The sequence below is a fragment of the Salmo salar genome, chromosome 10 (assembly GCF_965601325.2).
Source record: "Salmo salar chromosome 10, fSalSal1, whole genome shotgun sequence".
In the NCBI taxonomy this organism is placed as follows: domain Eukaryota; kingdom Metazoa; phylum Chordata; class Actinopteri; order Salmoniformes; family Salmonidae; genus Salmo; species Salmo salar.
This window is the reverse complement of record NC_138300.1, coordinates 43,055,001-43,162,860: the sequence shown is the minus strand read 5'-3', so window position 1 is coordinate 43,162,860 and position 107,860 is coordinate 43,055,001. Positions and strand designations below refer to the sequence as shown.

Genomic DNA, 107,860 nt, shown 5'->3' with positions numbered 1-107,860 from the left:
ATTTGAACCCAACAAAGAAGCATGCACACTATTATATTATGCTGCCCATGTTATAATAGAGTATACAGCTTTTTTATATTTCAAATCAATCAAAGTGCAGTATATGTTAGTATAGTATGCTTATCATATTCCACAAAAAATGACATATTATAATTGATATATTTCATGATATGAATACACGGGATGATTGCCTTACATGTCAGATGCATATATGAGCAACACAGACCAGTAGTACATGGTAAATGTACCAGAGGTCATCGTCTGAGCCATAACTTCCTTTTCCCACAATCACAGATTCACATAGCAGGTCACAAGCTCCAAAGCATGAATGACTTTTTAATACAGTGTTTCATGTATATATACACCGAATACTTTAACCATGTACAGTACCCATTTACTTCTGATTTGTTTATCGTCTGGAAAGGTACTAAAATGTCCCCCAGAAAATATGATTCTACAGTGCTCCCTTGTGGAGAGATGCAATTATTGACACCAAGAAATAAACAGACAAGATAATCCAAAACCTGTACATTTTCCCAACTACACAATACAAATATCTGAAAACATACACATACTGTACAGTTACAACCTCATGACAAATCCATCTGTCAATAAATTTTCCTTTCCCTAAAAAGTATTGATAGTACACGAAGTATGTAACAACACGTTTTTGCAATTTGTCAATAAATTGATAAACAATTTATATAATTCTATTGAAAAGCAAGTTGTAATATATTTTATTAATTTACTAATTTTATTATATAACTAAATGTTGTTACACCGTAAACCTAGTACCTACATATATGTGTGTATATGATACAAAATATTAACATGTTCAAAATTAAATAATTAAGATGTGTAATGGGAATATGTTGTACAGATTGCTCAGAAATATAGAACACTTTGAAACAGTTTTGATATATATATACGCTGACTTTGGTGTTAATAAAATCTCTAAATAAATGCAATGTAATCCAAAAAAACAGGAGTACAAAGTTTCAAAAGTAAAACCAATCTAGACTATCTATAATCTATCATCTCTATAATTTCTATTATCTCTAATCTCTATAATCGATCATCTCTATTATCTAATCTATCATCTCTATAATTTCTATTATCTCTATAATCTATACATCTCTATATCGCTATAATCTATAATCTCTTATCAACAATCTATAATCTCATTCATTCATGTCTATGTACACTTCTACATTAAAACATTTTAAACTGACAGTCCCTGAAAATGTGCACTAGAATTACTTTAAAAATATGTAAATGTTTACCTTATTTTATTGACTTCCCACTGTTTTATGTCAGAAGACAGCAATGCAGACCTTCCTCTGTCGAATAAACTTGTATTTGCCTCCCTCTGGTCGTCGGTTTCATCACTACATCAATTTATATCACTTCACTGCAATGTGACATCAAAGGGGCGGTCCTTAGAAAAACATTTATCCAGCTCGACTGCTTCACAGCACAGACATGGCAAAGCAATCGCTGAATTTGTCTCGAGCAGGCGGATCTAAATACAACATAGCTCTACAATAAAGAATGCAATCTACACACTTCCTTAAACCTAAAATTAGTTAAGAAGTAATTTTGTGTGGAAGTCAAACATTTGTTTTACTTTGGAGGCAGACACATTGCATATGGTCAGAGCGACATAATCGATGCCTTTACATAGCCCTTCTCCCCTTGTCTATAAGAGGGACGCACGCTGTTTAAATGGCCCAAATGTTGATTGAGACGTTCACAAATGTAACAGATTTTGACTATCACTAATGTCAAGATAGTGCCTTCGGAAAAGTATTCAGACCCCTTGACTTTTTCCACATTTTGTTACGTTACAGCCTTATTCTAAAATTGATTAAATTGTTTTTTTCCCTCATCAATCTACACACAATACCCTATATTGACAAAGCATGAACAGGTTTTTAGAAATGTTTGCTAATTTATTTTTTAAAAAACTGAAATATTACATTTATATAAGTATTCGGACCATTTCTCAGTACTTTGTTGAAGCACTTTTAGCAGCGACTACAGCCGCAAGTCTTCTTGGGTATGACGCTACAAGCTTGGCACACCATTCTTCTCTGCAGATCCTCTCTAGATATGTCAGGTTGGATGGGGAGCGTTGTTGCACAGCTATTTTCAGGTCTCTCCAGAGATGTTCAATCAGGTTTAAGTCCGGGCTCTGGCTGGGCCACTCAAAGATATTCAGAGACTTGTCCCAAAGCCACTCCTGCCTTGTCTTGGCTGTGTGCTTAGTGTTGTTGTCCTGTTGGAAGGTGAACCTTCGCCCCAGTCTGAGGTCCTGAGAGCTCTGGAGCAGGTTTTCATCAAGGATCTCTCTGTACTTTGCTCCGTTCATCTTTCCCTCGATTCTGACTAGTCTCCCAGTCCCTGCCGCTGAAAAACATCCCCACAGCATAATTCTGCCATCACCATGCTTCACCGTAGGGATGGTGCCAGATTTCCTTCAGACGTGACGCTTGACATTCAGGTCAAAGTATTCAATCTTGGTTTCATCAGACCAGAGAATTTTGTTTCTCATGGTCTGAGAGTCTTTAGGTGCCTTTTGGCAAACTCCAAGTGGGCTGTCATGTGCCTTTTACTGAGGAGTGGCTTCCGTCTGGCCACTCCACCATAAAGGTCTGATTGGTGGAGTGCTGCAGAGATGGTCGTCCTTCTGGAAGGTTCTCCCATCTCCACAGAGGAACTCTAGAGCTCTGTCAGAGTGACCATTTGGTTCTTGGTCACCTCCCTGACCAAGGCCCTTCTGTCACGACTTCTGCCGAAGTCGATGCCCCTCCTTGTTCGGGTGGTGCTTGGCGGTCGACATCACCGGTCTTCTAGCCATCATTGATCCATTTTTCATTTTCCATTGGTTTTGTCTTGTCTTCCTACACACCTGGTTCCAATCCCATTCATTACATGTTGTGTATTTAACCCTCTGTTTCCCCTCATGTCCTTGTCAGAAATTGTTTGTTGTTATGTGGTCGTGGATTTGTATTGGTGCGCGACGGGTTATTTTACCCATGTTATTTTATTTATGTACATTGGTTTTTGGAGTTTGTTTTATCTTAATTAAACTACTCCAGTTACACCAAGTTGGTTTCTCCTGCGACTGACTTCCCTGCCACCTACACACACGACATTGACACCTTCTCTCTGATTGCTCAGTTTGGCCGGGCGGCCAGCTCTACAAAGAGTCTTGGCAATTCCAAACTTCACTGAGTTCTTGGGGACCATCAATGCTGCAGACATTTTTTGGCACATTTCCCCAGATCTGTGCCTCGACACAATCCTGTCTCTGCGCTCTACGGACAATTCCTTCGACCTCATGGCTTTGTTTTTGCTCTGACATGCACTGTCAACTGTGGGACCTTATATAGACAGGTGTGTGCCTTTCCAAATCATGTCCAATCAATTGAATTTACCACAGGTGGACTCAAATCAAGTTGTAGAAACATCTCAAGGATGATCAATGGAAACAGGATGCACCTGAGCTCAATTTCAAATCTCTTAGCGCAGGGTCTGGATACCTTTGTAAATCAGGTATTTCTATTTAAACATTTTTATACATTTGCTAAATGTCTAAAAATCAGTTTTTGCTCTGTCATTAAAGGGTATTGTGTGTAGATTGCTGAGGATTTAGTTTCATTTAATCCATTTTAGAATAAGGTAGTAATGTAACAAAATGTGGAGAAAGTGCTTTCCGAAGGCACTGTATGTTTGGTAAAGTAATAAAGAATGTGAAATATTTTGGGTAAATGTTCCGAAAACAGATTAACTATATATGGACATATTATAAAGTATGAAAAGGCTTATTCATTCCCAACTGTATGTTATTTTATCATATCATAATTTTTGTATTTGTTTTAGTATACCTTTACTGTGTACTAGATCATATGGGATGAAAAGTTTTTTTTTCTTTTTTTCTCAGACATAGATAAACAATTCCAGGTGAAAGCCAAAGGTCATAGCTTTCTGGGGGGGAACAACACTACATTATTAAAATATTGCCCTCTTGCTAGATGGATGACTAAAGCCATAGCGAAACAGTACACAACGGCTGTCAGCTCAACTGGTTTTAAGACAATTAATAACAACAAAAAACAAGGTCTATATAAATAATAATCTTTACAGTGTAGTGCTCCATACATGCTAGTGCACTGTGCAACATGTTGCATTACAATCCATAAGGTAGAAGTGGTTGTTCTTCTCTGTACCCTTCAGGTTGATGAGAAGAGAGAGGACAGTTGAACCTCTTCAGGTTGATGAGAGGAGAGAGGTCAGTTGAACCTCTTCCTTCAGGTTGATGAGAAGACAGAGTCCATTGAACCTCTTCCTTCAGGTTGATGAGGGAAGAGAGATCAGTTGAACTTCTTCCTTCAGGTTGATGAGGGGAGAGAGGTCAGTTGAACCTCTTCCTCCAGGTTGATGAGGGGATAGAGGTCAGTTGAACCTCTTCCTTCAGGATGATGAGGGGAGAGAGGTCAGTTAAACCTCTTCCTTCGGGTTGATGAGGGGATAGAGGTCAGTTGAACCTCTTTCTTCAGGATGATGAGGGGAGAGAAGTCAGTTGAACCTCTTCCTTAAGGTTGATGAGGGGAGAGAGATCAGTTGAACCTCTTCCTTCAGGTTGATTAGGGGAGAGAGGTCCATTGAACCTCTTCCTCCAGGTTGATGAGGGGAGAGAGGTCCGTTGAACCTCTTCCTTCAGGTTGATGAGAGAGATCAGTTGAACCTTTTCTTTCAGGTTGATTAGGGGAGAGAGGTCCGTTGAACCTCTTCCTCCAGGTTGATGAGGGGAGAGAGGTCAGTTGAACCTCTTCCTTCGGGTTGATGAGGGGATAGAGGTCAGTTGAACCTCTTCCTTCAGGATGATGAGAAGAGATCAGTTGAACCTCTTCTATCAGGTTGGTGAGGGGAGAGAGGTCAGTTGAACCTCTTCCTTCAGGTTGATGAGAGAGATCAGTTGAATCTCTTCCTTCAGGTTGATGAGAGAGATCAGTTGAACCTCTTCTATCAGGTTGATGAGGGAAGAGAGGTCAGTTGAACCTCTTCCTTCAGGTTGATGAGGGGAGAGAGATCAGTTGAACCTCTTCCTACAGGTTGATGAGAGGCGAGAGGTCAGTTGAATCTCTTCCTTCAGGTTGATGAGGGGAGAGAGGTCAGTTGAACCTCTTCCTCTCAATCAATATGTTCAATTTATCACTACTCTGCATTTCAAACACACCGGGGCCAGTCCATTTCTACTCTGGACACAAGCGCAGTCCACTAGAGTCCACTAGCATCCACTAGAGTCCACTAGTGTCTAGTGACCAGACCACACAGCCAGCAAGTCCATGTCTGGCAACAATAGCAGCAACCCACCCAAACACAGCACAGTCCATTTAGAAAGCCCTAACAGACAAGGCTGTGTATTTACTTGTACTATGGAAGATACAGTATATTGTAGACACTATAAAGCTTGCTTCATTTGGGAATCTGGTCAATCTGTGGCCATTGCGATAATTTGCTATTATTTCTGTATAACTCTTCCTCAGTCTATGGAGCCACACAGCCAAGCCAGTGAGTCAACACAACAGACAGCTCAGTCTATGGAACCACACAGCCAAGCCAGTGAGTCAACACAACAGACAGCTCAGTCTATGGAACAACATTTAGATCTCTCTAGACTGAAACAGGCCTATCTGAGATTTGGGCACTATAGAGTCAAGGTGTAGACCATCCTTGAGAGAGGGGAGGAAGAAAAGAAGAGGGAGGATTGGGAATAGAGAGAGAGAGAGCGTGATTTTTTGTTCTCTCAGACTGTTGAGTTGTGTGTGAGTGAGTCGGTGTTGTGTGTGAGGGTGTTTGTGTCATCACAGATTGAGACAGAGCTGTTTGTGAGTGTTTGTGTGTCAGTGTGTGTGAGTGTTTGTGTGTCAGTATAGCTCGGGACAGAAGTGTGTGTGAGTGTATGTTTGTTGATGTGCGTGAGTGTGTGTGTGCAGGGCAGCTCCTTGGGGGAGGACTTCTCCAGAACAGAGATCTGTGTGACAGTGGAGCTCTCTGTGAAGAGGGTACGTCTTCTCCTACTGTAGCTCAGATAACCTTGGATCTGCCACTTCCATAGACGCTTCTTCAGCTCTGCCTGCACCTGGACACACGGATGCACGCACACACATGCATATGCACGCACACACACACATGCATATGCATGCACGCACACAGGCACAAACACACACACACACAGAGAGAGAGAAAGAGAGAGAGCACTCTGTCATTTGAAAGCACATTGAGAGGTCTGTACACAGCGTTCAGTACATAAAATAATCTTGACATCAGAGACTTGAGATAGCAGTCAATCAGAAACGATTTTGGATTTTCATCTATGTCTCTGCAGTAAGAACGCTGCGAGTTATTCAATCAAAATCACTGTAATTCTAGATTCTAATTCTGTCATTGTAATTGTGTTGGTTACTGCTTACTTCTCCATTTAGGAAACAGTAGAGCAGAGCCACCACAAAGCCCTGGGGAAGAAGAAGGAATAGAAAGTGAGTTTTCCAGTTATATTAACTAGCTACATTATTACAAAATAATATACTACTGGATGTCAAATGTAACTGACTTTGTAACACATATTCCCCTATGCAGTAGTGTCACACCCAAACCACGTGTGCAGGCACGCAGGCACGCAGGCACACCCCTACCACGACCCATCACGCCCCTACCTGAAAGGATCCCAGGCCCAGCTCTATGAAGATACGGGCCTCCTCTCCTGTGTTCTCTGGTAGGAAGGCAAACACCATGTAGTGCATCCCAAACAGAGGGATCAGGAACAGACTGGATTTAGCCAGCCTCCTGCGCACACACACACACACACACACACACACACACACACACACACACACACACACACACACACACACACACACACACACACACACACACACACACACACACACACACACACACACACACACACACACACACACACACACACACACACAGAGAGAGAGAGAGAGAACAGATAAGAGTCACAATAATGTCTTTGTGTCTGGCACCACCTTTACACGTGTGTGTGTGTGTGTGTTCATGCATGTGTGTGTGTGTGTGTGTGTGTGTGTGTGTGTGTGTGTGTGTGTGTGTGTGTGTGTGTGTGTGTGTGTGTGTGTGTGTGTGTGTGTGTGTGTGTGTGTGTGTGTGCGTGCGTGCGTGCATGTGTGCATGCATGTGTGTGTTTCTCTGAGACTCACATGGAGTGGCCAGTGTCGTGGCCCCCCACGCCTGGAGACTTGAGCTTCTGTACCAGAATACGGATCACATTGATGAAGATGATGAAGTTGACCTGGAGCAGTGGAGGAAGAGGAGGCGTTAGGGCTGGGTGGATTAGGGTTAGAGTGGAGTTAGGATTTGGGTTGGAGTTGGGTTAGGAAGAACTGGGATGTGGACATGAAACCAGGGTTAGGGTTAGGTTAGGGTTAGGCCAATCACCAGTAGTGATGCTGTTATTGGCCCTTTGATGATCCACCAGATAAAGGCCACATCAGTGTCGTCCCAGCAACTACATCAGGACAGAACCACATGATATTATACAGTACAGTATTATTCCATCCGCCAACAATACATTAGTATTCATGTATATAGGCCACATGACAATATCAATTCAGAGTAAGATTATAGTAAACATAAGTTTCTATCCTTACCCCCGGTTATCATAGAAGTTGCGTGTCAGAACCCACACCAACAGTATTGTAGTTGGGAGACCTAACAGATGCAGAGGACAATATCAGCCAGGTGTTCTTACTAAACCATTCCTCTTTGAGTTGCTGAGGAGAGAGAAGGATGTAAAAAGAGAAGTACAGAGGGAAAGACGTAAAAAGAGAAGGACAAAGGGAAGGAGAGAGACGAGGACATGGAGAGAGATAAAAAGAGAAGGTCACCTACCCCAGCCGATGAGTGTGTACCACCAGAAGTACTTTTTGTGTGAGACGAAGGTGAGGGACAGGAGGGTCTGGAGGTACATGCCCTCCACCAGCAACCAGAAGTAGTTAGCCAGGATACTAAACTGGAAGAAGGCCACCGCTGACTTACACGCCATCTACAGTACACACACACCATATAGCAACATCAATATCAGAGTTTTCTCAACTCTTTCATTTTTATTTAACCCTTATTTCACCAGGCAAGTTGACGAAGAACACATTCTCATTTACAGCAACGACCTGGGGAATAGTTACAGGGGAGAGGAGGGGGGATGAGTGAGCCAATTGGACGCTGGGGATATTTAGGTAGCCATGATGGTATGAGGGCCAGATTGGGAATTTCGCCAGGACACAGGGGTTAACACCCCTACTCTTACGACAAGTGCCATGGGATCTTTAGTGACCACAGAGAGTCAGGACACCCGTTTAACGTCCCATCGGAAAAGAAAAGCTCACCTTATGCATTGATTGCAAGTTTCTCTGAATTACACCACTAATGTACAGTGTAAATTACATCACTAATGTACAGTGTAAATTACACCACTAATGTACAGTGTGAATTACACCACTAATGTACAGTGTAAATTACATCACTAATGTACAGTGTAAATTACAAAAAAACACTCACCAAAGCTAATGTACCAAATGAACATACAATGTGCACGAACACGGAACATGGAAACATAGCCTGGCGCGTCACAATAACCACATAACAACAAACAATTTCACACAAAGACATGGAGGGGAACAGAGGAATAAATACATGCAGTGTGATTAAGGAATGAAAACCAGGTGTGCAGGGAACAAGACAAAACAAATGGAACAATGAAAAATGGAGTGGCAATGGCTACAAAGCCGGTGACGTCAACCGCCAAACGCCGCCCGAACAAGGAGAGGAGCCAACTTCGGCAGAAGTCGTGACAATCTTAGCTACTATTGTATCAACATGTTTTGACCATGACATTTTACAATCCAGGGTTACTCCAAGCAGTTTAGTCACCTCAACTTGCTCAATTTACACATGATTTATTTCAAGATTTAGTTGAGGTTTAGGGTTTAGTGAATGATTTGTCCCAAATACAATGCTTTTAGTTTTAGAAATACTTAGGACTGAATTATTCCTTGCCACCCATTCTGAAACTAACTGCAGTTCTTTGTTAAGAGTTGCAGTTAGGACTAACTTTTTACACATACTTAGACGCTTTAGTCAAAGCCAGTGGCATCTCATTAGTAAAGATTGAAAAAAGTAATGGGCCTAGACAGCTGCCCTGGGGAATTCCTGATTCTATCTGGGTTATGTTGGAGAGGCTTCCATTAAAGAACACCCTCTGTGTTCTGTTAGACAGATAACTCTTTATCTACAATATAGCAGGGGGTGTAAAGCCATAATATATATGCTTTTCCAGCAGCAGACTATGATCGATAATGTCAAAAGCCTCACTGAAGTCTAACAAAACAGCCCGACAATCTTTTTATCATCAATTTCTATCAGGCAAACATCAGTCATTTGTGTAAGTGCTGTGCTTGTTGAATATCCTTCCCGATAAGCGTGCTGAAAGTTTTTTTTCAATGTGTTTATTATTATTGTATCTGGTCAAACACCATTTTTTCCAAAAGTTTACTAGGTGTTGGTAACAGGCTGATTGGTCAGATACTTGAGCCAGTAAAGGGGGCTTAGGTAGTGGAATGACTTTTACTTCTCTTCAAGCCTGGGGGCACACACTTTCTAGTGGGCTTAAATTGAAAACATGGTAAATAGGAGTGGCAATATCATCCACTATTATCCTCAGTAACTTTACATCCAAGTTGTCAGACCACGGTGGCTTGTCATTGTTGATAGACAACAATAATTTTTTTTGCCTAAAATTGTGTGTGTGTGTGTGCTTGTCTATGAGAGTTGTAATTACACTCTAATCAGCGTCAGACTCAATATGTCCTCTTGTGTGAGGTTGGGCCCATTCAGGTTTCGGTCGATATGGGGGTGAGGGTCAGGAGGGACAGCTATCAGCCAGGAGCACCACTCCTCAATTATTTAACCCCACATCACTCCCCAAACACACACACACTGCCACCTCCACTCCTCCCCTGTACCCCTCTGGTGACTCCCTGAACCCCAATCACACCGCCACCTCCACTCCTCCCCTGTACCCTTCTGGTGACTCCCTGAACCCCAATCACACCGCCACCTCCACCCCTCCCCTGTACCCTTCTGGTGACTCCCTGAGCCACAATCACACCGCCACCTCCACCCCTCCCCTGTACCCTTCTGGTGACTCCCTGAGCCACAATCACACCGCCACCTCCACCCCTCCCCTGTACCCTTCTGGTGACTCCCTGAGCCACAATCACACCGCCACCTCCACCCCTCCCCTGTACCCTTCTGGTGACTCCCTGAGCCACAATCACACCGCCACCTCCACCCCTCCCCTGTACCCTTCTGGTGACTCCCTGAGCCACAATCACACCGCCACCTCCACCCCTCCCCTGTACCCTTCTGGTGACTCCCTGAGCCACAATCACACCGCCACCTCCACCCCTCCCCTGTACCCTTCTGGTGACTCCCTGAGCCACAATCACACCGCCACCTCCACCCCTCCCCTGTACCCCTCTGGTGACTCCCTGAGCCACAATCACACTGCCACCTCCACCCCTCGCCTGTACCCCTCTGGTGACTCCCTGAGCCACAATCACACTGCCACCCTTCTCTACTTCTGCAGTAGTCTCTGTAATCCCCTATCTCCTCTCTGTGCTGTGGATTTAGCTTCTAAATATAGAACCTGGTGTCCTGTTGGGGTGCAAGAGACCTCTCTCTCTCTCTCTCTCTCTCTCTCTCTCTCCCCCCCCCTTTCTATTTCTCTCTCTCTATCTTCTCTTATCTGTCTCTCTCCCCTCCCCTCTCTTTCTCCCCTCTCTCTTTGTCACTCTCTCATCATTCTCTCTCTTATCGGTCTCTCTCTCTCTCATCACTCTTAATGAGTCACGACTGAGCTTCTGATCCAATGGCCTCACTGCCACAGAAAAGGACCAAAGTCGACTGGACGACTCACTCTTTTTAGAAACAGGCCAATGTTTTAGCATAAAAGTATTTGGAGGAGAAAGTCTCGACTCGCTGTCTCTCACAGATTCATTTCAATGAGCTAAAATGTGCTCTAGTCAGATAGCGTTCACAGCACCCTCTAATGCTTTTCCCATACAACAAGATGAGTCATACATCTGAAGGCAATGACATTCAAAAGAGGAAAGTGCACGGATGAAGACATACCTATAAAGCCACAGGAACTTAGTAGACATCGGTGGTATACACTATATGAACTTACATGACAGTAATATAGATATGGTATAGAATATCTAAATATATGGTGGCATAACAGGTGAAAGTGTGACAGGGAGTTACAAACAGTATTAAGACAGTAAGTCCAGTATAGTTTGTGTCGCTTGTTGATGACAGCATGACACTCACCGTGGACATGAAGCAGTGGTCCAGGTTCTCATCAGCGAACAGAACTCCGTCCTTGATGAAGACGGCACTGGCTCTCAGGATGAATGAGGAAAACAGGTTGATATGGATGTAGTTCCTGGTACAGTGGAACTTCCTGTACAGGAGAGTCAACTTCCTGTTAGACTAACCTAATTTCCTGTCATGTTAGAGGGTCCATAATGAACTATAATGCCTATATGACCACAATCCAGTCTTCAAGTGTTATCTATTTATCATCACAGCTTTATCATGTATCTGTGTGTATCTAAGGAATAAATATTGGACGGAATATGTCCTAGTGTTACCTGAACACAGTGAAGACAAAGATGGCTGATATGAGGGAGACGAGGGAGGTGGCATATCCAGCGGTGTACACCTGACTGATGGTGGAGAAGTATGTTGTCTGGAAAGCAACAGGTCAGAGGTCAAAAAGAAACATATAGTGCAGGCTTAGCCTCAGTTTTATAACTGAGAGGACTTCAAATACCATCAGTAGGCTACCCTCCATGTCCCTCATATACTGAATCATATAATAATGTCATTACATATACTGACAAAACAGTACAAGTGTAGCGAATGAACATATCGGGCCAGGAAAGATACTGTTGTGTTTCTGTCTAGGGAGTTACACTACTTAATAAGCGTTTTCAGATGCACAGCACGATCACACACCTTCCTCATGGCCTTGGGAAGTGTGTGTGTGTCTGTGTCTTCTAGGTGTACGTGAGAGAGGGTGTGTGGAGATACGTGTGTATATGGGGAGTGGTTGGGAATGAGACAGAGGGAGGGATGTGACAGGGGGATGAGGTGAGCCCTCTGAGCACTCAGCTATGGCCGCTAGGAAGTCTGGGATGTTTATCTATCCTTCTCATGTCTCACTCTGTCTGTCCTACCATTTCTTTTCTTTTCTCTTTGCCTTTCCTTTCAAACTTGTGATTTGTCTAAATGTATGTGTTGCCAGATGGTTAGCGTGAATGGCCTGCAGAAACAGCCAGCGCTTTCCCACGGGGGACCAGTACGGGGAAGAAAAAAAAAATGTATGAAATGTATCCATTCACTACTGTAAGTCGGTCTGGATAAGAGCGTCTGCTAAATGACTAAAATGTAAATAAATGATTGCTCAAATATCCATCGTAGTGATGTAACGAGAGATAGTAATGTTATTGTTCGGCTGGCTGGCTGGCTGGCCGACCTGTTAGTAACACAACAAAGTAACACAACCGACGTTCAACAATGCTTCCAGCATGCGAATGAGAGAGAGAGAGAGAGAGAGAGAGAGAGAGAGAGAGAGAGAGAGAGAGAGAGGGAGAGGGAGAGGGAGAGACAGAGAGAGAGAGAGAGAGAGAGAGAGAGAGGAGAAAAAAGAGTAGGCCTATAGAGTGAGATAGGTAATTCAGACTGAATAAGTAGATGGTTGAATAAGTACACAACTGAATAAGTACATGACTGAATAAGTACATGACTGAATAAGTACATGAATTAATGGCTCAGTGGAGTTGTTACATTTTGAAATGTGACAAATTCTCCCCTCAACCAATCCCATTCCATCTCACCTGAGAAGAAAAATGAACAAGGACAATTCCGATGAGTGATTATATGAGTGAGTAAGTAAAAGAGAAGGTACTCGTCGTGAGTGATGTGGTGTCTCTAACCTCTGATCCTGTCTCTGACTCATCTGCGAACTCACAGGCCTCCTCATACGTAGGGTACAGCTCTGTCCAGCCATCCTTCGTACAGTTCCTGAAGATGTAGCCTGGTAAACAGATCAACCAATCAGAGGTAGACTGCAGGTCTAATCCCGGGACTAAACTCAGGAGGGTTGCCTGTTCATTCTCACCTCACATAGAATAACAAGACAGAACTACAGCATTGCTTCTTCAGTTATACAGAAGGATGCATTCATGAGATAGACAAAAAAATGAAATCCATAGAGTTTTACAGTACAACACTGTTCAATAATGTACAATACTAGACAGTGAAATACTGTAATACAGAATGCAGCAGGCACATTAATTACGTAGAGAACTGTCTTCTCTATGCACAATATATCTCTTTATAATCATACTCATCATATACTGTATATCTCTTTATAATCATACTCATCATGTACTGTATATCTCTTTATAATCACACTAATCATGTACTGTATATGTCTTTATAATCATACTCATCATATACTGTATATCTCTTTATAATCACACTCATCATGTACTGTATATCTCTTCATAATCACACTCATCATGTACTGTATATCTCTTTATAATCACACTAATCATGTACTGTATATCTCTTTATAATCATACTCATCATATACTGTATTTCTCTTTATAATCACACTCATCATGTACTGTATATCTCTTCATAATCACACTCATCATGTACTGTATATCTCTTTATAATCATACTCATCATATACTGTATATCTCTTTATAATCATACTCATCATATACTGTATATCTCTTTATAATCATACTCATCATGTACTGTATATCTCTTTATAATCATAATCATCATATACTGTATATCTCTTTATAATCACACTCATCATGTACTCTATATCTCTTTATAATCATACTCATCATGGACTGTATATCTCTTTATAATCATACTCATCATGTACTGTATATCTCTTTATAATCATACTCATCATGTACTGTATATCTCTTTATAATCATACTCATCATGTACTGTATATCTCTTTATAATCATACTCATCATGTACTGTATATCTCTTTATAATCATACTCATCATGTACTGTATATCTCTTTATAATCATACTCATCATGTACTGTATATCTCTTTATTATCATACTCATCATATACTGTATATCTCTTTATAATCATACTCATCATGTACTGTATATCTCTTTATAATCACACTCATCATGTACTGCATATCTCTTTATAATCATACTCATCATGTACTGTATATCTCTTTATAATCATACTCATCATGTACTGTATATCTCTTTATAATCATACTCATCATGTACTGTATATCTCTTTATAATCATACTCATCATGTACTGTATATCTCTTTATAATCACACTCATCATGTACTGCATATCTCTTCATGATCACACTCATCATGTACTCTATATGATTGCCTGTGTCATTTTGGTGCTGTTGTCATGTTGACATGTGTGTGTGTGTGTGTGTGTGTGTGTGTGTGTGTGTGTGTGTGTGTGTGTGTGTGTGGGGGGGGGGGGGGGGGCATGTGCATGTGTATGTGTGTGTGTGTGTGTGTGGTGTGTGTGTGTGTGCATGCGTATGTGTGTGTGTGTGTGTGTGTGTGTGGTGTGTGTGTGCATGCATGCGTGTGTTCCTGTGTGAATGTGTGTGTTCCTGTGTGCGTGTGTGTGTTCTTGTGTGCGTGCGTATGTTCCTGTGTGCGTGCGTGTGTTCCTGTGTGCGTATGCATGTTGTTTTCATGTTGATAGGGGTTAAGGGATCAGAGAGGGCTGTGTAATTATTTCTACAGACTGATTAGATAGAGGATTAGATGAACCACAGAGGGCAACGACAAAAGAGATCTTAGAGGCAGGAAACAATGAACAGCTAGAAACACACCACACAGAGAGAGAGAGAGAGAGAGAGAGAGAGAGAAGAGGGGAAGAGATGGAAACAAACACTGACAGAGGGTAGGGAAAGAGAGAGATGTCATTATGTATTTCAGCAGCAGAGAAAATGGAGTCAATAAATTGAAGTGAAGAACAAACACCATCGTAAATACAACCTATATTTATGTTTATTTATTTGCCCTTTTGCACCTCATTACAATACTGTATATATATATACATATATATAGACATAATATGACATTTGAAATATCTTTATTATTTTGGAATTTTTGTGAGTGAAATGTTTACTGTTTTTTTTATTGTTTATTTCACTTTTGTTTATTACCTATTTCACTTACTTTGGCAATGTAAACATGTTTCCCATGCCAATAAAGCCCTTTCATTGAATTGAGAGCGGTTAAAAACAGGCACTGATAACCGATCAGTTTGCTGTTGAAGTTCTATTAGTGAGAATATTCCATAGTGGACTAGAACAGTTTCCTGGTAGTCATATCTACTGACATAACTAGGCCATCACAATGACCGACAAGGCAACTCCATCAAACACACATGTGCACACAGCATGATGGAGGAGGGGTGTCAGTCCATCACAGGAGAAATAGCCCTCCTGCTCAGTTCATTAGGATTTAATGGATCAGACCATAATTCCATCTGCTTCTTAGTAAGATTTTGTATTTTATTTTACCTTTATTTAACTAGCCAAGTCAGTTAAGAACAAATTCTTATTTTCAATGACAGCCTAGGAACAGTGGGTTAACTGCCTTGTTCAGGGGCAGAACAAGATATTTGTACCATGTCAACTCAGCGATTTGAACTTGCAACCTTTGAGTTACTAGTCCAAAGCTCTAACCACTAGGCTACGCTTCCGCCCCAAGATAGGTGGGAGGAGATATGGAGACGCACTTCCCTCTGTCCTCTGGAGAGACTGATAACTCTCTCTGTCACTAGAGTACATACAAACCCAACAGGGAGCTTGTACAACAGGGAGCTAATACCTGCATCCTCCACCAAGGGTCATCTTGATGTCACCAGCAGGGTGCAGGGTGGGGACAACAGGGAGATAATACCTGCATCCTCCACCAAGGGTCACATTGATGTCACCAGCAGGGTGCAGGGTGGGGACAACAGGGAGCTAATACCTGCATCCTCCACCAAGGGTCACATTGATGTCACCAGCAGGGTGCAGGGTGGGGACAACAGGGAGCTAATACCTGCATCCTCCACCAAGGGTCACATTGATGTCACCAGCAGGGTGCAGGGTGGGGACAACAGGGAGCTAATACCTCAGCCTCAAGGGGATAGGCTGTTATACTCTGTATACTGATGAGTTGATTTGGGGAGAACTGACAACTCATCAGGCTCAACGATGTAGGAGACAGGCTGTTATGTAGTCTGGAGCCAGCTAGCTGCATGAGATTTGATTATGGCTTCCAGAATAGGTGTTGTGTATCTCCATGATGACTTGACTTTGCAGTCGAAGCATCTTTCACTACTCTCTCTATGTCACTTCTCCTGCCTCCTGCCTCCTGTCTCCTGCCTCCTGTCTCCTGCCTCTGGCTTGCCACTGTAGGAGATGTACATTACCAGTCAGAAGTTTGGACACACCTACTCATTCAAGGGTTTTTCTTTATTTTTACTATTTTCTACATTGTAGAATAATAGTGAAGACATCAAAACTATGAAATAGCACATATGGAATCATGTAATAACCAAAAAAGTGTTAAACAAATCAAAATATAGTTTACATTTTATATTCTTCAAAGTAGCCACCCTTTGACATGCTGACAGTATTGCACACTTTTGGCATTCCCTCAACCAGCTTTAATAACTTTTTAGGGCTAGGCCCATTTTTTCTCAATTTCCGCCTGACTGACGTGCCCAAAGTAAACTGCCTGTTGCTCAGGCCCTGAAGCCACGATATGCATATAATTGGTACCATTGGAAAGAAAACACTTTGAAGTTTGTAGAAATGTAGGAGTAAAATAAAATAATGTAAAATAATGTAGGAGACTATAACACAATAGATATGGTAGGAGAAAATCCAAAGAAAAACCAACCTGAGTTTTTTTTTTGGAGACCATGCTCTTACAATGGAATATATAGGGGCATACTGAATTCTAGCTCCCAGGATGCAATTCCTATGGCTTCCACAGGGTGTCAGCAGTCTATGTTCAAGGTTTCAGGCTTGTAACTTCCAAAACAAATATCAGTTTTAGTACAGGGACACAGTCTTGGAAATTCGTATTTGCGCATGCGATGAAGACAAGACGCACCTGCTAAAACCGGTTTCCTATTGAACATACTTCTTTTCATAAGAAATATTATAGTTTGATTACATTTTAGGGTATCTGAGGAGTATTTTGACTTGTTGAAACAAAGTTTCAGGGTAGATTTTCTGATATCTTTCTCTGGATGTTGAAAAAAATATTTTGATGTGGGGCGCCTTCCTCAAACAATCTCATGGTATGCCTTCGCTGTAATAGCTACTGTAAATTGGACAGTGCAGTTAGATTAAGAATAATTTAAGCTTTCAACCGATATAAGACACTTGTATGTACCTAAATGTTTAATATACAGAATTTCTATGAATATTTATTTGAATTACGTGCCCTCCAGTTTCACCGAATGTTGTTCTTAGCAGCATCAGATATCCCATGGAAATATGAACTCGTTAATCTTCCACAAGCAATTCTCTCCAGGTCTCGCACGATGCTAGGGTAACCTCGAGGCTGTCAAATACCTCCACGATGAAACAGTAGCTTCAGTCTCTACTAAGTCTTTCAATTAATTTAGGGCTAGGCATCCCGTTAGCGGGACACCTGTTGACAACTTCTGGTGAAATTGGAGGGCGCGCAATTCAAATAAATAATCATAAAAATTATGGATATTAAACATTTAGGTACATACAAGTGTCTTATATCGGTTAAAAGCTTAAAGTCTTGTTCATCTAACTGCATTGTCCGATTTACAATAGGCTTTACAGCGAAAGCATGCCATGCGATTGTTTGAGGACGGCGCCCCAAATCAAAATATTTTTCAACCAGCACAGGCTTCATAAAATCACAAATAGCGATTAAATATTCACTTACTTTTTGAAAATCTTCCACTGATTTGCAATCAAAAGGGTCCCAGCTACAACATGCATGGTCGTTTTGTTAGATAAAATCCTTCTTTATATCCCAAAAAGTCAGTTTAGTTGGAGCCATCGATTTGAGTAATCCACTCGTTCAACATGCAGAGAAAGGAATCCAAAAAGCTACTGTTAAACTTTGTTAAAACAAGTCAAAATATGTTTCTATTTAATCCTCAGGTGCCCTAAAATGTAATTAAACTATAATATTTCATACGGAAAGAAGTATGTTCAATAGAAAAGCAAAATAAGCAGGTGCGCGTCCGCACAGACTGATTTCCAACTCTGACTCCCAGTACCAAAACTCAATATTCTTCCTCATTTGGGAAGAAATAAGCCTGAAACCTTGAACAAAGACTGTTGCCATCAAGTGGAAGCCATAGGAATTGCAATCTGGGAGCTGGAATTGCATATGACCCATAGCTTTCCATTGTAAGAGCATGGGCTCTCAAAAATAAACAATTTCCGGTTGGTTTTCCTTTGGATTTCCTCCTACCATATCAATTGTGTTATAGTCTCATACATTATTTTAACATTTCTACTAACTTCAAAGTGTTTTCTTTCCAATGTTACCAATTATATGCATATCCTGGCTTCTGGACCTGAGTAACAGGCAGTTTACTTTGGGCACCTAAGTCAGACAGGAAGTGGAGAAAAATAGACCCTAGCCTGAAGAATATTTTAACAAAATAATAATAACTCTCTTATAAAATCAAATCAGTATTTCCCTTCAATACTCGGCAGGTATATGTTTTGTTCTATTTTTCTTCACCAACACTGATAATGTATTTCCATACTTTTCAACGTCTCTCCCTCTTTTTCCAACGTCTCCTTTTTCCCAGGCCTCCTGTTAACCAGGTCAGCTCTCCCATTGGCCACAGCTTAACAAGCTACCTTATTGGTCAAAACTTAAACCTAAAAGTATACCAACCTATTCACTTGTACATTAAAGAAATATTTCTTCAAAAGAAATGCATTAACATAAAAATTCAGGAGCAATTTGATCACCTTTTAAATCTAATACCAATTAATTATAGCAAATAAACTCTATACCTGGTTTTAACAAGGGCATTACACACACATGCAGAGATCTTCCATTCACCTACTCTGTGTCTCACAAAGACACGGCGGTTGGAACCAAAAATCTCAAATTTGGACAGATTTCCACTGGTCTAATGTCGATTGCTCTTGTTTTTTGGCCCAAGAAAGTCTCTTCTTATTATTGGTGTCCTTTAGTAGTGGTTTCTTTACAGCAATTTGACCATGAAGGACTGATTCAAGCAGTCTCCTCTGAACAGTTGGTGTTGAGATGTGTCTGTTACTTGAACTCTGTGAAGTATTTATTTGGGCTACAATTTGAGGTGCAGTTAACTTTAATAAACGTATCCTCTGTAGCAGATGTAACTCTGGATCTTCCTTTCCTGTGGTGGGCTATCTTCTGTGTATTATTCTACAATGTAGAAAATAGTAAAAATAAAGAAAAACCCTTGAATGAGTTGGTGTGTCCAAACTTTTGACTGGTACTGTATATTACTATGCACTAATGACACCATCATAATAGCTCAGTAGTATATCAACGCAGCAGCTTCCTGAGATAGTCATTGAACAGGGTGTAGACGTAGATGTTTTGCTGGATCACTTCCCACAGAATAACCATTATACTAATGAGAGGTCATTTAGACTATCACAACCCTTTATCAGACAGGAAGGTAGAGAAGGCAACTGAGTATGTGTGTGTATGTCTGTGTCTGTGTGAGTTCACACGTGTGCGTTCACGTATGTGTGTGCTTGTTTATACTATGCATTAGTACAATGACAGTGAGTCATTGAATCCGACATGACATTTTACAACATTGGAAAAACTTCCCCCTGTCCACTCCAGTCAGTCCGATGTGATGGGGAAATCACCAAAAGGCTGTGATGAATATAAATGAGATGAATAAGATGGAACAGAAGAGTAGGGCAGAAAAGCAACAGAGGATGGTGTTCTCTCTCTCCAACCAGCCTGGAGTGTGGATGGATGACTTAATACACTCACAGTCGCATACCTACAATGACTCAAAGTACGAGGTCACAAAGTTGAGAGGAGAATGTGTGTGAGTGAACATAAGTGTGTGTGTGTGTGTGTGTGTGTGTGTGTGTGTGTGTGTGTGTGTGTGTGTGTGTGTGTGTGTGTGTGTGTGTGTGTGTGTGTGTGTGTGTGTGTGTGTGTGTACAGTCTGATGGCCTTGAGATAGAAGCTGTTTTTCAGTCTTTCGGTCCCAGCTTTGATGCACCTGTACTGACCTCGCCTTCTGAATGACAGCGGGGTGAACAGGCAGTGGCTCGGGTGGTTGTTGTCCTTGATGATCTTTTTGGCCTTCCTGTGACATCGGGTGATGTAGGTGTCCTGGAGGGCAGGTAGTTTGCCCCAGGTGATGCGTTGTGCAGACCTCACTACCCTCTGGAGAGCCTTACGGTTGTGGGCGGAGCAGTTGCCATACCAAGCGGTGATACAGCCCAACAGGATGCTCTCGATTGTGCATTTGTAAAAGTTTGTCAGTGTGTTGGGTGACAAGCCAAATTTCTTCAGCCTCCTGAGGTTGAAGAGGCGCTGTTGCGCCTTCTTCACCACGCTGTCTGTGTGCGTGGACCATTTCAGTTTGTCCGTGATGTGTACGCCGAGGAACTTAAAACTTTCCACCTTCTCCACTACTGTCCCGTCGATGTGGATAGGGGGGTGCTCCCTCTGCTGTTTCCTGAAGTCCACGATCATCTCCTTTGTTTTGTTGATGTTAAGTGTGAGGTTATTTTCCTGACACCACACTCCGAGGGTCCTCACCTCCTCCCTGTAGGCCGTCTCGTCACTGGTGGTAATCAAGTCATGTATGAACAGGGAGTACAGGAGAGGGTTGAGAACGCACTCTTGTGGGGCCCCAGTGTTGAGGATCAGCGGGGTGGAGGTGTTGTTTCCTACCCTCACCACCAGGGGGCGGCCCGTCAGAAAGTCCAGGACCCAGTTGCACAGGACGGGGTCAAGACCCAGGGTCTCGAGCTTAATGACGAGTTTGGAGGGTACTATGGTGTTAAATGCTGAGCTGTAGTCGATGAACAGCATTCTTACATAGGTATTCCTCTTGTCCAGATGGGTTAAGGCAGTGAACAGTGTGATGGCGATAGCGTCGTCTGTGGACCTATTGGGGCGGTAAGCAAATTGGAGTGGGTCTAGGGTATCAGGTAGGGTGGAGGTGAAATGATCCTTGACCAGTCTCTCAAAGCACTTCATGATGACGGAGGTGAGTGCTACGGGGCGATAGTCGTTTAGCTCAGATACATTAGCTTTCTTGGGAACAGGAACAATGGTGGCCCTCTGGAAGCATGTGGGCACAGCAGACTGGGATAGATATTGATTGAATATGTCCGTAAACACACCAGCCAGCTGGTCTGCGCATGCTCTGAGGACGCGGCTAGGGATGCCGTCTGGGCCGGCAGCCTTGCGAGGGTTAACACATTTAAATGTTTTACTCACGTTGGCCACGGTGAAAAAAGCGGGCCGTGTCAGTGGCACTGCACTGTCCTCAAAGCGAGCAAAGAAGTTGTTTCATTTGTCTGGGAGCAAGACGACGGGGTCCGTGATGGGGCTGGTTTTCTTTTTGTAATCTGTGATTGACTGTAGACCCTGCCACAAACGTCTCGAGCTTGAGCCGTTGAATTGCGACTCTACTTTGTCTCTATACTGACACTTAGCTTGTTTAATTATCTTGCGGAGTGAATAGCTACACTGTTTGTGTAGCTGAATGTTACAATCTCTGATGTCTCTCTGGAAGGCAACCCTTACTCAAATTTTGTATACCTTGTTGTCAAGAGACTGGACATTGGCGAGTAGTATACTCGGGAGCGGTGAGCGATGTGCCCATCTACGGAGCCTGACCAGAAGACCGCTTTGTCTGCCCCTTCTGCGGCACTGTTGTTTTGGGTGGCCTACTGGGATCAGATCCGTTGTCCTGGGTGGTGGTCCGAACAGAGGATCCACTTCGGGAAAGTCGTATTCCTGGTTGTAATGTTGGTAAGTTGACGTTGCTCTTATATCCAGTTGTTCTTTCCGGGCTGTATGTAATAAGACTTCCTGGGGTAACAATGTAAGAAATAATACAAAAATTAAATACTGCATAGTTTCCTAAGAACGCGAAGTGACACGACCATCTCTGTCGGCGCCATCTTGTAGAATCTCAGACTGGCCAATAAAAAGAAAAGATTAAGATGGGCTAAAAAACACAGACACTGGACAGAGGAACTCTGCCTAGAAGACCAGCATCCCGGAGTCACTGTTGATGTTGAAAACTGGTGTTTTGCGGGTACTATTTAATGAAGCTGCCAGATGAGGACTTGTGAGGCATCTGTTTCTCAAACTAATGTACTTGTCCTCTTTCTATTCTGGTTAGAGCCAGTTCTGTGAAGGGAGTAGTACACAGTGTTGTACCAGAACTCCGTTTCTTGGCAATTTCTCGCATGAAATAGCCATTTCTCAAAACAAGAATAGACTGACGAGTTTCAGAAGAAAGTTCTTTGTTTCTGGCCATTTTGAGTGTGTAATCGAACCCACAAATGCTGATGCTCCAGATACTCAACTAGTCTAAAGAAGGCTAGTTTTATTGCTTCTTTAATCAGAACACCAGTTTTCAGCTGTGCTAACATAATTGCAAAAGGGTATTTTAATGATCAATTAGCCTGATAAACTTGGATTGGCTAACACAACGTGCCATTGGAACAAAGGAGTGATGGTTGCTGATAATGGGCCTCTGTACGCCTATGTAGATATTCAATTAAAAAAATCTGCCGTTTCCAGCTACAATAGTTATTTACAACATTAACAATGTCTACACTGTATTTATGACCAATCTGATGTTATTTTAATTGGACAAAAAATGTGCTTTTCTTTCAAAAACAAGGACATTTCTAAGTGGCTCCAAACTTTTGAACAGTAGTGTATTTCTTTGTTACTTCATGGGGTCTTAAAATTTAAAATCAAATAGCTAAATGATCCTTGGTATGACCTTCTTAAAACAATTCCATGTAGTTTAGTATGACATGTATTGTGTATTTGTGCCATTCAGAGGGTGAATGGGCAAGACTTTAAGTGCCTTTGAACGGGGTATGGTAGTAGGTGCCAAGCGCAACGGTTTGAGTGTGTCAAGAACTGCAACGCTGCTGAATTTTTCACGCTCAACAGTTTCCTGTGTGTATCAAGAATGGTCCACCACCCAAAGGACATCTAGCCAACTTATGGCAAGCATTGGGGTCAACATGGGCCAGCATCCCTGTGAAAAGCTTTCCACACCTTGTAGTCCATGCCCCTACAAATTGAGGGGTGCATCTCAATATTAGGAAGGTTTCCCTAATGGTTTGTACACTCAATGAATATTCTGCACTTCTCTCTCTCTCTCTCTCTCTCTCTCTCTCTCTCTCTCTCTCTCTCTCTCTCTCTCTCTCTCTCTCTCTCTCTCTCTCTCTCTCTCTCTCTCTCTCTCTGTGAGTCATTTTAAGAACATAAAACACACGAACACAGCTATGTGTCTCTGTGAGTGTGATGAACATGTCTCATTTACACGCCTTATCTAATGTCAACCATTTTACGAGCCATGAGAGAGGCTATAACTGTGTATGTTTTCTTTAGGGTAGCCAGCTGGCTATGGCTGGGGCTGAGGAGGAGAGGAGGATGGTCATAGCCTATATAAACATGCCAAGTTTCCTTCAGGATGGGGAGGAATTAATGTAATCCTCTGTCTTGAATGATCTTAGAATGACTTCTAGTTTCTAAGACCATAACATAGATCCCCAGGGATACTTACCAAACACTTGACTACTCAGTTGTGTTATTATTTAACTGATAGAATAGTTTCTACTGTGTTTGTATGCTTTATAAATGACCCAAAATAGCAACTTTAATAGCAATACTAAACTGTAGAAGCTTTCCCCTCTGATCCTTCCACATACATCAATGTAGTGAACAGGAAAAACACACACTGACATCCTCCCTTTCACCTCTTCAGAAGCTTGAGTGGTTCTGGCTATATAAACTTCTCCCCACTGAGCTGAGTGGGTTTAGGCTAGGTTCAAAGGTCAATCAATAAATCAATCACATTTATTTACAAAGCACTTTTTACATCAGCAAAGAGCAAGCAGAAGCAGAAGCAGAGGCATGCCCAGGAACAAACCACTCATATATCAAAGGGTCAAAGGTCAAGTTAAAGGTGAGATGTTACATTACCTTTGTTGGCGAAGAGCTGGGAGACGTCTGAGCAGGAGACGTTGACAATCTGGCCCACCTCAGCCCGTGACCAGCATCTGATCTCATCCCACTCTGTACGACACCCTGGCACACACACACACAGGTACGCAGGCACGCACACACACACACACACACACACACACACACACACACACACACACACACACACACACACACACACACACACACACACACACACACACACACACACACACACACACACACACACACACACTGGATCTTAGCACCTGATCTCATCCCACTCCATAAGACACCATGAGAGACTCACATGCACGCATGGATGTACGTGCAACACACACAGGAGGCAGAAAGAGCGGATGTTAACACAGTGTGTCACTTTCTGTAAGCAAGCTAGACGAATAGCGGATTTGTGCCGTGTTTGATGGGTCCACTGTGAACTCTAACAGACAGTAGATCACAGTATAATTGGAGGAACAGGGAAATAAATGACAGTGTGTCATCATCATAGAGAAAATGTATAGAGATCATTACATGGAAATAAGCAGTTTTTGCATGGAAATTGCCATTGAGGGCTTCCACAATTTTAAAGTAATCAACTGGGTGGGGATTCCTATGGGTGGGGAGTCCTATGGGTTGGGAGCAATGTTGGGTATTAGTTACTTTAAAAAGTTATATATTACATATTACTCGTTAGAGTTAACAAAAATACCTTGTTACTTTACAACAGTGGTCACCAACCCGTCGATCGGGATCGACTGGTTGATCTCCAAGGCATTCCTAGTCGATCACCAAACATTTATGTAAAAACAACGTTGGATAAAGCCTTGCTTTCCAAAAAAAATATATATAGTTTTGTGTTGTTAGTTGTAGGTACACTTTATTCAGCAGCCCTAGTGCCGGGAAGGCAAAGTGTCCCATTTTGATCCATTTCATATGTCTGAAGATAGAACTCCGCCTACCGGCAGGCACAGAGAGCAAATCAAGTGCACCTACAGGCCCACCATTAGCTAATCAGATAGCTCAGATCACAATGTGTCCACAGTTTACTTGAGCCGTAGACTGTAAAAAGAAGGCTTGAGCGCACAGCAAAGTTGATACTGTGAGATTTCAACTTTTTTAAAACCATGACTAGAGATAGACTGAACAAATACAGCAAAACACTGCTGTTTTTATGAGTAAGTTCATGAAAATAGTTTTTCAGTACTGCCAACACGTTGTTCAACACTTTTATAAGCCATAAAATGAGCTACAATCAGCTGCAATGAATGAGTAGCCTATAGCAAAGTGTTTCCATATTGTGACGTTATTATTAGGTGCTTGTCACTTTTATATTGAGGAATATTTCCCTTTATCTGGACATGGGATTAACAACATGAATTGGTGCATGAGGCAGAAATAATGCAGTGCAACTTGAATTTCGCTGTCAGCTGGAAGACAGTGTCCCCTTTTCTATGCGGAGGGAGGGAGAGTGAAGAGAGGGAGAGCGGAGAGAGGGAGAGCGGAGAGAGGGAGAGCGAGGAGAGGGAGAGTGAGGAGAGGGAGAGCGGAGAGAGGGAGAGCGAAGCGAGGGAGAGCGGAGACAAGGAGAGCGGAGAGAGGGAGAGACTGTGAGTCGGTTGAGAGGCAGCCTCACCCCTGCTCTCTCCCTTCTCTCAAACTGACCATCAGATCAGTCCAGTAAATTAATAAAAATAGTTCATTATTATGCTTACTCAGCTGTGCCTGAAAAGTAATTCGACAAATGATCTATTACCCGTGTGATCATACAGGCTACCTGCATTTTTTGTTATATCATTTCAAAATGGTCTGAGAAGAACAACATTGGCAGGGAAATTCAAGCATAGCAGATATGCAGTGATAACATATATATAGCCTACTACAAACGTAATTGCTACAGAACTGTTATTAATAGGTTAATGTTGCATAGACTTACGTAAAAAATTGAAGCAGTAGATCTCGGCATGCATTTTGATTCAAAAAGTGATCTTGACTCAGAAAAGGTTGGTGACCACTGCTTTACAATATTACTTTGTGTGGAATGTAACGCGTTAAATTACTAGTTATATTACTAGTTATATTACTTTGCGTTACTTTGGTTTGACTGTCGCTGGGAGCAAGGCGAGCCACATGCGCTCTACCAAGAGAGGCTACTTACTACCTCAGGTTTGATCACTAGTTTCGCCTTTCATCTGTGACACTGCTTTCCTGTGCTAGTCTACAAGTGCTGATCTATCATACGGGCTGCTCAATTAGCCATATATAGTGTAAGCCAAACATCTGTACAGATTTCCTATCTTTTCATTGAAAATCCCATAGATATGTATAGATGGCACACTTGCCACTAGAAGGTGAAGCCCTCTATGGGGTTTAGTGTCACAGAAATGATCAATGGAAAAGATAGGAGGTGCGCCCTCTATACATTTCTATGGAGAGCTGTCATGACATTTCTCCGAACAGCCTTTCTCCACTTGCTCGAGAACTAAATGAGGAAACAAGTTGAGATTGGATCATGGAAATGCGCCCGGTAGAGATATAATTCTGAAAGTAGCGCACGTGTTGTTTGACAAAGTAACTGTAATAATATTACCCAATGTGAAAAAGTAACACTCTACTATACTCCGTTAATCATAAAAGTAATCTGGCTACGTAACTCATTAATTTTGTAACACATTACCCCCAACACTGGTTGGGAGTAATCAGCTAATGATCAGAGCATTGTCTTCTTCATATTGTTTTGCCTAGTTTGTAAATGGCTTTAAGCTATCACTGTCATCAATAAATGAATGACACACAAGATTTGGTTCAATACTCCAGCACTGTAGGGGGCAGTAAATCACCAGTATTAGCTTTACACACCCCCCCCCTCCCCACCCCGAGAAAAACATTGAATAAAAGCCTTTTGTGAACTAACACTCGCACTTGACTTTTTCCCCCTTACTAGCTCTGACTTTGCTTCTTTATTGAGGAACAATTTACTTACTATGACTGTGATATGTGGTTGTCCAACCTAGCTATCTTAAGATAAATGCACTAAGTGTGAGTTGCTCTGGATAGGACCATCTGCTAAATGACAGAAATGTTCATGTAAAATGTCACAGACATAATGGCACAGATGCAATGTTGAGATCTATTCATCTATATGGTTATCACCTCCTGGCAACAGGGCACAGCGTCTCTTTTGAGAATAGAACAGAAACATTTTTTATAATGAATAAGGCCTGAAAGGTCATTGAAAAGGTTAATGTGTTTGTCAAATCTGTAGCCAGTAACACAATGTAATGGTCAAAGTTGAATAGACTATTTCCATTCCATCTACTTCTGCCATTTCTTAGATAAAGTTTAATGGAGACTCCAAAGAGGTCAAGATCAGGGAGGAGGAAGATGATCCTCTGTATGCCTATGCATGTGACAGGAGAGAGAGAGACAGAGAGAATATAAAGTATAGACTTTGTTGTTAGTATAATGAGAGCACGGGGGGGTGGAGGGATAGAGGGTGGAGGAGGGTGGTTATCCCTGATAATTGTTTCTCTGTTGGACTCACTTATAATTCATACCCACAAACATACAGTAGCTCTCTTGGAAGTATCCCCTCTACATAGCTGGTCACTTGTGGGTTGTCATTCATGAACGGCTAAGGTGAGAAGACACTTGACTGAATGTGCACTGTGCTGTGTACTCTCTTATGTTCATTGCTTTTCAATGATCAAAAAATGAACTGCATTTCTGGCAAATGTACATCTGTCATTTAGCAGACATTCTTATCCAGAGCAACTTACAGTAATGAGTACATACATTTTCATACCTGTCCCCAGTTGGAATAGAACACACAACCCTGGTGTTGCTAGCACCATGCTCTACCATCTGACCCACACAGCACCATGCTCTACCATCTGAGCCACACAGCACCATGCTCTACCATCTGAGCCACACAGCACCATGCTCTACCAACTGAGCCACACAGGACCATGCTCTACCAATGGAGCTACACAGGGCCATGCTCTACCAACTGAGCCACACAGCACCATGCTCTACCATCTGAGCCACACAGCACCATGCTCTACCAACTGAGCCACACAGGACCATGCTCTACCAATGGAGCTACACAGGGCCATGCTCTACCATCTGAGCCACACAGCACCATGCTCTACCATCTGAGCCACACAGCACCATGCTCTACCATCTGAGCCACACAGCACCATGCTCTACCATCTGAGCCACACAGCGACCATGCTCTACCAATCTGGAGCTACACAGGGCCATGCTCTACCAACTGAGCCACACAGGACCATGCTCTACCAACTGAGCTACACAGGACCATGCTCTACCAACTGAGCCACACAGCACCATGCTCTACCAACTGAGCCACACAGGACCATGCTCTACCAATGGAGCTACACAGGGCCATGCTCTACCAACTGAGCCACACAGGACCATGCTCTACCAATGGAGCTACACAGCACCATGCTCTACCATCTGAGCCACACAGCACCATGCTCTACCAACTGAGCCACACAGGACCATGCTCTACCATCTGAGCCACACAGGACCATGCTCTACCAATGGAGCTACACAGGGCCATGCTCTACCAACTGAGCCACACAGGACCATGCTCTACCATCTGAGCCACACAGCACCATGCTCTACCATCTTAGCCACACAGCACCATGCTCTACCATCTGAGCCACACAGCACCATGCTCTACCATCTGAGCCACACAGCACCATGCTCTACCAACTGAGCCACACAGCACCATGCTCTACCAACTGAGCTACACAGGACCATGCTCTACCAACTGAGCCACACAGGACCATGCTCTACCAACTGAGCCACACAGGACCATGCTCTACCACCTGAGCCACACAGCACCATGCTCTACCAACTGAGCTACACAGGACCATGCTCTACCATCTGAGCCACACAGGACCATGCTCTACCACCTGAGCTACACAGGGCCATGCTCTACCAACTGAGCTACACAGCACCATGCTCTACCAACTGAGCCACACAGGACCATGCTCTACCAACTGAGCCACACAGGACCATGCTCTACCATCTGAGCCACACAGGACCATGCTCTACCAACTGAGCTACACAGGACCATGCTCTACCAACTGAGCTACACAGGACCATGCTCTACCAACTGAGCCACACAGGACCATGCTCTACCAACTGAGCCACACAGGACCATGCTCTACCAACTGAGCCACACAGCACCATGCTCTACCAACTGAGCCACACAGGACCATGCTCTACCAACTGAGCCACACAGGACCATGCTCTACCAACTGAGCCACACAGGACCATGCTCTACCATCTGAGCAACACAGGACCATGCTCTGCCATCTGAGCTACACAGGACCATGCTCTACCAACTGAGCCACACAGGACCATGCTCTACCAACTGAGCCACACAGGACCATGCTCTACCAACTGAGCCACACAGGACCATGCTCTACCATCTGAGCCACACAGGACCATGCTCTACCAGCTGAGCCACACAGGACCATGCTCTACCAACTGAGCCACACAGGACCATGCTCTACCAGCTGAGCCACACAGCACCATGCTCTACCAACTGAGCCACACAGGACCATGCTCTACCAACTGAGCCACACAGGACCATGCTCTACCAACTGAGCTACACAGGACCATGCTCTACCAACTGAGCCACACAGGACCATGCTCTACCATCTGAGCCACACAGGACCATGCTCTACCAACTGAGCTACACAGGACCATGTTCTACCAACTGAGCCACACAGGACCATGCTCTACCAACTGAGCTACACAGCACCATGCTCTACCAACTGAGCCACACAGGACCATGCTCTACCATCTGAGCTACACAGGACCATGCTCTACCATCTGAGCCACACAGGACCATGCTCTACCATCTGAGCTACACAGGACCATGCTCTACCAACTGAGCCACACAGGACCATGCTCTACCAACTGAGCTACACAGCACCATGCTCTACCAACTGAGCTACACAGGACCATGCTCTACCAACTGAGCCACACAGGACCATGCTCTACCAACTGAGCTACACAGCACCATGCTCTACCATCTGAGCCACACAGCACCATGCTCTACCAACTGAGCTACACAGGACCATGCTCTACCAACTGAGCTACACAGCACCATGCTCTACCATCTGAGCCACACAGCACCATGCTCTACCATCTGAGCCACACAAGAGATAGGCTGGTCCATTTTTATCCCAGTGGGCCTGCCCACAAAATTATCATTATTTGGATAAAATGGGCCGGTGTGGGGGCCTCTACGAAGAAAACGGGTCGGTGTGGGGGCCTCTAGGGAGAAAATGGGCCGGTGTGGGGGCCTCTAGGAAGAAAATGGGCCGGTGTGGGGGCCTCGAGGAAGAAAATGGGTCAGTGTGGGGACCTCTAGGAAGAAAATGGGCCGGTGTGGGAGCCTCTAGGAAAATAATGAACAGCATACACAAAGTGAGATTACGGTACCTGTTACAGTAACTATACTATATCTATGCCTAGGGTTAGAGAGGGACATGAATGTGATGCATTCATCTGTTTAAATGAGAAGACAAGCAGATACGAGTCTGTGCTACTGATTATAGACATCAGTGTAATTCTGATTGAGTAGGCAGCAGGAGATGCCTGCTATTAGTGGGAGGTCTACAAGACCAGATAATCAATTCAGAATGGTTATGAACACTGTGAGGTTTCTGGCTCGTCTTTCTATATCTCCCTCTATCTTCCTCTCTCTTTCTCTGTTTCAGAACCCTTTCACTGTTGTTGAAAGGCAGCCAACATTGTTATCTGAATGATACAAACAAATGTCTTCTTTAATGTGTTTTGTTAACCTTCATAATTTTATACAACTTGTGTAATTATTTATCCTTTGTATTGAGCAGAACTCCAGCGAACCAGGGGGTCTCTTTCTCAGGCACTAGCTCAGTAAGTCATCAACTGAGTAAAAAAGCTTTTCCTCAGGCCCTGAAAACAGTTGGTGACGTTAGAAGCTCTGTCCCTTGACCGCTGCTTACACATATGTCTCTGTCTGTTATTCCCCTCACATGGCTGTCAGGAGCAGTCCTTGTGGGTCTACAGTTGCTCCAAACCAGAGGAGGTATATGGAAGAGATCACTAATGAGAGAGTGGATCAATTCTCTCTCTCTCTCTCTCTCTCTCTCTCTCTCTCTCTCTCTCTCTCTCTCTCTCTCTCTCTCTCTCTCTCTCTCTCTCTCTCTCTCTCTCACTGTCTCTTTCTACAGTCTCTACATCAAAGGCCTGCAGCCTGTCGTCAATTAAAACAGGCTCAAAGACGGACGACTTCACATCTCGTTCATAATAAAACACTGTATAGCTTTTGGGGAGTTATTTTCAGGAGCAATTGCCACAGCTGTGATGTCACAACACTTTCTGATTGATGTAACAAACAGTAGCTATTTCATGGTTATGAAGAGTCATGTCTGTTTGTCATGCAGAGGATCCAACTGGCCTAATATATTGTTTTAAAACCTGGTCTGGTCACCTCATGGAGATCCTAATTCCTCATTATATGGGTCACCCTGACTTGTGTATTGCAACAAGACGAGAACATGACATGCTGGTGCCATTTCTGGACTAAAACCTTAGAGAATACTGTGGATAGCATGCTGCTGCCTTGTGCTATTTCTACTTTAGGCTGGATTGAGGACCTCCTCATGTTCTAATAAGCCAGATATTTAGCATTGTGCTAATTGCACCCCACCTACAGTAATGAAAAGGCACTCAGCCTGTCTGTATACAATAATGTTTTGTGAAAGGAGTGTGTGGGTGGGGTGTGTGTGTGTGTGTGTGTGTGTGTGTGTGTGTGTGTGTGTGTGTGGTGTGTGTGTGGTGTGTGTGTGTGTGTGTGTGTGTGTGTGTGTGTGTGTGTGTGTGTGTGTGTGTGTGTGTGTGTGTGAGAGATACTCTGATGGTCGCTTGTGTAATCAGTGCTATTAGCACTCTGCTCTGTATCAGTGGAGGAGGATGGAGGGATAGACGAATAAAGTGATACTTTCTCTTTTTCTCTTTCTCCCTCTCTCTCCCTCTCAGTCTCTCTCTCTCCCTCTCAGTCTCTCTCTCTCCCTCTCTCCATCTCTCTCTCTCCCTCTCAGTCTCTCTCTCTCCCTCTCTCCCTCTCAGTCTCTCGCTCTCCCTATGTCTCTCTCTCTCCCTCTCTCTCCCTTCCAGTCATTATTTCTCTCCCTCTCAGTCTCTCTGCCTCTCTCTCCATCTCAGTCTCTCTCTCTCTGCCTCTCTCTCTCTCCCTGTCTTTCCCTGTCTGTCATGCCCTGATCTGTTTTACCTATTCCTGTGATTGTCTCCACCCCCTCCAAGTGTCGCTTTTTCCCCCCAGTGTATTTATCCCTGTGTTTCCTGTCTCTCTGTGCCAGTTCGTCTTGTATGTTTAGTCAAGTCAACCAGCGTGTTTTTCCCGTACTCCTTTTGCTATTCTCTTTTTGCTATTCTTCCCATTTTTGACCCCTGCCTGACTCTGCACTACTTTCCCACCAGCCTGATCATCCTGCCTGGCCTGACCTTGATTCTGCCTGCCCTTCGGTACCTTTTGAACTATGAACTGGTTTTGACCCTTTTGCCTGTCCACGACCATTCTCTTGCCTTACCGTATTGGATTAATAAATATTGTAAGACTCCAACCATCTGCCTCCTGTGCCGGCATCTGGGTCTCGCCTTGTGTCATGATACTATCAGTCTCTCTCTCTCTCTCTCTCTCTCTCTCTCTCTCTCTCTCTCTCTCTCCTCTCTCTCTCTCTCTCTCTCTCTCTCTCTTCATTCACATTCTTTACAACACAACACACACACAATGTTGCTGAAGGCACTGAAAAATTAAGCATGAAGACTTCACATGTAAGGTTGGGTGGATACAGTATTTCCAAGCGTGTATCTGTGTTTAGTACCAGTGATTATAGATTATACAGTGTCTCCTGTAGGGAGGAGACCATTACTTACAGGTGATAGTGACAGCTTTACTATACAGTAGATATCTCACCATCACCATCGAATTTACAACATCAGATACTATATAAAATCTATGGGGAGACTCCAAGACTGCTGAGATACTTATCTTATAGTAAACATCATGTATATAGTACATAGCTTAACCGTTAGTGGCTGAGGCAGGGTATTCGACTACAGCCTGTTCCTTCTTGTTTTAAAGGCCAAAGTCTGGTCACATGGTGACCTGTGTACACTATTACATCACCCAGACCACCCATACCTCAGAGACCCAGGAATCCATCAGCTGAACATTTATGTGAGTTTATGATCCCCATGAGGGGCGGTACAAATACAGGGACATGGTTTGTATTGTCAGAGGTACACACCTGATCTGGTTTGTGAGAGGGCTGGAATTAGATTGGGGAAAGAGCTAAGTGTGCTCTTCTTATTTTCAATCTTTCCTTCTCTCACTCCTCTCTGACCTTCACTCTTCCTCTCTTCCCCTCGGGCCTCACTTTCAGATGTTTAGTGGCTGCATTTGTCTTCCATTTCTCCATTTCTCATACACAGATAGCTCTCGGTTTTGTTGTAATGCTGTTTACAATATTGTTCCCTCAAAACGTTCAGTCTGGATATATGATATCTCTGCACTGATTGCATTCCAGAAAGGACATGATGTGATACAATATGCTGTATTGTAGTGGTCATCTGGTCAGAAGGGAGGGAAACAAAAGAGATGATGGAGAGAGGGAAAGGGGGGGGGCAAGATACGGTCACACTTTATTTGGATCGTATCGTATAGATGCTGTACAGATGGTCATACTATCAACAAGCTATATGTGGATAACGTGTTGGAACCCAAAAATAATTCCAATAGTTTCGAACCACCATTTTTTAGTTCTGTTCCACTGTGCCGACCACCAAAATAAAGTTCGGAATCAGTTTAAACCCCCAAAAAGTACAGGTTTATATCATTCCTTTCTGTTCCTTTTATAACCTGTGAAATCAACAGTTTCACCAATCAGTGACGATTGAGCAGCCAAGCGAGTTGTTTACATGCGTGCTGGATAAACAATTGTAGCCTATGGAAATGATGCAGACAATTACAATGATGGAAGCCACAATTTATCTGTAATATTAAATCTGATCTAACACCTAACATTTAATTTTTTAAATGTACCCTATGGCGCAAGATGCGACTGAAGTTTTACGGGTGGAGAGAGAGAGAGAGAGAGAGAGAGAGAGAGAGAGAGAGAGAGAGAGAGAGAGAGAGAGAGAGAGAGAGAGAGAGAGAGGGAGTGGGTTGAGAAGGAGGCTTGAAACGCTGGGCATCTTGTTATGCATTATATGAATTAGTTCCACAGAATTACACCTAGGAGGAGCCGCTTCTATGGAGGAACTTTGAATGTCTTTTGAGCTAGATAGCTAACAAGCTTGTGTGTGCAAAGCGGCACCAGAATTAAAAACACGTCTTACCTTTTTGTAGTTAATAAATCCAATGTGAAACGTGATAACTAGGCCTATGTTATGCTTAACTAGCATTGAAAAAGTTAATCCCTTCTTCTCTAGCTAATAAAAAATCTCTCCCTATCTTCTGAATCAAGCTTGTAAGGTCAGTAAAGTAGCCTATGGTAACGTCAGTACAGTAGCCTATGGTAACGTCAGTACAGTAGCCTATGGTTCAGAGAGGGGAGGGGCAGGTAACCTAAACATGCACTGGCAAAGATTTTCAGCTTACAGGCAGACACTGGAATAAGTTTATGAGTGACAACATCGTTGTCGACAACAGCCTTTGCATAGGTGCTTTGTTGAGTTTATTTTTGTGTGACTAGAAAAACATTCCTGTAACCTAAAAAAAACATTATTAACTGGTTCCCATGCTCGCTTCGAGTTCTTAGGAAACTATGCAGTATTCCGTTTTTTTATGTATTATTTCTTACATTGTTACTCCAGGAAATCTTAATTCTTATTACATACAGCCGGGAAGAACTATTAGATATAAGAGCAACGTCAACTTACCAACATTACAACCAGGAATACGACTTTCCTAAAGTGCATCCTCTGTTCGGACCATCACCCAGGACAATGGAGTTAATTCTAGTAGGCGATCCAAAACAACGATGCCGTAGAAGGGGCAGACAAAGCTGCCACCTGGCCAGGCCCCGTAGATGTGCACATCGCCCACCGCTCCCGAGTATACTACTAGCCAATGTCCAGTCTCTTGACATCAAGGTAGACGAAATTCGAGCAAGGGTTGCCTTCCAGAGAGACATCGGCGATTGTAACATTCTCTGTTTCCCGGAAACATGGCTCTCTCGGGATATGTTGTCGGATTCGGTTCAGCCATCGGGCTTCTCCATGCATCGAGCCGACAGAGATAAACACCTCTCTGGGAAAGGGAAGAGTGGGGGTGTATGCTTTATGATCAATGACTCATGGTGTAATCATAAATACATACAGGAACTCAAGTCCTTCTGCTCACCCAATCTAGAATTCCTTACAATCAAGTGCCGGCAATTTTACCTTTCAATAGAATTCTCGTCAGTTATAGTTACAGCTGTGTACATTCCCCCTCAAGCAGACACCAAGATGGCCATCAACGAACTTCACTGGACTATATGCAAACTGGAAACCATACATCCTGAGGCTAAATGTATTGTAGCTGGGGATTTTAACAAAGCAAATTTGAGAACAAGCCTACCTAAATTCTTCCAGCATAGTGATTGCGCTTCGCACATGTGCAATACCCTCGACCACTGCTACTCTAACTTCCGGGATGCATACAAAGCCCTCCCTGCCCTCCCTGCCATCCCTTCGGCAAATCCGACCATGACGCCATATTGCTCCTTCTTATAGGCAAAAACTCAAACAGGATGTACCAGTGACGGGAACCATTCAATGCTGGTCCGACCAATCGGAAGCCACGCGTCAAGATTTTTTTGATCACGAGGACTGGAATACGTTCCGGTCAGCCTCAGAGAACAACATCGACCTATACGCTGACTTGGTGAGTGCGTTAATAAAGAAGTGCATTGGAGATGTTGTACAGACCGTAACTATTAAAACCTACCCTAACCAGAAACCGTGGATGGCGGCATTCGCACAAAACTGAAAGCGCGATCCACCGCATTTAACCATGGAAAGAGGTCTGGGAGTATGTCTGAATATAAACAGCGTAGTTATTCCCTCCGCGAGGCAATCAAACAAGTAAAATGCCAGTACAGGGACAAGGTGGAGTTGCAATTCAACAGCTCAGACACGAGACGTATGTGGCAGGGTCTACAGGAAATCACGGACTACAAAAACAAATCCAGCCACATTACGGACACCGATGTCACACTTCCAGACAAACTAAACACCTTCTTTGCCCACTTTGAGGATAATACAGTGCCACCGTTGCGGCCTGCTAACAAGGACTGTGTCCCCCCCTCCTTCTCCGTGGCTGACGTGAGTAAAATATTTAAACGTGTTAACCATCGCAAGGCTGCTGGCCCAGGCCTAGCAACGTCCACAAAGCGTGCACAGACCAGCTGGCTGCTGTGTTTACGGACATATTCAATCGCTCCTTATCCCAGTCTGTTGTACCCACATGCTTCAAGATGGTTACCATTGTGCATGTACCGAAGAAGGCAAAGATAACTGAACTAAATGACTATCGCCCCGTAGCACTCACTTCTGTCATCATGAAGTGCTTTGAGAGACTAGTCAAGGATCATATCACCTCCACCTTACCGGCCACCATAGACCCACTACAGTTTGCATACTGCCCCAACAGGTCCACAGACGACTGTGGTGCCTAATTTCTGCATTACCAAATGAGGAGAGTTACAAACTTCACACACCAGTCAGAGTTATACTTAAAACTACATCTTTATTAATTAAGATGCTTTTGCAAAAGCACTTGACTTTCAATGAAGCGCTATCTCTAATGAACCATTGAAAAGTGACTACACATAAGTACAAAGAGCTTTTATACCCAAGATCCACCCCTCTCAACGTACATGACAAACAACAGATCCTAGGAACTGTTCACAAAGGGACCTTATACTTTATAAAGGAGTATACCTTAGCCAGATAACATTCGCTAATCTCGTTCCTGGTACTTCAAAGTACAAAAACACCATCTCATCCAATGGCATATATCAATTGTCAACTCTAGATACTCCCATCTCAAGTAAACCCCCTCTTGATCCCACTCCTGGACAAGCTCACTGAGGTGAGTGACTTGCGCACAGATATTTTGGAGACAAATAATTGGTTCCCCATTAATCACGCCATCCCTTCACATGGTTTAACAGATACATTCACATATGACAAGTATCTCACATAAGCATATTATGCAAATAAAACATCTTAATTATCTATGTTACCCAACTAATTCTGATTAATCCGCCACACGACGCAATCGCCATCACACTGCACACTGCCCTATCCCATCTGGACAAAAGGAAGACCTATGTAAGTATGCTGTTCATTGACTACAGCTTAACATTCAACACCCTAGTACCCTCCAAGCTCATCATCAAGCTGGAGGCCCTGGGTCTCAACCCGGCCCTGTGCAATTGGGTCCTGGACTTTCTGACGGGCTGCCCCCAGGTAGTGAAGGTTGGAAACAACATCACTTCGCTGATCCGCAACACTGGGTCCCCACAAGGGTGCGTGCTCAGCCCCCTCCTGTACTCCCTGTTCACCCATGACTGCGTGGCCATGCACGCCTCCAACTCAATCATCAAGTTTGCAGACGACACTACAGTGGTGGGCTTGATTACCAACAACGACGAGACAGTCTACAGGGAGGAGGTGAGGGCCCTCGGAGTGTGGTGTCAGGAAAACAACCTCTCACTCTACGTCAACAAAACAAAAGAGATGATTGTGGACTTCAGGAAACAGCAGAGGGAGCACCCCTCTATCCACATCGAAGGGACAGCAGTGGAGAAGGTGGAAAGTTTTAAGTTCCTAGGTGTACACATCACAGACAAACTGAAATGGTCCACTCACACAGTGTGGTGAAGAAGGCGCAACAGAGCCTCTTCAACGTCAGGAGGCTGAAGAAATTTGGCTTGTCACCCAAAACCCTGACAAACATTTACAGATGCACAATCGAGAGCATCCTAATGTGGTTGTATCACAGCCTGGTACGGCAACTGCACCGCCCTCAACCACAACTGCACTGACACCTACAGCACCCGATGTCACAGGAAGGCCAAAAAGATCATCAAGGACATCAACCACCTGAGCCACTGCCTGTTCACCCCGCTGTCATCCAGAAGGTGAGGTCAGTACAGGTGCATCAACGCTGGGACCCGAGAGACTGAAAAACAGCTTCTATCTCAAGGCCATCAGACTGCTAAACAGCAATCACTAACTCAGAGAGGCTGCTGCTTAGATTGAGACCCAATCACTGGCCACTTTAATAAATGGATCACTAGTCACTTTATACAATGCACTCTAAATAATGCCACTTTAATAATGTTTACATATCTTACATTACTCATATCACATGTATATACTGCATTTTATACCATCACCTTGTCTATGCCGCTCGGCCATCGCTCATCCATATACTTACATGTACATATTCTCATTCACCCCTTTCAATTTGTGTGTATTAGGTAGTTGTTGGGGAATTGTGAGATTACTTGTTAGATATTACTGCACTGTCGGAGCTTGAAGCACAAGCATTTCGCTACACTCGCATTAACATCTGCTAACCATGTGTATGTGACCAATAAAATTGGATTTTGATTTGATTTTAAAATAATGGTTCTGTTCTGGAACAGTATGGATCACTTTTGTTCCAGGATCTGTTTCTGTTCCTTGAAAAAATTCATTATTTTCCGCTTTTCGGTTCTGTTCCCTGAACCAGTTCCAAACACTGGTTGATAAGCAACTACTTGCAAAGGTTACGGTTAGGGTTAGGTTTAGAATAAGGGATAAGGTAAGGGTTAAGTTTAGGGTTAGGATCAGGGTTAAGGTTAGGGTTATCGCTAGGGTTAGGGTTAGGGTTAGTAGATCAAATCTTGTTGACAGTTATTGAACGTCTACTGAACATCTACAAACCATCTAAATGGGACTAACCAAATAAAGTGTTACCCCAGAAACTGTATATACCTAGAAGTAGTCAGGACAAGTTTTGCCTTGTCTACCACACCAATAGCATATCATGATGATAGCATAAACACTAAGGCCCGTTACCTACAAGTAAGGAAGCGAGTTTGAGGAAACCAGACAGCTTGTGTAGTGGATCAGATTGATTTGGCAATATGTTGAAGGAGACCTTAATATTTAGACTGGTCTCTCATGCCTCTTTTCCACTGCCCTGTATCTCCCTCCCTCCCTCTGTTTCTCTCTGTATCTCTCTCTCCCCCTTCTATCTGTATTGCTCTCTCCCCCTTCTATCTGTATCTCTCTCTCTCTCTCTCCCTCTCCTCCTTCTATCTGTATCTCTCTCTCTCCCCCCTTCTATCTGTATCTCTCTCTCTCCCCTATCTCTCTCCCTCTCCCGCTCCCTCTTCTATCTTTCTCTCCCTCTCTCCCTTCAATCTCCCTTTCTCTCCCTCTCCCTCTTCTATCTGTATCTCTCTCTCTCCCGCTTCTATCTGTATCTCTCTCTCTCTCCAACTCTCTCTCTCCCTCTCCCCTTCTCTCTCTCTCTCTCTCTCTCTCTCTCTCTCTCTCTCTCTCACTCCCTCTCCCCATTCTATCTCGCGTGATCGTGTCCTAGTGATAGATGTGGTTGGATCAGGCTAGGGAGGACAGTAAAGGTATGCAGAGAGATACAGAAACAATGTACGCTTGATTTAGAGTGGAAAGAGGACACAAAGTATTTCAAGTTTACTCTACCATCATCTGTGCCTAACTGGTTGCCGTGTGGTTGTTGTGTGGTTTCCGATGTGTCCTTGCAGCTCTGAGAGAGATCATGTCAGTGGAAGTATAACTGTGATGATGCGGAAACAAGGCAGAGAGGCAGGGGTATCATGGTGGGCAATGTGCCGTGCAAATGCCAAGAGCAGAGCGTGAAAGACAAATCTCCATACAGACACACGGCCGCACACACACACATACAGTATATACACACAGTCATATCCACACAGAAGAACTGGATATTATTCATGATTATAGCTTTTCTATTATGGGTATACATTTTCCTTAATAGAATCCTGTAGATAGTTCCACTGTTTCTATTTTTTGCTATCTCACTCACTCATGCTCCCTCCATCATTCAACAATAGGGTTCTGAGGCGGAGGTGGTGCAATGGTAATAAATAAGGTGTAGACGTGGAGCCTGATCTCCTTCCCTTCCCTTCACTCCTCTCCCCCACTTCCCTCCTCTCCTCTCCTCTTTGTCGCCTCCATTAGCTGGCTGTTAATTAGAGTTTCAGGGCTCAGCCATGTTCAGCTCTGGGTTCAACCATGTCTAGCTGTCACCTAATCACCCCCAACAACCACCTCTACCCAACTACAGCTCCCTTACCCTCCTCCCATCACTACAGTGTACCTCTACCCAACTACAGCTCCCTTACCCTCCTCCCATCACTACAGTGTACCTCTACCCAGCTACAGCTCCCTTACCCTCCTCCCATCACTACAGTGTACCTCTACCCAGCTACAGCTCCCTTACCCTCCTCCCATCACTACAGTGTACCTCTACCCAACTACAGCTCCCTTACCCTCCCCCCATCACTACAGTGTACCTCTACCCAGCTACAGCTCCATTACCCTCCTCCTCATCACTACAGTGTACCTCTACCCAGCTACAGCTCCCTTACCCTCCCCCCATCACTACAGTGTACCTCTACCCAGCTACAGCTCCATTACCCTCCTCCCATCACTACAGTGTACCTCTACCCAGCTACAGCTCCCTTACCCTCCCCCCATCACTACAGTGTACCTCTACCCAGCTACAGCTCCCTTACCCTCCCCCCATCACTACAGTGTACCTCTACCCAGCTACAGCTCCCTTACCCTCCCCCCATCACTACAGTGTACCTCTACCCAGCTACAGCTCCCTTACCCTCCCCCCATCACTACAGTGTACCTCTACCCAGCTACAGCTCCCTTACCCTCCCCCCATCACTACAGTGTACCTCTACCCAGCTACAGCTCCCTTACCCTCCCCCCATCACTACAGTGTACCTCTACCCAGCTACAGCTCCCTTACCCTCCCCCCATCACTACAGTGTACCTCTACCCAGCTACAGCTCCCTTACCCTCCCCCCATCACTACAGTGTACCTCTACCCAGCTACAGCTCCCTTACCCTCCCCCCATCACTACAGTGTACCTCTACCCAGCTACAGCTCCCTTACCCTCCCCCCATCACTACAGTGTACCTCTACCCAGCTACAGCTCCCTTACCCTCCTCCCATCACTACAGTGTACCTCTACCCAGCTACAGCTCCCTTACCCTCCTCCCATCACTACAGTGTACCTCTACCCAGCTACAGCTCCCTTACCCTCCTCCCATCACTACAGTGTACCTCTACCCAGCTACAGCTCCATTACCCTCCTCCCATCACTACAGTGTACCTCTACCCAGCTACAGCTCCCTTACCCTCCTCCCATCACTACAGTGTACCTCTACCCAGCTACAGCTCCCTTACCCTCCCCCCATCACTACAGTGTACCTCTACCCAGCTACAGCTCCCTTACCCTCCCCCCATCACTACAGTGTACCTCTACCCAGCTACAGCTCCATTACCCTCCTCCCATCACTACAGTGTACCTCTACCCAGCTACAGCTCCATTACCCTCCTCCCATCACTACAGTGTACCTCTACCCAGCTACAGCTCCCTTACCCTCCCCCATCACCATTATGTACCTCTACCCAGCTACTGTTCCAAAGCCCTTAGCCTCTACCTGCCCCTGCATTACCGCTCTATCTCCCCATACCTCCACTCTATCCTTCCTATTACCTCTCCACCTCTACACCTAATCCCTTTTACCTCTATCTCTTTACTAAACCCCAGCTCTGACTCCATCACTACTTCCCTTCTAAATATCCCTACCTCCCTCTCATTTCGCTACATTCGCATTAACATCTGCTAACCATGTGTATGTGACCAACAACATTTGATTTGATTTGATATCCTCATCGTGAATTAATGATCTGATGGAAATTGATTAAGCGATTAGTACATATTAAAAACTGCCTACGGGCAGCTTTGAGGACCATTGAATTGGATCACCCTCTCAGCTCTGATTGGGAACACAGACATCGATGGAAGACAGAGGAAGACTTTGCTCTGGTTCATAGGTTTCAATTGAAACAGGCCCCAGCTGCCCAGACAAAAGGTCCCAGGGGGGAGCTCAATGACATTTTGAAATGGACCCCCAAATTGCTAAGTCCACCCCTGATAGATGACATCTAATCAACACCCTCCCCAGGACACATTCAGGACCCACTGAGACAGACTGTGGCCACTGGACTGAGAGGAATCTAATTTCCAACCCCAAACATCCTCCTCTCTTATGGACACACAAACCGTATTTGACATTTTTTTATTACTTTGAGCATTTTATTCAGCCTGCCTGAAGGAGCACCAGATATGCAGGGTTTGTACTTTCACAGTCAAGTGTTGCTAAAATATTTTAAGATTTAAAATACTGTTTGAACCCAGGTCTGGGAGAGGCTGGACTGTGCTAATGCTAATGTTAATCAGATGGCTGGTTTAATTAACATCATAACGTTAGGTTGTGTGAGTGCGCTTGACATGTTTTCATCCAGGCCACTTCCCAGACCGCCAATCTCCTCACTCTGCCAACTAAGGCCACTGACAACACTGCGCATGCTCACACACACACACACACACACACACACACACACACACACACACACACACACACACACACACACACACACACACACACACACACACACACACACACACACAGTCCGACTGCCTCTCCCTGGCTGAGCCCTCCTTCACACACATTGAACAAGGCTTAGACTGAAATGCCTGTGTGTCTAAGTATACTTTCCCCTGCTCCTCCAAGCAATAAAAGAAACACATTTAAAGTCACAAAATAAATCTGGTTTGTGTGTGAACTGTGAACCGCCCTCTTTTTGACTGAATCTTTATTCATTTTTATGCACCAATCTCAGATCATGTTTATGTTTTCTATGTTGGTTGAGCTTGATGGTACTTTCTTTCATCCCTACTGAGGGCACTTAGGAGACCCAGGACCAGCTGGAGCTCAGGCTCCATCTCCCTCTGGGTGTCTGTAACGGTGAGCCAGCCAGGAGAAGCCACACACACACATCCACTGTAACCTGATCAAGGAAGCTTATACCTGCCACTCCAAATGATAATTACCAGCATGTCTTTGTTTTTGTTTCATCACAGAATAAACAGCTGACAAATGATGCAATTAATTTTGAGTGACAACAGCTGTGGTGCAGGTCCCCATAGACAAACAGACTGCTACCTCACAGAGAAGCTTCCTTTAATTCTCACCTTTTCCAAGATGGCTGTCAAAGGAAACTAGAGGAGAGTGATGACCCTTAAACCCTTTCATAAAGTCTCACAAAGCTCTATAAAAACAAAGAGGGGTTATTTTGGAACTTAAGCATTTCCCCATAGAGAACCAGATGGCTGCCTTATGAAGAATCTACCGTTCATGTTCCCCTTTTCGAAGATGGGTGACAAAGGAGACTACGCCACTGGGATGACCCAACCACATGTCTCAGTCTCACAAAGCTCATACAAACAAAGGCAGATCATTTTGGAACACTGCATGCTGTTTTTAGATATCCATCCCTGATGGGAGAAGACGCTTGGCCCAGTTTGTGGAGAGGACAAGCTGTTTGTAATGCAAGATTTATTTAGAGAGTGAAAAGAGAGAGGAAACCATAATGAATGAGTTCCCATTGATTCTCTCGCCTCACCTTTTTCATCAGGAGCAGAGATGGAAGTCGCTCCAGTTGGACTAACTAAGAGAGAGAGGGATGAGAGAGAAAGAGAGAGGGGGAAGGGGAGAGAGAAAGAGATGAGATAGGGGACTGAGCGAGAGAGTAGCTCCAGTTGTACTACGAGGGAGAGGGATGAGAGAGGAAGAGAGAGAAAGAGAAAGAGAAAGAGAAAGAGAAAGAGAAAGAGAAAGAGAAAGAGAGAGAAAGAGAAAGAGGGAGAGAGAGAAAGAGAAAGAGAAAGAGGGAGAGAGAGAAAGAGAAAGAGAAAGAGAAGGGAAAGAGAGAGAGAGAGTGGTGAGCGAGAAAGAGAAAGAGAGAGGGGTGAGCGAGAAAGAGATGGAAAGAGAGAGAGAGAGAGAGAGAGAGAGAGAGATGTTCACTAATGTTCACTAATGTTTCCCTTGTTAATTTCCCTTTTGTTTATTGTCTATTCCATTTGCTTTGGCAATGTAAACATATGTTTCCCATGCCAATAAAGCCCTTTGAATTGAATTTAACCGAATTGAGAGAGAAAGAGAGCGAGAGAGAGAGAAAGGGGAAGAGGGACAGCGACTTTAACTATTTGCACATCATTACAACACTGTATATAGACATAAAAAGACATTTGAAATGTCTCTATTATTTTGGAACTTGTGCGAGTGTAATGTTTACTCTTCACTTTTCATTGTATATTTCACTTTTGTTTATCCATTTAACTTGCTTTGGCAATGTAAACATATGTTTCCCATGCCAATGAAGCCACTTGAATTGAATTGAGAGAAAGAGAGAGGGTGGGGGGGTGGGGGGGCTGCTTCAGTTAGAGAGGACTAACAAACTAGATCCTTTAATCTGAGGAACCTCCACACCTGATTACCTCCCTTGATTGGCTGTCGGCTGCTCTGGCCTACATCGCTGAAGGACAATGTGTTTAGAAATGTGTTTTCCTCTTTCTACCTATTTTCGATTCCCAATGAATGGCACATAGAAAAGCTTGATTGAGGATGGAGTCAGTCGCCTCTTGTTAAGGTAGCAGAAATGTTTCATGAGTGAGTCCTGTGAGCTTTTATACGCTAGTCTGTTTATATTTGCAATACATTGCGTACCCTCCAGACGTATGATGTCCACACACACACACAAATACATACACACACACACCTAGGGTTGCAAAGCTACTGGTAGTTTACCAACGATACCAGAAGCTTCTGTCATTTTGGTAATTAACAGAAAATCTATGGCAATCTATTGTTACTTTGGTAATTTATACTTGAATAACTTGGGGGATGGAGCTAGCATGTTGGAGTGAACGGCTGTGTGTGAGAGGCTCCTGCAACTTTTTTGTGAAATAATCTAACCTAACCTACTTTATGGCACTTTTTACAACAAACGTCTCTTTCTAATACAATATTGTAACTTTCTATGTGAAAATGCCTGGTAATAAACGACCAAAGAACAATAAATCCACATCGGAGGCCTACTCCCTGCCAAACAACGAGACAGACATGGCGGAAGGCACAGGTAACAACGTGACACTTACAGAACTTAGCCGGGCTCTGGGAGAACTACGTGTTGCTATAGCTGAGGATCTTAAGGCTACTATTGCTGAACTGGACACTAAAATTGAGAGCACCATTCGAACGGTCGCCTCGCAGAGCCAGAGTATTGTGGACCTTGAGAAAGCTTCTGAATTCAACGCTAGTAGGATCGATGAGTTAGAGAAGCTATGCACGTCATTACAGGATAGTGTGCAGAGGCTTTCTGTGAAAGTGGTTGACCTAGAGGGCCGATCCAGACGTCATAACCTTCGCGTTGTTGATCTGGCAGAGGGGGTGGAGGCGGGCTCTCGCCCCAACGACTTCTTCGCCAAGCTATCGAAGGATGCAATGGAACGGATGTTTTGGCTTCAGATCCCCAACTGGACCGTGCACATCGCGCCCTTGTCCCAGTGCCTCGACCGGGCCAACCTCCTCGCCCAGTAATCATCTGTTGTCACAGTTTCAAGACCAAGGATCTTATCCTGTGCGAGGCTCGAATGAGGGGTAACCTGTTACATAAAGGGCACCCCTTCCGTGTATATGAGGATTGTGCACCCGATGTGGCAAAGCACCGCTCCGGCTACAGAGATGTCATGACCAAACTCTACAAACTCCATCTTTGCCCAGCCTTGCTCTTCCCTGCAAGACTAAGAATTACCCCGCCTTCCGGGGAGAAGATTTGTCTCTCCTCGGTTTTGGACGCAGAGAAGTTTATCCAGGAATATACGCCAATCCCCCGTACAGGTTAGAGTGCCTTGTCATTGTGTGTTAGGGTCTGCTCATGGACTCGAACCCATACTATACCATAACGGGTGAAACCGTACTAAACGGTCTCAACAAGCACTACCGAACATGTAACACGCTGAGCTGACCAATGGAGGGCGGTCAGAGCTCTCATTTAACGTTAATTTCACTTTCATTCCGACTGGGTTCAGGGTGATGCCTGTTTGGGAGGCCTTCCAGGTCTGATCATTGACACTTTCGGATGGATATACTTATATTCCCCCATTTTTGTTTTGTTTCGTTATTTATTTTTCAATTCTTACATTATTCCTATTACCATACCATTTATTTATTGCTTGCGGGGGTCTGGGGGTGATGGCTGGGAAGGGGCAGACGCAGTCACCTGGATAGCAAGTTGATGTTTTGTGCTGTTCTGCCTTTGTCATAGCCTGGCCCGCTCTCACGATTAGATTCCCACCAGACCTCCGTGGTGCTTGTGTCTGTGTAGGTGTGCGTACATATAATTATTATTTGTACTTTATTATTATTTTCTCTTAGCATTTTAGTATTAGGTATGTGTATATTTTAAATTAGTGTAGATTATTATTCTGGGGTGTGTGTGTGTGTGTGTGTGTGTGTGTGTGTGTGTGTGTGTGTGTGTGTGTGTGTGTGTGTGTGTGTGTGTGTGTGTGTGTGTGTGTGTGTGTGTGTGTGTGTGTGTGTGTGTGTGTGTATGCACGTGTGTATGTATGTGGGTATGCGTGTATATACATGCGCACGTGTGTGTGTGTGTGTATGTATACACGCATGTGTGTATGTGTGTGTGTGTGTGTGTGTGTGTATGTATGTAGGTATGCACATGTGTATATATGTTGTGTGTGTGGATGTGTGTGTATGTGTGAACATGTGTAGATCACAATTTTTTTTAATTATTTTACAAATGATTTATTATTATTTATTTATTTTTTATTTTTTTATTTTATTTTTGTTTTTGTTTTTATTGGGGGGTACGTTCAATTTATCAAAATCCTTGTTCCCATCTCCTAACCCACAATATGTAATTGTACTGCTGTCTATGTCGGTTGCGGATGGTTTATGTTTAGACCGGCATTGCTTAGCAATATAATCTTGTGATGCTACATTTTGCTTATCTCAGGGATTGACCCAAGATGAAGCTTAAGTGCACAATATGTTTAAGTTGCAACTTATTCTGTTTAGGTTTAATAGATGCTAATTGAACACTTTAATCGCGGGAGCCTCCTCAGTTCAGATGTTAGTAGAAGTTCTAGGATAGTGAGAGGTGAACGTACAGTTGGGATTTTATTTTTGTTTTACCTCTTGTTTGAGGTCGCGCCATGCTTTTTTGGCATCGGCCAGACAATGTGTTTATTATTTTTATTTTCATTTTTTTTTTCTCCTATTTGTGTATGCCTGTTAAATGTGGGTTGATGGGAGGCGTAAATGTTGGGGAAAGTAGGGGAACAGGGTGGAGAGTAAAGGTGCTTGCAGGGGGGGAGGGGTGGGTTGGATACTGCTCGGGTGTAGGTGCTACATATGCTGATCGTGATGGTTTGGTGCGCTTTCTTACCTTTTTAGTGACTTACATGTTATGCAGGCCACCATAGGAACTACAAATGAGAGGAGGGCGGGGCTTACATTCACTTCCTGGAATGTCAAGGGTTTAAACGAACCAATTAAGAGAGGCAAGGTCCTAGCCCACTTGAAAGCACTCTCGTCTGATATTATATTTTTGCAAGAAACCCATCTGAAAAACAATTCTCATAACAGACTTAAATGTAAGTGGGTGGGGCAAGTGTATCACTCTAACTTCTCTGCCAAAATGAGAGGCACAGCGATTCTGGTACGGAAAGGAATTCCCTTTCTACATAAAACCACTATTGTGGACAAAGAGGGTCGTTATGTGATCGTAATAGGAGAGATCTACTCTACTTCTGTAACTCTACTAAATATCTATGGGCCAAACATTGATAACCCCTGTTTTTTCAAAAGAGTCCTTGTCCTGATTCCAGATATCTCCCATACTACCCTGGTCATTGGAGGGGACCTTAACTGTGTACTAGACCAATATTTGGATAGATCCTCTACCCGGCGAACCCCTACCTCCTATTCAAGCGAATTCTTGAATACCTACATAAAAAAATCTAACTTATTTGATATATGGAGGATCTCAAACCCTACGGGTAGGGAATACTCCTTTTACTGTCATGTTCACAATGTTTATACTCGAATTGACTACTTTTTGGTTGATGCTAAACTACTCCCCTATACCTGTAATGTGAGATATCATGATATTATAATCTCTGACCACAGTCCACTCACCTTCTCCCTGAGATTGGGTGACATCGTACCAAACGAGAGGGTCTGGAGGTTGAATCCTCAGCTCCTCACAGAACCAACATTCTGTGAACATCTTAAAGACCAAATTACATTGCTGTGGGAAACACTGAAGGCTTATTTGAGATGCTGTATCATCTCCTTTCAGACTGCCAGGAATAGGCAAAACAGAAGAGAATTGGTAGAACTGGAGGGACAAATTCACTTACTGGATAGGGAGAATGCTAGACCCCCATCTAGGGAGAAACATAAAAAAATTATGTCTTTAAAATTGAAATACAATCAGATCCTCTCTGCTAAAATTGCTAAATCTTTTCTCTATGCCAAGCAAAAATATCTTTAGTTTGGTGACAAACCACACAAATTACTCGCCAGACAACTTCGAAAAAATGTGAGAGACCGAATGATTCACAAAGTTAAATCTGAGGAATTACTCTCTTCCCCCAAAGACATCAATGACAGATTCCGTCAGTTTTATGAGACTTTATATACATCTAAAGCGGATCCTAATTCCTTAATTATGCAAAACATTTTGGAGGACTGTAATCTTCCTGCCCTGAACCAGGAAGACTCTAACTTCCTGAATAAGGAAATATCTCTTGAAGAAATTAGAGAAACAATAAAATCTCTAAAGAGTGGCAAGACCCCGGGCCCAGATGGATACCCTGGTGAATTCTATAAAACATTCAGCAACATGCTCTCTCCCTACCTACACAAAATGTTGGTTCAGGCCAATGAGGATGGAGCTCTCCCATCCACTTCGGATGAGGCATTTATTACACTTATACATAAGAAGGGTAAAGATACGGAAGAGGTAGGGTCATACAGACCAATATCTCTCCTTAATACAGACCAAAAGATTTTAGCGAAAACTTTGGCTAACAGGCTTAGCACTTTAATTGGCAAATTGGTCCATTCGGACCAGACCGGCTTTATCTCTAACAGAAACTCATTCTTCAATCTCAGGCACCTATTCAACATTATGTATTCTCAGAGGTTACCTAACATGGACCTTGCCGTTATATCTCTTGACGCAGAAAAGGCCTTTGACCAAGTTGAGTGGCCCTATCTATTCAAGGTCCTACAGAAATGTAATATTGAGATGGGTTCATAAATTGGATCCAGCTTTTATATAGGAACCCCTGTGCGAGAATACTCACTAATCAATCATTGTCGCCCCGATTTAACCTTTACAGAGGGACAAGGCAGGGTTGTGCGCTGTCGCCTATGCTCTTCGCCCTAATTATTGAACCTCTCGCTCAAGCGATCAGATCTCATGCAGCAATACACGGCTATAATATTAAAGATACTCTAAATAAGATTTCCCTATACGCAGATGACATTCTCCTCTATGTAACAGAACCCCAAGATAGTATTCCAGCTATTCTTGAGGTGATTCATTTGTTTGGTACCTTCTCGGGATACAGAATAAATTGGAACAAGAGTGAATTAATGCCCATACGGTTGCAAAACACCTCCTGGCTAGAACATCTTCCAGTTAAGCTATCTTCAGAAAAATGTACCTACCTTGGAATTGTAGTTACCAAACAATACTCCTTACTATTTAAAGAGAATTTCCCCTCTCTGATGCAAAAACTCAAGGCAAACATACAATTTTGGAGAACTCCCAATTTCTCTGCTCGGAAGAATTAATGCCATTAAAATGGTCTTCCTCCCACAACTGCTCTACCTATACCAGAACATCCCAATATTCATACCTAAATCCTTTCATAAACAACTGGACTCTATTATCAATCCTTTCATCTGGGATTATAAAACACACAGGATAGGCAAAAAACACATCTGTAAATCCAAGATGGAAGGAGGATTGTCTCTCCCAAATGTTATATTTTACTACTGGGCCGCTAACCTCTGCGCTGTTACGTTTTTGCTGGATGACGCACACCCGCCACCCAGCTGGCTTAGTATGGAGCGTGAGGCATGTCACCCCTTCTCTATTGGTGCTGTGATTTTGTCAACTGTCAATCTGGAGATGTCACTTTACCATAACAATCCTACTATACATAGCACAGTCCGAATCTGGAAGCAAATTAAAGTCCACTTTGAGCTTAGACCAATATCATTCATGCTTCCTGTTGCCAGGAATCCCTCCTTTGCCCCCTCTAACCTTGATAACACCTTTGAGCGATGGGGAGAGTTGTGGATAAGTACCGTAGGGGATTTATATATAGGAGGGACCTTTGCTTCCTTTGAATCACTGAGGGAAACTTATAATCTTCCCAGAAGTAACTTGTTCAGATACCTACAGATTAGAGACTATGTTAGAAAACACCTCCCAACATTTGGGAATGCTAAACCTTCCATGTTTGACGGATGCATAAAAATATGCCCCACCTCAGACAAACTGATATCTCGTAAATATGACGCTTTTCAATCTGTTAGCGCACCCTCTACTGATGCCATTAAGGCAAAATGGGAGGAAGAACTAGGGACTGATATTTCGGTGGCAGACTGGGAAGATAGCTTGGAGTATATCCACACCTGCTCCATTAACTCCAGACATCATCTCATACAATTCAAGGTATTACACAGATTACACTATTCCAAAACCAAACTGCATAGGATATTTCCTGATACATCCCCTATGTGTGATAAATGTCAGGCTGAGCAGGGTACACTACTCCACTGCTTTGCCCTATGCTCTAACTTGTATGGGTATTGGTGTGGAATTTTTGGGGTCCTCTCTGAAGTTCTGGAGACTTCAATAGACCCAGACCTGCTTCTGATAATCCTGGGAGTGTCCGATTCCCTAAACGGATTAACCAACTCCCAAAAACAACTCATCTCTTAGTCTCATTTCGGCGAAAAAATTAATCTTGTTGTTTTGGAAAAGGAGGGAAGCGCCCTCTACCAAATTATGGCTCAGCGAATTGGCAAACACTGTACACTTAGAAAGAATTAGATATATTCTGAACAATAAATTATCAACATTTGATCAAATCTGGCAGCCTTTCCTCTCTTACTTGGACCAGTCGGCGCTGTGAATTTGCACTTTTTAACGCACTCTCAATTGTCATATGGTAATCTACCTTTGGGCAGCATGTGCTGGACCCGCCACCTGAGCAGTTGGGAGGGGAATAGGGTGGAATAAGGGGGGGATAAAGGGGTGTATAAGTGGGGTTACATCTACCCTTTTTCTTTCTACCTGTCCTTGTTCTGTATGTCTTGTTTTGTAATATTTGTTTTGTGCCCAGAACTCTGGGTCTTGTGGTTAATGTCTGTTCTCTTATGTTTAGATAAGAACTGTAAACTTGTCTTTTATACCTATACACCATTCTTGTGTATGTGTTCAATAAAAAATATTTGAACGATACTTGAATAACTTTTTTTTATTATTATTCATATATAGAATAAATGTTTTATATCTGTGTCCATATTGTCCATGAGATTCTAGTAGATAGACCGTATGGTTCAACAGACAATAGCCAAATTTGTCACGTCCTGAGCAGTAAAGAGGTTATTTGTTATTGTAGTTTGGTCAGGACGTGGCAGGGGGTGTTTGTATAATGTGTTTCGGGGTTTGTTGGGCAATGTTCTATGTTAGTCTATTTCTATGTCTGTGTCTAGTTTATCTATTTCTATGCTTAGTTTATTGGTTTGACCTTCAATTGGAGGCAGCTGTTTCTCGTTGCCTCTAATTTAAGGTCCTATTTAGTAGGGGTGTTTTTTCATGGGTTTTTGTGGGTAGTTGTTCCATGTGTAGCTGTATGTCTCACAGGACTGTTTTTTTCGTCATTGTTGTTTTGATTAAGTGTTTTGTTTTCTTTTGAATAAACAAGAAGATGAGCATACACATTCCCGCTGCGCCTTGGTCCCATCAGTACGACGAACGTGACAGAACTACCCACCACCAACGGACCAAGCAGCGGAGGAAGGAGCAGCAGAGGTATCTGGAATCATGGACATGGGAGGAGATTTTGGACGGGGCAGGACCATGGCACCAGGCTGGGGAATACCGACGCCCTAAGGAGGAGCTGGAGGCAGCCAAGGCGGAGCGGCGCCGTTACGAGGCATTATACGCGCCGATTGGCAAACCCGAGAGGCACCCCCAATAAAAAAAATGTGGGGGGGGGGCACACGGGGAGTGTGGCTAGGTCAGGCAATAGACCTGAGCCAACTCCCCATGCTTATTATGGGGAGCAGTGGATCAGAGGAGCACCGGTCTATGCGGAAGTGTGCACGATCTCGCCCATGCGCACTCACAGTCCGGTGCGAGCGATTCAAGCCCCTCGCAAGTGCCGTGCTAGAGTGGGCATACAGCCAGGTAGGAGTATGCCTGCGCAGTACATCTGGCCACCGGTACGTCTCCTAGGCCCAGGCTACCCTACGCCTGCTCTACGCACGGCAGCCATCAGGCCTCTGCACAGCCCAGTGCGCCCTGTGCCAGCACTCCGCCCGTGCAGGGCTACTGTTACCACCCAGCTAGGACGGTTGTGCAGGCTGTGCGCTCCAGATCTCCAGTGCTTGTTCATGGCCCGGTGTATCCAGTTCCTGCTCCTCGCACTAGCCCTGAGGTGCGTGTCTCTAGTCTGGTGCCTCCAAAGCCAGCACCACGCACCAGGCCTCCAGTGCGTCAGCCCAGTCCAGTACATCCTGTTCCTGCTCCTCGCACTAGCCTTGAGGTGCGTGTCTCCAGTCTGGTATCTCCAGTACCAGCCCCACGCACTAGGCCTTCAGTGCGTCAGCCCAGTCCAGTTCGCCCTGCTCCTGCTCCTCGCACTGGCCTTGAGGTGCGTGTTACCAGTCTGGCGCCTCCAAAGCCAGCCCCACACACTAGGCCTGTAGTGCGCCTGTCCAGTCCAGAGCTTCCGGAGACAGTTCCCCGTCCAGAGCTTCCGGCGACAGTTCCCTGTCCAGAGCTTCCGGCGACAGTTCCCCGTCCAGAGCTTCTGGCGACAGTTCCCCGTCCAGAGCTTCCGGCGACAGTTCCCCGTCCAGAGCTTCCGGCGACAGTTCCCCATCTAGAGCTTCCGGCGACAGTTCCCCGTCCAGTGCTTCCGGCGACGTCCTACAGTCCGGAGCCTGCAAAGACAGCCCACAGTCCGGAACCGGCAAAGACGGCTCACAGTCCGGAACCGACAGACGGCCAACAGTCCGGAACCGCCAGAGACGGCCCACAGTCCGGAACCACCAGAGACGGCCCACAGTCCGGAACCACCAGAGACGGCCCACAGTCCGGAACCTGCAGAGACGGCCCACAGTCCGGAACCTGCAGAGACGGCCCACAGTCCGGAACCTGCAGAGACGGCCCACAGTCCGGAACCTGCAGAGTCGCCCCCCAGTCCGGAGCTCTCCAGTGACGCGCATCAGCCCGAGGTCTCTATCAACGCGCATCAGCCCGAGGTCTCCAGCGACGCGCCTTAGCCCTGAGCCTTCAGTGGGGGTGGACAGGTTAGGTTGGAGACTAAGGCCAGAGCCTGAGCCACCACCATAGTATTAGGATGGGGGAGGGGGGGTGTAGAACAAGAACCGTCGGTGACGGTGGCCACCCTCCCTTCCCTCCCTTTAGTTTGGGATTATTTTTGTTTTGGGGTTTATTTTTGCGTTTATTTTTGTGTTTTTTTTGTTTGAGATGCATCCGGGGTCTGCACCTTTGGGGGGGGGGGGGGGGTACTGTCACATCCTGACCAGTAAAGAGCTTATTTGTTATTGTAGTTTGGTCAGGACGTGGCAGGTGGTGTTTGTTTAATGTGTTTCGGGGTTTGTTGGGCAATGTTCTATGTTAGTCTATTTCTATGTCTGTGTCTAGTTTATCTATTTCTATGCTTAGTTTATTGGTTTGACCTTCAATTGGAGGCAGCTGTTTCTCGTTGCCTCTAATTGAAGATCCTATTTAGTAGGGGTGTTTTTTCATGGGTTTTTGTGGGTAGTTGTTCCATGTGTAGCTGCATGTCTCACAGGACTGTTTTTTCATCGTTCTTGTTTTGATTAAGTGTTTTGTTTCATTTTCTTCTCAATAAACAAGAAGATGAGCATACACATATTGGTCCCATCTTTACGACGAACGTGACAAAATTTATGAAAAAAGCATCTAATCATTATTTTAAATTAACTCTGCAACTTTTCCAACTATTTACATTTTTAACAACTGCCACCAGGCTGACGTCAAAACATCAAATTGCCAACAAATACAAACTTACATAGGAAAATAAAGAAATGTGTGTGGGAAAAAATCTAAAGGATATGTCATGCTGAAACCCTCATATTAAACACCAATGGTATTCACTAAGCTGATGGTTTATATTTAGGATAATGTTTTACAGCTTTGTTTTTCAATTTTTTACTTAAAAATCATCAGATTTAATTATTTCATTTATTTTACGTGGCCACACAAAGCTTTGTTTTTTTGTGGTGTGGTTTTCAAATAATAAAAAATAAATTTTTTGTTTAGCACTTGTTTTCTTTGTGCAAATAAATAATACATTTTTGTATAATAATAATAATTAAAGGGCCAGAGATCATTACAGATGCCAGTGATAATCTGAAGTACTCAAAAGGGCCACTAGATGTCTTACAATATATTACAAAAAATCCCTGAATGATACTCTAAACACACCATACCACACCACACCCACATACCTGTCCTGGCAGAGCGGTTCCGGCCTTCCTGTCTGCGTGTGTGGATACAGCTCTCCTGGGCCTTCATGTGATGAGAGACCAGGGCACAGTCTGGATGGATAGCCTCCATCTGGGGTGCAAGAAGGATGAGGGAGAGGGAGAGGGTGATTACTTTATTTAGCTATGAAAAAGCACAGAACTTCAAATGCAGGAAAAGTTGTAACATTACACATTTGAAGTGTTTTATTTTGTTATTTACTGGGACTACACGTGCCACCGTATAACATTGTCCCTTTACGCACACTGTACTATTACATTATTCAACACAGAGAGTAAGACACTCATTATCACCCACCCTCCTGTCCTATTTGTAGGCCACTAAAACTACTCACAGCAAAACAGCATCTTCCTTTGAAACACCCCCTTATTTACCCACATTATAGAGGCAGTCTGCTGCTGATGCAGTTTGAGTTATGGCTTTGTTTACTCCACACACACACACACACACACACACACACACACACACACACACACACACACACACACACACACACACACACACACACCTCAGCTGGGTCTTTGCCGCTGCATCTAACAGCATTAGGAGAAGGTGCGAGCTCTCCAGAGACTGACAGTATCTATAATTAACCCCCTCAGTAAGGCTAAAAATGGGCGCTTCTCGCTATCTAGCTTCTGTAGCTTTTTCTACAACTACATACCTGGCAGCCGTCTCTCCTTTCACTTTGCACAGACAGGATAGCACTAACAGCTGGGTTTGGGCATGCGAGGATGATAACAGAGCGATATTGGGTTATTATGGGAATGTAATGGGAAGCTTGAGATGCACCTTACAACAGAAGTACCTACATGCCAATTAGCACTGCAGAGAAATACTATAACTCTACATTCTCATCGTATCACATATCCCTTCTTCAGCTGCATGGCTACTGCATGTAGGAAGAATGAATTTAATAAGATAACCTACACTTTACCAGCTTCACAATCACCATCCAGATGTGCTCTCTATGCATGTTCTACATCATCTACTTCTATGTTCAAACTGTTCCCCCTTACAACCCCCTCACTAAGCAGGCAGCAGCACTGTGTAGTATATAGCCAGCTGTAGGTAAACCTCAGTTATTACTGTACACCAGCTGGCTCCCCCTGCCTCCTCTTCACTTTCATATCAAAGTCACTTTGGGAGAAGGGAAGTGGGGTCCAGGGTTGAAAGCCAAGAAAAGATTCTCGAAAACTCCAACTCAGCTCCTGTCTGAGAGGTAGCTTGAGGCTCGAGAACACAGGGTTTTGGACAGTTTGAGGACACTAACACAGCAAGAGAACACAGGGTTTTGGACAGTTTGAGGACACTAACACAGCAAGAGAACACAGGGTTTTGGACAGTTTGAGGACACTAACACAGCAAGAGAACACAGGGTTTTGGACAGTTTGAGGACACTAACACAGCAAGAGAACACAGGATTTTGGACAGTTTGAGGACACTAACAAAGCAATAGAACACAGGGTTTTGGACAATTTGAGGACACTAACACAGCAAGAGAAGCATCAAGCCTCTAAAAACAGAAACAGAGGTATGACTGTGTACATCTGTGTGTGTGCGTGAATGCTACACGTGTATGCTGTTTTGGTACTGGATATTTCTCTGCTTTAGGCATTCAGTCGTGTGTGAGAGCTCTGTTATGAGAAGAGGATGAGAAACACAGTTGAGATTCTCCTATGTGAGTTGAGCTAAACTGACAAAAACTGACATTAAAAAAAACTGCTCTTAAGTAACTGCAGACAAACAAGGAGTAAAGGTTAAACGTCCACCCTCTACTCTCCTGTCTGTGCTGGTTTCTCTCTACTGTGAGAATAAAACCTCTGAAAAGCTGCCGGACGTTACTGAAAAAAACCTAAGATGTGCGTGTGTGTGTGTGTGTGTGTGTGTGTGTGTGTGTGTGTGTGTGTGGTGTGTGTGTGTGTGTGTGGTGTGTGTGTGTGTGTGTGAGTGTGTGTGTGTGTGTGTGTGTGTGTGTGTGTGTGTGTGTGTGTGTGTGTGTGTGTGTGTGTGTGTGTGTGTGTGTGTGTGTGTGTGTGTGTGTGTGTGTGTGTGTGAGTGCGTGCGTGCGTGCGTGCGTGCGTGCGTGCGTGCGTGTCTGACATTATCCCAAGAAAAGGGTCACACACTCTGCTCAGAGTAAATGTTGCTGGTGAGAGTGAGAGGAATGGTGAAATGGCCTTTTCTTCTATATAAGATCATTTTGAAGCCCACGGGCACTTTGTGAAGCATCCTTCTCCATAGTTTAAGTACTAAACATCTATTTTACATGCTAACTCACCACAAAGAAAAGTCTATGTCATTAAATGACTAAATGTGTCTAGTTTAAATCCCGAATCACCAGAAAGAAAAATTGCTGTCATAAAAATACTTAAATGTATCTAGTTTACATTCTAAATCAGCAAACAGAAAAAAGATATGTCATGAAAATGCCAATACAACCATGACACACAATGTTATAAAGCATGTTTCTTTCCCTCATATTTCTCACATCATATTTTACATCTGCCACCAGATGTGACTGCAGGTCTCTGGGTGTTACAACAGCAGCAGGCAATAAACCAGTCATAATACAACACAATATAACACCCCATTGACCAGCCACTGTTCAAATCCTCTAAGCCTCTTTGTCTTCCTGGTCAATCTCCTACTCTCATCATGTCCAAGTAGCCTACCTCGAAGGACAAAATGACACAGTTCAACTAGCATTCAACTACTTTACTACATTATACAGGAAAGGCTACAGTAACAAATAAAGCATGATAAAACCTCAACCTCTCTTTTTGCCTCCATCCATGTAATAACGCAGGGGCAGTCTAGTTACATTAGTGTAAATGGAGGAGAAACTTGGCTCCAGTTCTCTGTTTGAGATGGTCTGCCAATGCTGTAGAGTTGGCACCAATGATGTATGTACAGCATGTCTATGGTGCAGGGCTGGCGCCAGAACGAATCAGTTGGAAGGGCATTTGATTTCCATGGGGGGCATGTTTTTTTCATGAGACCTCCTATGTGTGCACACGCTGCACGAAAAAAGAAATGGAACCGCTGGGCGTCAAGGGACACAGCTTCAAGCTAATGAGCAGTAATTCTGACTGGAACATTCTAACAGTGTAATTAATAGGTTTCATATATGCTATCGCTAAAATAATAATTTGGTTGTCTTTATGAAGGTGTTAGGTAACATTACAATACTTTTTTTATAACAAAATCATCTTCATTAGTTTATGTTACTGTAGGATATATGTAAAAACAAACAAACAAAAATAATTCAAGTGTCCAATCAATTGTATTCGTGGAGTGCCTTTGTTACAACTATGAAACAGAAAGCCAATGTGTTGGAACGCGGTAACAGCAGGGTGTGTCACGCTATATTCTCCTGTCGGCAGACAGACGAGGACAACGATATGAAACGATACGGACTCAGTCAACTATCATTATGGGCACTCCTGATGCCACATCATGCCAGCGAGTGTTTGGCTTCAGTGTTTGTGTGTGTGTGTGTGTGTGTGTGTGTGTGTGTGTGTGTGTGTGTGTGTGTGTGTGTGTGTGTGTGTGTGTGTGTGTGTGTGTGTGTGTGTGTGTGTGTGTGTGTGTGTGTGTGTGTGTGTGTGTGTGTGTGTGTGTGTGTGTGTGTGTGTGTGTGTGTCCATGAAAAACACATCTGTTTAATCCATTAATCCACTACCCCATGGCACAATGGCAGACAGACAGACAGCACCCCAGTGTGTGTGTGCACGTGTGTTTGCGAATGGGCGAGCATGTGACCAGAAACAACCTTTTCTCTTAAACCCACCTCTCCCTCCCTAACGATCATAATGGTACCTGTTTATGCCACAATGGTTCTATTTTAATTCAATAGTAGTTTAAAATATGCCATTAAGTCAATAGTAGTGTTATTAACCATTCTATTAACATAGGGCAGCAGTAGCTCTGGGCCAAAGACCTTCACCATTCTCCCATTCTCCTCTCTCACCTCACATTCATGAATATAGATAACAATCTAACTGTTTATCCCACTAATGGGCTATTGTGCACATTAGCTTTGTGGACATTGGTGTTGGCGTTAATTCCATTTAATTCAGGAAATAAACTGAAATTCTAATTTTCCTCAAGATAAAACTTCAGCCACACCTATAGAATTAAAACTACACTCGCAGAAAAAAGGTACCGTACAAACGCTTGTCACTGTAGTTGTACCCTGTAAGGCGAGGCTTCTCAAACCCGGTCCTGGGGGCCCCCCAAGGTAGGCCCCAGGACCGAGTTTAGGAATGACAGATCTATAACTCACATTTCTACGTGCATTTGGTGGGTCACCCAAAAATGTACATATTGCAGCTTTAAAGTATGTACTGCAAGGGTACAATTATGCACCTATAACTAATGGAAGAGATAGAAACAAAGGAGGAGGGAAGCGCTGCTAAGGTACACAATAGATTTTGGTGGACAGAAGGTGCTCTTTGGCAAAAGGGGTAAATTGGTCATCAAAAAGAAAGGAGGACCAAGGCACTCTTCATATAATTAACTAAAATGCCTTTATTTGTATGGCATGTTCAATGAATTCAAACTTTTAAAACTCAGACGTGCTTCAGCTGCATGGCCTTCATCACGAGGCATTTTAATTCATTATATGAAGAGTGCCTTGGTCCTCCTTTCTTTTAGATGTAATATCTTCATTTGAATAGTTTCTCACAACATTAAAATAATCCTACATGTGAATTATTATGTGGATTATAATTAATGGTGATTTTTGTAGTCGTTGATACATTTCTTGTTAGGATAAATCAAGTCTTCAATTTTAAAGTGGAAATTACAAACTTTAAAAGCCTTTTTAAACCTTGAATTCACCATAACGCAGCGTGATCCTTTCTCAAAGGAAATTAACCTAAGAGTAGCCAGCCGAAGCATGGGGCTATGATGATGACAACTCGGAGGACAATGATGAAATCTAGCCTGGATAGGAAAAATGTCAGTGTAGCAGCCTATAAGGACATCCAGTCCCAAACTTTTTATGTAATGTCTTTATCCTGGAAAAATTATATTTAGTTTGGATAATGCATAGGCTATAGCATTCCATAAGGCATGCCATTTTAATTGATGATTAGATAGATTGGGGTAGTAAAAGACAAGTTAAAATAATGTTTTTGTTATGAAAGCATCCACTTACCGTTTCCCACACAGTCAGATGCAGCCATATAGCAAATAACGCGCGTATCCATTTCGATGACGTTTTAGTGAGTAACATTGTCCTTTAGCATGTACCCTTTTCTTTCTAGAACAAATGGTTCAAATAATAGTAAATTGCATTGACATAACCCTAAATAAGTATCCAATTTTTATTTTTTTAAACTAGTATTGTCTGATGCTCTTCCACACTAAGCTATTATCCACATATTTTGCATTTGCCGGGACGACTGGAGGTCATCCTTTCTTGTCGCCGTTATTCAGAAGTTGGGTGGGTTTCTGCAGCGCAGGTATGGCTTGGCAAGACTTCACCATGCATGTACAAGAGACAGGACTCGACTGAGTGAATAACGTGCGCGCCTCTTCCTCAAAAGCCAGCTAGAGCGGACTGCGCAGCGCAGACACGCACTCTCAGTATAGCATATGTGCTTGTTCCATAGGCGAAATTGTCATGGGGGATATTCAGAACAGGTTGATTCGTCCCTCACCCCCAATAATTTATTTAAAAAATAAAATAAAAACATGTTGGTTCGGGGCCCCCTGGAGGTCAGGGGCCATCCAGATAGCATATGAACACGTCATAAGCAATGGAAAAATGGGGGAGAGGAAATTAGTATTAAGGTCAACTTTGTTCACGAAAAACGGTATAACTTCTTCTCTTTCTCAATTATCTAACAAACATGGGGTGTGCCTTTGGTGGTTCATCATGTGTCATTCTGGTTATGCGTGTCGCGACCGACGTAGCTATTTCATTAGCTAAGCTAGCCACTGTAGCTAGCCACTAACTCTTCCACTATGTATTGGTGTCATTTCATAGGGCTTGTTTTTGAATGGAAGCTGTAGAGATCGGTAAGAAATGGCACTTCTGTAGCCAAATATCTTTTCATCAAATATCTTATTCATCCATTTTTTAAGCAATACATGACCAATTATGATGATGCATTGATCAGTTATACAGTTATATCCATTATTTTTGCGTGTTTCCAGATTTCTATTAAATTTGACCTATAATTAATTACAATATGAGTGAAATAGTTTTCCTTCCAAAGAATGGTAATTAAGTATGTTAAAAGCAGCTATTCTGTGTTGGAATGGTGCAGGTGTACCCCAACAACAGAATGGTGTGGGGTCATATCTCAGTCATTAAAATATTCATGCAAGTAGACCGTTGATTGGCCAGCTCATCCTCCTCAGGGGGATGACATCATCCTCTATGAGGAAACAGCAAGCAGTTTTAAATTGGTCTGTTTGAGATACAAGTTTGATGTGGGGTTTTTAAAGCATTTTTTCTCCAGTTTATGCTTTGGCCTAAAATACGAGTATAGGATGAATCAACAACATTATTTGGTGTATGAGATAACAGAATATACATTTTTAAAAGTGAGATTTTCACTGGACAGTTACTTTAAAACTGCAACATTTTCTCTCAGTGTCATGGAAAAATGTGAAGAATAGCATGAGATGAGCTATAAAATAGCACATGTTTCTCTCTGCCCAATAGCAATATGTGTAGAATTGCAGGAAATTAGCTTTGAAAATGCAAAACTTTCTCTCTGCCCCATGGCAAAATGTGAAGTATTGTAGGAAATTTGCAACATTTTATATCAAACTCAAGACAAAATGTGTAGAATAGCAATATAAAACTGCATGTTTCTCTCTGCCCTATGGCAAAATGTGTTGAAATGCAGGAAGTTAGCTGTTTTCCCCAAAAAAATTGTTTTATTTTTTAGGGGGTTAGGGGGTTATCCTTCAACTTATACTGTGTTTTCAAAATCCCCATCCATATACCCCTCAATAGATGTATAATAAGTAATGTCAAACTGTGTAGAATTGCAGGGAAAAGAAGCAAGAGTATAGAATGAATCACCAACATTATTTGGTATGAGTTAATAGAATATAAACTTTTAAAAGTGAGATTTTCACTGGACAGATCTTCACTGGACAGCTCCGCCATTTCATGGTGGCAAAATTTCTAATAGTCCGCCTTATTTCAGTTTATGTGACAAAACAAGCAAGTATAGTGTAGATAATCATTTTACCATCTACACCGCTGTGGAATATTGTATTTTAAGCTGTTTGAAGCTGGTGTACATAAGTAAAAGACACAAAAACTAAACTTGAGAATGGGAAGCATAGAAATAGCACACATAAAATATATCTACAGCTTCTTAGACTTGCTTTCAATGAGAATGACAGATCTTTATAAAACACTTTTCTACGTGAATTTGGTTGGGTCGCCCAAAAAGTTACTTATTGCAGGTCACCTCAGACCCCCGTCTGTTCGTATCCCCCAATATCTACACCACAATTCTGCCCTTGGCTTGTCCTCCTTCGAGATAAAGAACAACCGTAGTTTGTCCACTGGCTTCTTATATTATAAATATTTACTATATCCACCGTTAAAGGGATACTTCAGGATTTTGGCAATGAGGCCCTTTATCTACACTGAATAAAAATATGAACGCAACATGTAAAGTGTTGGTCCCATGTTTCATGAGCTGAAATAAAAGATCCCAGAAATGTTCCATACACACAAAAAGCTTATTTCTCTCAAATTTTGTGTACAAACTAGTTTGCATCCCTTTTAGTGAGCATTTCTCATTTGCCAAGATAATACATCCACCTGACAGGTGTGGTATATCAAGAAACCTGTGCTGGGGACAACAAAAGGCCACTCTAAAATGTGTAGTTTTGTCACACAATACAATGCCACAGATGTCTCATGTTTTGAGGGAGCAGTGTAATTGGCATGCTGATGGCAGAAATGTCCACCAGAGCTGTTGCTAGAGAAGTGAATGTTCATTTCTCTACCCTAAGCTGCCTCCAACGTTGTTTTAGAGAATTTGGCAGTGCGTTCAACCGGCCTCACAACGGCAGAGCATGTGTAACCATGCCAGCCCAGGACCTCCACATCCGGCTTCTTCAGCTGCGGGATCATCTGAGACCAGCCACCCGGACAGCTTATGAAATAGTGGGTTTGCACAAACTGTCAGAAACTGTCTCATCTGCTGGTGGTCCTCACCAGGGTCCTCGCTTGACCAGACTGCAGTCCGGCGTTGTAACCCACTTCAGTGGGCAAATGCTCACCTTCGATAGACACTGACATGCTGAAGAAGTCAAATTAAATGTTATTGGTCACATACACATGGCTAGCAGATGTTATTGCGAGTGTGGCGAAGTGTGCTGTTCACGGATGAATCCCGCTTTCAACTATACCGGGCAGATGACAGACGTTGTGTGGGAAATGTCAATGTTGTGAACAGAGTGCCCCATGGTGGCGGTGGGGTTATGATATGGGCAGGCATAACATTTGCATTACATTTGAGTCATTTAGCAGACGCTCTTATCCAGAGCGACTTACAGTAGTGAATGCATACATTTCATTTTTTTTTTTCATTTCATACATTTTTTTCGTACTTGGCCCCCCGTGGGAATCGAACCCACAACCCTGGCGTTGCAAACACCATGCTCTACCAACTGAGCTACGGGGAAGGCTACGGACAACGAACAAAGTTGCATTTATCTATGGCATTTGAATGCACAGAGATACCGTGACGAGATCCTGAGGCCCATTGACAAGCCATTCATCCACCACTATCACCTCATGTTTCAGCATGATAATGCACGGCCCCATGTCGCAAGGATCTGTACACAATTCCTGGAAGCTGAAAATGTCCCAGCTCTTCCATGGCCTGCATACTCACCAGACATGTCACCCGTTGAGCATGTTTGGGATGCTCTGAATCAACATGTACGACAGCGTGTTCCAGTTCCCACCAATATCCAGCAACTTCGCACAGCTATTGAAGAGGAGTGGGACAACATTCCACAGGCCACAATCAATAGCCTGATCAACTCTATTTGAAGGAGATGTGTCGTGATGCATGAGGCAAATGGTGGTCACACCAGATACTGACTGGTTGTGCGATCAATGACCCTACTTTTTTTTGAAGGTATCTGTGACCAACAGATGCATATCTGTATTCCCAGTCATGTGAAATCCACAGATTAGGGCCTAATACATTCATTTCAATTAACTGATATGAACTGTAACTCAGTAAAATAATTGACATTTTTGCATATTGTGTTGACATCTTTACTCAGTGGTATATTGGGAAAAAATTATGTTGTTGACTACTTTAAAAGTTTCCAAGACTAGCTCAAACAATATGGCCTCTAAAAGTCAATGACCTTGCATGAATAGTTTTCTTGTCCAACAGCTACAGGTTAGCTAGTCTTACATTCCTGAGCATGTGTGCCAAATTTCATGACTCTGGGTCAAATATATATATATACACACACACACACACTACCGTTCAAAAGTTTGGGGTCACTTTGAAATTTCCTTGTGCTTTTCTTTCAAAAACATTTTTTGTCCATTAAAAATGCATCAAATTGATCAGAAATACAGTATAGACATAGTTAATGTTGTAAATGACTATTGTAGCTGGAAACGGCTGATTTTTAATGAAACATCTACATAGGCATACAGAGGCCCTGTCACGCTGGAATAAAAGGATTTGGAGAGAGGAGCAGGAATACACAATAGGGGTTTTTAATACACCCAAAACAAGCACGTATACAAAAACACTGGGCTGCACCCAAACAAAAGAGTGAGGGTAAACCTTGTTGAACGACACAGGATGATACCCGTAATACACAATATATAAAGCACACAGCATAACAGCTGCACCAACGCATAGGTACTCACACCACCAACGGACATGGGAACAATAACCGACAAAGACAGAGGGAACAGAGGGCACATATATAACATACTAATCAGGGGAAATGGGAACCAGGTTGTCTGTAATCAGACAAGACAGTCCGGGGTTGATGATAGTGAATCCCGTTCAGTGAAGCCTAAAAAGACGGTGACGTAGACCTCCGGAACTGGTGAACAGAATGAGCAGCAGTACCGGGGGGATCCGTGACAGGCCCATTATCAACAACCATCACTCCTTGTTCTGGAAAAATGTACGTCAAGAGGAAAATATATCTGCAAGGAGAGGTGCTTGAATTTGCCTCTGGGGAATGGATCATTTCCTCAAAATCCTCAACCTCTCGGAATACAATTTTTCCACATCATATCATCACAGCTTCACAAGGTTTTCCCATTCACTTTAGCTTTAACAAATGTCACATATCGTAAAATATCATATCATCGTTACAAATGTATCTCGACGTAATAAAAGGTTGACTTAATGTTTATTCATGATGTTTCCACACAGTCTGATTCTTTCATCATCTACCATGTTTAGCTCATATTTTAACCCTGTCACTTAATGTATGTAACTTCTGTTCAACATAGCCTATTGCATTAACTGGTGCAGCAAGATACCACTGTTGTCTTGTATCGTGCTGTTCTTAGATTCCGTTATTGTCTGGTTGTTTTCCTACTTGAATTTCCATAAACTTGAAAACATCAATAACCATCACAGGAATTTCAAACCCAACTGTGCTTTTAATAAACAACTGTCTCAGCAGGGTGACAAAACAACCTCAACACAACCAGCATCTCTACAATAACACCAGACAGTGTCAGAGTTTACACAGTAGACAAGTGTCCTAGGCTCTACGTCAGTTTACCTTTCAGCAATTCCTTGCATCCCATCTCCTTGTCCCCTTCTCAAACCGTATAGGAGGAGAAGGTTCAAAGTCGTCCCGTCAGACCTTCTTCTCCAATGCAGTCTGAGGAGGCGAGGAAATCGAGGAAAAATTAACTGATAAAGAGCCCTAAAGTGAGAACCAGGAGGAGTAAACGATCAGACAGGCAGTGGTGAGGATACCCTCAGGTCAGGGAAGGACCCCATCATGTGATGTGAACAGGACCCCTGCAGTGCAGCCACATCAGATGTGGTATGAGACCGCTAGGACCTCTTCATCTGTTTTCCCAACTCTATATCCCTTTGTGAGGCATGCAGCATGGACCTTCAAACAGCACGTGATTGACTGAATGTCCCCTGAGTGACTGGCTGTCCCCGGTAGTCCCCTGTGTGTCTGTCCACAGGATATGTTATTCCAGCTTGGGCTAACAGCTGTGTCCACAGAGAGATGGATACAGAGGAATGAAGCAGTCAGAGAAGACATTGAAGGGACAGAGTAAGCCAAAACTTCAAGGGACAGAGCAAGCTAGAAGTTGAAGGGACAGAGCAAGCCAGAAGTTGAAGGGACAGAGCAAACCAGAAGTTGAAGAGACAGAGCAAGCCAGAAGTTGAAGGGACAAAGCAAGCCAGATATATAGTTCCAGATGTGTCATTGTCATGCCCTTAACTAGACTCCTCCCATCCCTTCCTGGTCCCTCCCCTCATCAGAGCACCCACACTACTCCAGGTATGTCTGTCTCTTTTATGCAAAGTAACTTACAGTATAGTGAGTGTAGGTGATCATGTCAGGAATTGAAGCCACAAATTGGCGGTGCTAGCACCGTGTCCTGTGACACCCTCAGCCACTGAATCATCACATACACATAGATATTAATTAATGGTTCAGAAAATGGACCTCAATAAACGTTTTTTAACATAACGAACACGACTTTAAGAGTTCATGAGTTTGATTCACTTATTTGTCCAGCTTAGGCTTTTTGTTGTTTTTGAAAAATCCAAAGAATCTGAAGACTAAAAATCACTCCTCCAAAAATCTTTAGAGGAAGTTTCTGTTGTGTCCTTCTTGTTTTGTTCGGTGGTGATTTTTTTTACTAGAGATACATGGTCAATTCTATTGATTTCAGCAAAACACATTTTACTGCAGTGAAAGAAAAATAGAGATAGAGAGAGACACTGAGAAAGAGAGACAAACAAAGAGAAATAGAGAGTTTGTTATCTTTCTTTATCTATCTCGGTTCTTTCTTTCTCTCATTTCTCTCCATCTCCCTCTCGTTCTTGTTCTCTCTCTTAATTCAATTGAAAGGGCTTTTTTTTGGCATATACAGATTTCAAATGTCATATTATGGCCATGTACAGTGTTATAATGATGTGCAAATAGTTAAAGTACAAAAGAGAAAATAAATAAACATAAATATGGGTTGTATTAACAATGGTGTTTGTGGGCAGTGTGCACATAGCCTGTTTTCTCTTGAGAGCCAGGTCCGCCTACGGTAGCCTCTCTCAATAGCAAGGTCATGTTACTGAGTCTGTACATAGTCAAAGCTTTCAATAATTTTGGGTCAGTCACAGTGGTCAGGTATTCTACCACTCTGTACTCTCTGTTTAGGGCCAACAATAATTCCTGTTTGCTCTGTTTCTTGGTACATTTTTTCCAATGTGTCAAATAATTATATTTTTGTTTTCTCATGATTTGGTTGTGTCTAATTGTGTTGCTGTCCTGGGGCTCTGTGGGGTCAGCTTGCTTAGGGGACTCTTCTCTAGATTAATCTCTATGTAGGTGACGGCTTTGTTATGGAAGGTTTGGGAATCACTACTTTTAGGTGGTTGTAGAATTTAAAAGCTGTTTTCTGGATTTTGATATTTAGCGAGTATCGGCCTAATGCTGCTCTGAATGCATTATTTGGTGTTTTACGTTATACACGGAGGATGTTTTTGCAGAATTCTGCATGCAGTCTTAATTTGGTATTTGTCCCATTTTGTGAATTCTTGGTTGGTGAGTGGACCCCAAACCTCACAACCATAAAGGATAATTGGTTCTATAACTGATTCAAGTATTTTTAGCCAGATCCTAATTGGCATGTCAAATGTTATGTTCCTTTTGATGGCGTAGAAGGCCTTCATGCCTTGTCTCGCAGATTGTTCACATCTTTGTGGAAGTTAGCGGAGGTGCTGATGTTTAGGCCGAAGTGTATATCGTTTTTTGTGTGCTCTAGGGCAACGGTGTCTAGATGGAATTTGTATTTGTGGTCCTGGCAGCTGAACTGCTTTTGGAACACCATTATTTTTGTCTTACTGAGATTTACTGTCAGGGCCCAGGTCTGACAGAACCTGTGCAGAAGATCTAGGTGCTGCTGTAGGCCCTCCTTGCTTGGGGACAGAAGCGCCAGATCATCAGCAAACAGTAGACATTTGACTTCAGATTCTAGTAGGGTGAGGCCGGCTGCTGCAGACAGTTCTAGTGCCCTCGCCAATCCATTGATGTATATGTTGAAGAGGGTGGGGCTCAAGCTGCATCCCTGTCTCACCCCATGGCCCTGTGGAAAGAAATGTGTGTGTTTTCTGCCAATTGTAATCGCACACTTATTGTTTCTCTCTCTCTCTCTCTCTCTCTCTCTCTCTCTCTCTCTCTCTCTCTCTCTCTCTCTCTCTCTCTCTCTCTCTCTCTCTCTCTCTCTCTCTCTCTCTCTCTCTCTCTCTCTCTCTCCTCTAGCTGTGAACTCTATTCTACTCTGTCATCCTTTGTTAAGGCACTCAAAGGGTTTCACACCAATGTCTCACAGTCAGACAGTGAACCTCCAAGTCTTACATGGACAGGAACCTTTGGCTGTGAACCTTTGGCTGTCACACTGTCAGAACTGACTTTCTGACAGTGTGACAGTGTGGCTTGGAATGCTGAGGGAACACATTTGATGGACCCTTTGAGAGTAACGTGAACACTATATGTGCGTCAGGGGTATCACCTTACACGACATGAGCGTAATGCTCATCAAACATGAATTGAACTTTGACTGGGACATACAGAACTATCTCTATAGCGGTAGGAGTATGTAATGGTAGAATACCATGAAAAGAGTCGGTCGAAATTGAATGAGAAAATAAATCCACTTTTTTTAATGAAATAAAGGACACTGTCATTTCAATTCTGACCCACGTTTGCATGATTATTTTAGTCATTTAGCAGACACTCTTATCCAGAGTGACATACAGGAACAGTTAGGGTTACGTGCCTTGCTCAAGGGCACATCGACACTTAGGGGCTCTTTGTTTTAGTTTTTTACCCTTATTTTACCAGGTAAGTTGACTGAGAACACATTCTCATTAACATAAATTACCTGGGGAATAGTTACAGGGGAGAGGATGGGGGATGAATGAGCCAAATGGAAGCTAGGGATGATTAGGTGGTTGAATTGTGAATATCACCAGGACACCGGGGTTAACATCCCTACTCTTACAATAAGTGCCATGGGATCTTTAGTGACCACAGAGACTCAGGACACCCGTTTAACATCCCATCCAAAAGACTGCACCCTAGACTGGGCAATGTCCCCAAGCACTGCCTTGGGGTATTTTTTTAGATCAGAGGAAAGAGTGCTTCCTACTGGCCCTCCAACACCACTTCCAGCAGCATCTGGTCTCCCATCCAGCAACTGACCAGGACCAATCCTGCTTAGCTTCAGAGGCAAGCCAGCCGTGGAATGCAGGGTCGTATGCTGCTGGGAAAATGGCATGCTGGTGTTATCCTACTGGCTCGTTCTATGTGTCATGTCCTCTGAAAATCTTTCAGAGGATTTGCCCTAAAATTAGCAAATGGTCTTCTAGAATGCAGGAGAGGGTCTGAGGGGCTAAAGAGGAAATGGAAGAAGTCAGTCTTTCTGCCTTCAGCAAGTATTCCCACCCCTTGACTTTTTCCACATTTTGTTGTGTTACAGCCTGAACATGAATTGGATTAAATTGAGATTTTGTTTTTGTCACTGGCCTACACAGAATACCCCATAATGTCAACGTGGAATGATGTTTTAGTATGTTTTTAAAAATTTATAAAAAATGAAAAGCTGAAATGTCTTGAGTCTATAAGTATTCAACCCTTTGTTATGGCAAGCCTAAATAAGTTAAGGAGTAAAAATGTGCTTAACAAGTCATATAATAAGTGATTTAGATTTTTGAATGACTATGTCATCTCTGTACCCCATATCATTATCTGTAAGGTCATACAGTCGAACAGTGAATTTAAAACAGATTCAACCACAAAGACCAGTGAGTTTTTTCAATGCCTCGCAAAGAAGGCCAACTATTGGTAGATAGGTAAAAATAAATCTGACTTTGAGTATCCCTTTGAGCATGGTGAAGTTATTAATTACACTTTGGATGGTGTATCAATACACCCAGTCACTACAAAGATACAGGCGTCCTTCCTAACTTAGTTGCCTGAGAGGAAGGAAAGTGCCTAGAGATTTCACCATGAGGCCAATGGTGACTTTAAAACAGTTACATAGTTTAATTGGGGCGGCAGGTAGCCTAGTGGTTAGAGTGTTGGGCCAGTAACCGAAAGGTTGCTAGATTGAATCCTGGAGCTGACAAGGTAAAAATTTGGCATTCTGCCCCTGAACAAGGCAGTTAACCCACTGTCACTAGGCTGTCATTGTAAATAAGAATTTGTTGTTAACTGACTTGCCTGGTTAAATAAATAACATAATGGCTGTGATAGGAGAAAACTGAGGATGGATCAACAACACTGTAGTTAGTAGTTACTCCATAATACTAACCTAATTGACAGAGTGAAAAGAAGGAAGCCTGTACAAAATATAAATATTCCAAAACATGTGTCCTGTTTGCAACAAAGCACTAAAGTAATACTGCAAAAAAATGTGGCAAAGCAATTAACTTGTTGTCTTGAATACAAAGTATTCTGTATTTAATTTGCAAAATCTCTAAAAACATGTTTTCTCTTTGTCATTATGGGGTGTTGTGTGTAGATGGGTGAGGAAAAAAATCTATGTAATCCATTTTGATTTCAGGCTGTAACACAACAAAATGTGCAATAAGTCAAAGGGTATGAATACTTTCTGAAGGCACTTTAAATTGAAATAGCCTTCTCTCTAATAGCCATTAAACCTCTGCGTGCCTCTGCATAGACAACGCCATTTAGCGTATACGTTAATTAGCTTCTAATTTATATAAATAGAGCGGACACCACTGTTCGAAGGTCAGATTTAATTATGACGCTTGCTGGAAGATGTTCAGGGTTTTTGTTGGGGGAGGGGGAAGACTCCATGAATTTTAATATATTTGCATATAATACATATTCTCTCCTTGTGTGATGCGTCTCGGCACTCAGAGTATATCAAACGATGATGTCTTTGGTTCTCTAGTTTACAAATGGATAGACACAGTAGTTTCTGTTCAACAACAATCATTATATCGTCTCAGTGAGGAGTAGGAATGAGTTTGACCTTCGACCTCCTAGGAAGGTAGCCTACCTCCTGACACCCAGACACAGTCAGAGGGAGGGGAAAAAGAGCAAATATGTATTTCTAATAACGTCTCTATGCTCCTCATATCCCCGTGCCAACCCCCTGCATGCTGTGTGTACTAGAGATAGGGTTGGGGCTGGGCAGGAGTGGACTTTGAATTAGGATTCAATTCAGTACATAAAAATGATTTGGAATTCATTAACAGAAGATCAGAATACCAAATTCATGGACATTTGAATCTGGTTCTATTATACGGTTAATGTAACCATCAATCTTTCTCCATGCGTTTTCATACTTGCATTGTTCTGGAGTGAGAGCTGCTGTAATATAACAGCTCTCCTATGACCATGATGCGATTACTTCCTCAACAACATCATTTAACAGAGGTATGATTAGACGGTTTTACAAGGATGAATCAGAGACACAACACAACAGACCTCTGTCTGTCCCCAGGAGCGAGATGCGATCCTGTCAGAATATTAAGTGTATCTCTCTTGTTCTCTTGTTCTGTCTCTCATTATGTCTCTCTCTCCCTTTTTCCTAATATCTCTCTTTTGCTCTTTTTCCCGATCGCACTCCCCCCTCTCTCTCTCTCCCCTCTGTTTCTTTCTCTCTCCCCCCTCTCTCTCTCTCCCTCCCCCCTCTCTCTCGCTATCCCTCCCACCATTTCTCTCTCTCCCTCTCTCATCAGTGTGTTTGTGATTGGTCTGTAGTCAATAGAGCTAAAGCAGTTATGTATGTAAACCTGTCAGAATCATAATGAGTCAGTCCGGGCTCATACAACTAGGTATGGTGACAACCTGTACAGGTCAGGAGTGTTGTTATGTTGTGCTATGCAGGGGTCAGAGGTGAAGATGTGGAGGGCGTACTAACTAGGAACAACCACGGCTTTTGTTTATGGGAAACAACACAAAGACGTGTGTAGATGTATAGAACTAGAATGTACTGAATGGACAAGAACGTTCCCTTCAGAAGCAATTAACCTATAAATTATTTGTTAGCCTTTTGTTGTACGATGTCAAACTGCACCAACAATTTTTGAATGTCAAACCTACACATTGTTAAGGAGTTACTGTAGACGAATTGGTCTGTAGTCTGTGTTATGTTTATGTATGGGACAGCATCTTGGTGGACAGGAAGGTGATACAGAATGTGTCAAATGTCAGTACATTCCTATTGGATGCTGGTTGCTGAGGTATTGATCTAAGCTAAGGGTCCCTGCTCTTGTCTTTATCCTTTCAAGGTGACATATTGTCTGCCCTCTGCCATATTATCTCTAATGAGCACATTTGAAACCAGGGAGGTCATTCAGACACCGAATTATATTGTAATAATTTAGTCTGGTGTCCAGTGTCTCTCTCTGTGTGTGTGTGTGTGTGTGTGTGTGTGTGTGTGTGTGTGTGTGTGTGTGTGTGTGTGTGTGTGTGTGTGTGTGTGTGTGTGTGTGTGTGTGTGTGTGTGTGTGGTGTGTGCGTGTGTGTGTGTATGCGTGTGTGGTGTGCGTGTGAGTATGTGTGTGCGTGTTTGTGTGTGTGTGTGTGTATGGTGTGCGTGTGTGTGTGTGTATGTGTGTCGTGTGTGCATGCGTGTGTATATGTATGTACAGAGAGATCTCATTTTAATCTGATGAGCAGAGTGCCAAGCAGTCTGCACTTCATGCTTCTCTAATGACTGTTTCTAATTGATCGATCCAAGCCCTGTGTTAATGAGCTATCATTTTTCCTGGAATATACCAGAACAAATCCACAAACAAGCTGTTTGACATGCAAGGTGGATGGGAGTCAATTAGGATGCCTTTTAATTTTTTAGCAGATGCCGCAGGTGAGATTTCAGATTCAAGTGCATGTCTTTATTATGTAATGTGGATAATGCTGCTACGGTATGTATGAATGGATACTGTCGCTGTGGTAGTGTTTGTACCATCTACTACGGTGAATTCACCTGAGAATATTTTATCTGCATTATTATGCTTGTTTGTTCCTCTTTACTTTATTTAATCCAAAACAAGTTGTTGTTTGATGAAGTGAAGTTTTTGTCTTAGTGCTGTCATTTTACATGACAGTGTTAACAGTAATCAAGTAAATACTGATTCATATTAAAGTACTCCCTGAATCCCTACTCACTGGGCACACACTGGTTAAATCAACATTGTTTAATGAAATGACTTTGAACCAACATGGAATAGATGCTAAATTGACGTCTGTTCCCAGTGGGTAATCACTCTTGTATAGGTTTAGTAGGTCTTGTATATCTCATATCGATGAATGGGAGATGTGGTGATTATATAAATCTGTGGGGGATTGATTGTAAGAGTGAGTTAAAAGCCAAGTCACACAGTCCTCTGAAGGGACTACAGAGTTGTCTGTTTATTGAGATGGAGAAATCACTGGTAGTCTCCTCAGATAGCTCCTATCAAACAAACTTTAACCTTAAAAGCTAGATGTTTTCGGCAAAAGAAGAAGATGAAAAATAAGATTATATTTTCTATTTTTCATTACAGTCTTGGGGTCTCACTGAACAACAGGTAAGACAAACCATGTAAATGAGATGGCATCATGTCAGTTTTCCTGCTGAAAACAGAATGTGTATGTCAGTACCACACAAGGACGCTGAATTGGAAGGTCATTTCAAGGGAGCTCACATCAAGGAGTTTGCTTGACCTAATGCTGTTAAATTATGCAGCTGTGTCATCAAGACCAAGCATGAATATTCTCCCTGTGTTTGTCGTAGCTGACAGAGGTTAATATGTCTTTCCAATGTGGCACAAGCACACACACACAAACACTGTACTTTCTTTCATAAGTATGCATATATTCTACAGATTGCAGAGCGAAGCATGCTACATTTAAGTGTAGCTCCATTGTTGAGCTGCAGCAGCACTCTGCTGTTCTGTTCTATGTATTAAAATAGACTGAAGGTTGACAGACAGATGTGTTCTGTTCTCCCATAGGGGTTGCATGATAGGGATCAGTCTGAGCACTCACAGCAATAGCAAAGGCTGTTCACAGCAAAGTCATGGTTATGAATGAATGTATTACTTGTGAGACGGAGGCGTAGCGGTCACACACACACACACACACACACACACACACACACACACACACACACACACACACACACACTATAAACCATGTCAGACCATTACTGCATTGTCAATGGCAGTTACAACAGACAAGAACACCAAGCACATCCACACACATAACGATAAGACTCTGTATCAGCTGGACAGTGCAAGTGCTTTAATTATGTATTTATGGATGCTAATAATGATAAGTTATTAAAAGACAGAGGGTCACATGAAAGTCCTAAATAATCCCAACAGGTATACTCGTGGGAAAAGAGAACCCTTCCATGCTTTCTCTGGACCCGGGTAATAAAGGAATTAATAAGTCTTTATAAACTGGGTGGTTCCAGCCCTGAGTGCTGATTGGCTCACAGCCGTGGTGTATCAGACCGTATACCACAGGTATGACAAAACATTTATTTGTACTGCTCTAATTACGTTGGTAACCAGTTTATAATAGCAATAAGGCACCTCGGGGGTTTGTGATATGTGGCCAATATACCACGGCTAAGGGCTGTGTTCTAGCACTCCGCGTTGCGTCAAGCATAAGAACAGCCCTTAGCCGTGGTACAGTGAGGGAAAAAAGTATTTGATCCCCTGCTGATTTTCTACGTTTGCCCACTGACAAAGAAAGGATCAGTCTATAATTTTAATGGTAGGTTTATTTGAACAGTGAGAGACAGAATAACAACAAAAAAATCCAGAAAAACACATGTCAAAAATGTTAGAAATTGATTTGCATTTTAATGAGGGAAATAAGTATTTGACCCCCTCTCAATCAGAAAGATTTCTGGCTCCCAGGTGTCTTTTATACAGGTAACGAGCTGAGATTAGGAGCACACTCTTAAAGGGAGTGCTCCTAATCTCAGTTTGTTACCTGTATAAAAGACACCTGTCCACAGAAGCAATCAATCAATCAGATTCCAAACTCTCCACCATGGCCAAGACCAAAGAGCTCTCCAAGGATGTCAGGGACAAGATTGTAGACCTACACAAGGCTGGAATGGGCTACAAGACCATCGCCAAGCAGCTTGGTGAGAAGGTGACAACAGTTGGTGCGATTATTCGCAAATGGAAGAAACACAAAAGAACTGTCAATCTCCCTCGGCCTGGGGCTCCATGCAAGATCTCACCTCGTGGAGTTGCAATGATCATGAGAACGGTGAGGAATCAGCCCAGAACTACACGGGAGGATCTTGTCAATGATCTCAAGGCAGCTGGGACCATAGTCACCAAGAAAACAATTGGTAACACACTACGCCGTGAAGGAGTGAAATCCTGCAGCACCCGCAAGGTCCCCCTGCTCAAGAAAACACATATACATGCCCTTCTGAAGTTTGCCAATGAACATCTAAACGATTCAGAGGACAACTGGGTGAAAGTGTTGTGGTCAGATGAGACCAAAATTGAGCTCTTTGGCATCAACTCAACTCGCCGTGTTTGGAGGAGGAGGAATGCTGTCTATGACCCCAAGAACACCATCCCCACCGTCAAACATGGAGGTGGAAACGTTATGCTTTGGGGGTTTTTTTCTGCTAAGGGGACAAGACAACTTCACCGCATCAAAGGGACGATGGATGGGGCCATGTACCGTCAAATCTTGGGTGAGAACCTCCTTCCCTCAGCCAGGGCATTGAAAATGGGTCGTGGATGGGTATTCCAGCATGACAATGACCCAAACCCCACGGCCAAGGCAACAAAGGAGTGGCTCAAGAAGAAGCACATTAAGGTCCTGGAGTGGCCTAGCCAGTCTCCAGACCTTAATCCCATAGAAAATCTGTGGAGGGAGCTGAAGGTTTGAGTTGCCAAACGTCAGCCTCGAAACCTTAATGACTTGGAGAAGATCTGTAAAGAGGAGTGGGACAAAATCCCTTCTGAGATGTGTGCAAACCTGGTGGCCAACTACAAGAAACGTCTGACCTCTGTGATTGCCAACAAGGGTTTTGCCACCAAGTACTAAGTCATGTTTTGCAGAGGGGTCAAATACTTATTTCCCTCATTAAAATGCAAATCATTTTATAACATTTTTGACATGCGTTTTTCTGGAATTGTTTTTTGTTATTCTGTCTCTCACTGTTCAAATAAACCTACCATTAAAATTATAGACTGATCATTTCTTTGTCAGTGGGCAAACGTACAAAATCAGCAGGGGATCAAATACTTTTTTCCCTCACTGTATATTCGCCATATACCACACCTCATTGGGCCTTATTGCTTAAATATACTGTATTATGATGTGTCCATACCGTCTAAACAGTGTTCCTTTTTGTCTCCCTACAAAAATACATTTTCATAGTGGACTGTCTCTGAGCAGTGTTAAACATAAAAGTGCTGAAAAGGACAGTGTACATAGACTGCGACGATCGTCGTAGAGAGGAGACCAAGGTGCAGCGTGGTAAGTGCTCATGATTAATATTTATTATAACTCAGAACACCAAACAAAGGAAAACGAACGTCACGTTCTGCAGGCTTTACTGAGCTGTACAAAAACCAGATCCTACAACTGAAGGAGGGAAAAAGGGCTGCCTAAGTATGATTCCCAATCAGAGACAACGATAGACAGCTGCCTCTGATTAGGAACCATACTCGGCTAAACACAAAGAAATAGAAAACATAGAATGCCCACCCCATGTCACACCCTGACCTAACCAAACAGTGAAAAACAGCTCTCTCAGGTCAGGGCACGACAAAGACACAGACAGGCACAGAAAGAACACAGACACACACACAGACATACATGCACAGACAGACACACACACAGACAGACACACACAAACACAGACACACACACAAACACACACACAACTGGATCAGTGTAAAACAGTAGAAATCCCCATAATACTGTCATAGTTACATTTCTTGCAATCAAAGGCTGTTGCAATGTCATGAGTAGAGACGGAGCAAAACTAATGTTAAAACATTCCTATGGGAAATAGGGGATGAGATTATTGAGAAATCTCCCAAACAAAATCACCCTGAGCTTTGCTCTTTCAATCCACAACGAGACATAATCCCTCAATTTTTATGAAGTGAATAAAAAAACAATGAGCGAAAAGATCAAGAGTTTTAATGCGAGCTGTTGTGGGATTATTTCATCAACCTGTAATGTGCTTGGCCTGAATAAGGCAGAGGATTTATCTAAACTACAGCATGCCAGGTTCGTTGACTTATTGTTGGACAGATGTCTGCTATGTGGCTGGTCTGAGCACTTGGTTGGGCCACCCTTAAATAACCTCTGCAGTTCACACGGCTTTGATATGAAAGGCAAAGAATAAAACTGATCAAATTGACTGACATTTTTTTAATTAAATATATTTATATATATATACACACAGTGCATGCGGAAAGTATTCAGACCCCTTGACTTTTTCCACATTTTGTTACGTTAGAGCCTTATTATAGAATGTATTAAATTGTTTTTCCCCTCCTCAATCTACACACAATAGCCCATAATAACAAAGCAAAAAAAAATGTTTTTGTAAATGTATTACTTAGTACTTTGTTGAAGCACCTTTGGCAGCGATTACAGCCTTGAGTCTTCTTGGGTATGACGCTACAAGATTGGCACACCTGTATTTGAGGAGTTTCTCCCATTCTTCTCTGTAGATTCTCTCAAGCTCTGTCAGGTTGGATGGGAAGTGTCACTGCACAGTTATTTTCAGGTCTCTCCAGAGATGTTAGATCGGGTTCAAGTTTGGGCTCTGGCTGGGCCACTCAAGGACGTTCAAAGACTTGTCCCGAAGCCACTCCTGCGTTGTCATGACTGTGTGCTTAGGGTCGTTGTCCTGTTGGAAGGGGAACCACCAGTCTGAGGTCCTGAGTGCTCTGGAAAAGGTTTTCATTACGGATCTCTCTGTACTTTGCTCCATCTTTCCCTTGATCCTGACTAGTCTCCCAGTCCCTGCCGCTGAAAAACATCCTCACCGCATGATGCTGCCAGCACCATGCTTCACCGTAGGAATGGTGTCAGGTTTCCCCCAGACGTGACGCTTGGCATTCAGGCCAAAGAGTTAAATCTTGGTTTCTTCAGACAAGATAATCTTGGCAAGAAAAAGTATGTGAACCCTTTGGAAATACCTGAATTTCTACATACATTGGTCATAAAATGTGATCTGATCTTCATCTAGGTCACAACAATAGACAAACACAGTCTGCTTAAACTAATAACACACAAACAATTATATGTTTTCATGTCTTTATTGAACACACCGTGTAAACATTCACAGTGCAGGGTGGAAAAAGTATGTGAACCCTTGGATTTAATAACTGGTTGACCCTCCTTTGGCAGCAAGACCTGCACAATGGTCAGGAGGAATTTTGGACCATTCCTCTTTACAAAACTGTTTTAGTTCAGCAATATTCTTGGTATGTCTGGTGTGAACTGCTCACTTGAGGTCATGCCAAAGCATCTCAATTGGTCAGGACTCTGACTGGGCCACTCCAGAAGGTGTATTTTCTTCTGTTGAAGCCATTTTGTTGTTGATTTATTTCTGTGTTTTGGGTCGTTGTCCTGTTGCATCACCCAACTTCTGTTGAGCTTCAATTGGAGGACAGATAGCCTAACATTCTCCTGCAAAATGTCTTGATAAACTTGGGAATTCATTTTTCCGTCGATGATAGCAAGCTGTCTAGGCCCTGAGGCAGCAAAGCAGCCCCAAACCATAATGCTCCCTCCACCATACGTACAGTTGTGATGAGGTTTTGATGTTGGTGTGTTGTGCCTTTTTCTCTCGACACATAGTGTTGTGTGTTCCTTCCAAACAACTCAATTGTAGATTCATCTGTCCACAGAATATTTTGCCAGTAGCGCTGTAGAACATCCAGGTGCACTTTGGCAAACTACAGATTTGCGCAATGGTTTTTTTGGACAGCAGTGACTTCTTGCGTGGTGTCCTCCCGTGTTTTACGAATCGTAGACTCGTCAACAGAAATGTTAGCATGTCCCAGAGATTTCTGTAAGTCTTTAGCTGACACTCTAGGATTCTTCTTAAACTCGTTGAGCATTCTGCGCTATGCTCTTGCAGTCATCTTTGCAGGGCGGCCACTCCTAGGGAGAGTAGCAACAGTGCTGAACTTTCTCCATTTATAGACAGTTTGTCTTAGCGTGGACTGATAAGCATCAAGGCTTTTAGAGATACTTTTGTAACCCTTTCCAGCTTTATGCAAGTCAACTAGTCTTAATCTTAGGTCTTCTGAGATCTCTTTTGTTCGAGGCATGGTTCACATCAAGCAATGCTTCTTGTGAATAGCAAACTCAAATTTTGTGACTGTTTTTTATAGGGCAAGGCAGCTCTAACCAACATCTACAATCTGGTCTCATTGATTGGACTCCAGGTTAGCTGACTCCTGACTCCAATTAGTTTTTGGAGGAGTCATTAGCCTAGGGGTTCACATACTTTTTCCAACCTACACAGTGAATGTTTAAATGATGTATTCAATATAGACAAAAAAAATACAATAATTTGTGTGTTATTAGTTTAAGTACACTCTGTTTGTCTATCGTTGTGACTTAGATTAAGATCAGATCAAATTTGATGACCAATTTATGCAGAAATCCAGGTAATTCCAAAGAGTTCACATACTTTTTCTTGCCACTGTAGGTGCATTTTGGCAAACGCCAACCAGGATGCCATGTGCCTTTTACCCAGGAGTTGCTTCCGTCTGGCCACTCCACCATAAAGGTCTGATAGGTGGAGTGCTGCAGAGATGGTTGTCCTTATGGAAGGTTCTTCCATCTCCACAGAGGAACTCTGGAGATCTGTCAGAGTGACCATCTGGTTCTTGGTCACCTCCCTGATCAAGGCCATTCTCCCCTGATTGCTCAGTTTGGCCAGGCGGACAGTTCTATGAAGATTCTTGGTGGTTCCAGACTTCTTCCATTTAAGAATGATGAAGAAAACTGTGTTCTTGGGGACCTTCAATGCTGCAGAAATGTTTTGGTACCCTTCCCCAGATCTGTGCCTCGACACAATCCTGTCTCGGGACTCTACTGACAATTCCTTTGACCTCATGGCTTGGACATGCACTGTCAACTATGGGATGTTCTATAGACAGGTGTGCGCATTTCCATGTCCAATCAATTTAATTTACCAGAGGTGGACTCCAATCAAGTTGTAGAAACATCTTAAGGATGATCAATGGAAACAGGATGCACCTGAGCTCAATTTCAAATCTCATAGCAAAGGGTCTGAATACTTATGTAAATAAGGTATTTCTGTTTTTGAATTTTATATAAATGTGCTAAAATGTCTAAAAACATGTTTTTGCTTTGTCATCAGGGAGTATTTTGTGTAGATTAATTTTTTTATTCATTTTGGAATAAGGCTGTAATGTAACAAAATGTAGAAAAAGTCATGAGGTATGAATATTTTCCGAATGCACAGTAGATGGAGCCCCATCTGTGCAAAAGCCCACCATTCAATCCCATGGAATCAGTTTGTCAATGTAGCCATGCAGCACACTGAACATCCCCTATGCTGTTTCATGCTCGGGAATCGTGAGACAGAACAATATGTCCTCGTGAATAGCATCCCCTGACATGATAGCGAACAAAAGTCAATGCATGAGTATCTCGCCCTTCACAGCTAACATCCCTTTGGAGAGCATAAGCTGGGGAGTTTTTGAGTAAGTCAGAGTTTCCTCTTGATTGCTAGCAACAGCATGAGTCCTTTGTTTAACAGTGTCATCTGACAAAGGTATTGATGTGAGTTTCCGTGCCTCTGCCACCCCACACATTGTTTTCACTATATATTTGGTGGCCAGTAATATCAGTCTCTTCAATAGCGTGTGGTTTCATAGTGTAGTGGGCCTAGCCATTCACCGTGGGAATGATTCAAGTGCAACGGTGGCATTTTGCCATGATCAAAGGGCGCTCACTGGTTGAATTTTATCTTTTAGATTTGAATAATTTTCATTTCGATTTTTAAGGTTAACCACATTACAATGATTTTGAGATACAAAGACAATATTATAATAAATACAATACCAGTCAAAAGTTTGGACACACCTACTCATTCAAGGGTGTTTTTTATTTTTACTATCTTCTACATCGTAGAATAATAGTGAAGACATCAAAACTATGAAATAACACATATGGAATCATGTAGTAACCAAAAAAGTGTTCAACAAATCAAAATATATTTTAGATTTTAGATTCTTCAAAGTAGCCACCCTTTACCTTGATGACAGCTTTGCACACTCTAGGCATTATCTCAACCAGCTTCACCTGGAATGCTTTTCCAAGAGTCTTAAAGGAGTTCCCACATATGCTGAGCACTTGTTGGATGCATTTCCTTCACTCTACGGTCCAACTCATCCCAAACCATCTCAATTGGGTTGAGGTCGGGTGATTGTAGAGGCCAGGTCGTCTGATGCAGCACTCCATCACACTACTTCTTGGTCAAATAGCCTTTACATAGCCTGGAGGTGTGTTGGGTCATTGTCCTGTTGAAAAACAAATGATAGTCCCACTAAGCGCAAACCAGATGGGATTGCATATCGCTGCAGAATGCTGTGGTAGCCATGCTGGTTAAGTGTGCCTTGAATTTTAAATAAATCACTGACAGTGTCACCAGCAAAGCACCGCCACACCATCATCACACCTCCTCCTCCATGCTTCACGGTGGGAACCACACATGCGGAGATCATCTGTTTACCTGCTCTGCGTCTCACAAAGACACAGCGGTTGGAACCAAAAATCTCAAATTTGGACTCATCAGACCAAAGGACAGATTTCCACTGGTCTAATGTTCATTGCTCATGTTCCTTGGCCCAAGCAAGTCTCTTCTTATTATTGGTGTCCTTTAGTAGTGGTTTCTTTGCAGCAATTTGACCATGAAGGCCTGATTCACAGAGTCTCAACTGAACAGTTGATGTTGAAATGTGTCTGTTACTTGAACTCTGTGAAGCATTTATTTGGGCTGCAATTTCTGAGGCTGGTAACTCTAATGAACTTATCCTCTGCAGCAGGGGTAACTCTGGGTCTTCCGTTCCTGTGGTGGTCCTCATGAGAGCCAGTTTCATCATAGCGCTTGATGGTTTTTGCAACTGCACTTGAATAAATGTTAAAAGTTCTTGAAAATATCCGGGATTGACTGACCTTCATGTCTTAAAGTAATGATGGACTGTCATTTGGCTTTGCTTATTTGAGCTGTTCTTGCCATAGTATGGACTTGGTCTTTTACCAAATATGACAATCTTCTGTATCCTATCCCTCCATTGTCACAACACAAACTCAAATGCATGAAGAAGGAAAGAAATTCCACAAATTAACTTTTAACAAGGCACACCTGTTAATTGAAATGCATTCCAAGAGTATGCAAAGCTGTCATCAAGACAAAGGGTGGCTACTTTGAAGAATCTCAAATATATTTTGATTTGATTAACACTTTTTTGGTTACTACGTGATTCCATATGTGTTATTTCATAGTTTTGATGTCTTCACTATTATTCTACAATGTAGAAAATAGTAAAAAGAAAGAAAAATCCTTGAATGAGTAGGTGTGGCCAAACTTTTGACTGGTACTGTAAATGGTATAATTTTTTTTTTTTTATAGGATTATGGAAATTCTCCCTCGACCCCATTTTTTCATATCAGGAGACCGCACATGGGGTCGCGACCCCTAGTTTGGGAACCACTGGTTTAGTCAGAGAGAGAAAGGTGTAATTGGCTGCTTATTGGGTATGGAAGAGCTAGTAGTGTGTCTGTGTGTGTTCAAACTTTAGGACACAGACACACCAATAGTGCACACACACAAAGTCCCCCCTCCCAACACTCACTGTATCTTCTTGCTCCTTTGTTGAGCAGCAGCAGTGTGCTGTTCTGTGTATTAAGAAAGACTCATGACTGTAAGACCTAACCTAAGGCACATGAAAGAACCATGAGTTAGTGCTCACTCATCAGAGAGAGGAAACATCCCCACCCAGAGCACAACCACCAGGTTACATCCCAAATGGCACCCGATTCCCTATATAGTACACTACGTTTGACCAAAGCACTATGGGCCGTATAGTGCACTACACAGGGAATAGGGTGCTATTTGGGATGCAGCCCCAGTGTAGAGGTCAGTGGTAGAGCTGATCACAGAAAGGGTGAGGAGAGGAGAGAGGGACACGACAGAACGGACAGCAAGATCAAAAGAACCCAATCATAGAAGAATACAAAATCTCCTAGAAATCCCCGCTATGAAAACAGATGAAAGAAAGAGAAAGAGAGAGAGAGTGTCACGATACCAGGTTAACAAAGTTATGGTTGATGTCTTACCTCAAAGCCCAGTCCCAGGCTCACGTTTTGCTCTGATCCAATGTGCATTATAAAACAGAATATGAAATAAATCGGTCAAGGGCATGGATAGAACCTACAGAACTGCACGTCACTTGAATGGCCTGTATCTATTATCTGTTTGTATCTGTATCTTTGGTCAACTCAGGGACCTGAGTTTTTGCTTTGTAAGTAGCCTCTACCATCTACAGTAGCTAGAATTGATTTCTTATTAGAAATGTGTCAGACTGTTGACATTTAACCATTGTAATTACTATATGTCGCATAACTAATATGTCAGCATAGGTGGTTAAATGTCACTTTGACATATTCTAATGAGGCCGTGTTGATACTAGTCTATGGATTGTCTGACTCACTATATGTTCTGTTCCCATGATGTCACTGTGTAATTGATGGGCCATGATGACGTCATTCAAAATGTTGACCTATCACAGATATTAGTGTAGGGAGTGGATCGTGTCTCAGACTCAAAGCAGCTAGCGTCGCTCTCTCTCTTTGTTTCTTTCTTTCTCTCTCTCTCATATCTCTTTCTCTCTCTCTCTCTCTAAAAAGGGAAGAAGACAAGAGGTAATAAAATACCTTTCCATTCGCTTCCAAACTCTCTCCTCCTGATTTATAACGTAGCCTACTCCTGAGAACATTTTTACAACGTGGTTCTGAATAGTTGTTGTTTTTATAATGGTCTGGTCTGTATCATGAGGAATCTGATGGATTGTAGGCTACCACCATCATTAGAGGTATGTATGGAGATGTAGGTTTGGATGCCCTGAAACATCTTCATTCCTATTTTATAACTGTACACAAATTATATCCCAAACCAAAAAAATACTATATTATACTATGGTCTAAATACTGTAGTATTACTATATTTATATACTATAGTATTCACTGCAGGGTTTTTGCAAACTTTACTGTAGTATTTACTGTAATATACTGTAGTCAGGGTTGAGAGTAACAGATTACATGTAATCCGTTACATGTAAGGGATTACAAAAACGTTAACTGTAATCCATTACGTTACCAGCAAAAATATTGTAATCAGATTACCGATACTTTTGAAAAAATAGATGATTACTTAGATGATTACTTTTAAATTCATATAGGGTGTTTGCAAAAAGTTGCATGTTTAAATTTGTTTCACTTGAGCGTGTCTCACCACAAGTCAGAGACCACTATGATGACACACCCAATGTGTTTGATGGATCGTGGGAAAAGAGCAGGAATAAGCTTTTGTAGGCTACAGTCCAAGCTATGTCTTCCAAAGGTGCGACTGCTGTCGACATCCAAAGATTATACAACTTCAATAAATACTTGGAGGTAAGGATGGCAGCAGTGGTGTAGTCTACAGCGATACGCATATCACTTATTATTGATATCTACATAGCGCATTGATGTGAATCACACTGCTGCTCTCTCATTGAAATATTTGCGCCTTACAGATTGTGGTTGTTGTGGATGGCTGTTCACAAATCTAAATGTGTATTTGAACCCAAATATTTTTGAATTCAAGGAGTTTAAGCTGCCCATCAATCATTATTTTTGAAATTGGTGGACAGCCAGTGAAAAATGCGCTCTTGCAACAGCTGAATAGTGCAGATCACAGCCTATGGAATAAAAGTGGGGCTTTTATTGCTCAATCTAATTAATGCTTATAAAAAAAAAATCATTGACACATGCTCAAACTTGCACACTTTTGATACAGTTAAAGGGGCAATCTGTAGTTGCTACATACATTTTTGGACTTAGAAATTATATATATTAATGTAAAGATATAATTTAATCGTATTATTATATGTAGTAGAAGTGATGGGTTAGAAGAAGCCTACATAACCAACCCATAAAGTAAAATGTAACATCCATATATGGCCAGCTATGTAAACTTTAACATTGATTTATCCTGCAATAGATGTCGATCAATTGGTAACATATATTTTTGTCTTCTAATGCCTCGTTACTGAGTTTATGTAATCCAAAAGTTACATTACTGATTACGTTTTTGGACAGTTAGCTAGTAACTGTAACTGATTACATTTAGAAAGTAACCTACCCAACCCTGACTGTAGTATTTAAACTGAACTATAGTATACTGCTCAAAAAAATAAAGGGAACACTTAAACAACACATCCTAGATCTGAATGAGAGAAATAATCTTATTAAATACTTTTTTCTTTACATAGTTGAATGTGCTGACAACAAAATCACACAAAAATAATCAATGGAAATCCAATTTATCAACCCATGGAGGTCTGGATTTGGAGTCACACTCAAAATTAAAGTGGAAAACCACACTACAGGCTGATCCAACTTTGATGTAATGTCCTTAAAACAAGTCAAAATGAGGCTCAGTAGTGTGTGTGGCCTCCACGTGCCTGTATGACCTCCCTACAATGCCTGGGCATGCTCCTGATGAGGTGGCGGATGGTCTCCTGAGGGATCTCCTCCCAGACCTGGACTAAAGCATCCGCCAACTCCTGGACAGTCTGTGGTGCAACGTGGCGTTGGTGGATGGAGCGAGACATGATGTCCCAGATGTGCTCAATTGGATTCAGGTCTGGGGAACGGGCGGGCCAGTCCATAGCATCAATGCCTTCCTCTTGCAGGAACTGCTGACACACTCCAGCCACATGAGGTCTAGCATTGTCTTGCATTAGGAGGAACCCAGGGCCAACCGCACCAGCATATGGTCTCACAAGGCGTCTGAGGATCTCATCTCGGTACCTAATGGCAGTCAGGCTACCTCTGGCGAGCACATGGAGGGCTGTGCGGCCCCCCAAAGAAATGCCACCCCACACCATGACTGACCCACCGCCAAACCGGTCATGCTGGAGGATGTTGCAGGCAGCAGAACGTTCTCCACGGCGTCTCCAGACTCTGTCACGTGCTCAGTGTGAACCTGCTTTCATCTGTGAAGAGCACAGGGCGTCAGTGGCAAATTTGCCAATCTTGGTGTTCTCTGGCAAATGCCAAACGTCCTGCACGGTGTTGGGCTGTAAGCACAACCCCCACCTGTGGACGTCGGGCCCTCATACCACCCTCATGGAGTCTGTTTCTGACCGTTTGAGCAGACACATGCACATTTGTGGCCTGCTGGAGGTCATTTTGCAGGGCTCTGGCAGTGCTCCTCCTGCTCCTCCTTGCACAAAGGCGGAGGTAACGGTCCTGCTGCTGGGTTGTTGCCCTCCTACGGCCTCCTCCATGTCTCCTGATGTACTGGCCTGTCTCCTGGTAGCGCCTCCATGCTCTGGACACTACGCTGACAGACACAGCAAACCTTCTTGCCACAGCTCGCATTGATGTGCCATCCTGGATGAGCTGCACTACCTGAGCCACTTGTGTGGGTTGTAGACTCCATCTCATGCTACCACTAGAGTGAAAGCACCACCAGCATTCAAAAGTGACCAAAACATCAGCCAGGAAGCATAGGAACTGAGAAGTGGTCTGTGGTCCCCACCTGCAGAACCACCCTTTTATTGGGGGTGTCTTGCTAATTGCCTATAATTTACACCTGTTGTCTATTCCATTTGCACAACAGCATGTGAAATGTATTGTCAATCAGTGTTGCTTCCTAAGTGGACAGTTTGATTTCACAGAAGTGGGATTGACTTGGAGTTACATTGTGTTGTTTAAATGTTCCCTTTATTTTTTTGAGCAGTGTAAAAATACTATAGTGAAAGAAAACTGTAGTATATACTGTAATATTTACTGTAGTGTTTTTGAGGACATTACCGTAGTATTCACACTTGTGTTTTGTTTTATTATCTTTTCCATGTGGAGGCTTTCTCCCTGAGGAAACCTACTGGAGAAACACTAAAAGATAACATTTTCCATAACCTGTAGGTAGGACTGGGGTCTGAACAGATAGTTCAGAGCTCATGCTCTTTTCTATAACCTTTATGGAAGACAATATGTTCTATACCTGACATGTAGGTTTTTCACATATATGTGGCACAAATTGGGATATGGGGGAGGGGAATGGGAAGGGTACAGTGCCTTCAGAAAATATTCATACCCCTTGACTTATTCTGCATTTTGTTGTGTTATAGCCTGAATTCAAAATTGATTAAATAAAATGCAATTCTCACTCATCTACACACAATACTCCATAATGAGTAATGAGTAAAAATGCGTTTTTTGAAATTTTAGCAAATTTCTTGAAAATGAAATAGAGAAATATTGCATTTACATAAGTATTCACACCTCTAAATCAATATTTTGTAGAAGAACTTTTGGCAGCGATTACAGCTGTGTCTTTCTGAAAAAGTCTCAAAGAGCTTTCCACACCTGGATTGTACAACATTTGACCATTATCTTTTCAAAATTCTTCAAGCAATGTGAAATTGGTTGTTGATCATTGCTAGACAACCATTTTCAGGTCTTGCCATAGATTTTCAAGTAGATTTAAATCCAAACGAACTCAGTCACTCATTCCAGCGTGGATTTGGCCTTGTGTTTTAGGTTATATTCCTGCTGAAAGATGATTTTCTCTTCCATTGTCTGGTTGAAAGCAAATTGAACCAGGTTTTCTTTAGGATTTTGCCTGTGCTTAGTTCCATACCGTTTCTTTTTTATCCTGAAAAACTCCCCCGTTGTTAAGGATTACAAGCATAACCATAATGTGTTGTATAGGATTTGTCCCAAGCATTACACTCTATTCAGGACAAAAACGTGAATTGCTTTGCCACATTTTTTACTGCTGTCTCTTTGTAGTGACTGGGTGTATTGATACACCATCTAAAGTGTAGTTAATAACCTCACCATGCTCAAAGGGATATTCAATTACTGCTTTGTTGTTGTTGTTGTTGTTACCCATCTACCAATAGGTGCCCTTCTTTGCGAGGCCTGGTCTTTGTGGTTGAATCTGTGTTTGAAATTTACTGCTCGACTGAGAGACCTTACAGATAATCGTATGTGTGTGGTACAGAGATGAGGTAGTCATCCAAAAATCATGTTAAACACTATTATTGCACACAGAGTCCATGCAACTTTTTTGACTTGTTAAGAAATGTTATCTTCTGAACTTATTTAGGCTTGGCATAACAAAGGCATTGAATACATATTGACTCAAGACATTTCAGCTTTTAATCAATTTGTAATATTTCGAAAAACAATTCTAATTTTACATTGAGGTATTTTGTGTAGAAGTGACAAAAACACATTTTAAATTCAGGCTGTATCACAGCAAATTTTTGAAAAAGTCAAGGCGTGTGATTACTTTCTGAAGGCACTGTATATGCAAATTAAATACTGTAGTAAATATTTATTTAGTATGGTAAAGTGTCATGTTTCTGCGGAGTGTAGTGTTTTTAACTTTTTTTATCAAAGCACCCCCACCCCCAAACATCTTCCCACGGCAATGTACTGTAGTATTCATAAAAAAAAAAAAGGATAATACTGTAGTACTTACTATGGTATACTACAACATTCTATAGTAAGTAATACACATGATCGAGGGATACTAGTGTGTAATACGGTATTCTACAGTATACTACAGTTTACTGGGGCGGCAGGTAGCCTAGTGGTTAGAGCGTTGGACAGGTAACTGAAAGGTTGCAAGATCAAATCCCTGAGCTGACGAGGTAAAAATCTGTCGTTCTGCCCCTGAACAAGGCAGTTAACCCACTGTTCCTAGGCCGTCATTAAAAATAAGAATGTGTTCTTAACTGACTTGCCGAGTTAAATAAAGGTAAAATAAAAATCACTACAGAATTATATAGTAAGTACTGTAGAATTATATAGTAAACTGTAGTATTTTTTCATGTGGGATGTGCTTGTGGTCTGGTCCGATGACGTTTTTAGATTTTCCAGTTGCCTCCGAAAGAAAGTTAAAATGGCAACTTCTCATAACAGGGTAAAGTGTAACATTTCAGATGAGGAAATGGAACTGGCTTTTAAGCTCCTCACGAAAATGATAGCACACATGCACACACAGACACACACACAGGTCTTCCGTGGCCCTGTGCAGCCAGTCAGACCTTTCTCCCTCCACCATTAAACCAACATGACATTTTCTCCGACCAGCAAATCCCACGCCACCATTGATCTTTTATTCATAAGCCACTATTGTATTCATGATATTTAAAAAAGAACAGGGTCTGAACTGAGACACCCTCTGTGTTGTTTTGTGTCTCCATCACTTCAGTGAAGGCTTCAATTGTTCCCGTGGTCATAGATGTCTGTTCTATCTAATCATTTGTTCCTCTCGCATGCTTTGTTTAGGCAGACTGTATAACAGTGTGACAGTGAGGTTTTATAGGGGAGAAAGCTAAGCTAAGCTTCCCAGTGTGCCAAGTGCACTGCTCTTGCTGTGTCTGCTCTGTGTCACAGCAGTCTGGAGTGCCATTGAACATTGCATGGTGAGGTGAAGCTTTCCACTGGCATTGACAAGCATTATTGAAACAGTTCTAAATCCCTAACATATTTTAATTCCACATATGGCCTGGTCAGTGGAGTGTGCCTGATCCAAGTATGCAGCGTTGTATACTAAATGAGAATAAGGCCAGAGTGAAGTATCTGTTCATATCTATTTTCAGATACTAAGCAACCCTACTGCCAGTCGACTTGGGCAGGAGCACACCAGAACTGAGTACCGACACCTCAAATGTTCTACTGCTTGAGTTTCCGCAACTCTTACAGAATATTAGCTCAAAAGTTCCTCACCTAAATATAAACAGTACTGGCACCAAAAATGAGTACTGGCACATATTTCAGTCCAAGTCGAGAACTGATTACTGACAGATACTGCATCAGTTATCAATGCTGCCTTGTCACATTATTGCGAGGTTTATTTAACACTCACTGGGCATATGGCCTTTTTCACGCTGCCAGAAATGCCACTTCCAGTCATAGTCCACCAACATGGCGCATAAATGTTTATGAGGTCATTACTCCCACACCAGGAAAAAAAGAACAAATTTAGAGCTGAAAGAGGATGACCAGAGCTTACCCATGATGTTGCACAGCGATGTAAGTCAATAAGTCATCGTTTTAGTCAAAGTATGATATACAGTTGAAATCGGACGTTTACATACACCTTAGCCAAATACATTTAAACTCAGTTTTTCTCAATTCCTGACATTTAATCCTAGTAAAAATTCCTTAGGTCAGTTAGGATCACCACTTTATCAGAATAATAGTAGAGAGAATGACTTATTTCATGTTTTATTTCCTTCATCACATTCCCAGTGGGTCGGAAGTTTACATACACTCAATTAGTATTTGGTAGCATTGCCTTTAAATTGTTTAACTTGGGTCAAACTTTTTGGGTAGCCTTCCACAAGCTTCCCAAAATAAGTTAGGTAAATTTTGGCCCATTCCCCCTGACAGAGCTAGTGTAACTGAGTCAGGTTGTAGGCCTCCTTGCTCGCACACGCTTTTTCAGTTCTGCCCACACATTTTCTATGGGATTGAGGTCAGGGCTTTGTGATGGCCACTGCAATACCTTGACTCTGTTGTCCTTAAGCCAATTTGCCACAGCTTTGGAAGTATGCTTGGGGTCATTGTCCATTTGGAAGACCCATTTGCGACCAAGCTTTAACTTCCTGACTGATGTCTTGAGATGTTGCTTCAATATATCCACATCATTTTCCGTCCTCATGATGCCATCTATTTTGTGAAGTGCACCAGTCCCTCCTGCAGCAAAGCACCCCCACAACATGATGCTGCCACCCCCATGCTTCACGGTTGGGATGGTGGTCTTTGGCTTGCAAGCCTCCCCCTTTTTCCTCCAAACATAACGATGGTCATTATGGCCAAACAGTTCTATTTTTGTTTCATGAGACCAGAGGGCATTTCTCCAAAAAGTATGATCTTTGTCCCCATGTGCAGTTGCAAACTGTAGTCTGGCTTTTTTATGACGGTTTTGGAGCAGTGGCTTCTTCCTTGTTGAGTGGCCTTTCAGGTTATGTTGATATCGGACTTGTTTTACTGTGGACATAGATACTTTTGTACCTGTTTCCTCCAGCATCTTCACAAAGTCCTTTGCTGTTGTTTTGGGATTGATTTGCACTTTTCGCACCAAAGTACGTTCATCTCTAGGAGACAGAACGCTTCTCCTTCCTGAGCGGTATGACGGCTGCGTGGTCCCATGGTGTTTATACTTGCGTACTATTGTTTGTACAGATGAACGTGGTACTTTCAGGTGTTTGGAAATTGCTCCCAAGGATGAACCAGACTTGTGGAGGTCTACAATTTCTTTTCTGAGGGCTTGGCTGATTTATTTTGATTTTCCCATGATGTCAAGCAAAGAGGCACTGAGTTTGAAGGTAGGCCTTGAAATACATCCACAGGTACACCTCCAATTGACTCAAATGATGTCAATTAGCCTATCAGAAGCTTCTAAAGCCATGACATCATTTTCTGGAACTTTATAAGCTGTTTAAAGGCACAGTCAACTTAGTGTATGTAAACTTCTGACCCACTGGAATTGTGATACAGTGAATTATACGTGAAATAATCTGTCTGTAAACAACTGTTGGAAAAATGACTTGTTTCATGCACAAAGTAGATGTCCTAACAGGCTTGCCAAAACTATAGTTTGTTGACAAGAAATTTGTGGAGTGGTTGAAAAATGAGTTTTAATGACTCCAACCTAAGTGTATGTAAACTTCTGACTTCAACTGTACTTTGTACACACCTTCTGCTGCATATTTCCACCCTCCCGGTAAATTAAAATTCTCATCCTGGACATTGCACTGCTAGTAACTCGTCTGCGAGTGCCACCTCATTGAAAACTCCACCGCCAAGAGCGCCACGTCACAGACACATAGGGGCGGTTTCCAGGACACAGATTAAGCCTAGTCCAGGACTAAAAAGCTAGCTCAATGGAATTTCTTATGAGCCCCGGCTGAATCTGTGTCCGGGAAACCGCCCCATTTAGTAAAACATTATATAATCTCATCAGTTCATGAGTTTACCACATTTGAAACCAATTTGTCTCTTTTCTCCTTTACAGTTGATCGGTAGCAGCATAGCTAGAACGTGAATGGCACGACCTCCATCTCCACAATGTAAATAATGATGAAGGTCAAAGAGCCATTCTGGGTTCACAAAACGCATGTACACACGCACACAGCAATCCAACCCTGATCGTTTTCCCATCGGCTCCCTTCTGATAGCGGTCTACCAGTGGAGGCTGCTGAGGGGAGGACGGCTCATATTAATGGCTGGAATGGAGACAATGGAATGGTATCAAACACATCAAACACGTTGTTTCCATGTGGTTAATACCATTCCATTGACTCCATTCCAACCATTATTATGAGCCGTCCTTCCCTGAGCAGCCTCCACTGCTATCTACAGAGCCTTCAGAAAGTATTCACACCCCTTGACTTTTTCCACATTTTTCTATGTTACAGCCTGAATTTAAAATTGATTAAATTGAAAATGTGTGTCACTGGCCTACACACAATACCCCATAATGTCAACATTTAATTATTTACAAATGAATTAAAAATGAAAAACTGAAATGTCTTGAGTCAATAAGTATTCAACCCCTTTGTTTTGGCAAGTCTAAACAAGTCATATGATTAGTTGCATGGACTCACTCTGTGTACAATAACAGTGTTTAACATGATTTTATAATGACTACCTCATCTCTTTACCCCACATATACAATTATCTGTAAGGTCCCTTAGTCGAGCAGTGAATATCAAACAAAGATTCAACCACAAAGACCAGGGAAGTTTTCCAATGCCTCGCAAAAAAGGGCACCTATTGGTAGATGGGCAAACATTTTTTAAAGCAGACATTAAATATACCTTTGAGCATGGCGAAGTTATTCATTACACTTTGGATGGTGTATCAATACACCCAGTCACTACAAAGATACAGGTGTCCTTCCTAACTCAGTTGCCAGAGAGGAAGGAAACCGCTCAGAGATTTCACCATGAGACCAAAGGTGACTTTTTAACAGTTACAGAGTTAAATGGCTGTGATAGGAGAAAACTGAGGATGGATCAACAACATTGTGAAAAGAAGGAAGCCTATAAAATATTCCAAAACATGCATCATCATCCTGTTTGTAATAAGGCATTAAAGTAAAACTGAAAGAAATTAACTTTATGTCCTGAATACAAAGCGTTATGTTTAGGGCAAATCCAACACAATACATCACCGAGTGCCACTCTTCATTTCTTTTTTATTGAATCTTTATTTAACTAGTCAAGTCAGTTAAGAACAAATTCTTATTTACAATGACGGCCTACCCCGGCCAAAACTGCCCTACGGGAATCCCAATCACAGCCGGATGTGATGCAGCCTGGATTTGAACCAGGTACTGCAGTGATGCGTCTTGCACTGAGATGCAGTGTCTTAGACTACTAAGCCACTCGGGAGCATGGTGGTGGCCGCACCATGTTATGGGTCTAGGGAGTCTTTTGGGATAAAAGTAAACAGAATAGAGCCTAGCACAGGCAAAATGCTAGAGGAAACCCTGGTTCAGTCTGCTTTCCAACAGACACTGGGAGACATATTCACCTTTCAGCAGGAAAATAACGTAAAACACAAGGCCAAATAAACACTGGAGTTGCTTACCAAGACGGCATTGAATGATCCTGAATGGTCTGGTTACAGTTTTGACATAATTTGGGTTCAAAATCTATAGAAAAACGTGAAAATGGCTGTCTAGCAATGATCAACAATTAACTTAATGAATTTTAAAAAGAATAATGTGCAAATATTGTAGAATCCAGGTGTGCAAAGCTCTTAAGAGACTTACCCAAAAAGACTCACAGCTGTAGTCACTGCTAAAGGTGATTCTAACATCTATTGACTCAGGGTTGTAAATACTTATGTAAATTAGATTTTTCTGTATTTAATTTTCAATAAATTAAAAACATGTTTGCACTTTGTCATTATGAGGTATTGTGTGTGGATGGGTGAGTAAAAACAAAGTTTTAATCCATTTTAAATTCAGGCTGTAACAACAAAATCTGGAATAAGTCAAGAAGTATGAATAGTTTCCGAGGGCACAGCATATCTGAAATCTCTCTGTTTGCTCTCCCGCTACAGTTCTCATACCCTTCTCTAATCTCCTCTTTTCTTCTCCTCTTCCGTCACGACTCACAACCTCCTTTCATCACTCCATCTCTCTCTTTCTGTCTCTGTGTGTTTCAGATCTTCAGGCCCTTGAAGAGCAGCGTCTGTACCCGGAGAAGCAGGAGAGAGAACTGGGTTTTGTACCAAATGGCACCCTATTCCCTACATAGTGCATTTATTTTGACTTGGCCCTGGTCAAAAGTAGTGCACTATGTAGGGAATAGGGTGTTGTTTGGGATGCAACCCTCATTGCCAATACCTACATGACGACAACAAATGTCCCAGAGTAGATTGGTTCATTCAAGACTGTTAGTACTGTTTGTGAAAACGGACAAGGTCCTATTGATTCATTGATTGTCTGATTTAATAAGAGTGCCTGTTAGATCTCAGATTAAGAGAGAGATTGAAGAAAAGAGAATAAATCTAGTTTGGGTGCCAGTCTCTCATGCCAACTCATTATGGAATTGTAAACTTCCGGCGCTGACAGAGATCGCCGCCTCGCTTTGCGTTCCTTGGAAACTATGCAGTATTTCGTTTTTTATGTGTTATTTCTTACATTGTTACTCCAGGAAATCTTAAGTCTTATTACATACAGCCGGGAAGAACTATTGGATATACGAGCGACGTCAACTTACCAACATTATGACCAGGAATATGACTTTCCCGAAGCGGACCCTCTGTTTGGTCCACCACCCAGGACAATGGATCGGATCCCAGCCGGCAACCCAAAACAACGGCACCGCAGAAGGGGCAGACAGAGCGGTCTTCTGGTCAGGCTCCGTAGACGGGCACATCGCACACTGCTCCCGAGCATACTACTCGCCAATGTCCAGTCTCTTGACAACAAGGTAGACGAAATCCGAGCAAGGGTTGCCTTCCAGAGAGACATCAGAGATTGTAACATTCTCTGTTTCACGGAAACATGGCTCACTCGGGATACGTTATCAGAGTCGGTACAGCCACCTGGTTTCTTCACGCATCGCGCTGACGGAAACAAACATCTCTCTGGTAAGAAAAGGGCAGGGGTGTATGCCTTATGATTAACGAGACGTGGTGTGATCATAACAACATACAGGAACTCAAGTCCTTTTGTTCACCTGACCTAGAATTCCTAACAATCAAATGCCGACCGCATTACCTACCAAGAGAATTCTCTTCGATTATAATCACAGTCGTGTATATCCCCCCCGAAAGCAGACACATCGACGGCCCTGAAAGAACTTCATTGGACTCTATGTAAACTGTAAACCACATATCCTGAGACTGCATTTATTGTAGCTGGGGATTATAACAAGGCTAATCTGAAAACAAGGCTCCCTAAATTTGATCAGCATATCGAATGCGCGACCCGGGCTGGCAAAACCCTGGATCATTGTTATTCTAACTTCTGCAATGCATACAAAGCCCTCCCTCGCCCTCCTTTCGGAAAATCTGACCATGACTCCATTTTGTTGCTCCCAGCCTATAGACAGAAACTAAAACAGGAAACGCCCGTGCTCAGGTCTGTTCAACGCTGGTCTGACCAATCTGATTCCACGCTTCAAGATTGCTTCGATCACGTGGACTGGGATATGTTCCGCATAGCATCGGACAATAACATTGAAGAATACGCTGATTCAGTGAGTGAGTTTATTAGCAAGTGCATCGGTGATATTGTACCCACAGCGACTATTAAAACCTTCCCCAACAAGAAACCGTGGATTGATGGCAGCATTCACGCATAACTGAAAGCGCGAACCACTGCTTTTAATCAGGGCAAGGCGACCGGAAACATGACCAAATACAAACAGTGAAGCTATTCCCTCCGCAAGGCAATCAAACAAGCTAAGCGTCAGTATAGAGACAAAGTAGAGTCGCAATGCAACGGCACAGACACGAGAGGTATGTGGCAGGGTCTACAGTCAATAACAGACTACAAAAAGAAAATGAGCCCCGTCGTGGACACCGATGTCGTATTCAATCAATCCTTATCCCAGTCTGCTGTTCCCACATGTTTCAAGAGTGCCACCATTGTTCCTGTTCCCAAGAAAGCTAAGGTAACTGAGCTAAATGACTGTCGCCCCGTAGCACTCACTTCCGTCATCATGAAGTGCTTTGAGAGACTAGTCAAGGACAATATCACCTCCACCCTACCTGACACCTTAGACCCACTCCAATTTGCTTACCGCCCCAATAGCTCCATAGACGACACAATCACAATCACACTGCACTATCCCATCTGGACAAGAAGAATAACTTTGTAAGAATGCTGTTCATCGACTACAGCTCAGCATTTAACACCATAGTACCCTCCAAACTTGTCATTAAGCTCGAGACCCTGGGTCTTGACCCCGCCCGGTGCAACTGAGTCCTGGACTTCCTGACGGGCCGCCCCCAGGTGGTGAGGGTAGGAAACAACATCTCCACCCCGCTGATCCTCAACACTGGGGCCCCACAAGGGTGCGTTCTCAGCCCTCTCCTGTACTCCCTGTTCACCCATGACTGCGTGGCCATGCACGCCTCCAACTCAATCATCGAGTTTGCAGAGGGCACTACAGTGGTAGGCTTGATTACCAACAACGACAAGATGGCCTACAGGGAGGAGGTGAGGGTCCTCGGAGTGTGGTATTCAGGAAAATAACCTCACACTCAACGTCAGCAAAACAAAGGAGATGATCGTGGACTTCAGGAAACAGCAGAGGGAGCACCCCCCATCCACATCAATGGGACAGTAGTGGAGAAGGTGGAAAGTTTTAAGTTCCTCGGCGTACACATCACGGACAAACTGAAATGGTCCACCCACACAGACAGCATGGTGAAGAAGGAGAAACAGCACCTCTTCAACCTCAGGAGGCTGAAGAAATTCGGCTTGTCACCAAAAACACTCACCTACTTTTACAGATGCACAATTGAGAGCATCCTGTCGGGCTGTATCACCGCCTGGTACGGCAACTTCTCCGCCCATAACCGTAAGGCTCTCCAGAGGGTAGTGAGGTTTGCACAACGCATCACCGGGGGAAACTACCTGCCCTCCAGGTCACCTACACCACCCGATGTCACAGGAAGACCAAAAAGATAATCAAGGACAACAACCACCCGAGCCAATGCCTGTTCACCCCGCTATCATCCTAAAGGCGAGGTCAGTACAGGTACATCAAAGCGGGGACCGAGAGACCCCTGAAGGCCTCGATCTCAAGGCCATCAGACTGTTAAACAGCCATCACTAACACCGTGTGGCTGCTGCCAACATACTGACTCATCCCTAGCCACTTTAATAATAAAACTTGGATGTAATAAATGTATCACTAGTCACTTTAAACAATGCCACTTTATATAATGTTTACATACCCTACATTACTCATCTCATATGTATATACTGTACTCTATACCATCTACTGCATCTTGCCTATGCCGTTCGGCCATTGCTCATCCATATATTTATATGTACCTATTCTTATTCATTCCTTTACACTTGTGTGTAAAAGGTAGTTGTGGAATTGTTAGATTACTTGTTAGATATTACTGCATGGTCGGAACTAGAAGCACAAGCATTTCACTACACTCGCATTAACATCTGCTAACGATGTGTATGTGACAAATAAAATTTGATTTGATTTATGTTTGATGTGTCAATGAGGGAAAAAAAGTTGGCGATACCACAAACAGATCTGGGACCAAGCTAGAGAAACTGTATGAAAGCTGAAAGGCCTTACCTGTCAGAACTCAATAGCATCAGAGGGTTCATATGAGCTATGGAGACCTACTGTACTAACTACTTGCTCAGGGTCAGCCACATCCAGTGGTATAAAAAGTACCCAATTGTCATACTTGAGTAAAAGTAAAGATACCTTAATATAAAATGACTCATATAAAAGTGAAAAGTCACCCAGTAAAATCCTACTTGAGTAAAAGTCAGAAATGATTTGGTTTTAAATATACTTAAATAGCAAAAGTAAATGTAATTGCTAAACTATTCTTAAGTATCAAAAGTAAAAGTAGTAATCATTTAAAGTTCCTTATAGTAAGCAAACCAGACGGCATGACTTTCTTGTTGTTTTAATTTATGGACAGCCAGGGGCACACTCCAACATTCAGACACAATTTACAAACAAAGCATTTGTGTTGAGTGAGTCCGCAAGATCAGAAGCAGTAGGGATGATCAGGGATTTTCTCTTTAAGTGCGTGAATTAGACCATTTTCCTGTCCTGCTAAGCATTCAAAATGTAACGAATACTTTTGAGTAGAAAGAACATTATTTTCTTTAGGAATGTAGTGGAGTAAAAGTAAAAGTTGTCAAAAATATAAATAGTCAAGTAAAAAACTACATAAGTAGTACTTTACACCACCAGGACCCATCTTGTGATATGTCTGAACTGGGCACAGAAAACAATTTTCAGGTCAGGAATTGAGGATTTGAGTGCAGTCCAAATGCTGTTCTGTTTGTTCTGAAGGTGAGGGGGTGGGGGAGAGTTGGCATGTGCCCTACGAAGATAAATGCTGCCAACTAATAGACACGTCTATCAAAGTTTAACGAGATAGGAAAAGAGAGAGAACACAAGGAAATAGTAAGTAAATAGAAGAAGCCTGTGCAGTCAGAAGAGTTACAAAATTTTTGAAAAAAAAGGTTTAATTTCTTTCAGTTTGCACCACAATGACCTCACAGACAGAGTAGAAAAGGGGGAAGTTAGAAAATTGGCAATTTCATATAAATTGGCTCTATAAATGTCACAGAGATGTGATTTTCTGTACATCAATACCTGCCTTGTGTAAGCCCAGATGTATCCCAAATCACACCCCATTCCCTACAGTATGTAGTGCTCTGGTCAAAAGTAGTGCACTATATACGAAACAGGGAGCCATTTGGGATGTAGCCCAGTCGTACGCCAGAGGCTCACCTCAGAATAAACTTTTGAGCACAGAGATGTAACAAACATGTTTATTATTTCATATAGATCGAGGCTAAATAGTATGCTGCTCCTGTGTTAATGTTTATGAGACCAAATTCTCTCCTTAGTTAACCCACTTCCTAAAGAAAAAGCAATGCCCCCAGCCCCCAGCCTCTACCTCTATGCGATTCTCTCTCTGACCCTCTCTCATCTCCCTCTGATCACATTAGGAATATGAAGTGGTGAGAAGATGTTATCACCGTTGATTTATTCAGCTTTGAGGCGCGCCCTTTTCTGCCCGATGCTAAGTGGAAGATGGAAAAGAGAAAAGGGATGAGAGAATAATTCTGTGCTCATTCAGATAGTGAAAGGGACAGTGACCTAGAAACATACAGTGCCTTGCGAAAGTATTCGGACCCCTTGAACTTTTCTACCTTTTGCCACATTTCAGGCTTCAAACATAAAGATATAAAACTGTAATGTTTTGTGAAGAATCAACAACAAGTGGGACACAATCATGAAGTGGAACGAAATTTGTTGGATATTTCAAACTTTTTTAACAAATAAAAAAACAGAAAAATTGGGCGTGCAAAATTATTCAGCCCCCTTAAGTTCATACTTTGTAGAGCCACCTTTTGCTGCGATTACAGCTGTAAGTCGCTTGGGGTATGTCTCTATCAGTTTTGCACATCGAGAGACTGAAATTTTTGCCCATTCCTCCTTGCAAAACAGCTTGAGCTCAGTGAGGTTGGATGGAGAGCGTTTGTGAACAGCAGTTTTCAGTTCTTTCCACAGATTCTCGATTGGATTCAGGTCTGGACTTTGACTTGGCCATTCTAACACCTGGATATGTTTATTTGTGAACCATTCCATTGTAGATTTTGCTTTATGTTTTGGATCATTGTCTTGTTGGAAGACAAATCTCCGTCCCAGGTCTTTTGCAGACTCCATCAGGTTTTCTTCCAGAATGGTCCTGTATTTGGCTCCATCCATCTTCCCATCAATTTTAACCATCTTCCCTGCCCCTGCTGAAGAAAAGCAGGCCCAAACCATGATGCTGCCACCACTATGTTTGACAGTGGGGATGGTGCGTTCAGGGTGATGAGCTGTGTTGCATTTTACGCCAAACATAACGTTTTGCATTGTTGCCAAAAAGTTCGTTTTTGGTTTCATCTGACCAGAGCACCTTCTTCCACATGTTTGGTGTGTCTCCCAGGTGGCTAGTGGCAAACTTTAAACAACACTTTTTATGGATATCTTTAAGAAATGGCTTTCTTCTTGCCACTCTTCCATAAAGGCCAGATTTGTGCAGTATACGACTGATTGTTGTCCTATGGACAGAGTCTCCCACCTCAGCTGTAGATCTCTGCAGTTCATCCAGAGTGATCATGGGCCTCTTGGCTGCATCTCTGATCAGTCTTCTCCTTGTATGAGCTGAAAGTTTAGAGGGACGGCCGGGTCTTCGTAGATTTGCAGTGGTCTGATACTCCTTCCATTTCAATATTATCGCTTGCACAGTGCTCCTTGGGATGTTTAAAGCTTGGGAAATCTTTTTGTATCCAAATCCGGCTTTAAACTTCTCCACAACAGTATCTCGGACCTGCCTGGTGTGTTCCTTGTTCTTCATGATGCTCTCTGCGCTTTAAACAGACCTCTGAGACTATCACAGAGCAGGTGCATTTATACGGAGACTTGATTACACACAGGTGGATTCTATTTTTCATCATTAGTCATTTAGGTCAACATTGGATCATTCAGAGATCCTCACTGAACTTCTGGAGAGAGTTTGCTGCACTGAAAGTAAAGGGGCTGAATAATGTTGCACGGCCAATTTTTCAGTTTTTTATTCGTTAAAAAAGTTTGAAATATCCAATAAATTTCGTTCCACTTCATAATTGTGTCCCACTTGTTGTTGATTCTTCACAAAAAAATTACAGTTTTATATCTTTATGTTTGAAGCCTGAAATGTGGCAAAAGGTTGAAAAGTTCAAGGGGGCCGAATACTTTCGCAAGGCACTGTACATATGTAAGTACATACTTGCACTAACACACTTGCATATAGTGTAGCATTTCATAGCATACACATGCAAATATTCAAATTTATTCTCATTTCTTTTAGCCTTTTTTGTAAATATTACAATAATCAAAAAACCTCAGGGAAAAAATTATAAGTTACGCATAGCTACCAATACGAAGGCATAGTTCAAAAAATTATAGTAAAACAACAAATAAAGTCAGTAAAGTGCAAATAATCACGTTGTCAAGTTCTACAAAAGGATCTAACCTATCTTAAAGACAGTCAGCGGTAAATATTAAGATAGATTCCTATACATTCCAACTTCCAAGTATTACATTTACAATTATCCAAATGATTGTATAAACAGCATAACCTCCCCTGGAATAGTAACGTCAAAAAAATAATAAAGTCAAACGTTCTACATCCAAAACAAGTCACCCAGTGCAAATAAAAACAAACGCAGAGAGGTCAAAAGTCATCTAACTGACCAGCTGCAACCCCCCTTTCCCTATCTGATCAGTAGTCCTACCCATTAACCCTGGATCCCCATGATATTGTACAGTATAACAAAAGTACAGAGAGGTGAGGTACACATTTATTTGAAAAAAGTTGGAATTCTTGACTTTGATAAGGCGCTTTATCAGAAAGTACAAATCATTATATATTTTCTGATTATTTGGATGCATTTATAAGAGGAGAAAGGGCACTAATTCACCCCAAGACTTCTTACATAAAGTGAACATATCTTTGGCTTTTAGAAGGCCTCTGGAAGTCATACGTTTCCATTTTTTTTATATGTACAGTACCAGTTTGGACACACCTACTCATTCAAGGGTTATTCTTTATTTTTTACAATTTTCTACATTGTAGAATAATAGTGAAGACATCAAAACTATGAAATAACACATATGGAATCATGTAGTAACCAAAAAAAGTGTGAAACAAATCAAAATATATTTTAGATTCTTCAAAGTAGCCACCCTTTGCCTCGATGACCGCTTTGCACACTCTTGGCATTCTTTCAACCAGCTTTATGAGGTAGTCACCTGGAATGCATTTCAATTAACAGGTGTGCCTTGTTAAAATTTAAATTGTGGAATTCTTAATGCATTTGAGCCAATCAGTTGTGTTGTGACAAGGTAGGGGTGGTATACAGAAGACAGCCCTATTTGGTAAAAGACCAAGTCCATATTATGGCAAGAACAGCTCAAATAAGCAAAGAGAAACAACAGGCTATCATTACTTTAAGACATGAAGGTCAGTCAACACGGACATTTAAGAACTTTGAAAGTTTCTTCAAGTGCAGTCGTAAAAACCATCAAGCGCTATGATGAAACTGGCTCTCATGAGGACCGCCACAGGAAAGGAAGACCCAGAGTTACCTCTGCTGCAGAGGATAAGTTCATTAGAGTTAACAACACCTCAGATTGCAGCCCAAATAAATGCTTCAGAGTTCAAGTAATAGACACATCTCAACATCAACTGTTCAGAGGAGACTGTGTGAATCAGGCCTTCATGGTCGAATTGCTGCGAAGAAACCACTACTAAAGGACACCAATAATAAGAAGAGGCTTGCTTGGGCCAAGAAACATGAGCAATGGACATTAGACCAGTGGAAATCTGTCCTTTGGTCTGATGAGTCCAAATTTGAGATTTTTGGTTCCAACCGCCGTGTCATTGTGAGACGCAGAGTAGGTGAACGGATGATCTCCGCATGTGTGGTTCCCACCGTGAAGCATGGAGGAGGTGGTATGATGATGGTGTGGGGGTGCTTTGCTGGTGACACTGTCAGTGATTTATTTAGAATTCAAGGCACACTTAACCAGCATGGCTACCACAGCATTCTGCAGCGATACGCCATCCCATCTGGTTTGCGCTCAGTGGGACTATCAATTGTTTTTCAACGGGACAATAACCCAACACACCTCCAGGCTGTGTAAGGACGTTTTGACCAAGAAGTAGTGTGATGGAGTGCTGCATCAGATGACCTGGCCTCTACAATCACCCGACCTCAACCCTATTGAGATGGTTTGGGATGAGTTGGACCGCAGAGTGAAGGAAAAGCAGGGAACTCCTTCAAGACTGTTGGAAAAGCATTCCAGGTGAATGCTTTCATCAAGGCAAAGGGTGGCTACTTTTAAGAATCTCAAATATATTTTGATTTGTTTAACACTTTTTTGGTTACTACATGATTCCATGTGTTATTTTATTGTATTGATGTCTTCACTATTATTCTACAATGTAGAACATAAAAAATAAAAACCCTTGAATGAGTAGGTTTGTCCAAACACACACACACACACACACACACACACACACACACACACACACACACACACACACACACACACACACACACACACACACACACACACACACAGTATATCATAAGGTACTATAACATTTGGGCCATTTGGACAGTATAAGCATTGAACAGAGGTCCCATCCATTTTTACTTACAGACAAGTAGTACAATACTTGTACAACTCTCAAATTTTAGGTTTGGAATTACCCATGTGGTCCCGCTTCTGTCAGCGGTAGAGGCTCATGCTGGTACTCTGGTACAGGTACATGTAGGCATCACAGAACAGACGCTTAGCCACGCCCTTCATGTCCCGAGGCACCTGGTTGGCCAGCTCGGCGGGTGACATGACCAGGTACAAGCCAACCTCTGGACATGCCTGCACCTGGGGAATGTTGAAGCCATCCCTCTCTCCTGAAACACACACAGAAAGAGAGAAAGAAAGAGAAAGAAAGACAGAGAATGAGAGTAAGAATGAGACAGAGAGAGAATGAGACAGAGAGAGAGAGAACGAGAAAGAATGAGACAGAGAATAAGACAAAGAATGAGACAGAGACAGAGAATGAGACAGAGAATGAGACAAATACAGAGATGGAATGAGACAGAGAATGAGACAGAATGAGACAGAGAATGAGACAGAGAGAGAGAGAGAACGAGAAAGAATGAGACAGAGAATAAGACAAAGAATGAGACAGAGACAGAGAATGAGACAAAGACAGATGGAATGAGACAGAGAATGAGACAGAGAATGAGACAGAGAAAATAGAAACCCACTGTTGGTGTCTGAAAACCTTACTAGCCGTCAAATCCTTGCTTCCGCCATCCTTGTTTCCTCTATTCCTCTCAATGCGTATTGGAGGAACGGATCCAAGGTGCTTCCTTCTGACCTCCAATGAGTTTTGAAAGGATTGGAGGAAACAAGGACGGTTTACAGCATATTCCACACAACCTCACCATGTCTGTCAGCCATGCTGTCAAAGAAGATCCAGTCTGTGCTGTTTGGGCCGTGTTTGATGAAGGAGACATAGTGACTGGTCTCTATGCACAGCACTGCAAACAGCTCCAGTCTCTCTCTGGATGGGGCTCGGAGGGTAGTGGGGGCGGGGTACCCCTCAGGGAGCTGCAGGGTGGAGGGGCTGTGGGACAGCCGCTCGGGGTGAGAGTGCACCTGGAGAAGGAGACAGAGGAGCAGAATCACTAATCCTAATCAAATATAGAGTAATTATTTGGGATACAAAGTGATTTGTAGATCAATGATTCTATGTACTCCGACTGCAATGTAGTATGATCTCATACACGTATAATGACACACAACACTATGACAGGTACACACACACACAGAGTGGAGTGTGTCAGTCTGTCCTTACGCCCTACCTGAGAGGAGCAGGTCCTGCAGAACACTTTAAATCCTGTCCTGCTGAAGACTGGGTCTCTGAAGCAGTCCACACACTCCTCATATGCCAGCTGACCACACAACACACACTGCTGGGGACCTGAACACACACCACGTTACATTACATCTCTGCACAGATACATGGTGTATCCTTGTGTGTGTGTGTGTGTGTGGGTGTGTGGTGTGTGTGTGTGTGTGTGTGTGAACTACCTTCAGAGAGAAGGTCAGTAATGTCTAGCTCCAGTGAAGGGATGATCTTCTGAAACATCTTGAACTTCTTCCCAAAGCGAGGCATCTGGAGAATCAGACAAGACGGCACCTAGAGAGGAGAGGAAGAGACATACAGTCACTACACAACTACTGACTACAGTAGACTACCAATCTGGAGACAGTTGTATAGAGTCTAGTAGTCATAAACACACATTAGTTCAGTTGTAGCAGAAGACTTATCAAACAGTGCCATCTACAGGAATGTCAGATAAATGAGAACGAGCATAGTGAGCGAGTACTGTGCACCCACACACACACCCCTACCTCTGCCAGTTTGAGTCCTGCGCTGTGGAAGGAGTGTTCCAGCAGGTGTTGGACAGTAGGCAGAACCAGGCTGTGGTTGTTATCCAGGAAGATTTGATAACAGTAACTGTCCTGGACCTTTCCCCCAGCGGACCTGGAGACAACAGGTCAAGTCTTTTAGATGTCTTTATAACCAGGTCAAGTCGTTTAGATGTCTTTATAACCAGGTCAAGTCGTTTAGATTTCTTTATAACCAGGTCAAGTCGTTTAGATTTCTTTATTACCAGGTCAAGTCGTTTAGATGTCTTTATAACCAGGTCAAGTCGTTTAGATTTCTTTATAACCAGGTCAAGTCGTTTAGATTTCTTTATAACCTGGTCAAGTCTTTTAGATTTCTTTATAACCAGGTCAAGTCTTTTAGATTTCTTTATAACCAGGTCAAGTCGTTTAGATTTCTTTATAACCAGGTAAAGTCTTTTAGATTTCTTTATAACCAGGTAAAGTCGTTTAGATTTCTTTATAACCAGGTCAAGTCGTTTAGATTTCTTTATAACCTGGTCAAGTCTTTTAGATTTCTTTATAACCTGGTCAAGTCTTTTAGATGTCTTTATAACCTGGTCAAGTCTTTTAGATGTCTTTATTACCAGGTCAAGTCTTTTAGATTTCTTTATAACCAGGTCAAGTCATTTAGATTTCTTTATAACCTGGTAAAGTCTTTTAGATTTCTTTATTACCAGGTAAAGTCGTTTAGATTTCTTTATTACCAGGTAAAGTCGTTTAGATTTCTTTATAACCAGGTCAAGTCGTTTAGATTTCTTTATAACCTGGTCAAGTCTTTTAGATTTCTTTATTACCAGGTCAAGTCGTTTAGATTTCTTTATTACCAGGTCAAGTCGTTTAGATTTCTTTATAACCAGGTAAAGTCGTTTAGATTTCTTTATAACCTGGTAAAGTCTTTTAGATTTCTTTATTACCAGGTAAAGTCGTTTAGATTTCTTTATAACCAGGTCAAGTCGTTTAGATTTCTTTATAACCAGGTCAAGTCTTTTAGATTTCTTTATAACCAGGTAAAGTCATTTAGATTTCTTTATAACCTGGTCAAGTCTGGTAATCAAGTACGTATTACATTGGTGTAGTGAAAAGCTACATTACAATTCAAATAGAATATAGATTAGAGTAAGGTATTCTTACAGTTTGAGGAGAGGATCCAGACAGAAAATATGGTGCATAATGAGGGTAAGAAACTCTTCTGGATCTGAACAAGAACACAACCACACACAGTCACACTCAGTCTTTGAGAAATCACCCTATTAGGTCTAGTTCATTTACAGTTGTGTCTGTCCTGTTAGAGAGGCTATAGCAGTAAGGCAGATGTTTGTTCACCTTTCTCCTCTGTGGTGAATGTGTGGCAGTAACCAAGCTCCTGCAGCTGCTGACGAAGCTTCATAATGTGTCTCCCTTCCACAAAACCTTTACTGCACATAGACAACAATACACAAATGCAACACATGTATTAGCACCACCAAGCCTAAAATTACTACATCTCCTAAGCACACACACACACACACACACACACACACACACACACACACACACACACACACACACACACACA

General features: G+C 42.7%; 2 protein-coding genes and 1 non-coding gene across 5 annotated transcripts in view; all 3 read right to left on the bottom strand.

The window, feature by feature from the left end:
* Positions 1-316: 316 nt before the first annotated feature.
* ghrhrb (growth hormone releasing hormone receptor b) lies at positions 317-61,027 on the bottom strand. Its single transcript, XM_014123307.3, has 13 exons — positions 60,684-61,027; positions 55,486-55,594; positions 24,415-24,519; positions 13,107-13,207; positions 11,760-11,857; positions 11,437-11,569; positions 7,939-8,092; positions 7,698-7,758; positions 7,486-7,555; positions 7,248-7,339; positions 6,723-6,852; positions 6,480-6,521; positions 317-6,148 (listed from the first exon to the last, which is right to left on the bottom strand). The coding sequence occupies exons 1-13, from the start codon at positions 60,759-60,761 to the stop codon at positions 5,813-5,815; spliced, it is 1,509 nt and encodes a 502-aa protein (XP_013978782.1). The 5' UTR covers positions 60,762-61,027; the 3' UTR covers positions 317-5,812.
* A 26,864-nt stretch (positions 61,028-87,891) lies between these two features.
* Positions 87,892-87,944, bottom strand: LOC123724975 (U7 small nuclear RNA). The gene has a single exon (XR_006757452.1). It is a non-coding gene; the product is annotated as a U7 small nuclear RNA (small nuclear RNA).
* An 11,230-nt stretch (positions 87,945-99,174) lies between these two features.
* cyldl (cylindromatosis (turban tumor syndrome), like) overlaps positions 99,175-107,860 on the bottom strand; it is a 14,820-nt gene continuing 6,134 nt past the window's right edge. For all 3 annotated transcript variants that reach the window (XM_014123304.3, XM_014123305.3, XM_014123306.3), the window contains exons 9-16: positions 107,629-107,720; positions 107,437-107,500; positions 106,267-106,399; positions 105,943-106,051; positions 105,714-105,832; positions 105,294-105,507; positions 104,550-104,753; positions 99,175-100,324 (exon numbers count right to left, since the gene is read on the bottom strand). In XM_014123304.3, coding sequence (XP_013978779.1) covers positions 104,569-104,753; positions 105,294-105,507; positions 105,714-105,832; positions 105,943-106,051; positions 106,267-106,399; positions 107,437-107,500; positions 107,629-107,720 — 916 coding nt within the window. In that variant the 3' untranslated portion in view covers positions 99,175-100,324; positions 104,550-104,568. The remainder of the gene's footprint in view (positions 100,325-104,549; positions 104,754-105,293; positions 105,508-105,713; positions 105,833-105,942; positions 106,052-106,266; positions 106,400-107,436; positions 107,501-107,628; positions 107,721-107,860) is intronic.

Coding starts and splice junctions, on each gene's coding strand:
- ghrhrb (XM_014123307.3), bottom strand. CDS start 60,761: ATGTTACTCACTAAAACGTCATCGAAATGGATACGCGCGTTATTTGCT. Junction 8,093..11,436: donor ACCACTGCTTCATGTCCACG/GTGAGTGTCATG, acceptor TGTGTACTGTAG/ATGGCGTGTAAGTCAGCGGT. Junction 6,853..7,247: donor CACGACACTGGCCACTCCAT/GTGAGTCTCAGA, acceptor GTGTGTGCGCAG/GAGGCTGGCTAAATCCAGTC.